The sequence below is a fragment of the Kogia breviceps genome, chromosome 3, assembly GCF_026419965.1.
Source record: "Kogia breviceps isolate mKogBre1 chromosome 3, mKogBre1 haplotype 1, whole genome shotgun sequence".
Lineage (NCBI taxonomy): Eukaryota > Metazoa > Chordata > Mammalia > Artiodactyla > Physeteridae > Kogia > Kogia breviceps.
Genome location: NC_081312.1, coordinates 148143638 through 148265533, shown reverse-complemented (window position 1 = coordinate 148265533; position 121896 = coordinate 148143638). Strand labels below are relative to the sequence as shown.

General features: G+C 37.2%; 3 protein-coding genes across 40 annotated transcripts; 1 reads left to right on the top strand and 2 right to left on the bottom strand.

Annotated features, from left to right (window-relative positions):
• Positions 1 to 583: 583 nt before the first annotated feature.
• Positions 584 to 16192, bottom strand: ARPP19 (cAMP regulated phosphoprotein 19). 4 transcript variants are annotated; one of them, XM_067029856.1, is made up of 4 exons: positions 16110 to 16192; positions 15827 to 15879; positions 5353 to 5475; positions 584 to 1505 (listed from the first exon to the last, which is right to left on the bottom strand). In XM_067029856.1, the coding sequence occupies exons 2-4, from the start codon at positions 15869 to 15871 to the stop codon at positions 1335 to 1337; spliced, it is 339 nt and encodes a 112-aa protein (XP_066885957.1). In that variant the 5' UTR covers positions 15872 to 15879; positions 16110 to 16192; the 3' UTR covers positions 584 to 1334. The 4 variants fall into 4 exon arrangements, with proteins under 4 accessions (XP_066885957.1, XP_058912308.1, XP_058912309.1 ...); XM_059056325.2 differs by lacking the exon at positions 16110 to 16192 and having other exon boundaries at positions 15827 to 16020; XM_059056326.2 differs by lacking the exons at positions 15827 to 15879; positions 16110 to 16192 and adding an exon at positions 5576 to 5646.
• A 6694-nt stretch (positions 16193 to 22886) lies between these two features.
• Positions 22887 to 110719, bottom strand: ATOSA (atos homolog A). 35 transcript variants are annotated; one of them, XR_010839805.1, is made up of 15 exons: positions 109440 to 110239; positions 109009 to 109124; positions 98526 to 98606; positions 48044 to 48228; positions 46866 to 47068; positions 46460 to 46585; positions 43848 to 45693; positions 41610 to 41729; positions 38338 to 38417; positions 37516 to 37624; positions 33634 to 33792; positions 28463 to 28531; positions 27811 to 27887; positions 25958 to 26157; positions 22887 to 23915 (listed from the first exon to the last, which is right to left on the bottom strand). XR_010839805.1 is itself a non-coding variant. In XM_067029831.1 (14 exons), the coding sequence occupies exons 3-14, from the start codon at positions 98563 to 98565 to the stop codon at positions 23762 to 23764; spliced, it is 3291 nt and encodes a 1096-aa protein (XP_066885932.1). In that variant the 5' UTR covers positions 98566 to 98606; positions 109009 to 109124; positions 110450 to 110701; the 3' UTR covers positions 22887 to 23761. The 35 variants fall into 35 exon arrangements, 28 of the variants coding, with proteins under 28 accessions (XP_066885932.1, XP_066885933.1, XP_066885930.1 ...); XR_010839806.1 differs by having other exon boundaries at positions 41610 to 41726; positions 43854 to 45693; XR_010839807.1 differs by lacking the exons at positions 98526 to 98606; positions 109440 to 110239 and adding an exon at positions 110450 to 110716.
• Positions 109643 to 110530, top strand: LOC136793895 (uncharacterized). Its single transcript, XM_067030623.1, has one exon. The coding sequence runs from the start codon at positions 109643 to 109645 to the stop codon at positions 110528 to 110530; it is 888 nt and encodes a 295-aa protein (XP_066886724.1).
• Positions 110720 to 121896: the final 11177 nt, after the last annotated feature.

Sequence of the window (121896 nt, the reverse complement as noted above, 5' to 3'; positions counted from 1 at the left end):
AATACAGGATTAAGAGTGGTTAATTAACAACTGAGAAATTATAAGGAAAATATCATTATTGTGTTAGAATATACAGCATTCAACAGAGAAAATTTCAAGAGTAAAGATACAGACACCTGTTTCTGAAGAGACTGAACGGCACAGCCCAACACAATTTGAGTCAAAGAAGCAAGAAAAAAAGAAGGGAAGGGCCACAGGAGGCAAAGTATTTTATTCTAGTGTCCCCAAAATTGACTGTGGAAGTAAAAAAGTTTCTACATTTAAAAAGTTTATATAAATTACATGAATTGTAATTTTCTTAAAAGTCAAAATGAAATGTTCTGCATAGGACAAAAGATATGCCTAAGCAACATATCATATTTGCACAAGGCCACTGAATGTCATGGATATGAGGAACAAATGAAAAAGCTTAAGTCTATGGCAGACTGAGCAAAGATTTCAGTTTGGTATTCTGTAACCCCAAGACTGTAAACTACTCTTACTATGCAAAAGCTCTAATGACACATAGGGTTTTGTGTAGGAACTCTTGTGCTTCTGGTTGGCACATCATCTACTCTTTAATATGTGAAATTAATACAGACAGTTGTGAGAGGTTGTGCAAAACTACTGTATTTACAAAAATGGCACAAAAGTGGATTCAACAGTCAATGCACATGCACACTTCATTCACATCTTCAACAACAAAAGGTATTCTAACACTACAGAACTGAATAAGAATACTAGCTTCAACAGCAGCTGTTAAGCACTAGAGTCACATAAGTTACACCAGAATGGGCAAATATTGCCCAAGTAAAATTCTATTGTTAAAGCTGAAACAGATTTAAGGCCATTCAAGTTCAAGCACAGGATACAGATCTTTTGAATCCCCATCTATTTGTGTTTGAAATATGTGACCTTTCTTCTAACTTGTGGTCTTAAACTTCTGTTTTACAAAATCCAAAAGGAAAATACAGAAGAAATCAATACAATAGAGGTTACATTAAATAAGAGTAACATACAAAGCTATAATAAGATGAATTAAAGAAAGCCAAAACATTAAAATTGTAAAACTTGCTTGTTACTTGTTGGAACCAGTCCTACACTAGGAGTTAGGTAATATATACAATTATTTTCAAGTAGATTACTTTACATTGCTCTAACATGTTCTTTTCATCAGTGCACTGTTAAACTAATCAAAACTCTACACATGTATATTCCCTTACACACACACTACCACTACCTGCAAAGCCATAACTCTCAAATGACTTAGTGAGTAAAAGGAAATAAAAAGTGGAGAAGTAACATATTAAGGAGAAATAATGGGAATTAGAAGATTCATGCAGTTCAGCTTGTAATCAGCCAGCCAGCTTGCTAGCAACAAGAGATGGTTTCCGTTGAGGAAGGTCCTGTGGAGTGGGAATGTGGTCACCAGTGACCTCTGTCTTATCCGGAGCTGCAGTAGGAAGTTGCTTGTTCTTCATTTTTGCTTTAGCCATGTTGTAATCCCCAGAATCAAAATATTTTTGCTACAAGAAAAAAAAAAATTCAGACCAGAGTTTAAAAAGCTTTCATATGCAATTACACTGGTTTAAGATATAGATGTGACCCTGTACTGTCAAAATAAAATAAACCTAAAAGTTTTTAAACAAAAACATCAACTACACGAAATAGTTATGACTCTATAGTGAGTTCTATCACAAGTCAACAGCTGAGAAGTCAGGCAAGAACCCCTTCTTCAGGCTTACTTATATCATTCTAGTTCCAGTATGGAACCCTCAATATTGACATCAACTTCCATATGAATCTATCTGGGAGCTAATAGCCCTGGACTTAAAGAGTGGGACACAAGCCTTTCACTTACTAATGGAAAAACCAGCATGAATTTCTTGTTTAAATGATTTTGAAAATAAAAACACACAATCCACCAACTTGTATTTGGGATATCACCCACCTCCAATCAAGTTTACAATTATTAAAACTATTATTTATAGTTGCTGGTACTCTGTCATCTAAGATGAACTTTTCTGTAAGGATTTAAACCATTTATTTGAATTAGAGCAGTTCACTAACATAAAAATTAAGGTTAAAATATAAATGCTAGGGTAATAGAAGAAATGAACTCATTAGAAATTAATTATCACTTAAAATACACATCCCTATCCTATATCATCATTTTTCACCTAAGACACTAAGTACAACAATCGCTCTTATTAGTTGGAGAGATGGATGCGGTAACAACCACACCATTTATCACTGAAATAGAAATTGTGGAGCCAAAGATCAACCTTAATATAGATAATCTACATGAGTCAGCCTGTTCCGAGATAAAAACAGATGAACTTGCCTGGGTTCTGACTCACCTATCATGTTTAGCCCACCTTTACTGAGTGCCTGCAATACTACACAAGGCACTGTGTGAATCATGAAGAGAGATATAAAGATGGACAAAAGCCAAGTAAATCCAGTTACACTGTTTTAAATACATGAGCTGCTATGGTTACTCAAAGGAGGGGAACCTAACCTTTGCCTATAGCATAGACAAGAAGGAATAATCCAGATACGAGATGAGGGCTTGGACAAAGGATGAAGGGGGGCAAATATAAATATTCTCTTTGAGACTTCAGGGGTAACTCAAGTGGTAAATCAAGGAGCTAGGAACTCACAGCTTAGTTTAAGATTGCGGAATGGCCTGAAAAAAAGGTCTCACCAGCTGCCTCCCTCCAGTGACTATTCTTTTATAAGCATCTGGCCTTAGGCCAGAGTCTAAAGTTAGAAATTGCTTTTCATGTGTCTACACATAGAGTAGGAATCTTGGACCAGGCATTTCTAAGACTTGCTGCAGCTTCATTTCTGCATGTTTTAAAATAAGTATAGTGAAAAAAAACCTCAGAACTTCTAATGTACTGTATTATATTAGAGAACTACTTCTGAAGTTTAGTAGCCTCTAAAAGAGAAAACAGACTGCCAAATTTCTTAAGAGTCAAAAGCACAAAATGAGAACTTTAACACATAGTGCAAATTTTAGGCAGATTTTCCCCAATGTAATAGTCTGTTTCTAATGTTACCTATTTTATAGTAACCAAAGGTTCATCACAAGGGGATCACACTTAACTGTAGATTAGGCTACTTTGCTTGAGGAAAAGGAATTAAATTTATTTAGTGTGGTGAGAGAAAAACTAAACTCAATGCTTAATAATTATAACTGCTCTAGGTAGAGGAATGCACTAGATCAATGTTTCTCATATTGGAAAAGCAATATTACTTGTCTTTAACAATTTTAAAATTTTGTGTAAGTGAAAATTTTAAAAATTAACATATTTTGTACCATCTAGATGATACTCTTATAAGAGCCTTTTCCCACTTCAATTTAAGGGCCACACTTACATCCATATTTATAATTGCACTGACACTAATGAATCACCAAAGTGACAATATTTAATTTTAAGGTCATGTTTCTTAAAACTGGATCCTCAGTTTTCGTGCGACGTCACAAACTCCACAAGTATGAAAAAACATGGGCCAGACTGCTGCTTGATATCCCCCACACGTCATATTGTTAAAAGCCTAAAAAGAGGTATCTGAATAACATTAACAAGTACAATAAAACAGAAAGGGACCTAAAATAACCAACCCTCTCAAATGAACAAGAAACTGTTTAAAGATACTAAGATAACTTGCCAGTTTGCTATTACAACAGAGGAAAACTAAAACCCTGTGATCCAGACATTTTTTAAAAACCAAAACTCTTTTAACATAGTAAGAAATTATATAGTTGAATATAACACTTCATTTCCCTAATATAAAAGTGCTTATTCACTGACATTTTGGTAAAATACAGGATCATTCAAGAGCTCCCTTCTCAAATTCTATATAAATTTCTTGATTCAAGTGGCATTTTCTTATTGACAACTATTTATATCTATAACACCAACGCCAAGATACAATGTATATAAATTCTAACTTGAAGATACTTAAAAAGTCATAAATTGTTGAAGCTAGAGAAAAATGACAAAGTCAACAGCCCAAATGTTGGAAGGAAGGCTGTTAGCGTAAGTTATACTGAAGATTAGCAAAGGAAAAAAGGTTTCCTAAATACTAATAATCAGTCAAATCCGAAATCCAAATAATAATAATCAAAGAAAATTACATAATTTCATACTAAAACCACATCTGATAGGATGATTTCAAAATGAGACTTGGTACAGATACATTTTACACAGAATGTACAGAACATGTTTCTCAATGCTTTTTTCTATTTATCCCCTATATTATGGTCTTTGCTTTTTAAATGACCACATAATGTTCTGCATTGTTGACTTATCACAATTTATTTACTATATCTCTGCTGTTGAATAGTGATGCTGCTTTTTATTATAGTTAAAGCTACAAAGAAATAATTGTTCTAATTTATACTCCATTGATTTCTATCCTGTATAAACATTTTTTTCTGTGTTTAATAACAATATTTCCTCTGCTAAAATCCTTTATCTAGGGTACCTTAATGTTTTTCTTCTGTATTTGACAAACCATTTTATGTATTACAAATATTACCTAACAGTTTTATAATAATTTCCCCACCATATTACTTTTCATGGAACAAGGATTTTATTTTTATGTTTTGGTATAATCCTTCTTTGTCATTCTATTATTTCAAAGCTGTCAATGTCATTCTTTCATGCTATATAAAAACACCATTCTATGTTTTACCACTTTTAAAAGTAATCTGTTAAACTAAAATTAATGTTAAAATATTCTTTTGGTAGAAAGACAATTAGCGTATGACATCACTTATATGTGGAATCTAAAATCATCAAAGTCACAGAAAACAGAGCAGAACAGTGGTTGCCACGGGCCGAGTGGTGGGGGAAATGGGGAGATGCTGGTGAATGGGTGCAAACTTTCAATTATAAGATGAGTAAGTTCCAGGGATCTAATAAATGGACAACATGGTGTTAACTACAGTTATCAATATTCGATTGTATATTTGGAAGTTGCTATGACAGTCAAGTTTTAATGTTCTCACCATAACAAGAAGAAAATGGTAATTATGTGAGGTAAAAGATGTGTGAGCTAACCGTATTATGGTAAGCATTTAGCAATATGTACATGTATCAAATCATCACACTGTACACCTTAAAGTTACATAATATTTTACGTCAGTTATAACTCAATAAAGCTGAAAAAAATATTCCCTTGCAATTTGGTTTATTTGAGAAAATAATCCACATATAACTATAGCCAACATATATACTTATCAATGCACACACATCTGGTGGTAAAGAGCTATAAACACAGATACTCATTTCACAATCTCTTTCGGCACACTGAGTTCACAGGACTTAAACATTTGAAGATTTACACATGAGAACTTACCCCTTTCTGCAATCGTTTCCTTAAAAAATCTGAACCTCCAGGCTTTTGTCCCAGATGAGGATATCTTGCTTTTAATTTTGCTTCTTCAGCTTTCTCTGGACTAGTCACTTTGTCTTCCATTTCCTGAAATAATTTTAAATAAATTACTTCTCTATTACAATTCAGTTATTTTAGATAATTCCACCTTTTAAATATCTGGATTCTGACTTTAGTTGTCAAATACCAAATAATGCAGCAACAGACTAAGAAATCAAGCACAGAGGCTTTTAAAACATCTCTGTCTTGTTTTTCAAATGATCCATGTGATAGGTCTATTATAGCTGTGATGCATGTATAACACCCCACACACTGGATAAAAATATCAAGATAGCTCAGCTCTGAAGTCTTGCTTGCCATTACTTTCCAGTCATGTATAATACATTTATAGTTAGTCACCTTCTTTGGAACTCATCAGCTCTTTGCCCATATTTAGAGAACCATCTTAATACTGTTAAAATAAAAGAGAGCTTTTTGACCTCCTGTTTATTCAAAGTCATATTTAATTGAAAGCTCTGAGAATCTTTAATAGAAATTAACAGCAGCTTACTTACCATATTTTCCTTGAATAATGCAGAAGACCTTGTTATTCTTAAAGGAGAAACATCACCTCTGTCAATCTTTACATCTGTGTATTTTATTGCCTAATTTCTACCCATATTTCATGGCAAACAGTTTTCATGCCAAAGATCCCATCTTTAATGCATCAAAAATATGTTTTCTGACCAAGGACTATCAATATCTTAAGCCTATTCACTTTTAACACCATTCTTGATATAGCTTACTTTCTTCCCTATATATATATATATATATATATATATATATATATATATATATATATATATACACACACACACACACACACACACACACACACATATGTAGGCTGTGCCACATGGCACGTGGGATCTAAGTTCCCCAACCAGGGATGGAACTTGTGCCCCCTGCAGTGGAAGCAGGGAGTCTTAACCACTGGACTGTGGGGAAGTCCCCAAGAGTAATATTTTATAGGAAAGCAGTGTTTACCACTTCATGGCAAGTAGTGCAGAAGAAAGAATGAATCAAGAAAAATAGAGCTGCCTTGATAGGGGAGGCTGGGCAATGGCAAGGCACACTTTTTAGCTAATGGACTCATTTCTGCACACCAGCTCAGCAAAATTACACACCTCTGCATATCTTGATTCTTCCAGGTTATTTATGAATAGTCAAAAAGCAGAAATGTTATCCATAAATGCCAAGCCTACTGTTCTTACACAGCAGCAAGTAATCATTTATTAATCTAGGAACTCAAGAAACAACTCATATAATTTTTGCATATATCTTCCTCAAAAGTATTTTCATACATGTTTTATAATCAACTTTATTCACCTTATAGATTGTCAATATTTTTTTTCCATCTTCAAAAGCTTCCTCATGTGTTGTTACCTCTTCTCATTTTTAGTCTTAGAGGATTTTGAGAACAAAGCTGCTGCTGCTGTCAAATATACCCTTTCTATGGGGCTTCTTTTATATGTATACTTCCTTCTGCTTCAAGTGTTCTACTCTCTTCTTATGCTGCAGTTTCATGCATCTACATATTTTGATTTTCATTCTTTTTACAGTGGTTGCATCATTCACTTGATGTACAAAAAATTCAACTATGTGTGCCCAGCCAGAGATAGAGACTCTAAATAGAATCGGTGATTCTGCCAGTCATTCCATTCAAAAAGGGTAGCTCAAGTGTGAGGTGTATGACGCAACCCTGCATTCCCAGGAGAGTCTCAATCCCAGAGTATGTTTCTTTCAGAGTGTAAGTGTATCAACATGCTGTTTATCATTCCAGTGTTTAAAAACTCAGCCCCTGTAACAGGAGTCAACTACCTCAGCTGGCAATCAACTGAAGAACCAGCCCGGCCATCTGTTCAAACACTAGACAAAAAAGTGACTACCACTTGACCTACTGAGAATTGATGGGGCAGTCTCTAATGTGATCATGACTTCACTGGGTTTTTCAAGGGTGATTTCAGTTATATGTGATTTTTTGCCTTACTAACTTTAGAACCTAACCCCTATACAAGATATGACTACATTGTATTCATCAGATGAGCTGGAGAAATAATATCAATTTAAGATTCCCAGTTTAGTATAAGAGAGTGCACTGGGTCACCACAGAGGCTTCACTTCGCTACTACAGCCCCAGGGTATCCATAGTGGTTAATTTATAAGTGGACTTGGGAGGGACCTACTATTGGGTTCCACTATACAATTGTTTTTTAAATTGGTTGACGTTAAATTTGGACACTGGTTGAAGAGGACTCCAACCTGATTATAGCCTTTCAGTCCCAGCACCTTCAAGTTAAAGGATGTTAACAGAGTCCTACATTTCCACTAAAACCATCCAGCTTTCTTAGGCTTGGGAAATGAGAGTGCTCTACTTCTTTGTTTGATTTGAATTATCAGTTCTCTGTATCTAAGAAAGATTCCTTAAAATTTCTAGTACGGGGTAGAAACTTTCCCTAGATTCCAGCGTTTCTGCAGATTTCCCCATTTTATATACGAGGGAAAAAAAGTTGTGCACAATATGCCATCTTATCTGGCACTTCCCCATTTTCTTAATAAGGAACACATTTATGTATATATTTACATATAATATTCAATTAAATGAAACAGTTTAATTAAATTGCAACAGTTTACTATCGAAAAGTATCTGGGGCAAAACAGCACCTACAGCTGAAAATATTATTTAGTTTTACAATAAATTTGTAATATGTCCTAGAAAAACAAACCATTTCTTGGACTTTCTGGCCAAATACATAGCACAATGGCAAGTCCTTGCTAGGTGTTAACTTTGCAGTTGGATTCAGGATTTCAGCTACATTTAACACCAAAAGGGTGGAAAATATGACCTAAGCTACATTTTTTAAATGTAGTCAGTACCATCAAGACACGTACAATACTTTTAATGGATCATACAGAAACATTCTTAAACCTTTTGCAGATGTATACAGTTCTAGGGCTTATTGATAAGCAAGTTCAAATGCCTGGATGTTCACCAATGATCTGACGCAGGTACAGTTTGCTTGTGAAATATTAATAACACGTCAGGTGGTGGACTGTGTCCATGGGCATTCAGACCACACTTACCCTTCTCTAAACACTCCTCTGAATCACTACAGTTAGAAGAAGCCTGAAAGCACATTTCCCAGACTGAATTCCTATAAGGTTCTAACAATGGTACCTACAACAGATTAAAAGGCACGGGGAAAAGAATCCATTTTATTCCTGGTGATTGCACACAATGTGCAGACAGCAGTAGCTCCTGTGTGTTCCTGCAGAAGGGCATCAAGCTCATGATTAGGGTCTACTGTAGCAGCTACATGAGATGGGGCAGAGGATGCTGGGCTCGGAATAGTGCTCACTCTTGCAGGGTCAAAGGTTTTTTTGCAATCCCTCACTTGTGGAAACATCATCTTCCCCTTTTTGCTACTCTATCCTTTCAAATAATTTGTAACCTAACCCCCTAAATCATATCCCTTTCTGTCTGAAATACCCAAATTGATTTCTATTCTCCAGAGAAGGACATTAACTGACAAAATCAGGTAAAATAAGCAATTTATTGAAATAGTTCCTAGAAAGTATTTGTGTAATTTAAAAGAAAGGAGATAATACGTAGAGCAGTACGTATATATGTAAACTGCCAATTAAAATTAAAGGAATAAACTGTTGTATAACTTTTGCTAGAACTATTACAAATAAAAAGAGATCACCTCACCTCCGGGATGGTCCTGGCAGGATTTTGGGTGACTGGGGTGGACATAGGGCTAAGAGGGAGAAGTGACCTGAGAGTCTACTCCAGATGCCTGACTTTGGAGTTTGGAGAGGTCTTATGTTGTGAGAACTTCATTTCACAGTCATTTAAAATAAAAAGCTGCAATAGAAATTTTTTTTTAAAAAGGCAATTTATCCCTACAGTCACGTTAAAAAATGCAAAGAAGGACACAAAATTTGGTGATTGCATGTTTCTGGACATCCTTCAAAGGAATTCCTGAACATTTATTCCAGCTAGAATGAAAATACATCCCTCAAAAGGTCTGAGATAAACAAGAAAAAAGCAAACAAAGAAATTGGTATGTATGTATGTATGCTGAACAAGTCACTTTTCTAGTTTTTTTCCCCAGCTTTATTGAAATATAATTGACACGTTCACTTTCCTAATTTTAATGTCTTAATATGTGAGGTTAAAAAAGGACAGAACAGGGCTTCCCTGGTGGCGCGGTGGTTAAGAATCTGCCTGCCAATGCAGGGGATGTGGGTTTGAACCCTGGCCCGGAAAGATCCCACATGCCGCGGAGCAACTAAGCCCGTGTGCCACAACTACCGAGACTGCGCTCTAGAGCCCACGAGCCACAACTACTGAAGCCTGCGTGCCTAGAGCCCGTGCTCCACAACAAGAGAAGCCACCGCAATGAGAAGCCTGCGCACCTCAACGAAGAGTAGCCCCTGCTCACCACAACTAGAGAAAGCCAGCACGCAGCAATGAAGACACAACACAGCCAAAAATAAATAAATAAAATAAATTAATTTTTTAATAAAAGGACAGAACAAAAATATACAAGTTTTTTAAAGTTTAAGTGTTCTATGTCTCATTTACAAAAAGATTTATGATATTAACTTTACACTTTGCTTAGCTGAGGAGGCTTGACAAAATTTCAGGGGGAATCAATTTAATAACGAAATAAAGTATATAACTTCCAAACTAATAGTGGGGGTAAAATGGAAGAAAACCAGTCAAATGAAAAAAAAAGGGGGGGAGGAGGACAAGAAAAAAAAAGACCAAAAAGCTTTATTACGAATACAGAAGATCTAATGTTTATGCCTCTAATAAGAAAGCCTCAAAATATATAAATCAACAAAAATATAGGGAGCAACTGATAAGTCTATCAGCATAGGAGAGTTCAACAGACCTTCCTCATACTGGTAGGTGAAAAAGACAAAGTAGTCAACGTACTTGATTTTAATTCTGCATCCAACAATTAGGAAATACATATTCTTCCCAAGGACAAATGGAAAAACTGACTAAATATTAGGCCATAAAGCAAGTCTTAACCATTTCCATCCAGGCCACAATCTATGACGGCAATTCAGAAGGTTAAGAGTCAATTATTTCGGGATTCCCTGGTGGCACAGTGGTTGAGAGTCCGCCTGCCGATGCAGGGGACACGGGTTTGTGCCCCGGTCCGGGAAGATCCCGCATACCGCGGAGCGGCTAGGCACGTGAGCCATGGCCACCTAGCCTGCGCGTCAGGAGCCTGTGCTCCGCAACACTGAGAGGCCCGCGTACCGCAAAAAAAAAAAAAAAAAAAAAAAAAAAAAGTCAATTATTTCAAACTGTATATATCGCTGCCATATGGAAATTAAAGTACATTACTAAATAATTCATGGTTATAAAAGGAATCATAGGAATAAAAAAAATTACTTGGAACTCACTAATAATAAAAATTCTACACATACCAAATTTGTGGGATACAAGTGTCCCTTAAGGGCTTATATTAAAGAAAACTAAAACTCAATGAGCTATGCATCCAACTTGAGAAGTTAGACAAAGAACGGAACCCAAAGAAAATAGGAGAAAATAAAAAGCAGAAATTAATGAAACAGAAAACAAAGATACAATAGAAAGGATCAACAAAGACGGGAAATGACAAGCTTAACCAAGAAGAAAGTATTTTTAAAAATTCAAATCTGGTTTTGAAACTTTACTCTCCAAGAGGCCTTTGTGTTACACAGAAATTTTACTACTTTTTAGAAATAGATGCTGGAATATGAGTGACTTCATTTACCTAAGTGGTTTCTATGCTGATAATAGCTTTGGGAGGAGGGGGGAAAAAGCATCATTAGAATTCTGGAACTTTTACTCTAGGCTACAAACTAGGGAAGCAGAAATCCAGGATACTGCAACAGAGATGTATGCTTATGATGTACAAAAAACAAAAACGTAAAAACAATATTTGAAGTGATAGTTATTCTCTTGGCAATAACATATGCCCCAAAATAATCTTCGTCGTATACTCTACAATTAGCACAGGGCCTAATATTTATTAACGTTAGGCACTTGCATTTTTGTGAATCATTCTCTTGAAATACACTAGCTAAGCTTTCTGTAAGTAGGAGTGGTATAAGGTATAAAAGCATATATATATATAAACATATATATATTCAAATAATTAAGGATTATTTTGCAGTCTGTCATGGAATTGATAGTAAGTTTGAATGATTAATACCACTTTTTGGTCTTCAGCAGGGAAGTTACACAACAACATCAGCAAATAAAAATCTGACTTCTCCTAAGTAAATTCTCAATCTGCTCAGCAATATGTTCACCGATGCACTGATTGATGAAAAAGATTAATGAAAGCCAACAAATCCTTTGGTATAGTGTCAGCAAGGGACCAATACTGTTATCAACCTCTGGAAAAATTTTGTAGTTCTGTTAAGTCCTTGCTGCTTGCCCAGTGCCTGGCATTTAACTGGTGTTCAATAAAAGTCTACTGAATGGGGCTTCCCTGGTGGCGCAGTGGTTGAGAGTCCGCCTGCCGATGCAGGGGATGCGGGTTCGTGCCCCGGTCCGGGAAGATCCCACGTGCCGCGGAGCCGTTAGGCCCGTGAGCCGTTAGGCCCGTGAGCCCTGGCCGCTGAGCCTGCGCGTCCGGAGCCTGTGCTCCGCAACGGGAGAGGCCACGACAGTGAGAGGCCCGAATGAACAAATACAATGTATTCCAACTGTTTTTTTAAAGTTAAGAAACTTTCTAAACACGTGATAGTTTCACCATCAGCTTATCTTTGGAATATTTCATGTTTAGCAGACACGTATAAGTTCAGGAATAGAAGTTGTTAAATATTAAAGTCTTGCACAAACAACAGGCAAGCCTAAATAAACACTGTTGCTATCTCAGCAATTTACTATACAACAAATGAAAGAGCTTTTTTTTTTTTTGAAAGACATTTTAAAACTTTTCTGAGGTTTACTTCTAGATTGTTAAGAATCAATGGTTGCACAACAAACCAGAGGAGCAGGTTGTGCTCCAAACTGAATATATCTTAAGCCTTTTGGTCACCAAAAGTACTGTCAAAACAGTCCCAGAAAAGGCCAATATTAACCACAATTTTTTAAAAACTGGGAAAATGGGAAAGCAATTTATATCCACTCTTTACTGATGACATAATGAAGTAATTTAAACAGTAGTTCTCTTCCTCTTCCACCAGTCACAAAAGCACCAAGCATACCTTTTAAACTGACAAAAATACTTAAGTTGAGAGCTCTACCTGAGTTAGCCTTTCCCAAGACACCTTACTAACTTAATTTGATGAATCTTGTAATAAAACCTCTAGAAAACCTGTTTTCTAGAGAACCTGCTATTAAGGTCTTCTCTAAAAAAAAGTTAAAAGTCATATATATGAAAAAAATACATATAAACATTCTTCTACTTTCATTCAGATAGCTTAAATGGGTCTAAGCTAAGGTTTTTTATATTACCATGGTCTATCCCTCTCTTTTTTTAACTGCAGTACTAGTATGGTCATTTGTATGGACATAGTGCTTTGGCAATAGTTTCAACTGAAAAGTCTGGAGAAAAATTCATTCAACCAACAGTTTCAGAACAATGCCAGCCACTATCCTAGGTGCCATGGGAGAAAAGATAAATAAAGGAGAGTCCTGAGTTTAAGATGCTCACAATGAAAACAGAACTATGTGTTTTAAGTCTCCACATGCCTCTTTTCACCCCCAAGATCAGACTGCATGCCTGTCTCAGCTAAGTGTTTTTCAAAGTGGATGATGGATCCATGAGGTCTCTGCTAAAATAATGTTTACTTTTCACTTCGGTGATAAAGAAAAATATAAGCATATCCTAGGGCATCTGAATTGCCATCTTATATTTAAGCAGTACTATGGTATTTCTGTGCCTGAGCTTTCATTTACTACTCCATTTGTCCAAATAATGAGAAAACAACAGAGCTGAATTTAAAATGTAAATGATGTACCTAAGACTACAGTTAAATGACCATACAGTTTACTCTTAAAAAAGGGAGAACTGGGCTTCCCTTGTGGCGCAGTGGTTGAGAGTCCGCCTGCCGATGCAAGGGACACGGGTTCGTGCCCTGGTCCGGGAAGATCCCGCGTGCCGCGGAGCGGCTAGGCCCGTGAGCCGTGGCCGCTGAGGGATCATATGGTCTAAGGGAGTGTTAACTTGCCAAACTCAAAAGGCTCCTGCACTTTAACAACTGCTACCATAGTCTCAATACACTGGAAATTCAGTTGCAGCAAAATACCATGCCACAGTGAATTAATAATCTAGAATGTTTTTGCCTGTATTTAGTTTGTTTTAGTTTTAGAGTGGTGTAAGAGAGATAAGAGTTTATACTTATTTTTACGTTTGTAATATTTAATTAGTATCGCAATAAAAAATAGTGGCCTATACAGTTTTCTTCTCTTAACAAGGGTGCACATACTACTCTGGTAGATAAATAGTGGCTTAGCTCTTACTCCATGCCAGGCTCATCTCTTTACCTTAGTTTTTCAGAAGAAATAGGCTGACGTACCATAAAACTATAAAAGTATTTTAGCTGAATACTTTGGCTTTAATTCAAAGGTCAATTGGGTACAAAAACAATAATCCAATTTTTTTAGGTCATCTAACTATTCTTCCAAATAGAAGAAACAGGTGATTTGGCCCACAGGAACACAGAAGTGACTCTGCACATTTTCCTCATGTTTAGGGATGGTATCCATGCTACGGGTACTTAACATCTACAGCCAAACCTTAATTCAAGAAGGGACGTTATATTACTAACTCACAAGCAGCCGTAAAACCAAAGGACCTGAATTAAAATTTTAATGTAGACACAAAAAGAAAGCATTGAAGATAGCCTTAAACTTGTTAAGAGACATAAATATTAGGCTGTCCCAAGTGAAAGCATTTACAATGCAGAAATCAACACTCCACGCTTTGGCAACATATTAACAAATCTCATAAAAGAAAATTACATAGCACATTATTATGCGTCAGAAGTCAAAACTGAGGTTGATTTTAGTGTTTAGGACAAGCCAGCACAGACATGGGTTTGCTGTTTTATCTGGGTTCCTAAATCCTAAGCAATAATGAACACCACGACAAATATTTTACAATAAATACATAATATTTAATATTACGATTATGACTGTAATCCTTAAATTATATAATATATACTTTTTTTTTGCCCCCAAGTTCAATTTTTAGCAAAGTGTGAAAAATACCCAACATAGTTTACATCGGAATAGTCTCGAATAAGGTAGTGACTTGGCCTATTATTTGTTATTGCTTTTTTCTCCAGTTACTTTACAAGTAATATAATAACAGAACCATCCAATTTAGGGAAAGTTAACATAGTAAAGAACACATGGGATGGGTTTAAAACACTAATCAAATTTTCAGCCTGATTAGGAGCATGGTTGTAACCTTAAGCAGAAGTCCTTACAAAATCCAAGTATTAGACCAAATCCTATTTATGACAATGCCCTCTGATTCTTTAAATAATTATGGTTATTTAGAAGCAAGCACCAGCCTAGACAAATATAAAGCCTTTATATCCATAATCTGAATCACACCGATCCGTGGCCTATTTCCCTACATCAGCAAGGTATTACAAGTGAGTTTACAAAATGATCCCATGTTTCCATGAAAAACGTGATCAAGTCAGCTGGCAAAAAAATTTAAATTCCAACCTTTCGAGTTTTAGTCAAGCACCATAGGCGAATCCCACCAGCTCACATTTCGGAGTACACGCTGCGACAAAGCTTAAGTTACTCACCACATTTAAGCCTCACAACAACTGTATCCAGCAAGGACTATTATTCTTATTTTACAGATGAGAAGACTGAAGCCTGAACAGTTTAGTAACTGACCAAGGTTACACGGCTAACAATGACTGGGCCTGAAATTCCAACCCAGGTGTAAGTCACCGCCCCAACACGAGATACCGCCTTTGGAGTTAAGAACACGCAGACAATACAAGCAGTTGGACAGTTAGTTTTTCGAGGGAAAAATAAAGGTTCATGAGCCAAGTGCAGCCCAGGGAAAAACTCAGGCTCCACGCATAAGGACCAAGTCACGGGCTCCTGTGTACAGTTCAGTGTTACCCTGACACACCCAGGCGCTAAAGGAACGTTTCAGCCAGGACGCCGAGAACCTCCAACTCGCACCACGCCGGCGCTAACTACCCGAGCTCCTGCGGGCGGCCGGTTCCGGAGTGTCTGGCCTTGCCAGGCGAGGAGGAGCGGCACACCGGCTCTGCACCGGCGCCGGGCAGGCTCCGGCTGCGCCCCTCCGCCCGCGGTGGGACCAGGCCGCTGCCAGGCCCGGCCCCCGGCAGCGACGGCCCCGGGCCTTGCGGGCTCCTCGGCCCGCTCCGCGGGCACACTCACCTTCTGCTCCTCCGCTGAGGCTGCCTCGGGGACTTCCGCGGACATTCTGCTCCCTATACGGACAAGACGCCGGGAAGAGAAGCGATTACCGGGTGACCGAGGCCGCCCGCCCGCCACACAGCCTCAAGCCCTCCCCGCTCCCCGAGCGCCCGCCCGGGCCGTCTCTGCCCGCAAAAATGGCCGCCGCCTTATGACGACACACAGCCCCGCCGCTCCCGGCGAGCGGCCACCACTGCGGCCCGCCGCCGGCCCGCCGCCCCTTCCGCGCCGCGCCCTCGCTTACCTTAGCCCGCTTCTCCCGCTCTGCGACGCCCAAGCACTTCCTTCTTTCCTTCAAAGGTCGCGGCTCGCGCCTTACCTCACATCCGTCCGCCGAATGCTTCCTGGGAATTGTAGTTTATGAGTGTAGCCGCCTCTCCCCGCCCTTGCCTACCTAGTCTGGTCCCTTCGGTTCCAGGAGCGTTCCTATTTTCACTTCCCCAGGCTCGCCTGGTTCCGCTCTCCTCCTGGCTCTCCGCGCTGCGGCCATACAGACTTTCTTTGGCGCCCCATAGCTCTATGCTCCACAAGTCTCTCCCCACTCTGCTTTGTCTTCTTAACTCTATTTTTCACATCCTCAATCCTACGTCATCGCCTCGGGCTTTTACTGAGACCCTACTAGGTCAGATCCACCTCTTAAATGCTGTCACACCTCTGCATAGTTCGACAATGCACGCTTTATCATTAGACAGTATTTGTTGTGATTACTTTATGAATGTCACCTTTCCTGTTTAGATAAGTCACATCAGGGCAGGGACCTCGTCCATATTTGCTTATGTTTTGTTCCCAGAGCCCAGAAATTCCTAGATAATAAATATCTGATGGAGGAATTCAGCTTCTACTCATTTGTCAACTCCCAGGGACCCACTCCCACAACTTTACTCAAACTGCTGGCACCAAACTCCTCCAATGATTCTTTTTTAAATAAATTTATTTATTTTATTTTTGGCTGCGTTGAGTCTTCATTGCTGCACACAGGCTTTCTCTAGTTGCAGTGAGCGGGGTCTACTCTTTGCTGAGGCGCACAGGCTTCTCATTGCAGTGGCTTCTCGTTGGGGAGCACTTGCTCTAGGCACGTGGGCTTCAGCAGTTGTGGCACACGGGCTCTAGAGTGCAGGCTCAGTAGTTGTGGCACATGGGCTTAGTTGCTTCGTGGCATGTGGGATCTTCCCGGACCAAGGCTCGAACCCGTGGCCCCTGCATTGGCAGGTGGATTCTTAACCACTGTGACACCGGAGAAGTCCCTCAATGACTCTCTTAATTGCCAAATCCGTTGGCTTTACATTGAATCCTTATTTTACTTGACATCTGAAAAGCTACAGGCAATATGTAGTGGTTCCAATAAAGCGTCTCTCAGAAACTTGGAAATAAGATTGCCCTCTAAAAGTTAAACTAGTAAAAAGCAACAGATTATGAATGCAGTTCTGTGGGAATTTGGAAACCATAAAAACTCAACCATGTTGTCCTGCATAGACTCTCAGGCAGGAAAAATTGCACTGGGATTGCAACTTGAAAAACAAAAAGTGCACTCCTTTTGGAGAAAGAAAAGAAGGGGTTTGTCAGGAAAAGGAGCTTTTAAAATACAAGGGTTCAAGAGACTGAGCTCTTTCTTTGACAAGTATATCCCTTGGGAGTGACTTAAGGGCCAGCTGAGAAACTTCATAAGATCAACTAAATATTTGTTCTCATTTCATACAAAGTAACCTACTGAAAATTTGCCTTTCTTTTATGCAGACCTACAGGGAGAAGGCAGAATGCACTAGTCAGGCTAACTTAAGCATCTAACAGTTTTATTTTTATTGAGTTGACATTCTGGTATATATCCTACATCAATGTATTTATGAGCTAAAATCTGATGGATGCACATATATAGAAAATCAGTATATGTAACCTTAGATAAAGAGAATCTGTTCCTGAAAGATAGTGACACTCACATGAGGGCAAGTTTGAATTTCTGGGAGGCAGTTTTTGGTCAATGGAGGATCCACAAAGGCCAATGTCCCACTGTGGGGACTGTCTGAGAAGCCATCCTTCCCCAAGTAATATTCCTTTTTGCATCATCAACCATGTACCTTAATGTTTAAAATTACACAGCAATCACCAATTCCCTGTTTCTCAAAACTTTCTTCCCTTGACGTTTAGGATACCACTCCCTATTCTCTCTTACTTCTCTGGTCATTCTTTCGCTGAGTCTTTATCTGCCTCTTAATGGGAGGATTTTAACTATTCTGTCCTTGGATCCCCTTCTCTTCCAGTTTTATACTTTCTGAGAAATCATTTCCATCAGCATAGCTTCAACTGCCATTTATATATTCTAGATCAGTGTTGTCCAAGAGAACTTTCTGTGATGATGGAAATTATTCTGTATCTGTGCTAGCTAATACAGTAGCCACTAGCCATATATGAATAATGAGCATTTGAAATGTGACTGGCACAACTAAGTGAAATTTCAATTTTATTAAATTAAATTAAATTAGCTACAAGGATTAGAATCACTGAGAAACCCTAGTGATGGAGATTCTCATTAAGTCTGGGGCAAAGTCAAAGAACTGATGTTTAACCAAAGCTCCCCCTGGTGATTCTGGTGCATACACGCACAAAAGATTTTTCAGGCTTGGAACTGGGTAGGTATATAAAAATTTTTAAAAGATCAGGGGTCTTTTTGAGGTTTAGGTGCTCTAGCTCAAGGGTTTGTAGGAGTGAGTAAAGGAGATGAGAAGTCACACCCCATCCATTCCTCAAACAGGAAGTCTACCTGCATCATTGCTGATATTGTAGCAAATATCAAGAACTGAATACCTTTTTAAAAATTGAAGTATACTCGATTTACAATGTTGTGTTAGTTTCAGGTGTACAGCAAAGTGATGCATATATATATATTTATGTTCATTCATATATATATGTTTTCAGATTCTTTTCCATTATAGGTTATTATAAGATATTGAATATAGTTCCCTGTGGTATACAGTAGGTCCTTGTTGTTTATCTACTTTATATATAGTAGCATGTATCTATTAATCCCAAACTCCTACTTTTTTTTTTTTGCGGTAAGCGGGCCTCTCACTGTTGTGGCCTCTCCCGTTGCGGAGCACAGGCTCCGGACGCGCAGGCCCGGCGGCCATGGCTCACGGGCCCAGCCGCTCCGCGGCATGTGGGATCCTCCCGGACCGGGGCACGAACCCGTGTCCCCTGCATCGGCAGGCGGACTCTCAACCACTGCACCACCAGGGAAGCCCCCAAACTCCTAATTTATCCCTATTCCCTTTCCCCTTTGGTAATAAGTTTGTTTTCTAATTCTGTGAGACTGTTTCTGTTTTGTAAATAAGTTCATTTGTATTGTTTTTTTTTTTTAGGTTCCACATATAAGTGATATCATATGATATTTGTCTTTCTGAAAACAGAATACATTTTTAATGAAAGGGAGAGACTGGAAGATCAACGCAGGGAAACCAAGTTAGATAACAGAGTGCCAAAAAACCCTGAGTATAAATGGTGATGTCTGTGAGCAAAACTCAGGGAACATTACCTGAATAAGTAGGTCAGAGAACTGTAAAAAAAAACAAAAAAAAGTTTTAACAACTTGAGTGTTGTAAGTGGAACTTAGAGAGTGGAGGATGCCACTTCTCTAGGGACTTAGTGAGACAAGAGAACGTTATACAAACTGGAAAGGCTGGAATAGGAAATTTTTGAATGAATTAAAAAGAATGATAAACAGTGGGGTCTGGAAGAGATGTTTAAAACTTTAAACATTTAAATCTCATAAAATATTTGCCACAAGTTTCTAAAACTTCTCACAACTGTATTTGCATGCCTCCTGACAGTATACCAAGTTGAAGGGCCTCTGAGTTGCTTTAGGACATTCCTTCCTAAAGTCTTTTTTTTTTTTTTTTTTTTGCGGTATGCGGGCCTCTCACTGTTGTGGCCTCTCCCGTTGCGGAGCACAGGCTCCGGACGCGCAGGCCTAGCGGCCATGGCTCACGGGCTTAGTTGCTCCGCGGCATGTGGGATCTTCCCGGACCGGGGCACGAACCCGTGTCTCCTGCATCGGCAGGCGGACTCTCAACCACTGCGCCACCAGGGAAGCCCTAAAGTCTTTTTTTTTTAATCAAAATCTTTTCCCCACAATGATTAATAGGCTTTGCCTTATTATATAATCTCATCACACAGCAAATTAACTTTTTTGCCAAGAATATTGATGAAAAGTATATTATGATGCCAGGCCACAATTACTAGTAGAAAAAAAAATGAAAAAGGGGCAAAATGCCAGTGTAGTAGAGTAGAAAAGACAGAAGATTTAACCTAGATTTGAATCCTAGCTCTTCAACTTACTGACCATGGGACCTTGGGCAAGTACTTCAAATGTCCTTTTTCTTTCATTGTAGACTATATCCATACTCTCTCTGAATCATGGTTTTAAGTATTAAATAATATATAAATTGTTTACAATGCCTGGCACACAGTAGGCATTCATATGTTCTGCGCCTCTTCCCACAGTGTTCAAGTTTAAGACATGTATCTCTCACAGATAATCCATGGTGGAGTACAATGAGCTGATTCCAATGTCACACAGAGACAGTCTTAGGGATTGAGAGTGAATTCCTACCATGATGAAAAGCCTACTTCCCATCTAGACTGATACTATGTTCCCAGGTCTAGTAGATCATGTGGAGTGTCATATACTAAAATTTTAAGAGCCACCACATCTGTAAAGTGATAGCTAGAAGGGTGGATGGAAGGAGGGACTTTCACATTTACTTTACATAACTATGTAGTGTAAAAAATTTTTATAGTAAACATGTATTGCATAAATTAAAAAAATTAAAAACAAATCATTGCTTCACTCACAAACTGACTAGGGAGACTGGGGATCCCAAGGATGAAGTTTTTGAAGGAGAAATTGCTTCCTTTTTCTAACCCTCTGGGAATGAGAGAGACCTAGTGGGGTAAAATGACAGGAGAGGGAACCTTCTGTTCGGTGCCTTCCAGCCAGTCCCCATTGTCATCACTTATTAATATTTTTCATTCTCTTCTGATAAGAAAATCTCCAAGGACTTTCCGGAGTTTACTTGTGTCCTGGAGTTCGTTTTAAAAAGAAGTTATCATTCATTTTGTTAGCCTGCAAAAACTGTCAAGTGAGCCTGCAGTAAGTGAGGAGATCTCTATTATCTACCACAGATAGCAGTGTTGGTTGTCTTTACCTGCAAGACAACTCTCAGTGTAGTGACATAATCTGTGAGTACAAGGAGAAGCCACATAGGAAGTGTGGTAAAGTCTCGGCCTATGACAAAAGAAGGGTAGAAAAAGAACCATTATGATAGAGATAGTACGAGGGCAAGTGAGAGCAGACAGCTGCTGGGTCACCATACCTCACTAGGAAAAAGAACAAAAAAGGCCTTAAGAAGTAGATGGATAAAATGTCAGCACTTGTTTCCCTTGCACAAACTTGCTAGGAAGAGCACAAGATGCATCCAGCTGCTTCAGTCATTTTCTGGAAATTTTCTTTAAAATGCCCAGAGGGCTTCCCTGGTGGCGCAGTGGTTGACAGTCCGCCTGCCAATGCAGGGGACGTGGGTTCGTGCCCCGGTCTGGGAAGATCCCACATGCCGCGGAGCGGCTGGGCCCATGAGCCATGGCCGCTGAGCCTGCGTGTCCGGAGCCTGTGCTCTGTGACAGGAGAGGCCACGACAGTGAGAGGCCCCCGTATCACAAAAAAATAAAAATAAAATAAAATGCCCAGAAAGGTGGAAAACCAGGTACTAGAAATAATTCTAGAAAGATCGCAGTGTCGTATCCACATAAAAAGACACCTGCATACACATACATCATTGATTTTTGGATTACTAGAGAGGTTAAAGCAGCAATAACATTTTTAAAAATTAAATAAAGGCATTTTGATGTTTTAAATACTTGATATTTTCCGAGTTTTATATAAAATTATCAATATTGACTTTTGTCAAATGTATATAAAAAGTCTATTGGGATTGACATATACGCACTACTATATATAAAATAGATAACTAATAAGGACTTACTGTATAGCACAGGGAACTCTACCATACTCTGTAATAGCCTATATGGGAAAAGAATCTAAAAAGAGTGGATATATGTGTATGTATAACTGAATCACTTTGCTGTACACCTCAAACTGACATTGTAAATCAACCGTATGCCAAGAAAAAGTTTTTTAAAAGTCTAGATACATGTATTGAAATATGTATTCCAATAATTAGATGACACTTTAAGAAGAGAAGACACATTAATGATACTCTCACCCCATTTTCTCTATCACACAGAGCCAGAAAAGTCAGTTCCATCAGATACCATTACAGCTAGGACTATAATCCAAACCTTATGGGTCCTAATTTCATGTTGTTACCACACACCTAAAGATTAAAAACAAACCTTTATAAATTTGTGCCACTGAAAACTTTATTTTTCGTGGAGTATAAATAGACTTTTCTCTTTAAGCTGGTATTTCAAAAGGACTTTATAAGAGGCTTCTTGCTGACCACCCCAGAGCCTACAGGTACACACTCTTATATGCCTTGTATAGTCTATCCATTAGCTGAGTGCCAAAATAAAGACCTTCCCATCTCCCAAATTCCAGACTGCTCACTTGGTTCTAGACTCCCAGGTCTCCTGGGTCTGGCCTACTTGAACAGTATGTATTTTTTTAACTTGCGTTCATGGCTTTGTGTGAGGATTCCCAATATTTGTGCCTTGTTAACTGATCTGCTGTTGCCCACTGTCCCTGTACAAAGATCTAAAATCACTCCTCTTTCTGAGGGGGATGGATGGAAGACTTTTGATGCACTCAATCATGTTCCTTTACTCAGTGGTTTTCCCAGTTGCCAAATGCCTTCCATGTGACCGTGAGTGAGAAAGTGATAAATTGGTACAAGGCTCAAGATATTTCTCTCCTCTTATCAGCTATAAAGCTAGAATAGAAACTGTCTGATCAGTACCCGAAATTCACTCAATCACATAAATGTCTCATCTAAAAATAAAAGCCAAATACACATTTCTTTGTTTCTTGCATATATTTACAATATAAATACTAATTTGTTTTCAAAGTACATATTCTTTTAACAATTTGCAAAAGTTATCTAGAATGGGACAGCAGTTTAACGTAAAGCCTTTGTAGTAGTGATTAAGGAAAAAATAGAACTGTTTTGGGGATAAGGGATTCTAGAAGGAATATGAATCGGCATGATGATCTGAACTTGCTAAGGGAATGTGAAGCAGCTTACTCCGTGTTGCACTGCCGATACAGCATGTTAAAGGACTACTGTGTGAGACAGCAACCGGGATGGGGGTGTTGTAAAAACTAAACCTGGGAGATATAAAAAGTACACATGCTTGCATAGTGCGTTAATCTTGAAAGAAGCTCAACATTTCATTCTCATTTTCAATAACTTAAATGAATAGTACTTAAAACACATCACACAAAATTAAAAGACTTGTGCATATATTTCAGATTTCAACATTAATGTCAAAAATACATAGTATGATTTTACATAGGATTTGTGCTACATTAGAACACTAAAGACAAACATCACTTGAGTAGTAAGGAAAACATTAAATATTAAATAACTGAGAAATGAGACGTGTAAACACTAATCTAACTGTGGCGGGGGTGGGGGGTGGGGGGTGTGGTTTGCTCTTGCGACAAGTCCAGTGAAGTGGTTTCGACAGTACAAAAAGGGTTAGGACATGAGTGTTTCCAGTCTCCTTGGAATATGTGGATCTCATCCCAGGAATCCTTTCATAAAAACTGGTCCAGGATAACAGGAGAGGACCCACTCTCCTGCTTGTTAATTTGGTACACTCCCTTCTATGCTATTTTTTACTTTCAAACTTGGGTACTGAGCAAATACTTTAAATTGTCACTCTTTATCAACATCTTGGTGAAAACTGAGGGTTTGTTGGCGATTCAGTGTAAGATTTGAGTTCATATGCAGCACCACTATCAACTTCCATCGACTTTCTAGAGAACAGGAGCCTTACATCTCTATGGAGGTAGATCTTTCCAGATTTAGAACTCTGGAACCTAAACAAAGAAACAACAAAATGATGCTTCATTTCAGGGAATTAGTGTTTAAAACAAGCAAACCTGAGTAATTAAATTTTGAAAGCAGGAAGGATTAGTCTTGCTACAATATTAACAGTGCCTCTTTAACAAGATATTTAAAGTCTTATATTGCCAAAGCACTTGCTGCTATTTCAGTGCCTCTCCCTCACTATCCCTAAACATTCCATACTCCCTTTCCCCTCTTACAATGACAGAGGTGCTTCTTTTTGTAAATCTGGGTTTCACATGCAATCTGACTTTACATCCCTGACACCACAGCACATGCACCTTTCCTTACCTGTAGTATGCACTTTCAGTTCATGTCAGCCAATTATACTACATTTGGGCATCTTGTAGCTACAAAGAATGACCCATTTCACACAACTTGCCCTCCTACAATTTCGAGTACGTTAAAATGGATTCCACACTTGGAAAGTCACCACAGAAAACTATCACATTTTGAGACAATCACAGGATGAGAAAGGACTGCTACCACCAGTAGTGGCTAGCTAAATAAAGCCTAATCATCATTAGAAACCAAGAGGAAAGTTAGCAGTGAAATGAAAATGGTTATTAAAGCTGTATATGGAACTGTTTCTATCCTCTGCTAACAGCTTATAGCATAATACAGGGGCTTGGAGGTTTTAATCAAATAAACTTATCTGGCAGATAGTCAAACATACCCTTTAGTGTTAATTTCTCTAGTTTTCCCTTTGCATAGCAGAAATATCTGGGTTTGTGGATTTTATTCCCAAATTAGCTGAAAAATCTGGTGGTCAGTTGTATATATTAAAGCAGACCTCAGACCGGCTCACTCTTTCATTCTTTCTGCAGTTTTTCACCTTCTCAATCTGAAGAAGAACATGGTGAGCTTTGGGAATCATGCCGTACCTTCTAAAGCAGTTTCTTTATGGCATTTAAGGTATCTAATCATTATGTGGAGATGACAAAAGCTGGGAAAATTGACTTTTTGGCGAATGTTGGTTACATATGGCTAAGGCTGTTGTAACAGATGAAAGAGATGAAAGTTACCTCCTCCTGATGAATAGGGCTCCTTGGAGTAAGCAGTTAAGCTAAGATGAATTACTGTCACTGATGTGACTGAGGACTTACTATGAACGACATCAGAAAATTATTAGGAATAGAGCTACAGGCAAAGGGCTACTGAGTTCTCTTCTAAGCAATAGACTTGCTCATTGATCTTAAGAACTACACTAGGATTTCAGGACTAAAAACCTTCCCTACGATTCTGGAGGCATGGACCTCAAGAGCAAACAAATGGTTTCTCACAACCTAGAGCTATTAGCTGGGTAGTAAAAGTTTGAGGAAAATATATTTCTGATGGAATCACCAGAATATAAGCTGTATAAGAACAGAGATTTTGTCCCTGCTGTTTCCAAGAGTCTAGAAGCATGCCTGACACATCACTATTTGTTGAATGAATGAATGAATAAATGAAAGTTAAGAATTTCCCTGTCCAACTCAGCAGCCACAAGCCACATGTGGCTATACTGAGCACCTGAAATGTGCCTAGTTCAAACTGACTACAGCAAAAGAATGTATATATCTCATTAATAATTTTTATATAGATTACATATTCCAATTATAACACTTGAATATGTTAGGTTAAATAAAATATATTAAGTCTCTGCTTCTTATTACTTTTTTTAATGTGGCTACTAGAAAATATAGAACTATATATATGGCTCATATTACAATTCTATTGGACAGCATTGGTTTAGACAACTGTGTTTCATTTCCCCCAGATATATTAGCATTGTTTTGCTATAAAATAGTTTCCATTACACAGCTATAAATGAAAACTCCCCTAATTCAACAAGTAGTAATGACTGAAGGAAGATATGCCATGTGTTTTCTGCATCCTGGCATATCATAGTGTCGAAATTAAGCAAATTCCAAGAGGCACTCGTCTAGTCAGAATGACAGTTTTTAAAAATAAACTAAAAATTTTAGAATTTTCTTCTAAAGTAACATATTTTCATATTCATTTGAAACATTACCTCAGATGTATGAGGTAGCGTAATAACCGTTCTTCTGTATGTCGGATGTTCTCTTTATTAACACTTCTCTTCATTTCTTGTTTAACAGGTACAGAAAAAGTTCTTTGTCGTAGGAATGTCTGATGATTGGCTGGCATATCTCGTAAGTCATATATCACAACAAACATCTTCACCACAGTCTTATTAGGATTAAATAAGGTCTGAAGAAACAATATAGAAATTATTCTTTAAAAACAGTGATTTGTTTATTTGATTCAAAATGATTGTGCCAATAATAAAATAGGCTTTTCAATAATAAGTTAATCCCAGTGGATATAATTCAGTTTGGGGGAATAAAGTTAATAAAATTTCAGAAGTTTATGAAATGATAGTCAATATTTTTTTAATGGTTCAATTAGATTTTTTATTTACAGAAATAAAAGAAATAAAAGCTCCTGTAATAAATCAAAATCTTTAGTCACAAATCTCATATTAATAATAGATAATACATAACATTTACTCTTGTTCATATTTTCAGAAATGGTTCCATTAGATTAAGCAAAATACACCTTCACTGAATTAAAACATTCCAGTTCAATTACTTCAAACACTAGCTTTATTAAAATGAGTCAACTGAAAAATGCTCAAAATAGAATTTTAGTTTTCCTCACATTTTAATAGTGAATAAATTGAATTTTTTTAAAATAAAATCTTGGTAAAACTAGATTTTGATGTGATGTTTCAGGTACATATGGTTATTATAAAATTTAAAACACATTCTCAAGAACTTTTCTTGTTTGGAAATTTTTCCATGTTTAGAAAATAAAGTTCATTATTATTAGTTACAAAGTAGGCTAAGTAATACTTCATGTTCTCACAGTTGGATTCATTTCAAACACTGCAGTGACACTAGACTTTTTTTGTATTCATCATCAATATCATAATAGACTGAAACAATTCAATTGCTACTTGGCCATTAATAACTGAAGGAATATTATTTTTTAAAGTACTAATTTTTAAACAAAATTCCAAGCTGCTGATTTGACTTTAACCAAATTACCAACACATCAATAGGTAACTTGGTGCCCATGCTTTCAGAAGCTCATCCGTGGCACTGGACATCACTCACTGAATCAAAATGAGAAATATATCAATATTATGATCCAATTTTTGAAATCTAGTGAGTCTTAAGATTAAGGCTAATAATACATTTAACAACCACAACAACTAGTAAGTCAGGAGTTCAAGCCATGTTTATACATAATTAAATTTATACAAGGAATGAAAGACATACCCAAATTTCAGATTTAAAATAGCCAGTAGAGTTGGTAGTCTTCAAACAAGGGGTAAATGTGCTGCCTCTGGGTTTATGCCTCATTATTATGACACCTGATAGCTAGCTTTCCAGTGACCCACACTTTCACAAGCGCTACAGAGCCAGAGGCAAGAGATCAGAAGATGATCACTCTTTTAGTTCAAGAAATCCATTCAACATAAAAATCTTACTTTAAAATGCAGTGATTTTTCCTCGGTAAAATTTACACATATGTACATACTGCAATACATACATGCATATATATTGCCTAGTACTATGTTTCATTCCTGTGTGATATGAAATAAACAAATGTACAGACTCTTCGCTATACTGGAACAATGGTGATGAGTAAAAGTGGTCCTTCGAAGCACTGATCACACTGAAGCCAAAGGTCATCAAAAGGCTTGCTGAATTAGACCAGATCCTTAGTGTGAGGGACTCAGCTAGACTCATTTTTTTTTTTTTAATTTCAGCTTTATTGAGATACAGTTGACAAATATCAGCTAGACTCCTTCCAAGAGCTGCAGGAGCCAACACTGTAATAGACTTCTGCACTTACAGGATTATCCTGGTTCTGACTTGGAGATGAACTCAATCACAAACTGGCCTTGATATAAAATTACTCTTCTGAGAACCCTAGATCAAGGATGATGAAGGATTACTGCTCTGGGCTAGAAGAGTTCTCTTAAGCCAAAACTAGATCAACACCTAGACCAAAAGGAAAGAGGCATTCTTTGCCCTGACATCTGTCGGACTGCATTTCTGCTTTGTGTAACCAACTCATTAAATCAATTTTAGAAATTATTACAGTAGGGATAATAGAATTTTGCTTCCCATGTTTCCCTGACAAAGCAATACTAATATTTGGGGTCTCCTTTTACATAGGTCAATCTCAATCCGGCTTATTATATTAAGTATAAGGTACTGGTAATCTAAATTCTAATTATACTGAAAATAGCTCTATTTAAATTATGTTAACTGTCATATACTATTTTTCTAAAGCATTCACCTTGATTAGCTTATTAATGCTTTCCTTTTATGGAGGTCCCCAAATGGTCATTCCTGAGGCAGAGCAGGGAAACTCCAAACAAAGCTGCAGCCCCACTCTTACTTACCAAAGTTGTTGCAGCAGGCAGTAGCAGGAGAAAGGGCTAAGTTCTATATGTATGTGAGAGAATGATTATTGCAATTGTAGGCTATAAAACACATACCACTTGTATTGTTCCTGAAGGAGGTACTCGATAACCCCTTTTACCAAGGGACTCTAAAGTAATCACACCCTTGAAATAAAAGAAGACAAACTGAGTACAAACTGATGCATATATATACATAAAAGACTAAAATAAGAATAATAAATCATGTAATTACTAACATTTCAGAATTGTATTTGTATGGAAAAACATTCACACTGAATTAATAGAGATACATCCTATGAATATGAAATAGTGAGGATCCCACCTCACTAGGAAACAATTTACTGTTCTTCCTAGAGATGCTTCAATAAATAATACATAACATCAATGACCATACTGCTTGAAATTAATATTAAGATATAAGATATCAAAGTGAGAAGTTCTTTAACTAAAAAGGAAATAAAGGGAGATGACAGGATTGTTGTCTTGTACCATGTGGGAGGAGGGAAATGAAGCAAAACAATTTATTTGTCTTGGGACATACAGAAACTCAGGAATGAGGACTGATCCTAAGTCTTTCCCAAAAATGAAGTCAGTTCTTCAGTCAGAAAGTTGAGTTGTTATATATGTATATGGACTTCTGACTAGAGACAGACCAGCATCATCAGCATCACCTGTGAACTTGTTAGAAATGCATAATTTCTGGCTTCTCCCCAGACCTACCAAATCAAATCTGCATTTTAACGAGATTCCCCAGATGATATCATATGTACATTAAAGTTTGAGAGGCACTGCCATATTATATAAAACAGTTTTCTGAGAAAGATGCTGTAATCACTACAGAACTCCAAACAATGACAAACAGTATAAATTAAAACACAGGAAGCTAAGATTGAATATGTGAAAGTTTCTAGATAACCAGGATGACCAAATTACTACAGGTGGTGACTGTGATACTTAATTCTTAGGTAGCTTTAAGAAACAAATGCTGATTCATTTAACTGGGTGAATAGTTTTCTTTTGAGTAGTTAAGTAGAATAATTGCATGCTCTACAACTCATATCCCATCATTTTACACTGTACCTGCCAAAACATGTCAATCTTATGTAAAAGTAAGTATAAAACAGGACTGTCCCATCAGGCAACATCTCTGCTGGGTTTGAAAGACAGACCAGGGAAGGCGGTGGGGGTTAGAAAGCAGTGGACAAAGGTAAAAGGTAAGGCCAAACTCTAATATGTGAATACCTAATCTCCAAGTGAACAGCAATTGACAATCAGAATATTAAATTAATATGTTAATAATGGGAAACGTTCATGGAAATGGGCACTGAAAAGACACATGTGGTTCTTAACAAATATGGTTACATGGTCATTTAAAGCATGAAAACAGCATATCAACAAACTGCATCCCTAACCAAAACAGTAATGAAGCTTTAATAATTTTTCTCTTACAATCTTCTCTACGTGAAAAAATGCTATGGTATATAATGTTCCTCTTCTTCCTAGTTCCAGAAAGAAAAAGCAGAATATATCTAAATAATAGCTACCTTTCTAATCACATTGCTCCAGGCAATATATTACTGTTTTTCCTTGTCATCCTCTGCTAAATATATATAAGAAAACTGGTGAGGGAAAATCTACTACCAAGCCTACACTTACTTCCTTTAATACAATACTATTCTAATAGATTTTAGAACATAATAACAGTAACTAAATCAATTTATAAAGAAAGATAATGGATAATTTTAAAACCCCTCAAAGTTTAAGGCAACATTTTACAACAATAATTTCTAAGCAATATAAGACTAGTATTGGCAATGGCAAGTTAGGAATTTTGAAGGGATTGGGAAAGTATTTGGAATTTTATTTGTATGATTATTAAATTTATTATAATTTTTAAAATTTCATTATTTTAATTGGTTGGCATATTAATACTTCCACCTAGAAAGTTACTATATTTAACATAAAGAAGAAAAATACATTTTCTTCTGGCATTTTAGGATGGAATAGGTAGATTAAGATGAACTAAATTTGGTCAAAATCTTACACAAAAACTTCTCAAGTGACTGGGTAATAGAGAATATGCAAAGCTAAGTGAAACTGAAGGAGGTATATCTTACCTTAGTTAATTATAAATAGAAGAAAATATATAAAATATATAGTGCTGTTAATATGATCATAAAGCAAGTCATACCATGAATTTGCCACGGGCAAAACTGCTTTAGACCTTTCTTCCTGGTTCCACCATGCAATAGTTTCTAAACAGTGAAATGTTGCCATATTACATAATACTTGGAGAACATTTTTACCACTGACATAGGATTGGAGAGACATTTATATGGCTTTGAGCTAGTCTAAAAGGAATTATTTAATGAAAAGCCCTGTACTATCTCTACTATACAACGAAAGAATTCTCTGTGCTAAAATTTCACCCTTGTAAGTCATTTGTATAATTTGTCATGAGAGGTCCCAAGGTTATTATTAGAGTAACAAATAGAGGTTTGGTGTCTCAGCTCCACTGGTCTGTGATATGTACTATCTTATCAAAACATGATCAGTCCGTTGAAAACAGACTAAACTACCAAAATACAAATAAGACTCTCTACCGAATAAGACTAATTTGATTAATTTACAGTAGGAAAGATCCGTGGTCTAAGATTTGGACTGGGTCATTTGCAAAGGGAACCCATTCCTAATGAGTAAAAAAAATTAAATAATGGAAAATTTATTAAAGAATATTATCAGAGAAAAGTAAGAAAGAGATTCTTAAAGGATAGACTAACTTAAACTAGACTCTTTTCAATATTTATTCAAAATCTGTGATCATTTTTGTATGCTTTCTGGAGACAGAGTGATAAAATCCTTTATCTCTCTCTTTTTTTTTTTTTTTTTTTTGTGGTACGTGAGCCTCTAACAGTTGTGGCCTCTCCCGCTGCGGAGCACAGGCTCCGGACGCGCAGGCTCAGCGGCCAGGGCTCACAGACCAGGCCGCTCCGCGGCATGTGGGATCTTCCCAGACCGGGGCACGAACCCGTGTCCCCTGCATCGGCAGGCAGACTCTCAACCACTGCGCCACCAGGGAAGCCCTATCTCTCTTATTTTAAATTTAATTTAATTTATTTTTTATACAGCAGGTTCTTATTAGTTATCTATTTTGTATATATTAGTGTATATATGTCAATCCCAATCTCCTAGTTCATCCCACCCCCAGACCCCAACTTTCCCCCTAAATCCTTTATCTCTTTTTTTTTTTTTTTTTTTTTTTTTTTTTTTTTTTTTGCGATATGCGGGCCTCTCACAGTTGTGGCCTCTCCCGTTCCGGAGCCTGTGCTCCGCACGCGCAGGCTCAGCGGCCATGGCTCACGGGTCCAGCTGCTCCGTGACATGTGGGATCTTCCCGGGCTGGGGCACGAACCCGTGTGCCCTGCATCAGCAGGTGGACTCTCAACCACTGCGCCACCAGGGAAGCCCTCCTTTATCTCTTAATCCTTATTTTTTTAGATGTCAACCAAGGTCAAGGATTAATGTTGTTTTGCTTTTTTAAAGCATAGTTCAAATTACCTCTTGCTCATGAATTTCACTCAAAGATAGTTTTTTGAGCTGACTTTCAGCCAATTCACTCTTTAACTTGTTTCTAACTCATTCTAATGGTCATCAGGGACTCTGTACACTAATGACCTCAGACTTTATCTTTCCATTCTTTATTACCAATGCCAATAGAATACCTGAAACTAATGAGACTTCTTGATGTCCCAGTAAAACAAGAATGGGCATCTTTATAGCTATATTCTAATATTGTAAGTGTTCCAAGTAAGATACACATTTTTTCTGGTATTGAGCTTATCTCAGTGATATTTTCCATTTTGTTAATTTTCTAAAATTAAGTTATTGTTTCAAAATTATACTGCAAAGTGGATAAATCTTTCTATGGTAAATGAGTAACAAGTGGTATATATGATAACTGGTAGGTTTGTGAAGAATTGGGCCTCTGTTTTTTATAATAACCACTGTTATGCATCTTTACAATTATGACCCACAAGTGTTATTATTATTGAAAAAAGAAAACTTTGAATAAATGATACCACTGTGCTTTTTAGATCAAAGTATGAAACAGCAATCAGACTCTTGATTAAAATTTTCACCCTTAGAATGGAATAAGGTTTAAAAACCTTCCATGAACAAACTATGCCAATAATGAGTAGACTATATTTAGGTCCCTAAAAAACTGTAACTTCCCTTCCTCTGTTGTTTCTCAATTATGTAGAATTTGCTTTTCATAGTTTTTATTAATAACAAAAGACATTGTTGCTAATGTCCTTGAGGAACCTAGAAGGTCGGGGAGAGGGATATTAGAAAGGAAGCAATTGGGTCAGGGGATAAGCTAGGAAATTCAAGTAGCAAGACCAGAGCTGTATATTTCTATGCCTACTGCAATTTGTATTTCTCAAAGTTAGACCTAACATAAAAACCCAGATCTGACTCCATATTTTATACCATCAATGTAAACTTCTTACAGACTTGCACTGCTAGCCACTAACTTGTCTTTTGGAAAAGGGCTGATAGTAACCACACACCAGGACTTGGTATCATTTTTGCAGTTGAGGGCTTATTTCATCCTCAAATCCACTGGAATAAAAAATGGGAAAGATAAAATTATAGGATCCTAAGGCTCAAGACAGTGCTCTTATTCCTCTTAGCTATTTTACTCTCCACTAAAACATTGGCAAGGAGTCAGAAGTAGCTAGTATTCTAAAGAACCCTAGGATTGGAAAAAGAATGGTCCAAAGATAAACCAAACAGGAGAAAGGGGGTGAAAGGGCCTCATAGAAGCCATAGGTCACCAAATCTTTACCTAAACTCTACTGAGATGAGGATCATAGTGAAGGCAACACTGATAGGACTAGAGTGCCCAGTAAGCATTTGAGAATCTGTGTGAACTCAGCAAGATATGGAATTACAGTGTCACTAATCAAAATTTTATCATTTTTTCATATTACATAGAAACAAGTAAATTTTCAGCACAATCCTCAAATGTAATAGAGGATATCTGTTATTAGAGCCTGCTCAGAAAGAAGTTGTGAGGTGTTATTTTGGCATATTCATCTCTATGCAGCCTTCAATCCCCTCTTAGGAAATGCTTTATATTTTCAAGCATTGCACCAAAGTAGTACTAAATCTCTTTAAACTTAAAGGTACTTGTCATTAAAATGGTTGATTTTAGCAGAAGAAGAAAATTAAAAAATACTTGCCATATAAGGAGAGGGAGCATTATCATCAGAAACACTGTAGAATGACACTTCAACTGGAAGAGTCAAATGGGTGGGGCAGAAAACACCACTTGCCCCTACCTCAGCAGTAAAGCCATCAACAATGCCGAGAGGATCTAAACGATAGTTCAAGACAGATTCCTGGAAGGCAAAATAAAAGAATTTTTAAGAAATAAAAGTTAACACATTAATTTTTTCTTTCTATTTAAAGAAATATGTTAGTACACTTTCTGGCACTAGAAAAGTGGTTGCTGCCATTGCCATGCCCTCATTTCAAATGTTCATCTGACCTGAAATCAACATCCTCCCAAATCAATCTTCTACCATCTTACAAAGTTTGGCCTCCTTACTATTCTAACCCACAATGAACTATCTTTGAACTTCACCATTATTTTGATATAATCGTTTAATGAGTTATTCTTATCTCTGTAAAGAAATATATGCTCTACCAGAGCAGGTATAATATCAGAAATTTTCTTATTCCTCACAGAGTATATTCCTACTGTTAGCCACAGAGAAGCACTTGAAAACTTGTTAACAGGCCATATACAGAAGTTCCATCAAAACAGAAAGGCAAGTACTCATAACTTGAACTGAGAAACAACTGCCTCTTAAAAATTGTTGTTGGATGTGACATATGTTTTATTGTTTTGTTTAATTTAAAAAACAGGGGCTTCCCTGGTGGCGCAGTGGTTGAGAGTCCGCCTGCCGATGCAGGGGACATGGGTTCGTGCCCGGGTCCAGGAAGATCCCACATGCGGCAGAGTGGCTGGGCCCGTGAGCCATGGCCGCGGAGCCTGTGCTCTGCAATGGGAGAGGCCACAACAGTGAGAGGCCCGTGTACCGCAAAAAAATAAAATAAATAAAAAATAAAATAAATAAATAAAATAAAAAACAGTAAATACACATTGGGAAAAAATTTAAAAGTACATAAATACAAACAGTAGAGAAGCTCCTTATCCCTCTCTCCCAAGCTCATTTGCTGAGGAAACCACTTTTGACAATTTAGTGTTTATCTGTCCAGGTATGAGAAACATGTTAAATCTTTCACAAGCTCTCTTTTCTATACATATGTCAACACATATATGCATACATGATAAAATGTGAGTAGCATTTCTTTGATTCAGTAATTCTTTGAAAAGAAACACTCCAAGCCCTCATGAGTCTAAATTTGAAAATGACATCAGCAATTCTCAAGTCCCGTGTCAAAAAGACTAGACCAAGAGACCTATGTTACAACCAGCCTTCTATATCTCCCTCCTGCCCTGCAATCAATCCAATCCATATCCTGCTGATGGGACCTCTCAGTCTCACAGCCTCAGCTCTCTCAACACCAATAACCTAGCTCAGACCCTCATAACCTCTCCTCTGAACAAATGCAATACCCTCTAATTAGTTATTCCATCTTTAGTGTATCATCTGTATTACTGCCAGAGTTTTACTTTAAAAAAAAAAAAAGTCTTACGTTACCCACCAGGTTAAAAACTTTTGTGTTTCTTGATGTCCACGGGATGAAGTCAAATATTCACAGCATGGTATGTAAGGCCCACCCTACATCTCTTACCACAGCTCTCCTCACTTGCACAAGGTCTTATACTCCAGTTCTGGCTGATGCTTTTCAATATCACCATGCTCTTTTACTACTTTTACACATATGCCTTTGCACATGTAGCTCCCTTTGTCTAAGATCCCTTGACACTTCTCACACAATTTACTTGGCAAATTCCTACTCATCTTTTGTAAATAAGCTCAAGTGACAGCTCCTTAGTAAAACTTTCCCAGTCCCTTAGCAGAGAGAATATATGAAGACTCAGAAAATTTCTATTACAGTGCTAATTACTTCGGTTTATAGATTATTTATATGTCCAACTTCTCCAGCAGACTGTAAACTTCTCTAAGGCAGGAAGTTTATTATTTAGCTTTATATTCCTAGCATACAACATGACACATAGTAGGTACTCAATAAATGTTTCTTAAATAAGAAAAATGTTCTAAAGATGTATGAAATTTTCAGAGAACGAGCACAAAAATGCTAATGGATAAGGCCAATGATCTAATGTAGTCTCTGACTTTATTCAGATTTTTGTGACTTTAAACGAATATATTGTACTAGCATGCATGTTAGGCCCTATTCAGTGCAAAACTACAAGAAAAGGAAATAAAAGGCATACAAATTACAAAGTAAGAAATAAAACTGTCCCTATTTGTAGATGATGTGGGAATCTACATACAAAAATCCACCCCCTCCAAATCAATAAAATTAATAAGCAAGTTGAACAAGGTCATAGGTGATTATATGTGTTTATACATGCATATATATACATACACACATACATATATATATATACACACCCATACATATAAAAACACTTATATATATATATATATGTATATTTTTAGCCCCAACTCGCAGCATGCAGGGTCTTAGTTCCCCAACCAGGGATCCAACCCATGCCCCCTACAGTGGAAGCATGGAGTCCTAACCACTGGGCTGCCAGGGAATTCCCTAAAATCACTGTTGTTGGGAATGTAAATTGGTACAACCGCTATGGAGAACAGTATGGAGGTTCCTTAAAAAACAAAAAATAGAAGTATCATATGCCCCAGCAATCCTACTCCTAGGCATATACCCAGAGAAAACCATAATTCAAAAAGATAAGTGCACCCCAATGTTCATTGCAGCACTATTTACAATAGCCAGGACATGGAAGCAACCTAAATGTCCATTGACAGGGGAATGGATAAAAAATATGTGGTACATATATACAATGGAATATTACTCAGCCATAAAAAAATGAAATAATGCCATTTGCAGTGACATGGATGGACCTAGAGATTGTCACACTGAGTGAAGTAAGTCAGACAGAGAAAGATAAATATCATGTGATATCGCTTATATGTGGATTCTAAAAAAAGGGTACAAATGAACTTACTACAAAACAGAAGTAGAGTTACAGATGTAGAAAACAAATTTATGGTAACTGGGGGGTAAAAGGGGGGCGGGATAAATTGAGAGATTGGGATTGACATATACACACTACTATATATAAAACAGATAACTAATAAGGACCTACTGTGTAACAGAGGGAATTCTACTCAATATTCTGTAATGGCCTATATGGGAAAAGAATCTAAAAGAGTGGATATATGTATATGTATAACTGATTCACTTTGCTGTACACCTGAAACTAACATGACATTGTAAATCAACTATACTCCAATAAAAATTTTTTTAAACGTCATTTAAGACTGTTTTCTAATTGAAGACAACTAAACCCTTGATATACTTGATCCCAAGTAGAAGAGTCATTAAATAAAGCAGCACATGTATCAGAGACCTTTAACCATTTGATTTTTTAAAAATAATCTTATTTTACAATAAATGTAGATTTACAGAGAAGTTGCAAATATAGTACAGAGAACTATTTGATTTTGAAAATCAGCCTCCTTGATCGTGAATCAGCTGGTATCAGCCCACCATCATCCTTCCTGGGTCCCAGAGCCAGTTTTACCAGGTAAGAAGGTGTGGTCAAGTCTATTTTCCAGCTCGAGTAATGGATACCTCCATCCAACCTGATTTCACCTAAGTCCTGCATCTCCTCCACCAGCTACCCAATTCTAAGATGTCACTGCCAACAATTCTCCCAACTTTACTTCTCACGAAAAGGAAAGGAAAAAGGGAAATCAAAAAAGGAAAAATGGATAAGGAAAAAAGAAAAAGGGAAAGGAAAGGAAAGGAGGTGATTTCAAGGCTTTAGAAAAATATAATCCATTTATTTCCTTTTCAAGAACAAATGACACAAATGACACCATGGACCTAGGTTAGGAAACTTCAACTCTTAAAATAGTTTCAAAAAACATTACCTCAAAATTTCCTAAGAGACTAAGACTTGTTATAGGTGGAGCACTAGAACTCAGAAATGGTTTTTCATGAATATCTGGATCATCTTCAATGTTTAAACATGGTCGAGGACTATTTAAAAAAAGAACAAATCAGCAAATGGACATATTAACAACAGTATTTTCTAATTCACTTTTGTACAAATTAAATTAGGAGGATCTGATCAATTTTACTTAAACTACCATAATAAAAATTAATGTAACCAAATTTTAAGATATGAAATATCTCATTTTAAATTCATGATCAGATTTTATAATCTGTTATAATATTTGATAAAGAATATAAATAACATCCTAGGTTTCAAGGTGGAATTTATAACATATCACATAGCAGCATCTACTGGAAATATATAATATTTTAATGCAGTCTTCTATATCAATCTTCATTTTAAGTTAAAAATTAGAATACGAAGGCAAACTTATGTGACTAAGGAATATAATGAGAATATTATTTGTCAACATGGAACAAATTGCCAAGGCTTTTTTGCAAAGGAGTATAAGACAAAGGAGGAGGTGAATGACCAGAAACAGACAAACCCACTTAAATGTTAAAACCAATGTAAGTGTTTATCATAATGACCACTGTATAGTTAGTTACTCATCATCTTAATTTCTCCCTCACTCATCCTTAATAACTGTATGTGTGAAATCATCTTGAAAATGATAAACTGAAAAATGGGATTCCTGTTAAAATTTTGATTTTCAGAGTCAACATTATTTACTGTGAATGGCTAGAATTTTTTGCAAGATTATTTCATATACACTAATGAATTTTAAGATAAATACCTTCTAGATGATAAGCTTTTCAGATGCAGTAATGAAGAATCCAGATTAAAGCAACCTGATTGTGCCTTTCTTTGAGGAACCTAAGGTTAAAATAATCACTTGTTAGGTTTCAAAAGAATTTCAGAAGACTATAATTTTTTTCTTGAACTGACAGAACAATTTTCAAATGAAAGCTAAGCATATCTTAAAAAATAATAAAACTTCTCTCCTAACAGCTTATTAAAATCATGCTCTTTATTACATATTGTCCCTATGTCCTCATTTTATTAACTAGTTTGGAAAAAAGATGATTAATAAAATCACTTTTACTAGGTTTTGATTTTTTTCTTTTTTTGGCCAATCGCACTTCAGGATCTTAGTTCCCCAACCGGGGATTGAACCCTGGCCACAGCAGTGAAAAGCACCGAGTCTAAACCACTGGACCGCCAGGGAATTCCCTAGGTTTTGATTTTTTAAGAACCAGAACCAGTTTTTTCTAAAACCAAATCTTACATGTAATCCCAATATATAATAAGACTTTTACTTTTTTACTTTATATACTTCTGTATTGAGGGGGTAGGAATAAATGATTAATAGCTTTACAATAAAAGGGGGAAAAAAGAATTAAATGGCGATGGGAGTCTAGGGTCCTGCCAACTCTACTGTTCTTTTATTCATCCCTACCCGACTGCACATTTCCAAGAACCCTGGTTGGGGCTTCACAGTATTGAAAAATATTACTGTGGATTTTTAACCACTATTGTATACCAAATTACATTCAAGACCAACCACCAACTAGCTAAAAATAATCTAAAAATGAAAGACCCAAGTGTAAATTAAAGGTAAAATCACATACAACATACAAGTTAGACGGATTTGTCTCTAGAATTAATGTTAAATATATATAAAGTATCTGAGTGACTGGTCTAATTTGTGACTAAGAAACAGATGATACTGAAAGTCTGAACAACCTCAATATTTTTGAGAGTTGTACAAGTGCACCATTCTATATTTTGGAGTTAGAACTTAATGTGGAATCTTCAATCCAAATTCTCATGTCTTCAATTCAGGAAAGTTTTCTAATTTCATTTCTTCTAATACTGCATTTTCCTCATTCCATCTAGTCTTCCTTCTGGAATTTCTACTGGGCTTATACTGAACATCTCATTTTATCCTCCAGGGCTCTTTCATATTTTATCATCTCTCTTCCCTTCTGCACTTTATTCTAGGTGCTTTCTTAATATGTGTCTACCCGTTGACTAAATCTCTATTCAGCTGATTGATTCCAGTCCACCATTTAATCCATGTGTATGTGTATGCGCACATGTGTGTACACTTCAATTATATTTTTCATAATTTTAATTTCTATTTTTCCAATCCCACATGTTCTCTTATCTCAGTTCCCTGTCTTTAACTTCATTTATCTCTTGGAACATACATTCATTCATTCATTCATTCATTCATGTTAACATCTTTATTGGAGTATAATTGCTTTACAGTGGTGTGTTAGTTTTTGCTGTATAACCAAGTGAATCAGCTATACATAAACATATATACCCATATCTCCTCCCTCTTGAGTCTCCCTCCCACCCTCCCTATCCCACCCCTCTAGGTGGACACAAAGCACCAAGATGATCTCCCTGTCTTGGAACATTTTAAAAAGAATTATTTCTGATTCTCTTTCAAGTTGCTCTGATAACAGGATTCCTAAATATGAATTTTCCCACTTCTTCTTGCTGATGCTTTTAAGGTGCTTTGTAATTTTAGTTCCCCTGAGATCATCCTCAGTAAGAGTTATCTTCCATGAAAATAAATCTTTGGTGCCATGGGTAATAGATGTGGGACAGTTTCATGTTTTCTCATAGGCAGCACAAATTCAGAACACCCTAACCATGGGTGACTTAGGCTTAGGTCCAAATTCTTTTGGGGGCTTCTTTTCCCATCTACTCTATCCCTCCTATTGCACCCCTTAAGTAAATAGGTGATTTCTTTTCTCTTCTCCCATTTCTAGAATGGCAGTACTCACCTGTTTCTGGCTTTATGGAGTTTGGTTTTAGGTCCCAGCTATGACCAGTGTAGACCTGACTCCTGATCCAGCAGGAGCATTAAACCCTAGCACTATATTAGATTTAGATAACCTAGAAGGTCATAATTTGCCCCAAGTTAGTTTTGGAGATTTATCTTTCTTGCTCTTATACTATATTACGTGTTTAAGAGTTGTGTTATATTTTGGCCAGGACTTTTGTTTGGGAAGGAGGAAGGATCTTCTTGTATTAACTCAGTCCACCATATTGAACAGAAGTCTGTAGTGCTTTTTACACCAGCATTATGCTGTAAGTTTTCTCCTCACCACTTGGGCATTTTGAAAGCACCTTATACGTAGGTCAAACATTTGTGGTTATTTTAAATTGTTTAGAATTCAACTTCCCTAAAATAAACACCTAAGGTCCAAGTTACAAATTTAAAACTAAATCTCTTATTCAAGAATTAATTTTTGAAAATATGCCAGATATTGCATGCTTTGAGTTTACTTAAAAAAACTCACATAAAAACAAAAATTATGGCAATAGCAAAATAAACATGTTTTTAGTTCACTAGGATATTGACTACTCACCTCTGGTTTAACTGAAATGGCAGCGTTAGCGACTAACTATCAAATGCTTACCAGGAATGATACTAATCATCCTCCCAACACTAAGGTAGACATTATCACCCCCTTTTTTCAGATGAGGAAACGGAGGCTCAGAGTGACAATATTTCTCACCTAATGTCACACAGCTAGGGTGAAGTCAGCGTGACGCCAAAGTGAGGTTCTTAACCATCACACTCAGATCTATAAATTTATTAGTAAATGTAGAGTGGGGAAACTTATATGTCTCAAAATAAGATGATTAACTGTACAGGTCGCAAGTCAAAGACAGCCACGAATTTGATTCCCAGATGATTCAGCTGGTGGTGTACAACCAGCCTCAGTACTATGATACAAATCTATTTAGAGAAAATCCACTCGACACTAAGTATTTTCTTTAAATTAGTGAGAATTAATATGCTGGACAAAAGAATTTCAGAGAAATTTTATAATCTTAATAAAATAAATTCATTTTTATTCATTTTTTCTGCCTTTTTCCATATTAACATTTAGCTATAAAATGTATCAAAAAATAAAATGTTTTCCCACTAGAAATTTATTCTGAAGTTATTTAAATTTTTTCCATTAAAATTTGGAAAAAGTGATTTGCAAACATTTTACATGTTTTGCAATTCTAAACATAAAATAAGAGAAAAACACTTACAGGACTGGAAAGAAGAGGCAATCCAGTTCGAGGATGAAAGGCTCTGGTTGAGGTTCCATCCAAGGAATGAAAATTATGTTTCTGCCAGACACTTGAGTGTTTAAGGGGTATAGTTCTCTGCTAGGAAAAGATTTAGATTTTAATGGCAATATTTAAAATTTTTTTGTTTTTAGATTTATTCTTAACATGTACTGAGGTATTACATCCTTGGTGGTAAAGCTAACAACCTATATAACTATCTATACACACATATATATATACACTTTAATCAAAAAACAATGTTTAAGAGTTTTTTCTAAGATGCTGTATAAACTCAAATATTCTAAAAAAAAGTATGCCCAAACACAATTGCCTTATCAACATATTTATAAAAACTCAGCCTGGGCTTCCCTGGTGGTGCAGTGGTTAAGAATCCACCTGCCAATGCAGAGGACAGGGGTTCAATCCCTGGCCCAGGAAGATCCCACATGCTGCCGAGCAACTAAGCTCGTGCACCACAACTACTGAGCCTGCGCTCTAGAGCCCGTGTGCCTAGAGCCCGTGCTCTGCAACAAGAGAAGCCACCACAATAAAAAACCCTCGCACTGCAACGGAGAGTAGCCCCCGCTCACCACAGCTAGGGAAAGCTTGCGCACAGCAATGAAGACCCAATACAGTCAAAAATAAAAACAAATAAATAAATAAGTTTATTAAAAAAAACCTCAGTCTATCATCTAGTAAGCTAATATTCAATTCTTTTAATCTGTGAAAAAAAAACCCTCACAGTTAGAAAAAATTAGTAAAATATTCTAAAATATAAAACTATGTCAGTACCAAGAACCATTCTCAGAAAATATAATTTGGTACAGCATGATACAAAAATTTAAATGTGAATTTTAAAATATACTTAACACAGTCACAGTATCATGTTTTTGAAGTAATATAAGAAATAGACTAATTCTTAAGAATTTAAAATGGCAAGTTTATACCCAGAAATTAAAAATGCATAAAAACACATGAATAAAAATCAGAGAATAACTGGGGTCCTGGCTCTACCATTTAGTAGCTTTATGACCTTGGGCAAGTTATTTAACCTCTCTGGGCCTAGAGTCCTCATTTGTAAACTAGAGTTAGTAATAGCACCTAACCTCATAGCGTAGTGAAAGGATTCAGTAAGCCAGCATGTATAAAACATTCAGAAGAGTGCCTGGGCACCCAGTAAATGCTATATAATTATATTTTAAATGAGTGTATGAAAAAACAAATCTTAGTGGCTTGAAAAATACCATGGTCAAAGTAAGTCTCCCTATTAGGTACCAGAAAGGATCATGAAAAGCTAGCATTCTTAAGGCCAGGGTAGGTTTTTATGAAAATTATAGTTTTAGGAAATTGGAAACTGTCATTTGATTAAACCCATGTGTCAGAAAGAGATCATCTGTTGAAAAATATTAATTGGAAACATGGCATACTTTTAAGACTCTAATGTCCGGCAAAACTAATTTGTATGATAAAGAAGATGAATCAAGGTCATTCAGATTTGGATCAAGGCAGTTAAGCAGTTTTCCGTATAACTGAGATATAAATTTGTGATACTTCTTGGAGAAATAAAGGAAATTTAAGCCTAATAATAATTTTCTAAAGTTAAAAAGTGATTTGGTGGACAAATAAAATGGAACTAACTTAAATATCTTTGATTTAGGTAGTGCATTAAAAGCTTACAAAATGTTTAAAGATCTATAATTTGATTATCACCACAACTATAAGCAAAAGAGATTCATCATTCTTATTTTAAAATCGAGGAGACTGCGGGTTTTACAAGTTACGTGATTTATTCAGCTTCACTCAAGGACCAAATCGTCAGGACTGATACTTGGGTATTCTGACCAACAGCCCAGTGATTTCACTATAGATATTCCTAAACTCCTTAGCTGAGCAGTGGCATAACACAATGGGCACACTGCCTGTACTAGGCCAGAGCTGCTATCAAATAATACCTTAAGCTAATGATACAAGTTTCATTTCTGACTCTTATTTACTCTCCAGCAACTGTTCACAGTATTAAAATAAACAAAAAAAGGCAACAGGAAGAATTTACCTAGCATTTGCTCTGAAGTGGGTGGGTTATTTACAAGGATGTTTATTATATCAGTGAGTTCTATAGATAATGGGCATCCTGGGCCTAACTAGATCTCCTGTAAACAAAGTTCAAACCATAACAAATGTTTGAGGATTATATTTGAAATGTTAGATATTACCTACCAATACCTCTTTATTTTTCAGTCGTTCACAGGTAAACAAACAGTCTTTTATATTCTTCCTCTGAGAACAGTTTTGAGATTTTTCATCAACTCGATCTTCTTTCTTATCCTGTTCATTTTTTAATTGGTTTGGCTTTTTGCATTTGAAACCTTCACTATCTTTATTGAGATAATTTTCTATACTACTAAGTTGAGTATTTTGTTCGCATGACTTAGGCTTTTTTGAGTCTTTATCTGAGCACTCATTTGCATGTTTGTTCAAATATCCAGACATTTCCAACAGAGTAACATTTGTTTTTGAGTCATTTTTTTTTGAATGATCAAACTGGTGATTGTTAAAAGATTCTGGATTATAATTTTCATTTATTATTATTTTGTCCTTATACTTATTTATGCAAATCTGTTTGTCAATACTGTTATATTTTGAATACTGTTTATTGATTTCATTGTCAATTTCTTGTTCCTTAAATTGACACTCAGAAAGTGTGTTTTCCAATCTGATTGTGAAATCTAAGTTATCTTCTTTGCAGTGAGACATATTTGAAGGATTCATTAAACCAGTGGTTTTGTTCTGTGTCTCTTGAAATGTACTTTGGATTTCACTAGGATTGTTCTGATGCAGATTTCTTCTTGTTTGAGGTTTCAAAGGCTTGACATTACTATCGCATTTAAAAGAACTAAAATATTTATTAGGTGTTAAGTTTTTCCCTTCACTGATGTTATCTAACAAGGAAAATTTTGTATCAGAAATGGAAACAGAGGTGTCATCCTTGTTTTTCTTCAACAAATTTCTGTCTTCATAGGAACTCCTAAACACTTTAGAAGGAACCAAACTGGAGTCCCGCATGTTGAATGATTGCCGGGGCATGTGAGGTGCTGTTGGATCAATGTGCTCCAAGTGCTGAGCAATCCTTGCAATGACATCTTGCCGCTCCTGGAGTAAAGAGCTTATCAAAGGATTAATCTCACCAACAGACTGATGAGAATGAAGACCATTGGAAATGCAAGTGTCACTTCGAGGAGTTTCTGGTTTTACTCGAATTTTCCCTTCATTGGTGTCTTCTGAGGAGGTGAGCTCTGGATTACCAAAAGAAATGGAGAATGTTTCTTTACATTTTCTCACATTTTCATTTTCTTGTGAAACCCGGAAAAGCTTTGAATTAAGTGAACTAGATTCTTGTGTATTAAGTGGATGTCCAGAAACATGTGTAGTGCTTGGATCACAATGAATCAAATGCTGAGCTATTCTTGCAATAACTTCTTGTCGTTCCTGAATTAGAGAGCCTATTAAAGGATTAGTCTCACCAACTGACTGCCAGGAACTCTGACGGCTAGATTCACTAGAATCAATCACTGAAAATGATTTTAAAGTTCTCACTGATGTTTCATGTGACTTTTTATCTCCTATACCACTGAAGCCCAGAATATTGCCTTGAGATGTTCCATAGTCAGATTTACCACTAGTGCCCGGATATAGTTTCACATTTTTGACAGCTGCAGTATATTCTGGAGTTGTGCCATTTTTTGCATGTAATATTATGCTTTCGGGTGCCATGGTCCAAGTTTGTTTGCTACACAGACGCTGTGAACTGTTCGTACTACATTGCTCTGCTTCAGTAGAATTTCGGTGCTGATGGGTTTTAAGTTCATGGTCTTGAACTCTTTTCTCATAAAGGCCAATATTAGTGTGAATACTACAGGTCAAAACTGGATAATTAGATTGTCTGGGCAAGGACTGAACACTGACTTTCAAGGCCACATTGTGAGACACATTGGGAACAGGAAACACATGTTCAATTGGAGTCTGTGAAAAATTCCACTGTAGGTCTACATCAGCAGCACTGATTCTAGAATCACACAGAAAAAAATGGAATCAATGGATTATAAAACATATCATTATTATATGTTAGTTAAAAATTTTAAAGTCATATACTTACCTTTGTTTGCATTAATTACTATTGAGATTTTATTTTAACCTACTTTACCATGCATGTCATTCTAACAAAACCAACATAAATAGATTATACCTGGAATAGAGACCATCTTCTTTTTAAGAACACTATTCTATTAAAGCTCAAAAATACTATAATTTAATATTAGTTGTCAAAACAGAAAAAAAGGACTTTCCATTTACTACTAAATAAATGGATTCAGCTAATTCTATTGTGCATAGTGATTAAGAGATACCTCTATCTCACGGCCACCTGCCTAAAGAGACAGTTAAGGCAGTTGTTCAGCAGCCTGTGTGTTTATAGTTTTCAGGTTCTAAAAATTAAGTCTACCATTATGGAAATTCAGCAACCCAGAAGTTTTTCCACTTTATTTATAATGGTGGTACGTTCTCATTGTTAGTTCTGTAAAGTACGCTAAAAAGTTCTCTAAAAACTATTCTACACCAGATTTAACCCAAAAAGCAAAATTTATATTGAGTCATATCTAAATTTCTCTAACTTGTTTTGAAAAACAAGTAAATTTTTTAATTTTTAATTTCAGTAAATTTTGTCCACTTATATTTAGAAATGAAGGCAATAAACTGCTTACAAGGTAAAATATCATTCAGTAGCTAACCACTGTAGCTGAATACACATTGTCCTTTTTCTGCCCTAGACATACCTGTAAAGAATATTTCGTGGAATAGCACCATGAGAAACACTCAGCCAAGCACTTAACTGAGAAAAAAACACAAATGAGCGGACAGCCAATAGGAGAGTCTTCTCTTCAATAAATCGATCAACACTCCTAAGGGAAGTAAAAAAGCATCATCTAAATGTCAGCAAGTACAAAATGACTAAATTTTAGAAAGATAAAAGCTGAAATAAACATATCACTCAGGATATGTGCTTTCAAGAGTATAGGAGTGCATTTACCAGTGTCACTTGAAGTCACATAAGTACTAAATATGTAAACTTTACTACATAAAGAGAGGGACTCAAAGATATGATATATTATTAAAATAATTTATGGAAAGTAATGGAAAACCTGATTTACAAAGGACAACTTCAAACTCAGTTCAACTTACTGTCGAGGAACTGGCTCCAATATCCATCTTTCTAATAATAACGCATCTTGCTTAATTGCAGGATCATTTAGATCAATCCCTTCTGTGGTGGGCCCATCGTCACTGTAGCAGCAATCTGGTAGTAGCATCACTTCCACCATGATTGGAAGGTTATTCTTCCACAATAACGCGACCTCAGACCTAGTTCGTCGGGCTTGGCGACACTTGGAGAAGATGGAGATAAGCAAAATGGCTCAAGAGCCCACCCAATTTTATATTTAAATTTGAAAAGTATAATTGTAAAGCAGACATCTGTATGAAAATGAGTTGCCTATTGCAGGGCTCAGCTCAGGCTTGTCTGCCTGTTTAGGTTTCCTCATTAAACAATGCATCAGCACTAGGAGCTCTGGAGTGTTGGGATTAGTAGCAAACAACAATTATGATGCAAATTTTCTTGGGGGAGGATATCTTTGCTCTATTTTGTGGAAAAAGAACTGCCATGCCCAATGTCTGACAGGGCTCAAGATGGCCCAGCCTCACCTCATTTGTTAATTACATCATCATTAATTACAGAGGAAAGATTCATTCTAAGAGCAAAATATTAAAAACTCATTTTCATTAAACACTCAAAGTAGACAAGATCTTTAGAAGTTTAAAATTTTGGACTACAGTTAAGAGACTAACTGGGAGAAAAATCCTTACAGCAAATTATATGCTACATACCAAAATAAATATTTTTAACAGTATTATACAAAAACATTAATGATAGCAAAAAGTATCCTCCCATTAAAAAGGGGAGGGATATAAGAGGGAAAGTGATTAATGTGGGGAAAATAATTATGAACATCAATCTATTAAACAAACAAGAACACAAAGTTGATGAACTGGGCCTAAGACTAAAACTAAAGAAAAGCTAATTTATAGTAACAAAGATAATCTTAAATCTGGTGTGTGTGGAGGCAGGTATGAAACTGGCTGCCCACCTGCCTGCTTATGGAAAAGCTACCTACTGTGGCCTTTTAGAGCCTTGTTTACGAGCCAAAATTACTAGCTGCGGTTCAGGATTAGTATTTTTTCTTTATGTTGTGACCAATTTTATACTCAAATGTGAACATTATAATTGTGATTTAACAAAGTCAATGACAGAATTTAAACAGGTTTATATAAAAGATAAAAAGCATTCAAAACACAATTCTCACCTGGGCCAGCTTATCACTACATTCATGTTTGCTAGTTACTGGGTAACAGGACTGTGCTGGAGGGCAATGGAAACTTTCCGTCCGACCTTTAACAGAACATTCAGGTGTTCGTCCTTCTGTTATTAACAAGGCCAAAGAGACCAAGAACTCCTCTGCATCATATTCAAAATATTCATCCAGACTATCTGGTATCAAAAAAAGAACGAAAGAAAGATGGGTCCTTGCTTTAAGGTATTCTTGACAAAAACTCATTATTTTTTTTAACATCTGTATTGGAGTATAATTGCTTTTACAAGAACTCATTTTTTTATGTCTAAAATAACTAAAGCCATAGCCCAAATTCAAGTATATTCACTAACAAAGAGTGAAAAGAGAATAAAAGTGAGGCAATTAAAATACAATATACTCTTGGTACTTCCCTGGTGGCACAGTGGTTAAGAATCCGCCTGCCAGTGCAGGGGACATGGGTTCGAGCCTTGGTGCAGGAAGATGCCACATGCCACGGAGCAACGATGCCCGTGTGCCACAACTACTGAGCCTGCGCTCTAGAGCCCGTGAGTCACAACTACTGAGCCCATGAGCCACAACTACTGAAGCCCACGCTCCTAGAGCCCATGCTCTGCAACGAGAAGCCACTGCAATGAGAAGCCCATGCACCGCAATGAAGAGTAGCCCCCCCTCACTGCAACTAGAGAAAGCCGGTATGCAGAAACGAAGACCCAACGCAGCCAAAATAAGTAAACAAACTTATTTTAAAAAACAAACAATAAACTCTTAATTCACAAGGTACAGAAGTCAGATGATGATGGATAATTCAAAATTTCATTTAAGACAAAGCTGGTTAAAATTATGGTATAAAATTGTTTTTAGGTAATCTTCAATTAAAATGTTTAAGATTTAGGGATACATTCATAATCTTTTAGATAATGATTTTTTTGGACATCAAATACAATAGTTTTCACACACAAAACTTCGCCAACAGCCAAAAGGTAAAAATGTCTTATTAGGTCATATAAATATTTTCAGCTAAGATGTTTTATTACTGTTATTAAATATTAGAAAAAGAGGCAGATACAAATGTATGTTTCTCCCTTCTCTCCCTCTCCCTTCCTTAACTAGTTCCTTGTTCTTACAGCCCTAATTCTGTGATGTGGACACTCACAGCCACAGGGTCCTTCTCTTTCCTTGCTATGCAGTGGTAGTAGTTTCAGAGGAAGAAATTTTATAATTATCCAACAGGAGATGCAGGCCTGTATTGCAATATATGAAGTGTGATATTTTTTTTGTTACTAGGCAGTTCCAAACAATCTAACCTGCAGATGTTTCACTTAGATATATTAAATTAAAATTTTTTCACAAGTCTTCCAATTTTAAAAGCACGATTAGTTTTTAAAACTGTTAACCTGCTATGCAGGTTGGACATGCATGCATGTGTACATGCACACACAAAACTCAATTTATAGTGCAAACTTGAAATGGTTGCTTTCTCTTATCTCTGCCAGCTAAGCAACACATATTTTAAGTGCCTAGCACACTGCAGTAGGTGACAAGGGGACAAAAAGTTGTACTGCACATAGCTACTAGTTTCAAATGATTTGATTCAGAGATGATTTTTTAAAACAATAAAACACTGAAGCATATAATAAATTCCAAAGAAGTTCAGATAACAGTGGTAAAGTTTTGCCAAAGAGATAGATGTTAAGGTTGAACCATGAGAGAAAAAGTGCAACTTGAGTGGAGCATTTGTACAAAAAAATTGTAGAAAAGGCAGGACTGGAGCCTGATTGTGAATAGCCTTGAAGAGTATGACGACGAGTGCCTATTTCCATCCTCAGGAAGGCTTATCAGGAAAAGAAGGAGTCTTGAGAGCCAACTTGATTGAGCTGGTATTTTAAGACCATTCAGTCCCTAAAATGACCATTTGCAACATATAAAATAACAGCCAGCACTTAGTAATGTTGCTAGGCATTGCCAGTTCTCACTACTTTCTATATATTAACTCATTTACTCCTCAAAGCAGCTCTAGAAGGGACTATTACCACCATTTTTATAGATAACCAAAGCATAGAGAGGTTAAATAACTTGCCCAAGATCACCCAGCTAGGAAGTTGCAAAGCTGAAATTTGAACCTACACAAGTCTGGTTCTAGAATCTGAGTCCCTAACTACCCCCCTGCATGCTTTCTTTCACTGTGGCTACAAATTTTGCTTTTATATACTTTAATAGATGTTTGTAAAAATATAAATAATATATATTCAACATATATTTTAACAATATATTTTGGAATATTGTGGTACAGGATTTGTTTCCAGGAAAAGGACCATAATTTATAATAATGTGCCAAACTGGGAAAAAAAAAGAGGTCTCAACTTTCAACTTTCCTCCAGGAACCAATTAGGTCATAAGCCAAGGGTCTCCTGTGGTCTCCTGGGACTCACTGAGTTAAATCATGGTGTCCTTCAGAGGGAAGCAAGACATAAAAAGAAATCAATTCAGACCTTTCTCTGATGGTTCTGTGGGTTTTCAAGGCTAGCTCAGGCTTGCCATGGGCTGGCTACATGGGATGATTTTAGCTCCCGGGAGATTTCTCTGGGCTCATCCTTTTCCCTCTCTCGGACTGTGGGGTAATCCTGGAGAGCTAAGAATTGTGGCAGAGCAGTGGCTCTTATGCTATGGAATGCTGAATGATGTCAAGACGTCAGTTACTCCATGTGAGTACCAAGGATGGTTCACAGCCTAAGTAATGTCTCATATATATTTGGCACTATTTTTTAAAATTATAATTTATCTCCAAAACCCTAGCAGGATATCCACTGACAGATGAATGGATAAAGAAGATGTGGTACATATATAATACAATGGAATAGTACTGAGCCATTAAAAAGAACGAAATAATGCCACCTGCAGCAACATGGATGGACCTGGAGATATCATACTAAGTGAAGTAAGAGAGAGAAAGACAAATATCATGATATCACTTACATGCGGAATCTAAGAAAAAAATGATACAAATGAACTTACTTACAAAACAGAAACAGACATACAGACTTAGAGAATGAATTTATGGTTACTGGGGGGAATGGGGAGGGGGATAGATTGGGAGTTTGGAATTGACATGTACACACTGTTATATTTAAAATAGATAATTAACAAGGAGCTACTGTAAAAAAACAAAAAACAACAACCCTATCAGGAAATGGCTTACTCATATACTAGAAATTACCAAGTTTAAAGTGATAAAAATTAAACTGTTATACATTGTAAAGCAACTATACTCCAATAGAAATTAATTTTAAAAAACTGTTACATGATGACAACCTTTAGGAACTTGTCAGGAAAAATTTATGGGTGTCTGAATTTTAATAAATGAGACTACTAAATCACAGTAGTCATTAGAAAAGTTGCATTATTAAAATTTTGATCATTTCAATCTCTAAAACCTCTGCCATAGCGCAGTTTACTGTAGTAAAGAATATGATTAAGGACCTGGGAAATTTTATGTCATACTAAAGAAAATTCATTAGATACGACGATACTTTGAGGACACAGCTTACTAGGGAAATAAGGTATAATTTTTGGGTCTCTGAAAACAATTTACTCTTTACAAAAAGAAAAAGTGTTGCAAATCTAGACATATATGGGCTGTTAAGGCTTACCTACTAGCTATACATTTTAAAAGAGATCAATTATTTGATGTAAAACATAACTCTGAAAAGAACAGAAAGGATGTTACAAATTCTCACAGGCTATCAATGACAAATCATTACAGAGTGGGAATTAATCACTCCAAACATAGTCTCTCTGCACTCAAAACCTCAATGAGGATGGTGCTTACACCACGGTCTGACTAGAAGCCATGACCAGACTAGCTCCTTTTTCATGGCACACTCTTCTGGCTCCAGAGATCAGCCATCTTAAAGTTCTTCATCTGTTCTCTCTAACAAAAGAGGTGAATAATTTGGCCACTGGGAAAACCTTCAACAATCAGAACGACCCATAGGTGAAACAGACTAACTTGGAAAGTAAATTCTTCATCACCAAGGGTATTCACACAGACTGATAAACCATTGCCAGGGGTGTGGTTGAAGGGGTTTAGCTGTCAAGTGGAAACTGAATTAGACTTGCAGTGGTTCTTTCAACCTTGAGAGTCTATGAACCTCTGTTCTTCAGAAGTACTTCAAAAAAAAACCCAGGGGAGAGGCCAGACCACCACTTCCTTCTTGGAAGGCCCTAACCAGGAGCCCCTCTGAATCAGAACTCATCATAAACACTTAATGGTGGTGTCTCTGGATCCTTGATTTAAAACAAAAACCTAGGATACTTCAAAGCTCTGTCTCAAGGAAACAGAAGAAGGTCCTTCCTACCATTGGCTGCTGTATATACTGTTGAATTTACTTCTAAAGCCTGCCAAGGTAGTAGATTTCACCGCCCTCATATATGGAATAAAATGGCAAGAGAAGCATGAGAACACCTGGGGGATTGCCGAAAAGAAAGTTTCTCTAAAAATAATGTCCTTTCAAACTTACGATGGACAATCTAGTAATACGAATAAAAATTCTTCTATGAATTTATTCCAGTGAAATAATAGAACAAGTACACAGAGATGAAATGTTGAAGGATATTTATTAAAATGTTTATACCAGTCAAAAAAAATTGTAATCAATCTAAATGTCCAACAAAAAGGGACTGGTTAAATATACTGTGATACAGTTTTATCTAAAATAATGATATAGATCTACTTTTGACAAAGAAAGATTATCTACACCATAAGTGAAACACAACTCTCAAAAGAATGTTATGATCATGTGTTTGTGGAATTACACATGCATAGAAAGATAAACATGCAACAAAATATTATCAGTCCTATAAAGCAAACACACAAACTAAATTTTAAATAAATTACTATTCTCTGACTGGCATTAGATAAATGATAAAGCCTATTAACTGAAAAATAATATGTAAATAAAAGAATTACATAGTGTCATATATTTTAATCAGAGTTATTGTTTTGTAAAACCCCTGCTAAGGAGATCATAGTTTGGTTACTCAGTAGAGGAATTTTTTTTTTTTTTTTTTTTTTTTTTTGCGGTACGCGGGCCTCTCACTGTTGTGTGGCTCACGGACCCAGCCACTCCAGGGCATGTGGGATCTTCCCGGACAGGGGCACGAACCCGCGTCCCCTGCATCGGCAGGCGGACTCTCAACCACTGTGCCACCAGGGAAGCCCTCAGTAGAGGAATTTGTGAAGACACACATAGGTAACAGCACACTGGTTCTGGTGTTGAAAAATTAGAACTTAGCAGTTTGAAACACTTTTCTGCTTTGCTTTCTTTTTTTCTCTTTATAAATAATCTTTTAAAAATAATTAGGTAAGAACTAGCATCTCATACTCATAATATGAGAAACATATGGATGAATCTGAGAAAGGGTGTTACAAATTAGTATTAGAGGGGCTTCCCTGGTGGCCCAGTGGTTAAGAATCCACCTGCCAATGCAGGGGACACGGGTTCGAGCCCTGGTCCGGGAGGATCCCACATGCCGTGGAGCAACTAAGCCCATGCGCCACATCTACTGAACCCGTGAGCTACAACGACTGAAGCCCGCGCCTCTAGAGCTTGTGCTCTGCAACAAGAGAAGCCACCGCAATGAGAAGCCTGAGCATTGCAACAAAGAGTAGCCTCTGCTCGCCGCAATGGGAGAAAGCCCGCGCACAGCAACAAAGACCCAACAAAGCCAAAAGTAAATAAAATAAAATAAATTAATTAAAAAATAAAAAGAATTAGTAGAAGAGGTTATGCTCAGAGAATTGGATTCTCAGTTGATATTACCAGTATGTAGGTATGAAGATGGTGCTAAGTGCCATGCTATAATTGCAAAAATTGAGAATAATTATGTAAATGCTTTATATACTGACTGTTGAGGTATGGCTTTTCTGAGCAGATAACATTTAAGCCAAGGTCTGAACAAGGAACAAGCAATTCAAAAATCGGAAAGTGGTAAGAACTATAGTTTAGAATGGTGGGCAGGGACTACATCACACAGGATTTTGAAGCTAGGGCAAGGAGTTCAGATTTTATCCTAAATGCAATGGGAAGTCACTGGAGGGTTTTAATTAGAGAAGTGACACAATCTGATTTACATTTTTAAATGATCGCTCTGACTGCTATATTGATAACAGAATAGGGGAAAAAGAATCAGAGTAGGTATACTAGTTAGGAGGTTGTTGTTTTCCAGGGTTGGAGATAATAGTTTTGGGAATCATTGGCATTTGAATAGTATTTAGAGTGAAGAGTTACCTAGAAGCATGTAGAGGGCATTCATGACAAAGGCCCGAGGCAATCTAAGAAGTAGAGATCTGTTAGAAGATGATGAACCAGCAAAAGGAGCTGGTATATTTCAAGTATGGTATTATGGAAGCTGTGAGAAAAAAAATGTTTCATGGAGGGCATGGCCAATGGTCTCAAACACTAGTGAGGTCTAATAAAATATAAACAAAGAAATGACCACTGTATTTGACAATAAGGAAGTCACTGGTGACTTTGACAACAGCGATCTCAGTAGGTGGTGATGATGGAAGATTAGATGTGACATACATTGTCAATTATTCTCAAGGGTACAGATGATAAATACAAAAGCCTACTTTCCTAGTCCTCTCTTAACACAATGGCAATTCATGTATCACAATGTAAGTATTACACATGCAAAATCATCACTCATACAAAATTGTCTCCAAATCCCAACAGGGAATAAGAGAAGTTCCCTTCTAAGTCTATGGTAGAGGGGCAGGAGATTCTCCCTCTTTATGGTCCTAAAATCCAGCCACTGAACAAGTCACTAACTTGTTCTTCAAATTTCTCTTGAAATTAAACCTTCCTTTTTAACCTCAAAACAGTTACCAAGTTAGATTCTTATTACTTTACACATAAATTACTACACCAGTCTCCTAGTTATGGTCTAGGACTCTAGGCCCTTTCTTATTCATCTTGCACTCTGATGCAGATTAATCTTCCCGAAAGCCATTCCATCACATTCCTCAAAGTTTTTCTGTTTGTTGTTTGTTTGTTTTACTGGCTCCATAACTGCCTATTAAACCCAGTGTAAACTCTTAAGCCTGACATTAGGGCCAGTGCCACTGCACAGAGCCAGCTACTCTGGCTGGGCATTGCCAGATTCTGATTGTGAACACTGCCTCTTGAAGTTATGTGTTTCTGTTTTAAGTGAGAATTATAAAGGACCTTAGAAATCAAGTGGCCTAATCTACCTTACTTCCAGATGAAGAGAGTAAGGTAAAAAGACATTAACTTTCTTGCTCAAAGTTGTATGCACACTGCTGCACACTGGAATCCAGGTTTCTTCATTCCTAGTGCAACTTGATTTATATACCATAAGAAGTCTTTAAGCAGAGAATAAAAGACAAAGTTGACTTCAATGACAAGTGCAAAAAATAGTGGCTGTGGCTATAAATGAAAGCAACTTTATATCTGTGCTATTATTTTATTAATACTAGTGACACATAAATATTTCCACTGTCAGAAGAGTACCTTCAAACACAAAAATATTCTTTGTTTTTGTTAGCCAACAACAAAGCTTAAACTGAATTCTAAAAAAATCCTCAGCACTCTATTATGAAAAAGGCAAGTGATCTGTAAACAAACTTATCACGGACTGACTTTTAAAAGCAGCTTTCTAGACTTGTGTGTGGTTTAAATTCAACCAAGTATTTCTGCTGTACATCTACATTACACAGTAACCACTAAAATTCAAAATTATGATTAAAACAATGAATATTCTGAGGTTCTATCTGAAAAACAAAGTCATGTGTATGTTTTTATAATAATCTAGCTCTTTGAGAATTGGCTATAAATTTTAATTGTCACAAAATACAAACATTCAGTTAAACAAAGATGATAATTATCATCTTGAGTTGTGGAGTGTTTTATGAAGTGCTTTTTCATCTTAATTCTCATGGTATAGCAAAAAGTAATAGTTAAGAACATGAACTCTGAGGTCAGGCAAACAGTTCTGCTACTTGCTAGTTGTTTGGCTTTGTACAAGTTATAGCAATACAACCTCTCTTTGCCTTAGTTTTTAAAAAATCTATAAAATGGCAATAATAATAGTATTGACCTTCAGAGGGTAGTTAATAGGTTGTTATTTGTGAAATATTTAGAATATTGCCTGGCACATAGTGAGCACCATACTGTTTCTCTTTTCTTTTATTTTCCATCTAATGTTTCTTAAATTTAAAATAAAAATAGGGACTTCCCTGGTGGTGCAGTGGTTAAGAATCCTCCTGCCAATGCAGGGGACACAGGTTCGAGCCCTGATCCAGGAAGACCCCACTTGCTGCGAATCAACTGAGCCTGCGAGACACAACTACTGAGGCTGCATGCCACAACTACTGAAGCCCGCATGCCTAGAGGCCGTGCTCCACAACAAGAGAAGCCACTACAATGAGAAGCCTGCACACTGCAAGGAAGACCCAACACAGCCATAAATAAATAAATAAATTTATTTTTAAAAAATAAAACAAAAATAAATGCGATGGCATAGGTTTTTCTCTCATTTTACAGATGAGAAAACTAAATTTGTAAAATCATTTGCCCAAGGTCACAAACATTATCAGTATGTAGAGAACCATCTGTAGGAGCCCACTTTCCATTACCAATAGTTCTTAATAATTTTCAACTATGAAAGTTCATTCTTATTTTTCATTTCACACACAAAAGACTCATTTTTAGGGTAGAGATTACCCTACCAACTCAGGGCATAGATTCTAGAAAGCTCCTCAGAAAGACATATCTGCAAGGATTCCTGGTATTAAAAGAATTTGGACAGCTATTCCTTTCTCTCCTTATGTCTCCCTAGTTTAAAGGTTTCTCAATTTAGATATCATGGAAAAGGTCTGGGTCATGCAGTTCCAGAAAGAGCAAGAGGATATCCCACTTAGAAACATTATCTTATAATACTTGGCAAAACTGTACAATTACATCTACTTATAAATAAAATGCATCAATGTTCTGTTTTGTGCATTCAAAACCACTGAGAGTTAATTAAAACCAAGCTTGGTCCCTCTGTCATCAAAGAAAAATAAGCAGCTTCTGTGGGCAAAACTACAGGGGATAAGTTAAAAAGTGGGGCAAGGTGGGGGGAGTCTTGGCTTTTGTATAGAATTCAGGAGTAAAAGAACTCAAAGGAACCTTCAAGAGTATGTATTATCATTAATCTATAGATGAAGAAATTGGACTTCAGAGAGTAAAGTGACAGCTCAGACATACAGAGCAACATAATGGTAAAGTGAGGGCTTAAATCAAGATCTCCTATGTATATAAAATGTTAAAAATCTGAGGACTTATTTCCAAGTCTCATCCAGTGTGCCTACCTAAACTCTACTCCCCAATTAGTCCAATTCCAATTCTGGCTCAGGAAAGAATAATGGATGGAGACTCAGCCTCAGGTATTTGTTGGCTTAGTATCAAGGTCATTCTTACAGCTCATTCCGTATTGGTTATCCAGCCTGTGAATGCTGATTCTGGTCCTTACTGTAAAACATCTTGATGTCTAATTCCCAATCTCTGTTTTCCTTTGAATTCTAACTGGACTTTCCAGTTTACATGGTTACTATTCTGCAATCTTGACAGAATTTTCTTTGTTTCTCTGCTCATGCAACCACTCTGAACTCTATTTTTCACCACTGAGACATGAGGTGCTTACCTATCTCAGGATTGTTTCCTCAATATCTATTATATCTGATAGGGATTCCTATATGCCATGGCTACCCAAACTAAACCTGACACTTTGAAAGCTGCAAAAGAACAGTTGTGAATGAGTTGGAAAACCAAAGGGGGAAGGGAAACGGGTTAAAAACCTTAACTAAGGAGTACACTGTTACAAACTGTGTATTTTCCAATGGAGAAATTGAAAATCTGCCAACTTTTTTCTAGTCCCTGATTTCAGTTAAATTTCAACTCAGGTGGGAAGCAGACACAGAGGGAAATCCTCTCATAAGCTTCATGTGTTCCTACTGCAATTATTATTCTACTCTAATGGCCGATTGTCTCTAATTAGATTATAAACTCTAGGCATGCAGGAGCCAGGTCTAACACATCCATTATTCTATTACCAGTGCCTAGGACAGTGCCTGGCATACAGGAGATGCTCAATGAGTACATAAGCAAAATGAAAGGGTGGTTAAAGTGTAGTTATTTAACTAATTAATAAGATCTCAGTTGCAGATCAGCTTGAGATCTATGTTAAAGTATGACCAACTATGAAGAATTCAGGTATTATAGGACAAGTGACCTCAGATTATTAGTCCTATAACAAATGGCAGATTGAAGGTGCCAGGACATCAGGCAATGCACAATAAGTTCTTTTAGCTTTTATTTTACTACGTTTTTTAAAAAACAGAATTTAACTTATTCACACTGACATTTTAATAAAGAGTTGTTAAAACACACACACACACACCACTAAAATGATTATATTCATGTATGTTCCTGGGCCTCAATCATCAGTATCTCAAGAGAATTTGTTTCCTACATTCCAATTTGACAGCCAGTTCTGCCATCTGATAGTGTATTCTCTAAAATGTTGAAAGCAGGTAATTTTTTTTTTTAACATCTTTTTTTTTTTCTTTTTTTGCGGTACGCGGGCCTCTCGCTGCTGTGGCCTCTCCCATTGCAGAGCACAGGCTCCGGGCTCACAGGCTCAGTGGCCATGGCTCACAGGCCCAGCTGCTCCATGGCATGTGGGATCTTCCCAGACCGGGGCACGAACCCATGTCCCCTGCATCGGCAGGCGGGCTCTCAACCACTGTGCCACCAAGGAAGCCCTAACATCTTTATTGGAGTATAATTGCTTTACAATGGTGTGTTAGTTTCTGCTTTATAACAAAGTGAATCAGTTATACATATACACATGTTCCTATATCTCTTCCCTCTTGCGTCTCCCTCCCTCCCACCCTCCCTATCCCACCCCTCTAGGTGGTCACAAAGCACCAAGCTGATCTCCCTGTGCTATGCAGCTGCTTTGCACTAGCTATCTATTCTACGTTTGGTAGTGTATATATGTCCATGCCACTCTCTCACTTTGTCACGGCTTACCCTTCCCCCTCCCCACATCCTCAAGACCATTCTCTAGTAGGTCTGTGTCTCCATTCCCATCTTACCCCTAGGTTCTTCATGACTTTTTTTTCCCTTAGATTCCATATATATGTGTTAGCATACAGTATTTGTTTTTCTCTTTCAGACTTACTTCATTCTGTATGACAGACTCTAGGTCCATCCACCTCACTACAAATAACTCAATTTTGTTTTTTTATGGATGAGTATTCCATTATATATATGTGCCACATCTTCTTTATCCATTCAACTGTTGATGGACACTTAGGTTGCTTCTACCTCCTGACTACTGTAAATAGAGTTGCAATGAACATTTTGGTATATGACTCTTTTTGAATTATGGTTTTCTCAGGGTATATGCCCAGTAGTGGGATTACTGGGTCGTATGGTAGTTCTATTTGTAGTTTTTTAAGGAATCGAAAGCAGGTAATTTTTAAGGGTCAGACCTTACAGATATCTTCACACTAAATCTCACAGAAACCAAAGGAAAAGGCTTGGCTAATTCTCTAATCACTAATTCTCTATCGTTAACAATTTGCACAAATAGTATAACCAATGGAAATGCACTAAAGGAAGGCAGGCTTAGTGATTTGACAGGTGAGAATTAGGACTTCCAATTATTTTCAATGCTCCAAAATGTTTCTTAAATTTTTCTAAAACTGCTCATGTTTGTAGACATTCTATCAGGCTCAGAGCTGGTGTTTTGAAATTTTCATACATATACACAAAAATTTAATTATTGTGAACAAAATCAATACAAAATATTCATTCCATCATTCTTAGATATTTTAAGATTAATAGTATTTTCTAAAGCACTTTGAACTTCTTGAAACAAGGATCTAAATAACGTTAAAAGCTAGTTCTAAAACTAAAAAAGAACATAAGAGAATTCTGGAAGCATAGAAAGTGCTCCTTTGATATGAGCTATGACAAGCCTGTGTACTCAGAACTCAGGCCATACTGAGTTCCTATGTTCCCTAAATTACTTACAGTCAAGTAATAAGTACTAACACTTTTCCCACCTTTGCAAATATTGCATAATAAAAAACAGCAATCACCTACCAATGTGAATTTGTTTACCACAACTATTAAATAAATTATAGTAATAAAAACTACAATGCTATGTAGGTTTTAAAAACACTATCTTAGACTATAGTAAACCTTTTAAAAAGGCATATATGTTATGTCATTTAAACTGCTCAGATGATTATATTATAGATTAAAAGCTTGCATAACAAAGAAATATGGCATTTATGATTAATATTTACATATCTTCCATCAAAATGATTTTTAACTAAAAGTGCTACATAGGCATAATACAAAAGAAACAACTCTTTATAGTAGTAAAACAATTGGTGGGTTCATTTTTAAAAAATTCAATCTAATTTATGCAATACTTACTACTGAATTTTTCACCCAATTGTTAGCAGATAGATATTTTCTAGGCACAGAAGAGTAAATAGAGTTCACCAGAAACCAAGGAAGTTAAAGCTTGTACTTCACACAATTCTGCAAGGCGACTCTCTTCCCAGAGGACTGTAACTGGCTGCCGTAACAGACATCTCCTTTTCCTCTACAATCCGAATTCCCAACTACACAAAGCCTCTAATATGTAAGTGCCATCCACATTACCCTCCTGGCTCCTTACCAATTCAACCACAGTAATTTGTGTGGAGATAAGGGAATTTTTAAAGAAAACAATCAGAAAAGAATAGAAGGATAAGTAACTAAGAATTGTGATCAAAATAAAGAGAAAAAAAGGAGGAAACGGACAGGGAGAAACAAGATAGACACAGAGGAAAGAACAAACAGGAAAATAAGACGGGGCAGGGGGAATATAAAAGGAAAAATAAAATATACAGAATAAGAGTAGAGTTAGAGGAAGTTGAACAGACGAGGGAGGGAAAAACTTTTCAGGGGAGCCATCACTTTCTGTCCTAATTGTTCCTTAGGCTCTTTTCCTAAACTCCCATCTTTCAAACATTGCAAAGTAGGCCTCCCTGGCTTCTCACACATGTTCTACTAGCACCCCTAAAAGGGGCCCCAAATTTGTTAGTTAGTTGTATACCCATTGATTAAAAACATTTTAAAGTAGAAAAGGCCAATTCAATCTGGATTTTAGTTCACAATACTGTTCAAAAGGTACAGAGCTTCAATTTAGTGAGCATAAAACATTAACTGTAACCTAGGCAAGTTGCTCTCTTAATTCTCTGGTATCTAAGAGAAGATTTATTGTTTGATAACCATATTGCTTATAATAATTTTTATGTTGGTTTTAGATAAATGATCTTAAAGATTAATTTTTCTAAAGGACACATAATATGCCAAAATTATAACTCTGAATTTTAAACCTGAAATATTAAAATTTTATGTTCTTCTATAGAACTGTGATGGTTCTAAACTGTGGCCTAACTTCGAGGAAAAAACTGGCTTTATGATCAAGTAGATGTAAATTCAAATACTGAGGGAATCTAGGCAAATTAAAATAATAATTCTTTGAGAAATTTCTGAGAAGAAAAAGACTGTGCCCTTTGATCTTTCACATACCCTGCTATGGTAGGAATTACCAAATTAAATTTCAGTTATTATTTAACCTTAAACAGCAAACCTCATGTGGTTGACAAATATTTATTTATTTATTTATTGACAAATATTAAAAAACCCACTAGAAATTCACTGCTCTTTACGGTCAGAAGACATTCTTTGTAAAGTTTTCATACAAAGGGCCAGAATATAAATTAAGAAATTATTGATTTCAGGCTGCATTTCCTTCATAATGTATTTGATTCAAGGAATGCCATGAAGCATAAAACCTTCCCATCTCCAGAAATGAAATGAGGTTATATACAACATAACTGATGGTCAGAGTGAAAATTAAAATTCATGTAAATATCTGAAAATAAAATTAACCCTTAATAACTATTTCATAACTGCAATACGTAAAACATTCACTGCAGAATTTGATTTTACTGTTTTCACAAAGACAGTAGGATCCAGTGAGGAGAGTCCTGGGCAAGTTCAGGCATGTCACTTAATTTCTTCATTTATACAACGGTAATGGTAAGTGTCAGGGGAGAAAGGAACTTCTTCCCTTTACCTGGGTTGGGTCTCTGTACACAGGGAGAGTAGGACTTTACCACAACTCTTATCTTCCACCAAGGAACATACTGGGGAGAAACGCATGATTTCTATATTCATCCATTTTATGAATTCTTCCACAAGGCCAGTAGGATGCCTGACATGACTGGTTTGATTTTGCTAGTCAAAATGGAGTAACAGGGACTTGATTTACCCACACACCTAAACCACAACAAAATACAAACAACTGTTTCCAGACACTGGACAACAGACAGTGTAAGACAGTGATCTCTGAGAGAAAAATAAACACGTGAGCTCTAAACTGCCCAACTTTAATGCCTGGAGAAAGTTTCCAGGCTGAAGGACAGGGAAGGAGAAGGCAGACAGAATCCAGCAGTCTCCCTGAATCAAGCACAAAAGAACTAAGGGAAAGGGAAGTTAGGTGGCTAGAGTCACAGGGCAGAGTACCAGACAAGGGAGAGTAGCACAAAGAAGGTGAGCTCAGGAGAAATAAGAGACGGAGTGAAAGAAAACACCTGTCAACCTGGAATTCCTGAAAAACAAACAAACAAACAAAAACCTTAGACCCAGAAATGCTGAAACAAGTTTATCACCAACAGACCCTCACTACCAAAAATGGTAAAGGAAATCCTTCTGTCAGAAAGAAAATTAAACCATTTGGAAATCTGGATCTACACAGAGAACTACAAATCATAAATATGTAGGTAAATTTTAAAAAATTTATTCTTTGTTTTTAAATCACTTTTAAATAGAACTGACTATTTAAAGGAAATGTTGAAGTATTTGAAGGTAAATACTTCAAAGTATTTGAAGGTAAACTGTGACAAGTTAATTATTGCATACTTTAAAGTAACTATGGAAAAAACAAACCAAACATACCCCCATAAAACTAATTATAATTAATAAGTTAACAAAGGAGATAAAATGAAATTATTTTTTTTTTGGTTTTGTTTTTTTGTTGTTTGTTTTTTTGCGGTATGCAGGCCTCTCACTGCTGTGGCCTCTCCCGCTGCAGAGCACAGGCTCTGGACGCGCAGGCGCAGGGGCCATAGCTCAAGGGCCCAGCCGCTCCGCAGCATGTGGGATCTTCCCGGACCGGGGCACGAACCCGCGTCCACTGCATCAGCAGGCGGACTCTCAACCACTGCGCCACCAGGGAAGCCCAAAATGAAATTATTAAAAAAAAAACCCCCAAAACAAAAAACTATCAATCCAAAGGAAGACAGAAAAAGAAGGATAAAGGAACAAAGACCAGATGGGACAAATAGAAAGCAAATAATAAGATGACAGATTTAATCCCATCCATATCAACAATAACCTAAAATGTGAATGGTCTAATTAAAAAGCAAGGATTATCAGATTGGTTAAAAAAGCAAGACACAACTGCATACTACTTATAAGAAATTCATTTTGAATATAAAGACACAAATAAGCTAAAAGTGAGTGCTAACACTAGCCAGAAGAAAGCTGGAGTGGCTACAGTAATCAGATGAAACAGATTCCAGAGCAAATGAACTTGCAAGTGATAATGGTGGCCATTTCATAATGATAATGAGGCCAATCCATCAAGAAAGCATAACAGCCCTAAACATTCACGTACCTAAGAAAATAGCTTCAACAAGTATAAAGTAAAAATGAAAAAACTGTAAAAAGAAACAGACACATCCACAATTATATTTGAGATTTCAACACCCGCTTTTTCAATAATCAATAGAACAAGTAACAGAAAATCAGTAAGAACATAAAAATCTTGAACAGTACCATCAACTTAACCTAACTGGCATTTACATAACACTCCACTCAACAAAAGAAGAATACACATCTTTACTAGGTACACATACAACATTTACCAAGACAGACCATATTCTGGGCCACAAAACAAGTCTCAATAAATTTAAATAGTTTTAAATCATCCAAAGTGTATTCTCCAACCATAATGGAATTAAATCAGAAGTCAGTAAGAGAAAGATAGCTGGAAAATCTCTAAATATTTTGGAAGTAAATAACTGGTGTGATTGCAATAGTCATTGGACCACCTCTTTACTCTGAAGTGAGGTTTCCAAGTTTATGGACTGAATTGTGTCCCGCCACACCTCTCCCCACCCCCAAACTTGTATGTTGAAGCCCTAACCTCCAATGTGACTGTATTAAGAGACACGGCTTTTAGAAAGCAATTAACATTAAATGAGGTCATCAGGGTGGGGCCATAAACCAATAGGATTGGTGGCCTTACAGGAAGTGGAAAAGAGAAATCTCTCTACCTCTCTTCCTTCCCCTCCCACCTCCCCCCTTTCCAAGCACATGCACCAAGGAAAGACCATAAGAGCTTCACTGGTGGCACAGTGGTTAAGAATCTGCCTGCCAATGCAGGGTACACAGGTTCAAGCCCTGGTCCGGGAAGATCCCATATGCCGTGCAGCAACTAAGCCTGCACTGCACAACTACTGAGCCTGCACTCTAGAGCCCAAGAGCCACAACTACTGAAGCCTGTGCACCTAAAGCCTATGTTCTTCAACAAGAGAAGCTACCACAATGAGAAGCCCGTGCACCACAACGAAGAGTAGCCCCCACTCTCTGCAACTAGAGAAAGCCTGCATGCAACAACAAAGACCCAATGCAGCCAAAAATAAATAAATAAATAAATTTTTTTTTTAAAAAGGGAAGACCATATGACCACACTTCAAGAAGGCATCCATCTACAAGCCAGGAAGAGAACACTTACAGAAACCAAATCAGCTGGCACCTTGATCTTAATACTTCCCAGTCTCCTTAACTGTGTGAAAATGAATTTCTGTTGATTAAGCCACTCAGTCTATGGTATTTTGTTATGGCCCAACCTGACTAATACATCAAGGATAAAACCCAGGAATCTGCCTCTATATTTCCTGTTCTTTGCTGAAACTCAGAGGGTATAGTCCTGCACCTTGCTCCAGATTTCTAGATAAGGCATGCTGGAGCCTGTGCCTAGAGCCTACATGTTCTCAATTAATAAAAGAGGGAGTAAGGGCTTCCCTGGTGGCACAGTGGTTGAGAGTCCGCCTGCCGATGCAGGGGACACGGGTTCGTGCCCCGGTCCGGGAAGATCCCACACGCCACAGAGTGGCTGGGCCCGTGAGCCATGGCCGCTGAGCCTGCGCGTCCAGAGTCTGTGCTCCGCAATGGGAGAGGCCACAGCAGTGAGAGGCCCACGTACCGCAAAAAAAAAAAAAAAAAGGCTATATGTTACAAACTAGTGTGTATAAAATAGATAACCAACAAGGACTTACTGTACAGCACAGGAAACTATACCCAATATTATGTAATAACCTATAAGGGAAAAGAATCTGAAAAAGAATATACATATATATATGTATAACTGAATCACTGTGCTGTACACCTGAAACTTATATGATATTGTAAACTATACTTCAATAAAAATTTTTTTAAATAGCCATATGTTAAAAAATACCTCTTGTAAAATGCTATAAAAAAATATATATGTATTTCACCAAGAGTGAACCCTAATATAAACTATGGACTTTTGGTGATAATGTGTCAATATAGATTCATCGATTGTAACAAATGTACCACTGTGTCATGGGGTACTGATAGTGGGGGAAGTTGTGCATGTGTGGGGAACAGGGTATATATGGCACTCTGTACTTTGTGCTCAGTCTTGCTGTGAATCTAAAACTTCTCTCTAGGGACTGCCCTGGTGGTCCAGTGGGTAAGACTCTGAGCTTCCAATTCAGGGGGCCCAGGTTCGATCCCTGGTCTGGAAACTAGATCCCATATGCATGCCGCAACTAAAAAAGATCCCACGTGCCGCAAATAAGACCCAGTGCAGCCAAAATAAATAAATAAATATTTTTAAAAAATAAAATAAAACTTCTCTCTAAAAAAAGTTTATTAATTAAAAAATATTTCCCTTCTATAAAATGCCAGAAAAATATTCTTAGTGCTTTTCTTTACTTTCTGCAGATTTAAAAAATAAAAATCAATACTGAAAATAATCTATTCACTTATGCCAAAATTATACTTAAGAAGTTTCCCTCAGGAAGCATGAATTATGAAGAAAAAAACAAAAATTATAGTAGAAAGCAACAAAAGAAGCACAAAAGAAAATTATCAAAGCTCAGATGAGTTATCACTGTCCCAGGATCAAAAAAACAAAAAAGACGTTCTGTACAAACTTAAATTAACAGTTTATGTTTTATATTAAAGCATTTTAATGCCTGATATGTATGAATATACTTAAAAGTCTTCAAGGTCCGGAAAAAATGTGTAAGTTACTGAAAGAAGGGAGAAACACTACTTCTGCAACATTATTTGCTATTTAACTTGTATTACAGGTAAAAAAATTAAGTGACTGAGGGAAGCACAGTTCTTATTATAACTGATATTCTCAAAGTCTACTGACAATAATATTGTTTCTCATATAACCTCTGGTGCTGAGCTTCTTGGACAAAATTTCCCTGGACTAAACTATTGAATACATATGTTAAATTCTGTATTTTGAGAATATGCCAGAGTAAGAGTCCTTAATGAGCAGTACAGTGCAGCATATTGTATAATGATGGCTCTCAGCATTCTATAAATACAGCAGTCTTGGAAATATCAATTTAATGCCAGTCAGAGTTGTTTATAAAAGAACCCACCTTCAGGAAATAACTGAAATAAGTTTCACTTACAAACTGAAGACTGCTTGGACACCTTTCTCTGGTCTGTGGTTGTGGATCCACCATGCAACTATAACACTAGTATTTACAATGCTGTAATAACAGCTGACACTTCCTAAGCTCTTACTATGTGCCAGATACTGTGATGATTATTTTATCTTATTTAGTCTTCACAACGATACTGAGAATACATCACACTGTTTTACCTCCAAAAATAGCCTGATTATATATGCAATGTTCATTCATAAATAACCACTATTGTTAATTCAGCAAATCTAAGATGTCATTAATTTCAAGATACATGACTATTTCATCTTTCATTAAGAAAGAAAAACTACAGTGTGCATCAAAGTGTAAGAAACAAATTTCTTTCTGATTTCAAAGATTTAAAATATAGGAAATGTGCATGCTAAAATCAACCAAATATGGTAACCCTAAAATTATAAGTTTAATCAGAATCTGATTTAAACGTAGTATTTCTTAATAGACCTGAAAACAAAGTGAGCTAACTAACTGAATGCTTTTCAGCTTCTTTTGAGAAGAAATCCAACCTTGGAGAATGAAATCATTTCGCCAACAAGCTTCTTTTTTTTTTTTTTTTTTTTTTTTTTGTGGTACACGGGCCTCTCACTGTCGTGGCCTCTCCCATTGCGGAGCACAGGCTCCGGACGCGCAGGCCCAGCGGCCATGGCTCACGGGCCCAGCCGCTCCGCGGCACGTGGGATCCTCCCGGACCAGGGCACGAACCCATGACCCCTGCATCAGCAGGCGGATTCTCAACCACTGCGCCACCAGGGAAGCCCCAGCCAACAAGCTTCTTAACTGAATGGGAAAAAAAGAGAGAGAGCTACAGCTGCAGGTGTTCATATGAACTACCTTCATACTTTATGCTTATATATTTTTAGTCAAACTATGTACATTATTCAAAGTAAAAACATCTTCAACAAAGTGTGTGTTTAACAGTGACTGGTTAATCTATATTGTAATAAAAGGGTGAAATAAGACTGGATATTTATAGTTTCGTGGTTAAGATCATGATTAACAGACAATCTGAATCCTGGTTCTGCTGCTAATAACGATGTAGCCCAAAGGAACTTATTTAGCCTCTCTAAACTTTACTTTCCTGAAAAATGAAGGTAATACCTATTTCATAGCATCAATGATTTCATGAGGTAACAGTATGTTGTGTTGGACAATATGGCATACAGTAAGCAGTTTTATATAATACATAGTCTTACTGTTCCTTAATAAGCCAAAGTATCTGGATAGAAATTTTCAACAGTTCTAGAATCTTGTGGTTTGGAATCCCAGCTGCACATTGAACAAACTGGAGAGTTTAAAAAACAAAGTATAAGATAAAACAAAAAAGCAGAAACAAAACCCAGGGACATATCCAAGACTGGATATTATATTCTTATAAAACCTCCCTATGTAATTCTAATGCAACAAGGATTGAGAACCACTGCTCTAATTGGAAGTTTGAGGCTAAGCAAGGGGAAAAAAAATGAGGATACTAGGCAAGGTGGTACATTGAGAAAATAGTGGTGACATTCGAAAAGCAAGAGACCCGCTTTAACATATGTACACTGGAGTTACATTTTCAGTTATAGCTGTGGATTTGCAAATATCCATTTATAATATGTAACTGAGGTAGAAGTGGTTCTCAGACTGGGGTCTGTGGACATTCTGGGGATCTGACAGCTCTTTCTCCAAATTTAACACGATTTATTTTCTTTCTTTTTTTTTTTTTTTTTCCACATGATTTATTTTCAATGAAAATCTCAAAAAATGAGCAGAAACCTAGCCTGGAAAATCGTGGACAATGATAATCAAGGATTGCCTTATAATTTCAGTGCTATATTCATATGTACTATTATGATTTACATTTACAGTTTTGCTGGTGTTTAAATAACATGACTTTAACAGCTGTCGGCTAGTAAGAGAGGGGGACTTAGCAACAGATGATGTTTTTGTATTGTGTGCAAAATGGCAGCCTGGGGTACCAACAAAAGTTGACAATGAGTCAAATGGGACAAGCAAAAATCAAGCCATAGTACGGTAGGCACGTTCATCTCAGAAGGACTTGGCCCATAATACCAATCATGATAGTCACATTTTGACCAGTAACTTTGTAACATATCATAATGATTTAAAGTTTACTGGTTCTACAGTTTTATTTGCACTTAGTTTTTAATTTTTAAATATTTTAATTTTTTTGGAGTATAGTTGATTTACAATGTTGTGTTAGTTTCAGGTGTACAGCAAAGTGATTCAGTTACACAGATACATATATTCATTGTTTTTTAGATTCTTTTCTCATATAGGTTATCACAGAATATTGGATAGAGTTCCCTGTGCTATACAGTAGGTCCTTGTTGGTTATCTATCTTACATATAGTAGTGTGTGTCTGTTCATCCCAAGCTCCTGATTTATCCCTCTCCCCCATGTTTCCCATCTGGTAACCATAAGTTGTTTTCAATATCTCTAAATCGGCTTCTGTTTCGTAAATAAGTTCATTTGTATCTTTTTTAAAAAATTAAATTCCATATATGAGCGATATTGTATGATATTTGTCTTTCTCTGTCTGACTTACTACACTTAGTATTATAATCTCTATGTTGCTGAAAATGGCATTATTTCATTCTTTTTTATGGCCAAATAATATTCCATTATATATATGTACCACACCTTTTTTATCCATTCCTCTGTTGATGGACATTAGGTTGCTTCCATGTCTTGGCTATTGTGAAAAGTGCTGCAATGAACATTGGGGTGCATGTATCCTTTTGGATTATGGTTTTCTCCGGATATATTCCCAGGAGTGGGATTGCTGAATCACATGGTAGCTATTTTAAGTTTTTTAAGGAACCTCCATACTGTTTTCCAAAGTGGTTGTACCAATCTACATTCCCACCAACAGTGTAGGGAGGTTCCCTTTTCTCCACATCCTCTATAGCATTTATTGTTTGTAAACTTTTTGATGATGGCCTGCATTTAGTTTTTTAAAATCATTTTGGTTTATAGTTGTATGAGGTCTATAAGAAAGTTATACTGAGTTCATTTTTCTACAACGTAATTAAAAAATAACATGTCAGCTGGTTCAAACATTTTATTTCCCTTAAATAGTTGTGGGGAGTCCTGGAAGAAAGACTGAATTGATTCAAATTTCAGTTCCATTATATAAGGAGGAGGCTTTCAACTTTTCATAAAATCTTTAAGATCTCTTTCCCTCTCTCAGGTATTATTCTGAAGTTGGCAAAAAGTCATATTTGGCACACCTGTCAGAATGGCTATTATCAAAAAGACAACAAATAACAAGTGTTGGTGAGGAGAAAAGGGGACCCTCGTGCACTGTTGGTAGGAATGTAAATTGGTGCAGCCACTATGGAAAACAGTATGGAGATTCCTCAAAAAACTAAAAATAGAACTATCATATGATCCAACAATTCCACTCCTGGGTATTTATCCAAAGAAAACAAACACACTAATTGGAAAAGATACATGTACCCCTATGTTCACTGAAGCATTATTTACAATAGACAAGATATGGAAGCAACCCAAGTGCCCAGCAAAAGATGAATGGATAAAGAAGATATGGTTTATATATACAACGCAATATTACCCATAAAAAAGAATGAAATTTTGCCATTGCAACAACATGGATGGACCTAGAGGGTATCATGCTAAATGAAATAAATCAGACAGAGAAAGACAAATACTGTATGACTTCAGTTACTTATGGAATCTAAAAAACAAAAATGAGTGAACATAACAAAACAGAGTCATAGATATAGAGAACAAATTGCCAGAGTGGAAGGGGGTTGGTTGCCAGAGTGGAAGGGGGGGTGGGGGGAGAAAAGAAATAGGTCATGGGTATGAAATGTACAGTGTGGGGAATATAGCCAGTAACTATGTAATATCTTTGGTATGGTGACATATCGTAACTAGACTTATCATGGTGATTATTTTGAAATGTATAAATACCAAATCACTATGTTGGTGCAACAGGAACTAATATAGTGTTGGATGTCAACTGTATTTCAAAAACAAAAAATTAACACACTCATAGAAAAAGAGATCATTGTGGTTACCAGAGGCAAGGGGTGGGTGAAGGGGGAATTGGAAGAAGGTGGTCAAAAGGTACAAACTTCCAGTTATAAGATAAATAAGTACTAGGGATGTAATGTACAACATGATAACTATAATGAATACTGCTATATGTTACATATGAAAGTTGTTAAGACAGTAAATCCTAAGAGCTCTCATCACACAAAAAAAGGTTTTTTTCCCTGTTCTTTAATTTTGAGATGATGGATGTTCACTAAAGTTATTGTGATAATCATTTCATGATGCAGGTAAGTCAAATAATTATGCTGTACACCTTAAACTTATACAGTGCTGTGTGTCAATTATATATAGAGTATGATCCTATTTTTGTTTAAAAAGAGTTTTAAGACATCTAATATTATATATATTTATATGAGGACAAGGGAAAGAGTAAAGATACATGCACAAAACTATAGATACTGTTTATCCCTGGGAAAGTAGGCATAGGAAGAGGTAAGGAGTTTTCCCTGTTTGTTTATATACTTTTTGTTTGTTTGAACTTTGTTTCAAACACCATATACTATTACTGTAATTTTTTAATCAAATTTTTCAAAACTGGGGGAGGGGGCAGTGAGAATCAAATAAAGATACATGCTTTAAAGGCTTTTAAAATCACAGATAAGAAATACCTACCATAAAAACTAGAGCATTACCAACTTTTTACTTTGCGAGAGATTTTTTAAAAGACTACTGAAATAGAGAACTCCTAAAATGACTAATTATATATAAAACTTTAAGACCTCTATCTTATATAAACTTTCCAAGACAGAACAATATTATTTAATAACAGTTCAAATATACATACAGTAATTAAGGGAAAAATATTGAGTATCTACCATACACCAGTGTTTCTCAAATTTTAATTTTTCTAAGTATTATGGTAGACAGAGTAATGACCCCCCCAAAAATGTCCATGTCCCAATCTCTGGAACCTGTATATATGTAACTTTACATTGAAAAGGAACTTTGAGGATGTGATTAAGTTAATCTTGAGATGGTGGGGGAGGGGTACCTGGATTATCCCGGTATGCCCAACATAATCACAAATCCTTATAAAAAAGAGGCAGGAGGTAGAGGTGAAAGATGATGCTACATTGCTACCTCTGAAGACTGGTGAAGGGGCCATGAGCCAAGGAAAATAGGAGGCCTCTAGAAAGCTATACAAGTCTAAGAGACAGACTTTCCCCTAAAGGCTCCAGAAGGAGGAAGACAGCCCTCTGGACCCATTGTAAACTTCTGACCCCGGAACTGTGAGACCATGAATGTATGTTGTTTTAAGCCATAAAGTTGTGGCAATTTCTTACAGCAGAAATAGGATCCTAATACAAGTATCATCTTAGGAGCTTGCAGAAAATGTATATTCCCAGGTCCTACTCCCAGAGATTCTGACTCAGGAGGTCTGCATGTTTAATAAGAAAGCTCTATGCCTCTGATGCAGGTGATATCTGAATCATACTTTGAGAAATAGCACTTTAGATCATATATCAAAATAAATACCTCACAGGTAAAAAGAATCACATCTAAATTTTAATGGGGAAAACTAGCAGAATGTTCAGTATGTATTTATTTGACCTGTGGACTAATGAGAACTTTCTCAGCTTGAAAAGAGAAAAATACACACAAAGGAAAATATTGGCAAATTAAAATGTTTTAAATCTAAATTTTATATATTTCTTTTTATATTTCTTAAAGGTAAAAAGTAGAAGGGGACTTCCCTGGTGGTGCAGTGGTTAACAATCCACCTGCCAACGCAGGGGACATGGGTTCGAGCCCTGGTCCGGGAAGATCCCACATGCCACGGAGCAACTAAGTCCGTGAGTCACAACTACTGAGCCTGCGTGCCACAACTACTGAAGCCTATGCGCCTAGAGCGCGTGCTCTGCAACAAGGGAAGCCACCGCAATGAGAAGCCAGCACACTGCAACTAAGAGTAGCCCCCACTCGCCACAACCAGAGAAAGCCCGTGCACAGCAACGAAGACCCAATGCAGCCAAAAATTAATAAGTAAAATAAATTTATTTTTAAAAAGGGAAAATATTTCTATACTATATGGTTGACAAAGTGTTCCTATTTATATTATTCTATATGCTATTTTAATTAAACTTACTATTTCAAAAGTTGAAAAGAGAAAGAATTCACATAAGGTGAAATAAAAAGAGTAAACACATAGAGAGGAATGTTTACTCTCTCTAGAGAGGATGTTTAATCAAAGAAATACCAATTAAAACCATGTTGAAAAATCCATGTTTTATCTACTATAAAAATTTAAAAAATTTTAAAAATAATCTATGAAAAATGGTTTGAATGATGTTATGTCAACATGATGGAATATCCAACAGCCATTAAAATAATTATATTATTTAGAAAAATGCACTCAAAATCCATTAAGTTAAACAGCAACACATACAATTTTATATTTAAGACTTTTTTCAATAATGTATAAACGGATATAAAGATGATCTGAAACAATGACAATATAAAAAACTAAAATAAGTTTGCTAAAGTTTGCTAAAATAAGCTCTCTAAAGCTTCTGAAGATGTTTAAATACTTTACTTCTTAAAAGCAAAATTAGAAAGAAAAAAAGTACTATCTATCTTTTTACTTTCACCATCATTTCATAAAAGAAATAACAAAAATTTAACAGTCATGATCCAGAAAAAGGAGTCTCTCTTGAGAAAGGCTGCCATCTTTGCCATGGACAAATGAAAAGCTTATGTTAGACTAGCACAGGTCTGAGGACCAGTCGTTGGGAACCACTATGACTACCCTGAAAACTATTTGACTTCAGGCCCTGTGTGAATAGTAACCAAGAGCCCAACTACAGTTATCTGGGGGTTCTTCCTCTTTTTCTCTCTACTGCTCCCACTTCAATCAGCTTGAGAAGCTTATCTATCATTTGAAGGAGCAATGATAGGGAGGTTAGAGACCATGTTCCACAAAAGTGGAAAACTGCCAATTCTAAAAAAAAGGGGAGAATGGACCAGAAGTCAATGAGAAAGATAGCTTGCCAAAAAGAAAATGAGATGATGTAATAGCACCAAGAAAGAAGACCCACTGGTTCCTTCAGTGATCCAACCAGTTGAAGCAGGGAGACAATGCCACCCTTTTAACCATTTGTTTGTTCAAGTAGATTCATTCAGTAACCTCTGTGCAAAAGTGGGGAGATCAATTATTTTGAATGGAAGTTGCAGTTTAGCTGTAAATGGCTATTGTAAAGATATCACCTTGCTATATAAGGTTGGTAAGAAAAACAATACTTTTTTCTCTCTAATTTTTTTCCTCAAAGGCAGTTTCATATTGCTCTATTTCCCCTTTAAAATGGGTAACTCTGCCAAAGACAGTATCCTTTGATAAAGATAATGATCAAGCAGGGGGATTTAATGCTAATGTAATGCTTTTAATTAACGTTTTATTGGATAACTCTGTGGTCATTATCATCAACTTCAATCAGCCAAGTACAGGATATTTCCTAGAACCAGATTAAACTGGTTTTAGTTCAGCCAGTATACACACAATTAGAACTATCGTCAGTCGAGCATAGCTATTATCATCAAGCAATTATTTATTGTTATATTATTTCAAAATCATCTGTTTAGAAGATAAACTTGCCAATATGCTTTAATTCCATATTTAACTTAGATCTTTTACCTAAATTTTGATAGCTAAATAAATCTTAACACTAACATTTATACTTGTAACAGATCTTCAAATTGACAGATCTCTCAATAAAACAGAAAACAAATGAAAAAAAATTTATAGTAACTTGCAAAAAGTATGAAAGTGCTATACTAGAAGCCAGAAGATCTGGATTCTAATTTCAGCTTTGTCATGAACTGGTTCCAAGACTTTGGGAAAGGTCAATTAAACACAAACTCACTTGTAAAATGAAGGAATGTGAAACTAGATGGCCCCTTCCATTTTAAATAATATCTGATTCTACATGTGCCAATTTTTGGAGTTATAAAATACTATCATCCCATTAACTGTCAGTGCCACTTTGTCCACAAGCACAGACTAATCCTGGCTGGTATATCTAGCCTACCACAAACTAAAAATAATCATGGGGGGGACTGGTCAGAGTACAAAACTTGTCCCAACTACAGCTGTTTTTGCTTTCTGTGACTCGAAATCTTAGAATTATCTATGCCTCCTCCCTTTCTCCTGCCTCCAGTAAGTAAAGTCTGACTGCTTCTATTAATAATCTCCCATATCTGATCCCTCACCATTCCCAGTTTGGCCACAGCACTGGTTGCATAAAGAGAAGCAATGAGAGATGAGGTAAAAAAAAGGATGCTACATAACTTTTTTAAACCTCTTCTGTCATTACTGCCCTTTATGCATCCAATGGTCTGGCTCACCTGATCTTATTCTCTCCCAGAGCCACCTCTCAAGATATCCCACCCCCCTGTATTCCACTGAATCACTATAATTTCTTGTTTCCAGCACTCCCCTCCTGGCAAGCCTCATGGCCCCACCTCAGTTGTTTTAATCCTTCTCTCCAACTATTCCAGTATTCTTAAAGCCACACCATGGAAAAACTTTGTGGTAAGGAGGTGATTCATCCTTTGTGCTCTAACTCTCCTAATACTCTTAACTGCTTTTCCATTCTTGATACCCCACTAATTTACCAATGAGTCCCAAAAATTATAGCTAGTGACTCAAAAATCACTTCAACTAACTTTTTTTTTCGGGCCTCTCACTGTTGTGGCCTCTCCCATTGCAGAGCACAGGCTCCGGACGCGCAGGCTCAGCGGCCATGGCTCATGGGCCCAGACGCTCCGCGGCATGTGGGATCTTCCCAGACCGGGGCACGAACCCATGTCCCCTGAATCAGCAGGCGGACTCTCAACAACTGTGCCACCAGGGAAGCCCGTGCATGGGTTTTTTAAATTACATTTTCTAACAATCTCTACTCTTATGAAGTTAAAAGTTTAACTTTACCACTTGATCAAAGTTCTACAGATTAAAAGAACAGGGTATGATATGACCTGGCAATCCCACTACTGGGCATATACCCTGAGAAAACCATAATTCAGAAAGAGTCATATACCACACAATGTTCATTGCAGCTCTATTTACAATAGCCAGTACATGGAAGCAACCTAAGTGTCCATCGACAGATGAATGGATAAAGATGTGGCACATATATACAATGGAATATTACCCAGCCATAAAAAGAAACGAAATTGAGTTATTTGTAGTGAGATGGATGGACCTAGAGTCTGTCATACAGAGTGAAGTAAGTCAGAAAGAGGAAAACAAATACCGTATGCTAACTCATATAGATGGAATCTAAAAAAAAAAAAAAAAAACGGTTCTGAAGAACATAGGGGCAGGACAGGAATAAAGATGCAGACGTAGAGAATGGACCTGAGGACATGGGGAGGGGGAAAGGTAAGCTGGGACGAAGTGAGAGGGTGGCATGGATTTATAAATACTACCAAAGGTAAAACAGCTAGCTAGTGGGAAGCAGCCGCATAGCACAGGGAGATCAGCTCGGTGCTTTCTGACCACCTAGAGGGGTAGGATAGGAAGGATGGGAGGGAGATGCAAGAGGGAGGAGATATGGGGACATATGTATATGTATGGCTGATTCACTTTGTTATAAAGCAGAAACTAACACATTACTGCAAAGCAATTATATGCCAATAAAGATGTTAAAAAAAAAAAAAGAACAGGGTATGAAATAATGCAATGAGCTCTAGTTCAGCTTAAATACACAATTCTTCACTAGGTCTTATCCCAGCTCACCTGGTCCTATTATACCTTCCCATGATGTTTTATTGTTTTTAGGAGAACAGCTCATTGTACCTTATGCTTTTTCTTCCTAAAACTTAGCACAGATAAAAATAAATCACTATTTACCTCCCTTCTCTAACCCACTAAGCTACATGAGAACAAGGACCAACTCTCTTACAGTTACCCAGCACAGCACTTAGCATGAAGAAGCTCTCAAACACTTGTTGAAATACTGAATGGTTAATGTTCCATCATATTTTGTTTTCTGCCTATTTCAGCTTATTTCTGGTTAAAGTGATAAAGGCTTGCTGTTACCCTTTCCAGATAATTATCATTTTATTCTTCTCTTGGATTTGACATTTTGCATTGAAATAGTTTTTGTGAGTTTTTTTAATGCCCTTATCTATATAATTTTCTTAAACGGGACAAGGAAATATTTGTTTTTAAAATAAAGAAATTGCATTAGGTAATCACCACATCTCTAGTCCAGGGCAAAAACATTTACATTTTAAAAAATAAAAAAGAGTACTTTCTGAGTTCTAATTTCTATATTGGTTATTGGAATTTCTAGGCCTCAACAGTCTTTTAAGGGATAACAGAGAATTCTTCATACCAGCCTATTGATTGCTTATGTGATGAGTTGGGGGCAACTTAAGCTCTAGAAAGAAAACTGTATTTTAAGTAATTTAAAGACTGGCTATAAGGTAAGAGTGGAAAAAAGAAGTATCTACATGTCAAAAAATTCAAGTGAAATCCAGCTCTTCTCCAGAAGGCAATGGGAGAATGCCTTTAAGTAGAGGACAGTCTTATGGAGCACATCCAGATAAGTCTAATTCAGGGTGATGCCTGATAGATAATAAAGGTGTTACTAGAATACTTAGGTGGGAACTCAATCTTAGATATCAGAAAAAGCTCCCAGAAGGCTTGATATTTAAAATGAAATAATTAGGGAATTCCTTGGTGTTCCAGTGGTTAGGGCTTGGCGCTTCTATTGCAGGGGGCACAGGTTCGATCCCTGGTGGGGGAACTAAGATCCCGCATGCTGTGTGGCACAGCCAAAATATAAAAAAAGAAAGAAAGAATTAGACCTAGTCAGTGTTACTGAGATGTTCTTTTGTTTTGCCTCCTTAAGTTCAGGCTGCCAGAACTGTGCGTTTAGCCACGTATCACAGATGCACAGGCACAAACTTAGAGCTACACAGATTGTATTCATTTCCTTTTTACTTGCACTGACCCTATTTTTTAATTTCTCTGTGCAAACCATTAAGCCTAATTCACCACTGTTTCAGGGCCTGAAAATCCTCAAGAAGAAAATTTTGTCCTTTCCACCTTTGTAGGAATATTCCTGATTATATGGGTGTTATCATTCCACAACACATGCAGAAAGAACCATGGGACAAAAAGCTGAGAAAATGCTGCCACAAAAGGAAACAAAGTCCTGGGCTTCCCTGGCGGCACAGTGGTTAGGAATCTGCCTGCCAATGCAGGGGGTCATGGGTTCAAGCCCTGATCTGGGAAGATCCCACATGCCACAGAGCAACTAAGCTCGTGTGCCACAACTACTGAGCCTGTGTGCCACAACTATGAAGCCCGTGTGCCTAGAGCCCGTGCTGCACAACTACAAAAGCCACCGCAATGAGAAGCCTGCACACTACAACGAACAGTAGCCCCTGCTCGCTGCAACCAGAGAAAAGCCCACACGCAGCAACGAAAACCCAACGCAGCCAAAAATAAAATAAAATAATTTTTTAAAAAAAGGAAACAAAGTCCTGTCTCTCAAAACCACAAGTTCTAGATTTAGCTATACACTCAAAAGATGACCCTGTGCTAAAAAAGCAACAATCCACTATTCTAGTTGTTTTGTTTTGTTTCAGCTTTACTAATCCCAGATAACTGGCACATAACTTTCCAAAATTACTCCCAAGCTTAACCTAATTTAGTCTTTCTTACATTTTTATCTCGTGGGAATATGGTTACAACATAGGCTGGTCCCCAAAAATACATTCTGTCCTTTCAACCTCCTTCCCTCTACCACATGCATGACTCCTACTTCTAAGGACTCTTAACATTCATATTTTCCACTGACTGTGTGTTGGTATGTGTGAACCCTAAAACTCCAGCACAAATAAAAAGTGGATAGAGAGTTGTTTTTAATTTAGAGTTGAAAACTTGCGCATACACACTAAGATCAGTTCTGCTCAGTTCTCTTGAACAAAGATGGAATTAGGTAACATCCGTTGCAGTGGACCTGTCATCTCTAGTGCAGAGCAATTTCTGGAAGAGCATCCAGGTGAAAGTCTAAGGCCACAGGAGGTATCTTCTAGGTCTCCTCTTATCTCAGTCTACAACTCAGAGATGATATGTAGGTGCTGGGGACCTAGATATTACATTCCAGGCCTGGTCCTTTTGTACTAGGTTCTTTACCAGAAGCCCATCCAGAATATAGGAGTCAGCACAGGAATATGAGGTACTCCCTACGAAAAATCCATTTGCAAGAGTATTAATGTACGGAGTACATGATAGAACATTTTCCCTCTCCTCAGAAGTTACAAAACAGCATCCCATGTTCACTACTTAACACTTTGCTTGTATACATATCCTGAAGTTCTTATCCAGTTTGTTTTAAACTTCAGTTCTCTAAAATTAATGCTTTTATTCCCTGACTAAAGGCAAATTATGTTTAACAAGATTTCTTAACTTAAGAGAATTTATGAACCTCTGGATATTTTCCACAAAATTATGTATGTATATACACAGATGCATTTTTTTTCCTAGCAAGAGGGTTGATATTTTTCAGCAGATTCTCAAAAGGGTTAGTACCCTAAATGAGAAACAATGACATAGAGCAATCTTTTTTTTCTTTTTCTGTGTGGATATTTTTCAGAAAAAAATGATTTAAGGTAAACAAATACACCAATGCAATGCAATCAGGTAAAATCAGGATACTTATTTCTTAAAAGGTTCTCCTAACCTTTTTGTTAGATGTGAAACAGTCTCTGGACCCAATGCAGAAGCCACTTGTGCAGTACCACTGAATGCATTGACAGTGAAAAAATCGAGTACACTTGCAAGAGACTGTCTTTTCTTTACATTTGCTTGTTCTCTAATCCTCAGTAAGCTAAACTTTATCTTCAGCAAATTGGAAGACTAAATATGTTAATGTGGGCTTCCCTGATGGCGCAGTGGTTAAGAATCTGCCTGCTAATGCAGGGGACACAGGTTCGAGCCCTGGTCCGGGAAGATTCCCACATGCCGCGGAGTAACTAAGAGCCTGTGTTGCGCACCTAGAGCCGGTGCTCCGCAACAAGAGAAGCCACAGCAATGAGAAGCTCACGCACCGCAACAAAGGGTAGCCCCTGCTCGCTGCAACTAGAGAAAGCCCGCGTGCAGCAACAAAGACCCAAAAGAGGGCTTCCCTGGTGGCGCAGTGGTTGAGAGTCCGCCTGCCGATGCAGGGGACGTGGGTTCGTGCCCCGGTCCGGGAAGATTCCACATGCCCCGGAGCGGCTGGGCCCGTGAGCCGTGGCCACTGAGCCTGCGCCTCCGGAGCCTGTGCTCCGCAATGGGAGAGGCCACGACAGTGAGAGGCCCGCGTACCACCAAAAAACAAACAAACAAAGAGCCAAAAATAAATAAACAAAATAAATAAATTTACAAAAAAACAATAGTTTATGTAAGAATCACAAAATCTTAGCACTTGATGAAAATATGAAAACCATGATGGGAACCCAGATTAACCCTCTCTCCCAAAATAACTTAAAATTATCACCACCCAAAGCAATGAAAATACTGTGCTCAGTTGAAAAGATCTGAAATTTTGTGTACTTATTAAAATGACAAAAGAGCATTTTCTGAACATTTTGGCTTAGAAGTTTGAGTTTTCAAATTTTAGCCCTACACCACCAGATTTTTATTCTGTAAGTTCTTATATTTCAAAACAGTTACATTCATCATGTATGTGACAATATTTAACTTTCTGGCTTCCAGACAGTTGGCTTGCCCCTTGTCATTAATGAGTGGTAAATACAAGGTCACCCTTAGCCCAATGCTAACTGAGGAATTCAAAAGAAAAGTCAGAAATGAGTTACTTCCCAGTAAACAAATCCCCGGTGGATTTACCAACTCTAGTCAGTCAGCCCAGCACTTGTGGGCACTTGTATGCATACACAGGTGTGCACACACACACACACACGCACACCAAAAATAACACTACATCAAACAAACATTTTTCTGCCTTCTCTTCTTCATTTATCTTCCAATTTACTCATTATTTCCCTGCCGTTATTGACTATTATCTTTCTTCAGAGATTTAGTCACATACTTCCCTATCAGCCTTACCCTTTCTTCTGCCCAAATCCCCAAACTTCCACAACTTTCTGAGTCATAAAATAAATTGAGATATCTGCATAAAAGTATATCTGCATATGTGAAATTTAGAGGAAAAATATAAAAAACTATACTTAAAATTCTCAGAATTTAAAAATGTAGAATAATTTCAAAGAAAAGAGAATGGTTAATATTTAGCAAAAAATATTACATAAATAACAGGGATTGTAAATAACTGGCAGAGTTCCCCTTTCATACTCTGGATGACAAGAAGCCTACAGCAAAATCTGAGGCCAAACTATGTATGACCCTTAGGGCCCGGCTATTTTTTCTACCCTATCTTGACTACTTCCTGTAATTTATAATTTTAAAGCCCTGTGCTTATCATAAACCTTATAATTCAAATCCTTTGATGTTTAGAAGTCTTTAAATGAGTAAAATAGAGACCAGTGAAGAACAAGGCAACATTTCCAGTTTCTCAAGTAACAGTCATCATACTACCACTTATAACTCAGCCTCATCACAAAGGATATATAATCAGATTCAAGCAATACAATAAACAACTATGTTTTTAAAACTTGGGTCTTTGATTTTAGATAAAATGGCATCTGAAGATTTAAAAAAAAAAGATTTACTATGCTCTTGCAAAAGCAATATAGTTTATGCAATAGCACTGTTGCTACATGAAAATGCTTGATAAAACGTTGTTAAGAGGCATCTTGTGGTAGGGTCTGGGGAAGGGGTGGCAGGCGCCATGTTGGGCCACGAAAGTGGCAAGAAGAAGCCCCTGAAGCAGCCCAAGATGCAAGCCAAGGAGATGGATGAGGAAGATAAGGCATTCAAGCAGAAACAGAAGGAGGAGCAAGAGAAACTCAGGAGCTAAAAGCAAAGGCCGCAGGGAAAGGCCCCCTGGCCACAGGTGGAATTAAGAAATCTGGTAAAAAGTAAGCTGTTTCTAGACTCCACGTATTGTGTCCAGGCAAGTTAATGAACAACACACACACACACACACACACACACACACACACACACACACACACACACACACATATACACATGTGCATACAGCAGCAGCAACAACAGTCTATGGGGTGGGGAGAGGGGTGCGGGGCAGGGGTAAGAAATGAGAATCCAGATTTGCTATCACGTATTATCAAATATGTCTACCTATCAAAAAAGAAAAGTAAGCTGTTCCTTGTGCCTGAGGCAATGATGATCCTTAATTCCATTCCTGTTTAAACGTCTGGATTAAACATCTGGATTCCCTGTCATAACATCTGTTGCCACCTATAGCTAAAATGAAGTGTTGTCTTGCAACCTATTGTACATTTAAGAATAAACTTTTGTAAAAAAAAAAAAATCATTAAAAAAGAAAGTGTTGTTAAGACAGAACTTCCCTGCCTAGCTGACTATAATAATCAAATCTTTTTTGGATTCAGAACAGGAACAAGTGATGGAATTTCTGCAAGAAGAAGTCAAAGAAACATTGTATCATAGAGCACTTTGAGCATACGTGTAAGAATCAAACGTTTGGAGTAATACTTGCTGTAGGAATGATTTTTCACAACAGACCAAAAGAAAAAGAAATACTCAGATTGCTCCCCTTCCCAGCCTGAAATTTTAAATTACAGAATTTTTTTTTTGAAGAACTATAAATGAAATACTATTTTCATATTATTGCCTGGTTATTTAAGAATAAACAAAAATATTATTTTATTTAAAATAAAATCTGTTACAGCAATCACACTGCATCTGATAAATATAAGAACTTCTATTTGCTATTGTATCAAGTGGCTAAGAGAAAAAAGAAATCACTATTTTTGAGAACGGAAGTATTTTTCTATTTTCAAGTATAAAGAACTATAGTTAATTTAAAGATTTGACACAGAATAAGACAATTAAAATTCTATTGTTAAATAATAGATAAATTCAAAGAGTTGAAATATGCTAGCAATGTCACTAGCCTTGACCAGAGGAACTTTCAGATGTGTAAGACGTGTAAGAACCATCTTTAGGTGCTGAGCCCAGGAATAAAATCTGGGATTCTGCCAAGACTATTCCTCCTGCAACACAAGGCAAAGCTTTTGTGTGACACAACAGTAGATCCAAATTTCTTGCCAATATCATGTACCTTTATTTTGCAGCATATGAATGAAATCACCCTGTTCTTGGAAAGTCTGTTAATTCTTAAGAAATAAACCAAGGGGAAGTGAGTAGTAAACCAGTTCAAGCAACATTTTGGTTTTTGTGGTTGTATATTAAAAAATAAAATAGTAATTGATGAGAGTGATGGCTAAAAAAAAAAATGGAAATAACTAGATTGACTTCCATGTGGTTAGAGCTACATTTGATGAACTTGGGTCTACTCAGCATACTTCTGCCTCCCATCCCTGCCCTTCTCATAGCTCCTCTTCTGCAAATGAGTGCTTTATATTGCGAAGGCCACCAAGTCCAAAAAATATAATAGCTTTCCTTATTTTGCCATAGTTTTTATAACTCCTATGAAGTTCAAGTTTGGGGGTACATGTAACGAACTGAAAAAACTAAGAAATGCCAGTCTTTTAAAGTATAGCAACATGTAGGCTCACATAAAACACTTTTTTAACGTTTAAGGCCGATTTATTTTGTAAATTTTCATCTACTATTTGAAATCCTTAACTTACTATATGTATCTTTAAAAATGATCAGTAATGGGCACAAAAGCATGAAATGTATTTTGAGTTCTTTTCAAGAAAAGATATACCTCTCCTCTCATCAAATAATGCTACCCCTTCCTAATGACAAGCAATTCTTGAAGAGAACAATATCAAAACCAATCCTATTCCAAAATATATCCTTTGTAGAGATAAAAAATAAAGCTTGAATATTAACTTGGAATTTATATTATATTAATTTTATTCAGACATAAATTACCTAGTGAATTAAAAAGAAGCCACTTACACAACCAGGTGAAACTGGATAAGTAAAAGAAAATTGTTCATAAATGGGCAATATACTAATTAGTATTCTGTTCTGCTTCAATTAATTTAAAAGAATCATTAGCTAAATCAACTATGTAAAATATAATTTCACAGTATTTGAAATTATGTAAAACTTTTCTTTATATCTAAGATATTTTAAAACTTGCCTATAATTAGTTGGATAAACTGGTTTTTCCAGATCTCATAAACGGTAACTCATATTCTGTTCAATTATTACAAATATTGAATTAGGTTCAATTTAATAAGACTGTACTATATTTGCAGTATTAACTAAGTCAGATATGGAATTATTGTATTTAATTAAGGTTTACTTTAATTTTAAAATATTATCTTAAACATTTCTGGTTTGTCTTCAAAATCCTTTATTTTTTCAGTTTTCTATATGGACATTTAATAGAACATGCCACTACCTTTGCAGTTGGATTTTACTACTATCCTTTATCTGAACTGAGAAGTACTAGCCAACAGATTAAATAATTAAGAGGTTATACAATTTGAGGTAGCATCTTCACAAATCCTTTATAGAAAGACACCATGTCAAAAGTATGTCAAAATTCTCACTAAGCTAAATTCTGACAATCTCTGTCAAATTCAGAAACAATGAATTTCAGTTAAAAATATGTAACTTATACTAAATACAGTCTCCTTAACAGCTTTTATTTTAAAAACACCTCCTGCCCCCAAGTACAGTTAATACTTTGTCTAAACCTCATTCTCTTCCCAGTTTTCTCATTTTTATCATATTTTTCCCCATTAAAGTAAGCATATTGTATTTTGGTTTCTTTTCTCCCTACTCATTGTTCAGATCAGCATTTTAATAATCTTTTAAGCAATGCTGTTCAAAGAAAACAGGCTATATGAAGCTAAAGAAAATTCCCTAAGTTCAATGTTTTTCAACCTGAGATCATTTTCCTAGACCTATTTATTAAAAATCCACGCAAAGCAAACACTACAACTGTAAACAGCAACAGAAAATTGGAAGCTTAAAAATAAAGCCGTTGAAAACACTTCATTACACACCTTCTCTGTGAAGCCCTTTGTTTCCACTGAAAACCATACTGGAATCCTTGTATAAAATAAGTTGCCTTCTGGCTGTCAATAGCTATACAGTCAGTAACTGAGGGATCCAGATGTCTGCAGTGGTTAAAACAAATGTTCAGCAGTGGGTGCTGATTCCGCTTCCCTCTGTGTAACGTTTTTCACAAAGGCAGCAGAGTAAGAGCTCACATAGCAACAGCACTCACAGCTGATTGGATGGAGGATATGCTCTGCCGCCCCTGCTCGCTAGGTCCACTACAGCTTCCTGTCTGCTTGGCAGCGGTATCTTGTTGTCTTTGCTCCTCTTACCAACTCAGCTGTGTTTAGGCAACGTGAAAGGAAAGATCAGTAAAACGATAATGACAAAGTATTCTAGCATGAGCCCCTAAAACGTGCGTCTCTGGGTACTTTTAAAAAGAGAAATTCATAGGGCAAACATTTACTTCAGTCAGTGTTTCACATAAAACTGAGGACAAAGACGGGTAGTGGAGGGAATCAATTTATCACTTCGCATCTCAAGTAAATCAGGCTCTACCAAGTGAAACCCTCTGAAAACAAAGAATACAAAAATTTTCGACAATTAGGATAAAGCATCAACCTCCATCTATCTAGAACTATGAATTACTTTACAACAAAGTTCACAAATTCCAAGAAAAGCATGCAGGACCAGTTAGATAGTTAAAATGAGACAGGGCCTAAAAATAGTCCTCCCTCAAATTTATGCAGTGCCTTTTAAGAGGGCAAGAAAAATTGAGGTTAACAGATTGCTTAGAAAAAGATTTTAGAAAGAAAAAATAATTGCTTAGTAAACTGACAACAATAAAAGATTTAACTAGGTATCTGCATTAATAATATCTCTTCTTACATAAACGACAATGACATAAAATATAAAACAACGACACTGAGCCTGGATTAATTTACTTTCTCTATCATAAAAGTATCTGGAGACAGGAAGGCACAGGAATTTTTTTACCCCTAGGTTTCAAGTACTGGGCTTTAATGTACCAATATACACTATCTCCACAAGCTTTAAGAATAAAAACAAAAATCCATCCCCAATTTACAAAGATGTTTGGGGGAGTCAATGCAAGTGCAGTAGGAGATAAACAGATATGAAGAATCAGAAAAATTCCTCATTTAGGAAATATTTCCCTTGAACTTCACACAAGCTAGGATAGTGTTTTTCAAACTTTTAAAGCAATGGAACCCTTTTAATTTGCATTCTTCCAATAAAATGCATTATTAGTGGTGCCATTAGGATTTCTATACAGGAGGGGTTTGTGGGAGTAGGCAGAGGCAACAGCAGAAGCATACTGTTTATTACTCAGATCTGTTTATGTGGAGTGTCTTGGGGGTAGGGCAGAGAGGCTGATGGAAATGTTGGCACTATTAAAGCACCCCATGAGCACCATGAGGCTATTTTTAAATGAGAGGCTACAAACAACACTGCAGTTTCATATCAGTCCCAGAATCTACAAAATTCCTACCCTTGAAAAAGCTTTTAGGATCTCTGGAGTTCTACAGTATACAAACAAGAGATACAATCGGTAAGAGTTAAATCTTATTATTACCTTAGTGTAAGGAAAGAACCTGATCCTTGGCTCCACAATTAGCCAGAGGGAGAGCTGCTAAGCCCTCTGAGAAATAACAAGAGAGAAGATGTGTTTAGGAGCACAATAACCTCTGAGCTAAGTGACTCGAAGAACGGCATAGTAGAGAGAACAAGGATGCTGGAGTCAGGATGACCAACCTGGGTCCAAAATATGAATCTGCCATTTACAAACAGTAAGACACTATACAAATTACTAAACTACTCTGAGCTTCAGTTTTTTTATCTATAAAATGGAGTTAACTCACAGGACTATTGTGAAGGCTAAAAAGTGCTCTTTGCCAGCCAGACTGCTTTTTTGGTTACTAGTTTCTTCAAAACGTAAGGTCTTTGCAAATACTATTCTTCTTTTGCTAGGAGTGGTCTCCCACAACACCTTCCACTGATAAGTCTCCATTAAATTTCTCTTCCCGGGGGGCAGCTTTCTGTGAGCCAAGACTAGTCGCAGGCTCCCTGTACTTCTTTCTTAGTACTTAGCTCACAGAATGTTAAATAATTATTTGCAAAAAGATTGGTTGGACATTCTCCTCCACTACACTGTAAGTGCTTTAAAGGGAGGTACTACTTCTGTCTACATTATTGCTTACCTAACACCATGCCTGATTTATATTCCACATAGTATTTTATTTGATTTCATAACCTTGGGAGGTAAATACAAGTATCATTATCTGCATTGTTCAAATAAGAAAATCAGCTCTAAATGTCTATTTACTCAAGTCATACAACTAGAAGTCAAAGGAAATACATTTTTTAAAATTTCTGGATGAATAACTTTATAATTCAAAATTAACTTCTTCCTATATCTTTGAAAAAAACAATAATCTCTAAACTGTTTTAGAATACTTCTTTTCAGTTAGAATTCTTAAACTTTTTCATTAAAGGCTAATGATAGCCTGTTTCTATAATCTAAAACTACTGATTAACATATACAAAGAGAACTTATTGAAAAAGTATTAACTTTAATCAGAAATATGTAATTATAAGTGAATAAAATGAACTCCAAGAGACATGCCACCTTAAAAAGTAAAATCCAACCAAGAGATTTATTTAGTGAAATGCTCCTCTGCTACCAGTCTTCTAAATGGTAAATAAATTTCAAAATGGTACTTTATATAACTCTGAAGAATGCTTGCTTTTTTTCCTGGTTCATCTTGGTACACAAAGCTATAAATAATCTCAACAGCCTACAAGTTAAGAATCTGAATAGGACTTCCCTGGAGGTGCAATGGTTAAGAATTTGCCTGCCAAGGCAGGGGACACGGGTTCGAGCCCTGGTCCGGGAGGATTCCACATGCTGCGGAGCAATGAAGCCCGTGCACGACAACTACGGAGCCTGCGAGCCACAACTGCTGAGCACATGTGCCACAACTGCTGAGGCCTGCGCGCCTAGATCCTGTGCTCCACAACAAGAGAAGCCACCGTGATAGAGTAGCGCCCACTCACCACAACTAGAGAAAGACTGCATGCAGCAACAAAGACCCAGCACAGCCAAAAAAAAAAAAAAGAATCTGAATAATATAAAATGCTATACTAAGTGCTAGTCTCAAGTTCTCAATTCTCAACACTTAACCATGAAAAACACCCTTTTTGCCCAGAGTGGTCATAATTGTACTCTCCATAGACCAATTCAAGAAATATAAATTATTTATATTATATTAATGTAAGGAAATAAATTGGAAATCAGATCTTCCATAAGAGTTTTTTAAGGTACACATTCCAAATATAAAATGGAAAAATTTGAATTATCAACTGTTTCAGATCATTTGTGTCCTCTGTTAGCAGAAATAATTGGGAACTATCTACTTTTAAGATACCTTAGAGATAACCATGCTAGCTTGGACAGTTTTTAAACAAAAAGATATACTGCTAGAAGAAAAAAAGAACCCTTCAAAGGTAATGATTACATAGCTGCTATATATGTAGGCCCATGGGCCAGGCATGGTGCTAATTTCTTTACATGCCCATCTCCTCTGACTCTGTGGTAGTTAACTATCCGCACAGATGAGGAAACCGGCTTGTAACCTGCCCAAGTAAGCAGAACTAAGTGGGCAAAGCCAGGAAGTAGGTCTTCCTAAATCTAATATGTGTGCTCCTAACTATTCCTTTCATAATTACATTTCCCTAAGATAAATATGGCATCACATAAGAATAAAGTTTAAATACAGAAATCTCAAGTTAACATTTTCCACTTATTACTCATTCAATAACCACCACTACAGCCCCATTATACCTCAGAACTGTCATTGATACACTACCTATAATACAGAAAAACAGGATTTGTCTGCTAAACAGGGAGCCAGGCTGTAGCTATAGTGAAGGCACAATAAAAGATTCAATCTGTAAAACTTCACTACTTCATGATCACAGAACACATAACTGATTCAGAGAAAGTATAAAGGAAGTATTATAGAAATGAACATTGAACCAGGAACCACAGATCTGGGCTCTAGTCTAAACTCTACCACTAATGAGCTTTGTGATCTTAAGCACTTCTCTGAAATTGCTCACGTCTAAGTCAGGAATCTTTTTTTTTTTTCTTTTCTTTTCTTTTTTTTTTTTGCGTGCAATATTGGTATGTTGTAAGGATCAAATAGGACAATAAACAATTATTTTGAAAACAGCAAAATGCTACACAAATAGGATATTGTCATCCCTGGTGGTCAGTCTTCTAGGGGTTGGCACAGTAAACATGTTTGCACAAAATCCAGTGTAATTACTGAAAAGATCCCTTAAAGCAGCAAGACATAATGGAGAAGAGCCAGACAGTCTAGGGTTCAAGTTCTTTCCACTTAACAAGCTGTACTATCAAATTATTTAACCTACCTCAGTCTATTTCTTCACCTCTAAAGTGGGAGTAATAATTTCTCTAAGAGTTATGAACCATCTAGTCCAATACTTGCTCTCAAGCAATTTAAGTTTCCTCTTTTCTTTTGCAAAAATCAGTTCTATAAGATGTTACTAAAGAGCAAATGTACATGCGTACACACATATACATACCAACAAATAAAGGGCAATACATCAGTAGTATCCCATATTAATAACAGTGGGGATAAAATTTAAATCTTGACTACCAAAGAAAGATTTTTATGACACTGATATTTTTTAAGTTTGTTAAATGATGTCATTTTGGCAACACGTTTCACAGCTCACTAACTTATCTGCAAGAAAGACTAAACAAAACTAAATTTTACAGTTTGGGGAATTAGGGAAATTTATGGTTTTTCTAATTAAATCAGAGTTTTTATTCAAAAATTACGCTGTCAGGTCACTACTGGGATAAATTAAGCCATAAAAAGCTATATTAATTTCCACTCACAGGGAGATTCCTAGTGATCATTACTGCTGAAATGATTATCCAGTGATTTGTATTTATTATGACATGGTACCAATAAGTCAAGTGGACAAACAACAATTCAAACATACTGTGTTTTTAATAGCTAAAACACTTCTTAAATTTAAAATATTAAAATGTACCTAAGAGACTTAATTGTGATTCTCATCTTTCAAAAGATTTGGGGTTATGATGACCTACATTAGTTCCAGGAGCAGAGCCTTGTTTACAAAATCTACGATCTTGGAGAGAAGAAAATGTTCTAGCCTGTTTTTTGGCATCATTCACACTACATTGTTTAAAATGAGCTAGAACAGGGATTATTTATAATCTAAGCTACTGGACAAACACTCTAATAATAATATCTTATCCACACACTAGTCAGAGTTAATAAGTATCAAGATCAGGTATAAGAATCCATTTTTAATATCCTACAGTACTTGGTCTTAATAAAAATATCATTATTTTCATTTTTAAAAAAATTAATTAATTAATTAATTTTTGGCTGCATTGGGTCTTCATTGCTACACGTGGGCTTTCTCTAGTTGTGGTGAGCAGGGGCTACTCTTTGTTGCGGTGTGCAGGCTTCTCATTGCAGTGGCTTCTCTCCTGTTGCGGAGCACGGGCTCTAGGTGCGTGGGCTTCAGTAGTTGTGGCACACGGGTTCAGTAGTTGTGGCTCGTGGGCTCTAGAGTGCAGGCTCAGTAGTTGTGGTGCATGGGCTTCACTGCTCCACGGCATCTGGGATCTCCCCGGGCCAGGGCTTGAACCTGTGTTCCCTACATTGGCAGGCAGATTCTTAACCACTGCGCCACCAGGGAAGTCCCCTATCATCATTATTAAATAAAATATGTGCCAGGATGCACATGGGTTCCCCTTTACCTATACCCATATTTCTTTAAAGATATAATCTGTGATGTTGTTAATCTTCTGCTATTATAAAGAATGATAATGTTTGATTCAGTCTTAAAAATCTAGAACCAATCAAGGATTTTTTATTCTGATAAAATGATATTTTAGTAAAAGTATTTCCATGGAGATAATGTATCTTACATTTACTTGTCCCTTAGATGATCACAACTTTGAGAAATAAGAATGAAGAAACAGGGCTTCCCTAGTGGCACAGTGGTTGAGACTCCGCCTACCAATGCAGGGGACACAGGTTTGTGCCCTGGTCTGGGAAGATCCCACATGCTGTGGAGCGGCTGGGCCTGTGAGCCATGGCCGCTGAAGCTGCACGTCCGGAGCCTGTGCTCCGCAATGGGAGAGGCCACAACAGTGAGAGGCCCACGTACCACAAAAAAAAAAAAAAAAAAAAAAAATTTAAAAAAGAATGAAGAAACAGAATCACCTAACCCAGGTTTAATTCCAAGTCCTGGTTTTTTGGGTTTTTTGTTTTTTTTTCCCACAACTAGCCATCACTGGTAATGTCGTTACCTCTACTAATTATGCCAACAGTCATACAAATGACAGATAATTATGCCAACAGTCATACAAATGACAGATTCTGCATTTTAAATTTTGGAGAATGTTAACAGAAATCTAGTAAAGTAAATTAGTTATGTGTAATTTAGACAACCTCATGTAGCTTTAAGACTCAATTGCTAAGCCCTCAAAGTTTTAATAATTTACTTGCATTTTTAAAAATTTTGCTAATTTCAGACTATTTCATATAGTCTTGTTTCTAAATGATATAACTGAACTCTTCTGGCTACCTGTATCACTGCAAACTCTAATGTATCTAAAACTGAATTAATTTTCCTCTGATTAGGATTCACCAATATTATCACTCCCACTTTCCTAAGCTAACAAACTTTGGAGAGGATAAAAATAGCCATTGATTATGTGTTTATTAAGTGCCTGATACAACCACTTTACTCAGGTTATGTCACTACAACAAAACTATAAAATGAATACATTATCTCAATTTTAACCAATGAAGAAACTGAAGCTCAGAAAAGTTAGGTAATTTGTTCAAGCTTACATAGAGCAGGTTGACAAACCAGAATTTTAACCCAGGTCTTTCTAGTTCTTCTAAATGCTAAAACAATCTGCAGGATTAAATGTGAAATTAATTTAAGGGGCTGGGACTATCATTTTCTTTTTAAATGAAACAGGAAAAAGAAAAGATAAGCCACCATTGCATGAGCAAGATTGAGTAATGAGTTTTGATTAGGAGGAGGGAATGTTGTTATAGGGCAGCAACTTCACCTGTCTTGTGGGCAGTCAAAAAAAATGTTTAACCTACTGCTCCGTCTGATACTGCCTCTCAGCTACCACCACCCCCTTAATTTTCCCAAATAGGTGTTTGGTTCTACCTTATCACATTCAACCAACATGGACTTTGGAAGCATATATTAAAGGCTGATATTAAGTTTTACCTAGTTTAAGAAAGAAGTAGTTGCTAGAGATTTACCACCAGAATGCATGAATTCTGTAACTACTAAATACACTTTTCTGTGTAGAGGAAGAGTTTTCTTTTTCTTCACACAAATGCTACAGTCAACCTCTCAAAGCTTTCCATTTTCAATACAATTTCAGTTTACACATTTTACCCAGCAAGCCAGTGCAAAGTACTTATACTTTGCATACCTTAATAGTTTCTAACATTTTAGACCAGGAAGGTTTTAGTTGCATCGCCTAGAGGGGAAAATCAACAAGACCTCATGAACTAAGCAGCACCTCAATTGAAACCTGCACTTACTGAGAATAAATTTCCATTCCTTATTCTCAAAAACGAAATAAAACAGAACAACCAACACATACATACCTACCCTATATTCAAACTAAAAATATTTGAGACAACCACAAATAGAAAAGGGTAGTAGAACGTCAAAGTTCTACAAGTCTGTGCGGGCCATCTGATACTCTCTTCCTCTGGGCCAGTTCCCCTACTCCCCACCTGAGCCTCTTCCAAAACAGCACAGGGTAGCCTCCAGTCCTGATTTGTCTGTTGACTCAGGGGAAAAAAAAGTCAGGAAAGACTACATTTGACTACAGGTTCCACAGGGCAAAGATCATGTTAGTTCTTGCTCATGATTGTATTTCCACCACATATGTGCCAGGCACATACTAAGTGCTCAATGAATATTTGTTTCAGGAGAAGAGAGGGAAAGGAATCTAACTGTCCAAAGTTTTATCATATTTAACAGTAAATTCTAAAAATGATAAGTCATTTTATCCACATACTATGTAATCACTAATTTAAAGTTTATTACAGAAGGCACTGTTTATAAGAATTCAGATGACTTTGAATAAAAAAATTTTTTTTGCTAAAATACGTGCATTTTGGTAGAAACATTTAGAAATCAAGAATTTCTGAAACAGAGTCCAGGTGTTTTGTACCAAATCAAAGCAAACATTCCGTGTTGTCAATCCCTTGATTTAGTACAAGAGTCCACATAAATTATAAAATATTAGATGCAACACAGCTGGGGCAAATTGTCTGCCTTGAGCTATATTTAAGCTAGCTAAATACAGAATAAAATACAAGTTAATGGAAGACAAGATTTGAGTGCACTAGCAGGACAACAAAATGGCTAATAACTAGGATGAACATAAAATTCTTTGTCCAGGGCTTCCCTGGTGGCGCAGTGGTTGAGAATCCGCCTGCCGATGCAGGAGACACGGGTTCGTGCCCGGGTCCGGGAAGATCCCACATACCGCAGAGCGGCTGGGCCCGTGAGCCATGGCCTCTGAGCCTGCGCTCCGCAATGGGAGAGGCCACAACAGTGAGAGGCCCGCGTACCGCAAAAAAAAAAAAAAAAAAAAAAAAAAAATTCTTTGTCCAAACAATGACACATTTAGAGTCAAAGGAGACAACTGTGAAATAGGATTGAACACAAGCTCAACAGGCATAAAACCAGGACCATCCCAGGTAGCATTTAATCCATCCCATCCCCCAAGAAAATGTGAATTTCATGGTTAAAATAGATATATAAAATGGTTTAAAAAATAGGTATATAAAATGGTTAACTTAATTTTTAATGTAAATTTTTTATTCCATGAAACTCACTGATCTGAGTCCAAATATAAAATTTATGATATTTTATGATATCTGAAATACTTTACAACTGTGGATTAGGTTTTTCAAATGGCCTTAAAAAAAAAAAGTTACCATATGCAACTCACTACGTCCTAGCTTTCTTGTCTGAAGGGAAGGGAAAGAAAGATCAAGTCTTCACCCTCAAAGCACTGACAGTGATTAAGCACACAATAGGCACTTAAATGTTTTCTCAAACATCTAATAAATGCCAGCTCTGAGCCCAGCACCATGACAGGTGTGAGGGAAGAAGTCAGATGCGGTGCTGCCCTTGGAGAACAAATACTCTAGTGAAGGAAACCCAAATTGTGGTATGTGTCCTAGTCTTCTTTCATTTCCTCAAGCATGCCAGTCTCTTTCTAAATTCAGGACCTTTGCACATACTACTCCCTTGGCCTGCAATGTTCTTCTCCTCACTCGTTACACAGCTAACTCCTTGTTCTCACCTCACTTTCTCAGAGAGGCCTTAGCTAATCATTGCAACCAAAGGGGTTTTCTCCCTGCCCTAAGTTGTCACCCACTTAACCTTTGTATATTTCCTTCAGAGCACTTAGAACATGTACTTACCTTAGCTGTTGAAGAAATGTTAATGTATTTACAATAATAGGTAACATTTATTGAATATTTCTTCAGAATCAAATACCATTCTAAGCACTTTGCATGGATTACTTCATTTAACCACTATGACAGTCCTTTATTTAGGCACTATTACTAGCCCTGCTTTTCACATGACAAAACTAAAAATGGATTTCCTCTATAATTCTTAATAATAAGCTTACACTATTTCTTGACTTTTAAATTTCAGGCGTTATGTCTAATTTCTTTATATTCCTTTCTCTTTTTAGCAACCCAGTTTCAAGGATTAAATATTTCTTTCACTTTGAGTCTGTGTATTACCATTTGACTTTCTTTTAAAAGTATGTATACATTACTTTAGAAGAATGTTAAAATATAATCACCTGGCCTTTGTTTTTTTCAAGTTCCTTGAGGAAGTCTGGACGATCATGATGTCATTTCTGATGCCAGAACCTAGAGGCAACTGTGCTCTTGCTAGAGGTAACAGAGTACAGAAAAATACTCAACTGGCTAGCAAGTAATTTAAGTTTTACTTTTGTAGTTAGACAGGTTACTTCTTTTTGGGGGGGCCTTATGTTTTCTCAACTGTAAAAATGAAAGAGACTCACACACTCTAAGGACCTTTCCAACTCTGATGTCTAGCAATAGCATAACTTTTAGAGTAATTTCAGAATAACAAAAGCATTTTCATGTCCTGAGCTCTTCATAATGGAATTTAATCTGTACTACGATGTAACCTGATGATTTTTTTTTCATTGTTAGTCATTCAGAATCCCCTGGCAGATACCTGAACTCTGCAACATAAGCTACAAGAAACAGCACAGGCCAGGGTTGTTATATGCTGGACTACAGAAACATGTCTCCAGGACTAGCATTCAAGCAACAGAATAACTACCAAGATTTGAGTATACTTCCTCAAAGGCATAGGTATGTTCCTTATTCCAACTTCTGAAGAGCAAGTATACCAACTTAAGAAGAACATACATGCCCAGAGAAACAATTTTTAAGAAAGGAGTTATGAATGATGGAAAATAAGATTTCCTGCTGTGCTCTTTCTACCACAATTACACTGCTGAACAAACCCCTCTTATGACCAAAATTTTTTTCTTGAAGCTTTGGTGTGAAAAGTGTTTATTTGGTTGGGTAGTGAAGAAGATATATGTTCATTCTCTCCTTAACACAGCTAGAAAAGCTTATAGTATTGTGGGGAATCTCCTTACTCTTAATGCTCACATGCAGTTGGGCGGTACAAGGGCTTCTAATCCTACAGAGTTCATTAAGTTTCTGCCAGCAATTGTCTGGAATGAGAGAAGGAATCTCCAACTTCATCCTGTTCTTCTCCCCTTTATTTGTTCTAACACACAGCTACTTTAAAATAAACTGTGCAGTTTACTACTCTGACCAAAGAATATCATAAAACAATAGCCATGGTATTACCAGTATTGTGTGCCACCTTAATATTCCCAAGAATTTTCGTAAAAGGCAATACTTACTAATCCCTCATATATTACAACGAATGGTGGTGAAGGGAAAAACATATAGAGAAGAAAACAGCCAACAGCAGAGATGAGTGTCAGGTAATTTTTATAATACCAGGTAATAATGTAATTTTGAGGGCTAAAAAACTGAATTTAAGACTGTCAGACATTCAATAATATCTCTGTTCTGGTTTATAATGAAATTATATAAATGTACTACCAAATTATTCCAAAAAGTTCTCTTAATCATACAAAACAGTAATTAATGGTGCCCCACTATCAAATGAATGAAGCTCAAAGTCCTTAGCTTGACATTCAAAACCCGAATCCCCTCATTCCTAAGTAACCCTTCCAATTCACATTAGTCTACCTGCTAGCCCTCAAACATCTTTATTGCTCATGTCCTCTCTTCCAATCTTCCCCCTCTTAATCTCTGTAAAATTTCCATCTATCCAAATCATACTCTTTTAAGGCTCAATACGCCTGCTGTCTTTGCCAAAAGACAGGCTTTGCCCTGAAATTAATCATCCCAGCTGAAATTAATCATTCCCTATGAACTCTGACAGTACACATTACTTTTACCATTTACTGTATTCAGTTACGAATATCTTGTATTATGTTTGTTTGTTTGTTTGTAGTTATCTCATTTGATCCTTCCAATAACCTTGAGAAGTGGGAATAAATATTCCCATTTAGAAACAAAAATGGACACTGTAGAATTAATTCTTACAGTTATAAAACTAACAAATCACAGAAAAATAATGCAAAAAGTTTTCCAGTAATAAGTTTTATGCTGCACCACAAAGATATTAAAATGCATGCAAGCATTCATTCAATGACAAATATTTATTGAGCAGCTACTAAATTCCAGGCACCAGTCCATGCATGGGGAAACACAGCAGTAGACAAACACCACTAAGTCCCTGCCCTCTTGAAGTTTACTTTCCTATTGGGAGAAAAACAAAAAGAGCAAATAAATAAACATAGAACAGCAGGTCAAGTAGTGGTTAAGGACTATGAAGAGTAATGCAGAGTCAACAGACAATAAAAGAACTGTACTCTTTTGATAGGATGACCTAGGAAGGCTTCTTTGAGGAGGTGACAACTGAGCAGAAAGTCAAATGAAGTAAAAGACAGTCATGAGACTTATATTCCAAAAGGGAACAGCAAATGCCAAGTCTCCATGGTGCCAATGTGCTTGTGGTGACTGAAGAACAACAAGATCGATGTGCCTAGAGTACAGGGAACCTTAGAAGAGTACCAAAAAATAAGGTCAGATAGGTAGCATGAAGCTTCAGGATTAAAAATGGATTTCTTCCCAATGCAAAAATAATTTTAAATATAATTCTTTTTCAATTGGAAAAAGTCTTAGAATTTCACCAATACTCATTTTCCTCTTAGATGTACGTAGTCCAGGTAATTCTTTTAAAAGCTAAATAAAATAAGGAAAAATCTGCGAAAATCCTAATTAACTGTCCTATTTACATGACCTAATTTTTTTTTCCAGAAGCCAGTCATTTTATTTACTTGTACCTTTACATATTCTTATGGTGTACTCCAAAAGCTTTCTAAATGTTGTTCAAACATCAGGGCCTAACTCCTTTTCTGTAACAGAAAACAACTTACTTCCTTAAAAGGCAGTATGACTATAGACAATACCAGGACAGCTAGAGAAATATGAATATAAACAGTACATTAGATATTAGCATTGTGCTAATAGATTTCTTGGGTGGGATAACTGTATTGCAGGTATGTAGGAGAATGTTTTTATTTTTAGGAGACACACAGTGGTATGATGGTAAATGTTTAACAACTGGCTCTGCAAAGGGAAAAAAAAAAGCCTTGGTTTGTAGCACTGCCAATTTCCATGGTGTAAATGCTGGTACCATTGCTGATTTCAAGCAACCAACTTGACGCAGAGCTGGGAAGAAATGTACACAATCAGCTTTCACATGCTGTTAGCAGCCAGTTCCATACTGAAGTACACAGGGTTGAAAATGTCATGACGTCTGCCACTTACTCTCAATTTATAGAAACAAAAAACAAAACAAAACAAAAAAGCCCCTATGTCCGTCTGTCTAACCACTTACCTATCTACTGACCTCCCACTCAAGAGAGATAAAACAAAAGTGGTAAGATGTTCACAATCCATGAAAAGTATTTGGATGTTAAATGTATGATTCCAACTTTTCTTGTGGGTTTGAAATACAGCAAGCAATATACGGAAGTTTAAAGAAATCCTACGGCCAACTCTTTTGTATACCAAAAAATTTGTTTGTATATCAAAAATTTTTTTGTATGTCAAAAAAATTTTGGGAAGTATACCAAATATGATATAGAGCTTTAACTTAAAGTTATTTTTAAGATCAATACCTTCGAATTCCCTAGTGGTCCAGTGGTTAGGATTCCACATTTTCACTACCGAGGACTCAGGTTCAATCCCTGGTCAGGGAGCTAAGATCCCACAAGACGCACAGCGCAGCCAAAAAAAAAAAAAAAATCAAAACGTTTTCAAAAAAAGCAATTTGCCAATATTGAATGCTAGAGTTATACATTCTCCTACTATTATGAATTTAAGTAGAAGTGACCCACTGGATAATGCAACAAACCATGATATGTCTTCACAAAAGAAAATGGCTGATTTGGTTAAAAAATGTAAAAGAATTCTCTAGATGTCAGAGTAAAGTTTTATCAATATAAATGGCCTGATTTCAGCTATTGTTATCAAGTTTTAATTCCATTCAGAATATATAAGTTTAATAAGTGGGAAAATAAAAAATGGGAACTTCATATTAATTTAAAATGTTAATTCCTAACTATAAACTAGTTGTGCTCTCAAAAAGGATGTTTTAAAGTCCAAATAATAGTCATACTTTGAATAAATATTTTTTATAAATAATAAATAAATAACAATTACAAATAGTTATGACTAGATTCCCAGGCTAGCTTACCAAAGGTTTCTTAACCTGTAATATTAGCCCATTTCTTACAGCATCATGGAACAAGTGTAAATTCTGGGTCACAGACGCAGAGGGGCCATGCTCCAAGCACTGAAATCAATCCTAGCTTATATTCTAAAATAAAGAAAAAAGCAATTTGGGGCACCATCTGACCATTCTAATAATTTCCATCAACCTCCTTCTAGTGTCCACCCCCACCCGAATCTCTTTGCCTTAACGCTGCTCTAAATGCTCTTAATGGTGTATGATCACCCAGAAATAGTTGGTGTGCTCCAATTACCTACTTTCCCTCTCCCCCTGCATGCACGTTACAGATGTGTAGTTCAGTACTTGTTTCGAGTTCCTCTAGTTGTATATTCCAGAATACAAGGTTCAGAGTGACAAACAATAAGGGCCTATTGATCTCTTATGCCTTTTATGATTAACTTTCACAACAGAGTACTGAAACATTTATTTCCTCAGTGCAGCTGATCCAAGTTGTGTATCCTTGGAAATAAAACACTCACCAATCTCTATCCTGTGCCAGGCACAAGCTAGGTGCTGAACCATAGGTTCTCAGTTCGTCTTTCCCACAATCCTTAAGGTTGATGTTATTAGAACAAAAAGAACTGAAGTTCTGACAGGTTATGTAATTTGCTCAAGGTCATTTGGCTGATAAGTGCTGAAGTTAGAATTTCTAAGTTTGACCCTAAAGCCTTAGGGTCTTAAAACTCTTTCTTTTTAGCATGCTGAAATTTGAGCTAATTTTATAACAAAATATGCCCATTATTTCAATAATGCTGAAAAATTTATAATTAAATATACATTTATTAATCTAAATGGATCTCTTGTTGGTGTAATTTCCATCAGAACAACAAGGGGAAACTTTAAAAACAGTAAAAACCAGGCACTGTGTGAATGGATAATTTTAGACAGAATGAACCCACCTAAGATACACTTGGGAGCACCTGGCCCTTTGCTCATCTGTACAGATGATCCTGTCCATAGGGCAAACCAGTCAACATATATAGCATTTCACACCTTATAAAGTTCTTTGACACATTATCTTACCTGAAACTTGGAAGCAACACTTTGAGCCCAGTACAATTTACAGATGAGAAAACAGGCTTGGAAGTTGACCCAAGTCACAGAACCTATAAGTGACAGAATGAGCCCCAAATCTAAACTCTAAATCCTTTGAGTCTTTATCCTACCTATACTCATAAATCTGAAGTTATCCAACAAATTTAATCTCTCTTTCTTTAAAGAAATAGTAACAGGAACAAATTTAGCATGGTGGTTAGAAAGCAGAGAGCTACCAGAAGATGTCTGTGTGTGGATCATTTGTTAAGTAGATGTATATAAACTGGGGACCACCTATACCAAACAGCTTTTGCCTACTTCTTATTTTAGAGCATTTTATTTCAATTTAATCAATTTTAAAATATAACTTTTTATTTTACATTATAATTTATTAACAATGTTGTGATAGTTTCAGGTGTACAGCAAAGTGATTCAGTTATATATATACATGTATCTATTCTTTTTCAAATTCTTTTCCCATTTAGGTTGTTACATAATATTGAGCAGAGTTCCCTGTGCTATACAGTAGGTCCTTGTTGGTTAAATATAACCTTCTTTTAAGGTAAGTTATGGGCAAATATATCTTAAATCTATTTTTTTTAATTAGGTATAAAGTTGTGATAATAGACTAACAGTGAATAATGCAAACAAATTCCTAAAGTGAGAGAATTTCAGGTGGTGACACTAAAACAATCAATGATTGCTAACCATCTGCTTCTACTCCTATTTGCTCCACAAATATTGGGATATACTAGTGATTCATTCTTTCAGCAAATATATATTAAGCACCTCCTATGCACCTACCATATATAAGGCTATCTGCTAGGTGATGGAAATATAGTTGTGAACAAGAGATAAGGTTCTTGTCCTCATGGAACTTAAAATCAAGTTGTGGAGACAGACAATAAGCAAAGAAAAAAAATCACAAAATGTGGTAAATGTGGGACTTCCCTGGTGGCGCAGTGGTTAAGAATCCACTTGCCAATGCAGGGGACACGGGTTCGAGCCCTGGTCTGGGAAGATCCCACATGCCACGGAGCAACAAAGCCCGTTCGCCACAACTACTGAGCCTGCGCTCTAAAGCCTGCAAGCCACAACTACTGAAGCCCACGTGCCTAGAGCCCGCGCTCCGCAACAAGAGAAACCACCGCAATGAGAAGCCCGCACACCACAACAAAGAGTATCCCCTGCTTGCCACAACTAGAGAAAGCCTGCACGCAGCAACGAAAACCCAACGCAGCCAAAGATTTAAAAAAAAAAAAAATGTGGTAAATGCTATGAAGGAAACAGACTGCGGAGACACAGAACAACATAGGACACTAATTTAATAAACAATAATAACAGCTAGCATTAACTGGGCACTCTAGATAGTCAGAGAACTCTCTCTGAAAAGTGATATTTAAACCAAGGTCAGAAGAATGACAAAGAGCTACCCACGTGATAACTAGGGAGAAAGGCTTTTCAGGCAGAAGAAATAGTGCACACAAGGCTGTGAATAGTCACCGAAAACCTAAAAGGTGGCCAGTGGAACTGGGAATGCTGAACAAGGGGAAGAGATGCAAAAAGGCTTATTATAATTTTACTGGATGAGTTTCTTTTATATGAGAAGGAATATATGAGAAATCTCAACTCAGGTTATCGCTAGGTCTGTCTTTGGTATTACACATGGATTAATGTCTAATATTTTGACTAGCTACTGGCATTTTTAGCCAGTCCATCCGGTTTCAGTTTAAAAAGAAAGTCTGACATAATCAATGTCAGATTATTCACCCATTTGAGCAAAGACAGAATTAACTATTGACAAATTGACTTTGGTTTACCTACTAAGAAAGAAATAATGTTTCCCGGCACTACAATTTTGCTTTTTCATTTAAAAAGAAGTCAGTATTAAGTTAGAATTTCTAAGTTTAACATTCCTTCAGTTTTTAAAAACTTCAGCCTTAAATGTGGGAAAAATACTACGATAATTAGGTGCAAAGTTGAGAAGGACAAAAGAATAAATGAATATAAATATTCTTCTTTAAGAACTAATTTTTTTCTATACTTGTTCACAATATAGACTGCTTAGGCCCCATGGGTTTCTTCACTTTTTGAAAAGGAAATCAGCTTTTGAGTCACTCTCCCTATGTACACATTAGCCTCTCAATTCTGCCTTCCAATTATCTTTTTTCTCATCCTTCAAAGAAATGACAGTGTTCCACCCACTGAATCACTTCCTTCTTACTGAATGACAGGCAAAAACATAGGGAACCTCTATGTCAATCCCTTTAGTATTGAATCTCACAAGTTGTATCAAGCCAGCAATTATTTGACAGCTACTGATGTGTCAAGACTCATCAATGTAAACGGATGAAAGATCAACAGTAGTAATTTTTGGACTTCAGATCACAGGGAGTATACAAAACATATACAGCTTAATTAGCCCCTTTCTTTTGTCCTCCCCAGCTTTCCCTAAATGATTGACTTCTTAATTAGAATATATCCAATTGTAGCAAGAGCAGTTCACATTTGAATGTCTACTATATCCCAGCCATAGTTCTAAGCACATTACATGCACTAAATTATTTACTCAAAGTAACCCTAAGGCAAGGAACTATTACTTCCTCCATTGTAAAGATGAAGAAGGTGAGGCACAAATAAGATATACAGTTTTCCAAGATCACAATAATTAGCAAATCTGTTTTTCATTTTCCTCAGGCCTATTTTAAAACAAATTTGGTCCCAATATCTTATAATATTTTAATATAACATGCTCCTACCAGTCAGAGGGTTAAGAGCATGTACCCAAGCTTATTTCAAATCTGGGCTAGCCCTCTTATTAGCTACATAACCTTGGGTAAGTTACCAAACCTCTCTCTCTGACTCAATTTCATTTATCTATAAAACGGACATGACAATAGCATCTAATTCCTTGAACAATTGTGATGTTTAAATGAGTTACATATATAAACTACTTGGAATAGTGCCTGGCACATAGTATGTAGAAGAGTTAGCTGTTATTAGTAATAGTACCACACCACCTCCACCCAGGGAATTTAGCAAAAGCCTGATCTATTTAATCTAGTCAACACTTCTTTTCCTCTAACATCTGTCATTTGTATTGTCTGACTTAAACTGGCTAATAATGAACTATTCTTAGCAAGTAAGCAACACATCTAACTCTCATGCTATTTTTTTCTAGTCCTTACCACTTCTTTCCTCCTATTTCAGTTGCCCAGGAAGAACTGTTTGAGATTAAAATGGTTTGCATCATACTCTAGGCAAGTTCATAAGCCACCACAATACTAAAGCTAAAGCCTAAATTTGTAATACAATCAAAAAGGGGGTTTCTTAGTCTATTCAGCCTGCTATAACAAAATACCATAAACTAGGTGGCTTATAAACAACAGAAATTTATTTCTCACAGTTATGAAGCCTGGAAAGTCCAAGATCAAGACACTAACAGATCTGGGTGTCTGGTGAGGACCAGCTTTCTCATTAGGCAGCTTGTCTTTTCATTATAACCTCAGATGGTGGAAGGGCTAAGGGCACTTTCTTGGGTCTCTTTCATAAGGGCACTAATGCCATTCATGAGGTCTTCACCCTCATGACCTCATCACCTACCAAAGGCCCCTACCTCCTACTACTATTATCTTAGGGCTTAGGATTTCAACACATGGATTTTGGGGGCACACAAGTATTCAATCTACAGCAGAGGGAAAAAACTAAGCATTCCTCTCAGTTTTAACCTCAAAAAATCAAATTGATTGGTATTTTATTTGTGGAACAGGTTTTGCACTAATAGTTTTTACTTAAGAATTATAAATGACTTATGTGTTCAAATATGAATTGAAATAAAGTATGTTTAAATTATTAATGCCTTGATGATTTCCTAGATGTTATAGGCCTTAACCTTTCATAACAATTGATAAGCTCAGACAACATTCTTAGAAATGTCTGATGAAGAAACTGTTTCTAACCAAAGCATAAAGCATAGCAAAATTGACATTTATCTTTTAAATTAAAAAGATTTTGATTCTACTTAAAATGTTGAACAATACCATGAGCTTAGGACTTCTGAAACCTTGGGACTTTTGAAATCAAAACATAAGCTTATATTCTATTATTCTGAAATATATATTTATAGAAAAATATGCATTCAAAAACATACAAAATTAGAAATACCATATATTTATAACATAAATATTAAACGTTAAAAACATAAAATGCTTTAATTGCTTCTATGCAAAGACCATACTTTAGACATCTCTTGAAACACTGGGCATCCAATATCTAACTAAGATCAGATCCAAACTTTACAAGGTGAAGTAACGTTTAACCTCTCCAGCTGCCCAGCTCTAGTCAGAATTTAACACCATTTAAAAATATATTTCCAGCGGGCTTCCCTGGTGGCGCAGTGGTTGAGAATCTGTCTGCCAATGCAGGGGACACGGGTTCGAGCCCTGGTCTGGGAGGATCCCACATGCCACGGAGCAACTGGGCCCGTGAGCCACAATTCCTGAGCCTGCGCATCTGAAGCCTGTGCTCCGCAACAAGAGAGGCTGTGATAGTGAGAGGCCCGTGCACTGCGATGAAGAGTGGCCCCCACTTGCCGCAACTAGAGAAAGCCCTCGCACTGAAACGAAGACCCAACACAGCCATAAATAAATAAATATTTTTTAAAAATATATATATATTTCCAGAAAGCTTGGTCCACCCATGCCACCCCCTACATATAACGGTTAAGATGTAATTGTAATAACAAATGACACAGAAATATATTACACATACATCAAGCATCCTTTCATAGCTTTTGTATCTTCTCAGATAACTATACATTAAAAGCCTACTAAATCTGCTTGAGCCTTAGCAGGTTACAGGCTATGAATGCAAAACAAAACAAGATACTATTAGGTTATTGCATATTTGACTATTTCTTTACCTCTGTTGAACGTATTTTATAACTGACCAACATATAACCATCTGTAATATCTTGTTTAACATGGTAATTATCATTTATTTAAAACCTACTATGTGCCAACCAGTGTCGTATTTCATTCTAACAACTATGAGAAGTTGGAATTATCCCCATTTTACAGACAAAGAACCTGAGACTCTCAGCGATAAAGGAAATTAATGAAGATTACACATCTAGCAAGTAATGGAACAAGGATACAAATACAGGTCTGATTCCAAAACCTGTGCTAATGATAACATCAAAGACTCATCTTTGGCAGCATTGCACATGTAATGTTATATAATTGCTTAAAAATTTTAAAAAAGAAAAAAGAGGAAAAAAAGAGATTTACCTCAGACTATAGTAAAATTCTATTTACTGTGAAACGTAGCCATTGTACAGTAACATCTTAATTATCTGGAAGTACAGTAGAAGGTCTTTTAATTTTCACTTAATCAACTAGCAAGATTGTCCAATGCTTTCCATATCTTCCATAGAAGCAAACTGACAGACATGAGCGGCTAATAAGTTACTTTCCAGTTGCCTGCACACTTCTACTCCTACTAGTTGAGTTGTATGCTTTAGCAGTATCTGGTGTTTATTCCCAAAGCTGCTTATGCGAATTTATTTTAAAACTATATAAATCAATGAAATGAATGCAAAAAAAGGTTATTTCTGTGAAAACTACGTTGAATGCTTTGGAAAGCACATATTTTGATGAACATAATTTTGATGAATATATATTCCCTCTCCTCCCCAAACAAATTTCTGTTGACTACACAAATATCCTTGTAATTCCTGGTGTACACAGACACCTATAAAATTGTGTGAAACATTAAAAAAGAATTTAACACCTTTTAAATGTAAAATATTCCACCCTTGGATTTTTTTTGCAAAGTCTTATTCCACTTTAAAGAAATCAAAAGTAGAAATCTTAGGTGTACATTTTTGGTGTGGTTTACATAGGAAAGATCATATCTAACTCTGAAAAACAGACCCCATTTCACCCCCAAAAAAGAGCCTTGAGCCTACACCAAAAGACAAGTGAAATAATTAAGGCTGTTATTTTTTCTGATTCCTCATTTAAACTAACTTTTTAGATTAGCCAACCAACTACCACATGCAACCATGTAGGATAAGAGGGGTCCTTTTGTACTTAGAAACTTTCTGAAGCACAGCTGTATACCATTAAGCAAATATCTCAGAGTTTCTACACGAGAATTCGAATACTTTCTTAGCTTCTGAATGAATATCTGAAGGTTTTCCTATTTATTCTCATTTTTTAGAGAACTCAGTGCTAAGCATGATTATCTAGTTCTTTATCCCAGAGACTAAAAGCAGTAAAATTAAAAGGAGACAGGAATAAGCATATTGACAACAAAGACTGTTGACAGCATGGGAATTCAAAAATCAGATCTTAAAAAAATCGGCTGAAGTGGTTTAAGCTAGAGGAAAAAAAAAAAATCTCTGTCCACATATCATGATTACAACTGAAAATATTTTGAGCATTTAAGGAGTAAAGTTTCAGTTATCCAGAAAATTAACTCATATAGAATAGTTTCTTAGATACCAATGTAGAAAAAATGAAGTATTACTTTTGTCAAGCTCTCCCATAATTGTGCCTTGCTAACCACAGGTCAAGAAATCAATTCAATGGGTTATGCAAGCAATTTTTAACAATAGAAACAGAACAGAAAGTACAAGACCACACTGCACATAGTAAGAGTAAGTATGTTTTGTGAAAAGTTTATTTCAGTATTTCTATACTACTTTGCAAAGTAAAAGATACTACTTACTCTAGGTCCTGGGCAAAAGAAAGACATGGGCCTAAAGACTCATATTATAAAATATAGTCACAATACTAAACTTTCAATCACCTCATTTTTACATCATAATGCTAAAGATAGCTACAATTTTAACGAGAAAAAAGTCACTTTTTTAGGAGTCTTGATGCATAAATTTATTTACTTTTCCTAGTAATCTACATTAATATATAACATTTTATTGTGTTTAGTACTAGTTTTGGCTAAAATAGAGATTGTGTGCAAATACTATTTTTTTAACTGCTTAGGGGACTTCCCTGGCTGTCCAGTGGGTAAGTCTCTGCCCTCCCAATGCAGGGGGTCCAGGTTCCATCCCTGGTCAGGAAACTAAATCCCGCGTGCATGCGGCAACTAAAAGATCCTGCATGCCACAACAAAGACCTGGTACAGCCAAAATTTAAAAAATAAACAAACAAACAAACCTTCGTAGGACCTTAAAGCAACTTTTACAACAACCACCAAAACAAAAACAAAAACCAAATAGCAACTCTGATTTTCTTTGCTTGTTTATTTTGAGATGCAATTACCGACCTTGGTGACATCTTTCCAAAGTCACAGATGAAATCTAAAAGTCTAAACTTGTTATTCTACACAAGCAACCTGCTTAGTAACAATATTCTTGCTAATACTTAATTCATACAAAGCTGATTTTAAGAAACAACCAAACACTTAAAACTAACCCACTAAATTAAGTATGGCATTCTCCACTTCTTTCTAGTGCATTTTAAGACAATATTACCAAAGATGTATTTTAATAGAAAATTTGACTTTCTAATCCAGTTTGAAAAAATATATATAAAAAAGTAACCAGTTTAATACATATCTTAAATTTATTTTTATTTTATATTTTAAAATTATCATTTATTGATTGATATATTGACTGCCATGTCGAGGCCTGTGGGATCTTAGTTCCCCCACCAAGGATCAAACCTGTGCCCCCTGCACTGGAAGCACGGAGTCCTAACCACTGGACCGCCAGGGAAATTTCCCATATCTTTTTTTAAATGAGCATCTAATTCATAAAGATAAATTAACATTTCCAATCCGAAAGTCTCAGATTTAGAAGGAACTCTGTCATCTAGTCCAACTCCCTACCAAATACATTAATCCTCTTCCTACGATGTTCCTTGGACTCAAATTCCCATATGACAAACTCCTAGCTACCACTATATTAAAATCTTCTAAAGTTGGTCCTTGCAATGGCCAATCAAAAGTAGATTGATAGGGCTTCCCTGGTGGCGCAGTGGTTGAGAGTCTGCCTGCCGATTCAGGGGACACGGGTTCGTGCCCCAGTCCGGGAAGATCACACATGCTGCGGAGCCATGGCCACTGAGCCTGCGTGTCCGGAGCCTGTGCTCCACAACGGGAGAGGCCACAACAGTGAGAGACCCAAGTACCGAAAAAAAAAAAAAAAAGAAAAAAAAAAAGTAGATTGATAAATGAGATGAGTTTTCAATTCCTTTGAAGTCCTTGAGAAACACAGTGTATGCATTATTCCCATAAATCCTGAAAATACAGGTTTAGAAAGGAAATGGCACATTTACAGTACTTATTATAGGGATTTCAGTAGCCCTGTGTATATATTGATATACTGGACAAAGCCCTGGAGTACTCTGCAAACTTTTTAGAGTTTGTCTAAAGCACAAAAATCAGCAATGACAAATAATATTTGTGAACTCAAACAATCTTAAATTTTCTCAGTTTATCAAGTTCAAATTCTCAAGTTGAAAAAAACTTTTAAACTTCTTTAAAATTGAAGTTGAATTGAACCTAAAAATGAGTAATGTAACTCTAAAATGATAACAAGTATTGTAGCAACAGGTACAAGTGCTGTCTTGGCAATTTCATTTTTAATATCTCTTGAAACTAATACTTTGAAGACACTTTTGAAGAATGTATTCTCCCATCTAGTTCCTAACTTTTCCATGAGCCCTTCTCTACCTTACCAGCTGGTATCTGCAATAGAAACAAATAATAATATGTAATTCACAAAGAGTTGATCCTGCCGCAGAATTAGGTTAACGTTTCTAAAATGGGGCACAGAAAAAAAAATCCTACTTAAATCAATTATTTACCTCGGTCTGGCTTCATTTTCACGCCAATTTCCACCCAAGGTGCTGTGAAATACACGTGTGGGTTCTTCCAACAGGCTCGCCGCCGATTCTGTGGCTACTGCTCCGTTTTCAAAATGCTAAAAGAGATCAAAATAAAATTAATCTGGTCTTGCCCTCAACACTCGATCTTGCAAGAAAACTGCTAACAGGCCTCTTCCTGGCACTAAGTGCGGTGACAGCACCATCCGCAGGTCTGAAAAAAGCAAAACTCTGCACCGCCCTCCCCCATCTCCTCCAGACCAAGCACCCCTCTTCCCCGCCCCTGTGCTCTCCAGGCCAACGTGTCCTTCTTTGACACAGCGTTTCGGAACCAAAAGGAAGATCTATTTATAACCTGAAGGTACAGGCAGGGAAAAAAAAAAAAAGGATTCAAGCAACAGAAGCTAACTAACCCCTTTGTAAGAAAAATACCGCTGGGAACAGTGGCACCTCCGCAGTGGCTGGTATAGAAATGCTCCGACCTGGTGACTCGGGCGCAGGAAACTCTTCAAGACCCCAAGCGCCTCGCCTACAGCTCCGCCCGCCCCGCCGGGCCTCACCTGTGTAATTACCCTCTGGCTAGTCTTCCTGCCTCAACCGCGGCCAAGTTGACACAATGAGAGGGTCAGAAAGAAACGCGAGTCATCTCCTCGTGCCCACCCCCAGTCCCAAACGAACTCTACTGGGCTGTCCCGGGTCGCCCCTGCCACCCCCCGGCCCTGCGAGGCCGAGCCTGAGGTCGTCCCGGGAAGGTGTTTACGGCCGGGCGCTCGCCCCTGCTCTGCGCAGCCTGCCCGTGCGGGCCCCTCCCGTCCCGCCGCGGCCCCGATTTCCTTCAGCCACGCCGTCCAGAGCGCCGCGCCAGCCCTTTTCCCCGCCGGAGAGTTGTTTTCATGGCTCCCTCGGCAGACCTCTGCTGACTAACTCGCTCTCCTCTCCCGTCCCAATCCCTCCTCCTCTTGGCACTTCTCTCCGCCGCTCGCCCAGCGGCTCACATCACACTCCCACCTCAGACGTGAGGCTCCGAGAGGCGCGGGGCCGGCGAGAGCGGAATGTGGCGCGCAGCGGCCCCCGGGGCTGCGTTAGAGGACCATGGGGGCCCGAGACAACAAGCCCGACGCGGCTCCCCGGCGCCCCTGTGGCCATCCACCCCCGCCTCGGCCGCCGCCTCGCTCCGCTCTCGGCGCTCAGCCCCTCGCCCTGCCTGCCCGACTCGCACCCGAGCCCCGCTGTCCCTGGGCTTCGCCTGCCCGTCGCCCCAGCCGGCCCGCTCGCCCCGCGCCTCTGCCAGCTCTTCGCCCGCCCGCCGCCTCTAGCTCTGGCGCCCCAGCTCCCGGTCCCCCTCGCTCGCCCAGTTCTTTCTCTGCAGTTTGCCCTGTCAAAACACTGCCCGGGTCACGTGTCCCAACAACAGCCAACCCACCGCTCGTCACTTCCTCCCCGGCGGCCTCCGCGGCGGGCGCCCGGTTGTTATGGCAACGCTCCCCGCGCCCCGGGGCGCTAGCCTAGGGGCCTGGGTTCCCTGGCAGGTGCTGCGGGCTGCGAAGGGCCGGCGGAGCCCGGGAGGCCCGAGAGGCGCCCGGCGCTTTGGCCGCGCTCGCCTCCTGCCTGCGCTCCGAGCCGGCTGCGGCGCTTCTGGGACCAAGAACCGGAGCTGGGCTATTAGAGCACAGGGTAACTGGGGAGATGTCATCCGAGGGCCTGCCCCAGACGTGGAGGATAATTATAGTCTCCTCCTCCTCCTCCTCCTCCTCCTCCACACTGGATGCTGGCGCAGAGTTGTGACCCAGCCCCGAGGGGCTTGCAGTGCACGGTGGAAGTCGGGTCTAATGAATGTGGCCGAGACAGGAGTGGGCAGCCATACGCTGCAGGGATTGGGGAGTTTAAGAGCAAGAGCCCTCCCCAACCAGATTTTTTTCAAATCACTAGGGATTTTAGTAGGATTGGGAACCCAAGCTCTAGAGGCCTTCACTGTGCTAAAAATAACTTTTATAACCTCTAAAACACTGACTCATGGCAGGAGGACACTTTTGACACCGTGTTATTGTTAGGGAGCTGTAATTTTGTTGTTGTGCTATAACAGTGTGACATGATGACATTTCGTGTTGCGATGTTGTATCATCATTTCAACACAAACAGATGACAAGGATCTGCTGTAATTAAAACAAGCAATCCTAACAAGGGCTGAAGCTATTAGCTTACTCAGTTTATAGACAAAGTACACATGGGGTTGTGAGCTCAAAACAGAGACAAAGAGAAGTACAAAATTTGCAATCCTCTTTGGTTTCATTTAGAAAAAGCCGTTTTTATTTTTAAGAAATAATTTTGCATACAAGAATCACAACAGGAAAGTACTAGGTTAGGTTTAAAGGTGATTTACTTTAGTCTTTGTACTCTTCTGAGGTTTCCAAAGTTTTACAGGAAGTATGTTTACTTCTACATCAGAAAAGTTTTTGTAAATTAGAAGATTGGGATTGCATTCTTTTTGCCTCAGATCTATTAAATACATGACATTTTTATTATGAAAAAACAATATTTTCTGGATGTTTTCATATGCACAGTAAAATTACATATGCAACTGCAATTAAAAAACTTAACTCTAAGATTGCAACTAATCAAAACAGGACAGAACATTCAGGAAGGTAACATTCATCTTCATGGGAAATGTTCTGGCATCATGAAGATGAAACTTCTGACAAATGGTAACAGTTCCTTTATGTAATAGCTACAAATGTTAACTCCCAGTGGATTTGACTTTGATATTACAGAATACTGTAGTATGTAGTTTCTTTTATGAACTGAAGCTTTACTTGTTCTAACATCACTTCTCAATTAACCTTGGTAATGAGAGACAGAAAGAGCAGTTAAAGATAATCCAAAATCCTAAATTTAGCACAACAGCTGGGACCAGATAACAGCTATTGTAAAGGCTTACTGGGTGAACAGGCAGCAAGATCCGTGATTTAGCTCCTCTTCCTCTGCCGAATTTGCAAGAGGTATAAAGACCAGAAAAATATTGAGAGTAGAAGCTGAGAATATTGGGTAATCTGCAAAACAAAAGAATTCTCTTTTAAACAATTAAGTTTTAACAGCACATGGATAAGTGATGCTGTCTGAACATTTGTTAGACTACCTCGAAGCTATTCATTGAGAATCTTAAATTTGTTGAAAAATTGGAGATCATTATGGCAGTGGGAAAATATTTTAAAAGAGGTGTATTTTTGACTCATTCATTCATTTTTCAAATTATTTTTTCACTCAGCCTACATTTATGGAGCACTCACTGTCTGCTAGGCATATGCTAGCTTCTGAGAGCACAAAAGTCACCAAAAACAGGGTCATTACTCTCATGGAGCTTACAGTATTGATTACTACAGTTGCATAGCCTAGGTCAAGTCACATTCTACAGCCTCTTTTAACCTATAAAAATGAGGGGTTTGGACTCAGGCAGTAAATAATCTCTTTCCTTTCTAATTCTGAAACAATCCTGTAATTGTATAAAGCATTTGTAGAATGGTTGGAAATAAGGATCTGCCTACCATGGCAACTCTAAGTGTTGGTGATAAAGTGTGTTTGCACCTTGAAGCACCCAAGCAAAACAAACATCTCTGGTTCCTGCTTGGTGAGGTGTGAAAGTGGGTGAAAAAAGCAAGTCAAAACAGCTGGCAGGGGGCTTCCCTACTGGCACAGTGGTTAAGAATCTGCCTGCCAATGCAGGGGACATGGTCTCGATCCCTGGTCCAGGAAGATCCCGCATGCCGGGGAACAACTAAGCCTGTGTGCCACAACTACTGAGCCTGCGCTCTAGAGCCCGTGAGCCACAAGTACTGAAGCGTGCATGCCTAAAAACCATGCTCCGCAACAAGAGAAGCCACTGCAATGAGAAGCCCACGCACCGCAACAAAGAGTAGCCCCCTCTCGCCACAACTAGAGAAAGCCCTCACACAGCAACGAAGACCCAACGCAGCCAAAAATTAAATAAATAAATAACTATTTTTTAAAAAACAGCTGGCAGGAACTTTTCCCCTTTTGCATCTGATTTGCTCTCCATTCTGCTTACCCCTAGTGTTGCAAAGACTTGAGTAATTAACTTCAAAAAAGTTAGCTCATCTTCAGCTAGGAGGTAATCCCCTCAATTTTGCTATGTTTTGCTGACATAGGCAGTGTATAACAAAACTGTGTGTTTAATGGAGGTGCTTACTAACTAAGGTGTTGAGGATAACTGGTTTGCTCACTTTATTAGTACAAGGCTGTTACTGTTACCAAGGTCATGGAACCAGTCCAGGCTACCAGAATGAGCTCCACCAAAGCAGGGACTGGTGTATTTTTCTTCTTGTATCTCTAACACCAAGCATAGGATCTGGCACAGAGTAGGAGCTCAATACATGTCAACCTTTGTATTCACCAATAAAATATTCTTGTACATGCCCACAAACTGTACCTCTAATACCAGTTGGCAGTTACTCCCTAGTAGGATAAAGCTAGATAGAGAGCTGGGAAATCAGTGGGTGGCACAAACTTCATACATGAAGGATACATTTTCATTATACTTTTGATATTGTCTTATAATAGTAGGATCTCGTTGTGGGTTGAATTGTGCCTTCCGAAATGGTATATTGATGTCCTAACCCCGATACCTGTGAATGTGACCTTATTTGGAATTAGGGTCTTTGCAGATGTAATCACATTAAGATGTAGTCATGCTAGAGTGGGGTGGGCCCTAAATCCAATTACAAGTGTGCTTATAAAGTGAGAGAGATTTGACACAGAGGAGAGACAAGGAAGATGGCCAGGTGACCGGGCAACAGAGATTGGAATGATGCAGCTGCAAGTCAAAGAATGCAGAAGATTACCACGAGCCACCAGAGTCTAGTAAGAGGCAAGGAAGGATTCTTCTCCAGAGATTTCAGAGGGAGCATGTCCCTGCTAGTATCTTGCTTTTGTCCTTTTCATCTTCAGAACTGTGACGGAATAAATTTCTGTTGTCTTAAGCCACTCAAGTTTGTTGTATTTTGTTACTGTAGCCCTAGGAAACTAATATAGAACTCCAGCAAAGAATATTGCCATAATTTTTTCTTGGCCTGTAAATTGCATTGCTGATATTGCAAGTTTTCTAAAACTTCCAGATTCTGAATGGTCACCAAATCATGGAGATCTTTAGTTCTATAAAAATTACAGTAAATTCAGTTGGAAATGTGAAGAAAATCTCTCTAGTGTCACAAAAGAACAACTTTATGATCATGAATAATAAGTGGTTGAGAATCATCACATGAAAATACACTGTTTCAGATATGGTGATTGGTGGAACTGTTTTCATCATATTGTGGAAATAAAGACTAGTAGAATTAACTGGAATGTATAGATAAATCTTCTAAGGTAAGTAAAAAAATATCAAACTGTGTACTTTTAGTTCTTGAAGCAACAAGAGGAAAGGCACGCTATCTTTTCTGTACCTAAATTGTTTCCGATTGTTCAGTCATATTTATTACAGTTCATTTCTTCTTAAGGGAGAAAGATCATGGAGTCGTTGCTAAGGTATTGTTCTCATGTAAACAACCCTCCACCTTCTTTTAAATCGGTCGGCTGATCTGTCCTTTTTTGAGACTCCTGTTTGTTCACCTTCTTTAACCACGGGTATAAGGAAGTGAAAAATGATTCTTTCTGGTTCCTGCTTGCAGAAGTGACTGTAGTACTCAGAAATATGAAAGCTTCTAAACTGCAAGCCATGGGAACCTTTCATCTGAAGGTTTGCTGAGCTGCTAGAGGTCTCTGAGCCATCAAGACTTAAGATCTTTTCAAAAGTTAAAAATAATTGTTCATTTTTGTGACAGTAATTGTGCTCAGCACTTCACATATATTATACATTTGATCCTGAGAGGGTGATATTATCTTGTAGATTAGGAAACTGGGGCTCTGAGATGAATAAGTTTCCCAAGGCTGCGTAGTAAGTAGAAGCAGCCTGCTTCCCAAGTGGGCTCATTTAATTTCCATTACAACATGATAAAGTAGGTTAAATTATTCCAAATTTTTCAAATGGGGAAACTAATACTCAGAAACATTGAGAATGCTTGCACATTTGGAATGTAAATTGGTTTATGTAAACTTAAGCTCAGTGCTTTGAGATGTAAGTTCTAAATAGAATGGCTGTGGTTGGTTTGTTATATGTAAACTCCAAAGAGCAAATAGTCACACTTAGTTAATAACAGCAGCTAATATTTCTTGAGCATTTAAGTAGTAAGCACTATACTGAGTGCTTTATAGGTATTAGTTCATTTAATCCTCACAATATACCCATGAAGTATTATTATCCCTATTTTATAATCAAATAAACAGGAAAAGGGAAGTTAAATAACATGCCAAAAGTCAAGCAATTAGGAAGTGTCAGAGCCAGGATTCACACCCAAGGAGCATGACTGTGGAGCTTATGTCCTTAACTACCACCTAGTACTGGTCCCATATAGCTTGGTTTTCCTCCTAAACCCTGTATCTTCTTGCCACTGGGCTTTTGCCATTTCCCCCACAAAATGTTCCTCCCCAGTTCCTATCTAAACCCTTGTGGACTTTCAGGGCCCCAAATCTTACTTCACAATGCCTTCTAATGCTCACACTCACACACACCCATCTGTCTTTTCTATGAACTCATGTTTTATTTATGATCTTAAAACCACATACTATATATTTTTTTATCTTTTTATGGGCAGAGATGAACTGTGACCTCGGGTTCCTTTTTATTTCTTGTGTTGACTGATACCAAACTGGGCACAAAGCCTGAAGTAATTACTGAAGACCGGAGGCCATCACTATTCTCTAGAACTACTTCAGCCAATACAGTAGCCACTGGTCACATGTGGCTATTGAGCACTTGTAATGTGACTAGTGAAACTGAGAAATTGCGTTTTCCATTTTAATTTAAATATAAACTGAATGACTGGTTCTTGATTCCATGATTAGAAAATTAAGTATGTTTGGAACAACGTAGGTATATGAATCTACTTTTTCCAACTGCAGATTGTAGGAAATATAAATATAGATCAATTATTTCTTTTTTTTCCAACCAAATTTTTTATTGTAGCAAAATTCCCATAACATAAAATTCACCATTTTAACCATTTTAAAGTGTACAGTTTAGTGGCAATTAGAACATTCACAATGTTGTGCAACCATCACCACTATCAGTTCCAGAACATTTCCAACGCCCTAAAAAAACCCTTGTACCCACCATTTAGCAATCACTCTTCATCCTCCCTCCCCCAAGTCCCTGGTACCCACAACTCTGCTTCCTGTCTGTATGGATTTGCCTCTGTTGCACATTTCACATAAATGGATCAACCAACATTTTTCAGACTCAGCACCTGCTAGGCACCAAGGGTATGAAGATAAATATGACAGTCTGCTCTTAATGAGATCACTTTCAACTGGGATGAAACACATTTTAAAAAAATCATAGTAGAATGTGATGTGACGATTATTGTAATAAAAATATGAACATTGTGAGAAAACAGATAAGGGAGATAAGGGATGCTGCAAGAAGTAAGATTTGAATTTGGGCATGGGGGCAGAAGTTTGCTAGACCAATGAGGGTGGGCAGGAGGGTGGTGTAGAAAAGAGGGAGCCGGAGTAGGACAGGGAGAGTGTGACCAAGGCACTATATCAATTATTTCTAATGAAAATTTAGCATCCAAATTGAAATGTGCTGAAAGTCTGAAATATACACCAGATCTCAGACTTAGTATAAAAAAAGGAATGTAAATTTTTTTTTTTTTCTTTTGCGGTACGTGGGCCTCTCACCGTTGTGGCCTCTCCCGTTGCGGAGCACAGGCTCCGGACGCGCAGGCTCAGCGGCCATGGCTCACGGGCCCAGCCGCTCCGCAGCATGTGGGATCTTCCCGGACCGGGCACGAACCCGCGTCCCCTGCATCAGCAGGCGGACTCTCAACCACTGCGCCACCAGGGAAGCCCGAATGTAAAATATTAATACTCTAAACATGTTGATTATGTGTTGAAATGATTCTGTTTTAGATAGATTTGGTTTCTTTAAAAAATTTTTTTAATGTGGCTACTGGGAAATGTAAAGTTACATATGTAATTCACATAATACTTCTATTAGGCAACACTGTTCTAGGATTTGGTGGCTTAGTAGCAGCAACACAAAAGACATTTGAAAATCAGCTATGCTCCGCAACCAAGTGATGCCTTCTAGCAGTTCAAATTTAGGGCTAAGGGAACTTACTGCTTGCTCTAGTCCTATCAAGAGTTCTATGCTTCCTAAGCAGAAATAGAGACACAGATGTAGAGAACAAACGTATGGATACCAAGGGGGAAGGGGAGGTGAATTGGGAGATGGGGATTGACATATATACACTATTGATACTATGTATAAAATAGGCAACTGATGGGAACACACTGTAAAGCACAGGGAACTCTACTCAATGCCCTTCAGTAACCTAAATGGGAAGGAAATCGAAAAAAGAGGGGATATATGTATACATATAGCTGATTCACTTTGCTGTACAGTAGAAACTAACACATTTTAAAGCAACTATACTCCAATAAAAATTTTTAAATAAAAAAGAGTTCTATGCATCCTATGGGAATTCCCTGGTGGTCCAGTGGTTAGGACTTGGTGCTTTCACTGCAGAGGGCATGGGTTCTATCCCTGGTCAGGGAAATAAGATCCTGCAAGCATAGCGGTGAGGCCACACACACACACACAAATTTCTATGCATCCTAATGAGACTTGAACGTACCACAAAATGGTGAGAACATACCTTAGATATAGTAGACACAGTAGTGAATGACCCTTCCAAACACACACGTTAAATTCAGTAGTGTTTTAGTAGAAATTATTTTCCCTTTTGTGCCTGTTAAAGGATCACACACAGAACTATCTTGCCCGCAAACAGTGTGAGCTATTTTCAGAAGCAGTGATGGGTGGACTTCAGTTAAACTCTCCATGAGCTGGTAGAGACATTAAGTGTAATATAAATCAAGTTACTGGTCCTTTAAATCTTTTCATCAGAATATATCAGTTCATTGCATCCTAATGCGAATTCTATAACAGTGTTTTTCACTGTAAAAAAAAAATCCATACCATTTGACTTGAATGTAGATATAAACAACAGTGACCTCTGTTTCAAAATGTGTATGATAAGACACAGCAGTGTAAAGCAACTATACTCCAATTTAAAAAATGTATGTGATAAACTAAATGATTAGATATTTCAGAAAAAATATTTTGAGCAGAGTCTTATTCTTCCAAGAGTTTTTAAAGAAGCAATCTTAGGTTATTATGCTATTAGATTTTTAAGGAAGAAAAAAAAGAGTGTAAGACTATACAAAAATAATGCAGAAAATCTCCAACTCCTTTTTACAAATGGGAAAACTCATAATTGAAACTAAATTCTTCACATTCAATTGATAGAGCATGATAGAACAGTCTGTAATATAATTTTTCAAATCAAATTTCTGCTGCTTCTGCCAGAACCAAAAAGCTCAATGCAGCATAAAAAGAATTCTAGAAGTGATTCCTTTATTTGCCTGCTGTGTATATCTCAATAATTTCATTCTGCCATGCTTCAGAGAGAAGAGAACATTAGCTGCCTTCTTATTCCAAATTTCACAGGCAAAATTCTGTACTTGCAACTCAGTGTAATTGGTCTTTATTTCCAAAACGTCATTTCTGTCTAACATAAGTTTAATTCAATTTGACATTCATTGAATTTTGAATGCCAAATACTTTGCTGGGCTCTAGGGAAAAAGAGGCCAGAAAAGCAAGTAGTTACCCTCCGAAAGCTTTATTAATCTAAAAAGGAGATGGCAATGTAAATAAACAACTGCAATTTATTTGATAGCAGCAAAAAATTCATGCATAAAGAAAACAGCTGGCACAAAGAAGAAAAGTTGCTTCTCTCTAGGAGAAGAAGTTGCTTAGGAAGGAAAAGGAACATATTAGCTATGCTTTGGAGCATGAAGGAGTCATCATCAGACAAGCAAAATGGGGTAGGATGCAGATGGGGGAAGTTGTTCCTAGCATGTCACTCCAGCATGTCACTGAGGCATGATAGAACATATTTTGTTCAAGATGCCCTATTAGGTCAGATTCAAGAAAGTTAAATGAAAGTGATAGGTACAATATTAGACAGCCCCCCCCTTTTGCCATTGGCCACAGTTCTTCATCCCTCCCCGTATCCATTCTTTTCCCTTGTAACTTGCAGTCTCCCCCAGTAATAGGTCAGAATACATTGCCCAGATCCTGGTTCAGCCACACGACTTACCCTGACAAATAGAATGAGGCTAACATAGTTTTGAGCTAGACCTTAAGAAGCCTTAGCTGTTTGCTCTCTTGTGCCTCTACCATTTCCGTGAAAAACAGATACCAGGGCTAACCTGCAGGTCCCCGGAAGATGAGAGACAAATGGAAGGAACTTTAGCCACCTCACATGACCCACAGATCATTCCAGCTTTGATTAACAGTACCACCATAGCCAACCCATATACCCAAGAATATGAATTGTTGTTTTAAGCCACTAAGGTTTGGAGTGGTTTGTTACACAGCATTTTTGAGGCATTAGCAAACCAATACAGATGTAGCAATGAATTGGGGTTTTATCTTGTGGATGACAGAAAACTATAAAGGATTTTTAAATGAATAGTTAGATTGTTTCAGAAAGATGGCTTCAGCAACAAAGCGGAAGATGGAGACAGAAAGAGATGGTGGCAAAAAAGCTACTACAGTTGTCCGACCCCAAGAGTACACAGACCTGAACTAAGGCACCGACAGTGTGAATAAAGTAGAGAAGACAGACTGGAGCGAGGTTTAGGTGATAGAACTGATAGAATTTGGGTGGTGACTGGTTGTAGGCAGAGAGAGAGGGCAGCATTCCCACACTTACCATGCCATCCTACCCTGGCTCGGAATAGCTGATGAATCACCATGTACTTTTAGACAGGAAATACAAGGAAAAATTAGATGGCCACTGAGGGCTGGGGTAGGGGTGGACAACAGGGGATAATGTATTTAATTTAGATACATTAAGTTTGAAAAACCTGTAATCATCTAGACAGACGGTATGAAGGCAGAGGAAAACTCTGCTCTGAAGCTTGGGGGTGAGGTCTCATCTGAATGCATAGTGCTGCAGAAACCATCACCATAACAAATGGTGGGTACTCCATGGGATAGAAGAAGGTGCTATCATGGGATAGAAGAAGGAAGGTGCTCAGAAATGTTGACTGTTGTGGAGAAGTCAAATAAGGTAAGGACTGAGAAATATTTTTCTGTTTAGCAATCACGTCACCCTTTCGAGAAGAAACAATTTCGAAACTGTTTTAACAGATGGACAGCAGTAGCCTGCATCCAATTAAACTCATTGTCTATTCAGAAAATAACCCATAGTTGGGAAATTCACAGCACCAGTGCTTTGAATCAGATCACTACTTTACACCAGGTCAGTGTGGCGTAATTCTGAGAACAGTTGATATTTTCCTATGAGCACGTTTGGGGAATTTAAAATCATTTGTGCTATATCCCAGAAACACCATTATCCTTGATTTCCTGAAGTGTACCAGCAAACTCCAACATGCAGAGATTTCACAGAAATTGTTTTTCTGAGAGTAATGTACTTCAGAAATGTTTTCTGATTTATAGGAGTGTCACATATGAAAAACTCGAAAAAACCCTCCCCAGCTCTTATTCATAAGTGCCCAAATATTGAATTTCTCTTCAGTGTGCTATATACATGACATTTTTCTCTCAGTAAATCATGGTTCATTTTTGTCTCTTCATCAGAATACACCATGGTGATTCTAGGAAACGTGATTGGGTATTGATGGCTTGTCTAGTAAATGAAATCCACACAGCAAAGATGTGGCAATGTGAATGTAAAATATAACTGGTATGGCTGTTTGGATTGTTAGATATTGATATGGGACAGGCCCTGGTTATTGCTTTTAACAGTAAGGTAGTACTAGGCCATTCAAAGTGCCACAGGGTACCTGCCTCATTTGTGGCCCCCCTTTTGCCATGTGACCTTACTCCCTTTGCCACAGGTGATTGAACCAAGGATCATTACGTGACCTGAAGGCAACACTATATAGGTTGGCAAGTGACCTGTGAAGTGGCTCAGTGCTAGAGAACTAAGCCCAGCAGGAGTACCGTTATATTGGTTAATGACTGGCTAATCATATTCATTATGATGGTGGTGGTGGGAGGGTAGTGATGTACTACAGACATGCAGAGTTACTGGCACCTGAGCAAACACAGAGGCCTCCCTAATGGTGAACAATGGGAAAGGGGGCAACAGACACCCAATTCTGAAAGAGCATTAACTGCTCTTAACCCAAGAGCTGCAATTAGGCTCCTAGAGGTGTTGCCAGTCCCAAATGGTGGAAATGATGCTCAGTGGGCTGTATACCTGTTGGGATCTTTTTAAATCTTCCTTTTATGGCTCCACGAATCCTTCCAATAAACCCCTAAAACAAAGGCAACCTGAAGATCTCTGATACTTGAAATTTGAAAGCATCTAACATAATTTTACGTTGCTTTTTATCATGAGTAACAATGTTAAGATACACTATTGAATTAGGGTCCCTACACACATCAATTAATTATTCAATCAACAATATGTACTGATTACCTACTATGTGCGAGATATGTACTAGCATTAGGAATTTAGTAGTAAACAAGACGGACATGACTCCTGCCTGTATGGTGCTATGGTCTAGCCTGGAATACGTAGACTACTTGGGTCTTAATATGTATTATATGGACAGACCTAAACTTAATATGTCTCACAAGCTTGTGATCTACAATTGTTTTCCTTGTTTTAAATATTTATGGTTTTCCAATTATATTACATTGTAAGGGTATAGCAT

Excerpts from the sequence above, each read along its gene's own strand:
- ARPP19 (XM_067029856.1), bottom strand. The coding sequence starts at position 15,871 with ATGTCCGCGGAAGTCCCCGAGGCAGCCTCAGCGGAGGAGCAGAAG. Across the intron at positions 5,476-15,826 it reads CCTCAGCGGAGGAGCAGAAG|GAAATGGAAGACAAAGTGAC; the intron begins GTGAGTGTGCCC and ends AAATTATTTCAG. Across the intron at positions 1,506-5,352 it reads GGAAACGATTGCAGAAAGGG|CAAAAATATTTTGATTCTGG; the intron begins GTAAGTTCTCAT and ends TTTTTCTTGTAG.
- ATOSA (XM_067029831.1), bottom strand. The coding sequence starts at position 98,565 with ATGTGGAATCCTAACCACTGGACCACTAGGGAATTCGAAG. Across the intron at positions 47,069-48,043 it reads GTAGTGATAAGCTGGCCCAG|TGTCGCCAAGCCCGACGAAC; the intron begins GTGAGAATTGTG and ends ATCTTCTCCAAG. Across the intron at positions 38,418-41,609 it reads TGCCTCTTCTTTCCAGTCCT|GTTCCTCAAAGAAAGGCACA; the intron begins GTAAGTGTTTTT and ends TTTTAACCTTAG.
- LOC136793895 (XM_067030623.1), top strand. The coding sequence starts at position 109,643 with ATGAGAGGGTCAGAAAGAAACGCGAGTCATCTCCTCGTGCCCACCCCC.